Source organism: Mastigoproctus giganteus, chromosome 8 (genome assembly GCF_048544385.1).
Source record: "Mastigoproctus giganteus isolate SK-2022 chromosome 8, ASM4854438v1, whole genome shotgun sequence".
NCBI lineage: Eukaryota > Metazoa > Arthropoda > Arachnida > Uropygi > Thelyphonidae > Mastigoproctus > Mastigoproctus giganteus.
In genome coordinates this window covers 142,886,771-143,026,152 of record NC_143582.1, presented here as the reverse complement: position 1 = coordinate 143,026,152, position 139,382 = coordinate 142,886,771, and the positions used below count along the sequence as shown (strand labels likewise).

The 139,382-nt window shown below is 36.7% G+C and overlaps 2 protein-coding genes across 2 annotated transcripts; both read right to left on the bottom strand.

Annotated features, from left to right (window-relative positions):
* Positions 1 to 11,026: 11,026 nt before the first annotated feature.
* On the bottom strand, positions 11,027 to 19,718 carry LOC150081875 (uncharacterized). The gene is made up of 2 exons (XM_090380354.1): positions 18,930 to 19,718; positions 11,027 to 11,035 (listed from the first exon to the last, which is right to left on the bottom strand). Exons 1-2 carry the CDS (start codon positions 19,716 to 19,718, stop codon positions 11,027 to 11,029), a joined length of 798 nt encoding a protein of 265 aa, XP_090236480.1.
* A 3,697-nt stretch (positions 19,719 to 23,415) lies between these two features.
* Positions 23,416 to 125,851, bottom strand: LOC150081874 (BRO1 domain-containing protein BROX-like). Its single transcript, XM_090379782.1, has 11 exons — positions 125,690 to 125,851; positions 119,618 to 119,821; positions 113,294 to 113,389; positions 100,227 to 100,299; positions 90,443 to 90,548; positions 78,757 to 78,846; positions 61,541 to 61,626; positions 54,619 to 54,700; positions 40,356 to 40,506; positions 27,194 to 27,362; positions 23,416 to 23,625 (listed from the first exon to the last, which is right to left on the bottom strand). Exons 1-11 carry the CDS (start codon positions 125,788 to 125,790, stop codon positions 23,521 to 23,523), a joined length of 1,263 nt encoding a protein of 420 aa, XP_090235908.1. The 5' UTR covers positions 125,791 to 125,851; the 3' UTR covers positions 23,416 to 23,520.
* Positions 125,852 to 139,382: the final 13,531 nt, after the last annotated feature.

Below are 139,382 nucleotides of genomic sequence, written 5' to 3'. Positions count from 1 at the left end.
TTTACCTTCGATCCATCAGGGAATTCTGATGGACCGAAGGCATACTGACCATGAATACAGCAATTACTTGATAGTTGACTTCTACTTATGGAATTTGATTTTCCAACTGAAAGCAATGAAGAAGGACTGTGAATATACAACAGATCTATGGCAGAGGAGATTCAAGTAGTTAAATGCAAATGGTATTAATATTTTCATTTAGGAGGGAGGGTTTGTGGTGACTGGGTATTCATACTACAGGGTGGGTGGGAAGTCAGTCCCTATTTTTAAATTGTTATATCCTACCCACCCACCCACCCACCGAAGGGCCAAACAGCCCTGAAACGGTGCTGCCTGGGTGGTTGTACCTGCAAAAAATAAGTAACAATAGCCTTCTCCTTTGGTGAAGTGTTACTTATTCGAAGTAGTGCAATATCATGGCAACTTGTTGTGAAGGTATTCACAATGAGATATAACTTAAACGATGCCACCTTTGCCAATTCAGAGTTTAGCTGCATATTAATATGATGCGTTTGCAGTAACTTGTATGTTGTCTAAATCTCTCTAGCAGCCTGAGGCTAAAGCCCTTAACGTATTTCAGTCTTAATTTATATTATATACCATCAGACACCTCTCATATTGTGGAGTTATACTTCATAATTGTTTTGTCATCATTGCATCACTAGAGTACCTAAAGAAGAAGGGCTAAACAGCCCTGAAACGGTGCCATCTGGGTGGTGGTATCCGCTGAGAATAAGTAACAATAGTCTTCTCCTTTGGTGAAGCGTTACTTATTCGAAGTAGTGCAATATCATGGCAACTCATTGTGAAGGTATTCACAATATGAGATATAACTTAAACGATGATGCCTTTGTATATTTTGCTAATTCAGAATTTAGCTGCGTACTAATATTCACTAACTTGTACATTGTCTATATCCGGCAAAGTAATGCATGTATTGGAATTAATTGTATGTTCTTTTATTGTGTCTTGTATGCCATTACTTATGCTGTTTTCATTTTTTCAGATCCCTGTGAAATCACATAGAAATGGCTGGTGTACTATCCATTGAGGAAAGAGCTAAAATTGCCACCAGGTATGAGGTGTGGCAGTCAGTTGTCCAAGTGCAACAGCGATGGAGGAGTCAACATTGCAGGCATGCTGTTTTGGATTCAAAAACCGTCACAAAAAGTTATTGACTGGCAGTGTAGTGGACAGCAAGATATCCGGTAGGCCTTCGACGTCAGGGTCTAAGGAAAATGTGAATCAACTGAAAGAGGATTTTTGATTGAAGCCCTTCAAAATCCACACAGCAGGCCTCAAGAGAGAGTGGTTTAACGCATCATGCTGTGTGTTGTTCTCCATAAAGACTTACAATATCGACCATGGAAGCCACATTATGTGCAACAATTGTTCAATGTGTTGAATTTTGTGAAATGATGCTCACATGGGAGGAAGATTTTCCAGACCTGTTCAAAAACATTCTTTGTACAGACGCAGCTGTGTTTCACATAGGGGGGTTTGTTAATCGACATAACAGTCATTATTGGACAGATAAAGATCCCCAGGAGACAGTTGAAAGAATGCAGAACAAGCCGAAAGCGATGGTGTGGTGCAGTTAACTTCTTCTTGTATCATTGGACCATATCTGATACGAGATACCATGAACGGTGAATGATACTTAGAAATATTACAAAATTTTGTGTGGACTACAATTTCTGCATGGAGAAACGCTCAAGAGTTGATGTTTATGCAAGACGGTGCTCCCTCGCATTTTGCCTTGACTGTTAGGGAGTGGCTCAATGAGCATTTCCCAGGATGTTGGATAGGCCGTCGGGGACCCACAGAATGGCCTGCACGAACTCCAGACCTAACCCCATGTAATTACTTTTTATGGGAATGGGCCAGGGAAGAAGTGTATAAGAGTAAACCTAATATTGATGAACTTGAAAACAAGATCCGTCAGGTCATCTCCAGTGTTCCTGTCCAATTTTTAAGGAAGGCTACAGAAAATGTACCTGCCCGTTTAAAAAAAATGTGTGGAAAATGCTGGGGGTCTCATTGAGTTGTAACTTTCAGCTAACTAATGGCAAAAAATAAGCTACAAATCAGAAAAAAACTGTGAAGTGCTATTTTGTATATTTTAGGAAATATAACATTTTTAAAATAGGGAGTGACTTCCCACCCACTCTGGTCAATACTCTATTGATGCCAGTAGCGTGTTATGGATGTTTAAGTCACCTAGTAGGGAATGGCTGGGGAGGAGCTGTGAACGATGCAAATTCACCATACTGAATATCAGTTCCTGGTAGTAAATATAAAGATCATGTTAAGAAAAATATTCTACTATAAGTGAACTGCTACAGATTCAAGGGTAGTCAGTGAAATTGTTCTCTATTGTTTATTCATTAAAACATTGAGTTTATATTTATTCGCTCTTGTTCTGGTCTTTGCTTCCGTGTGTGGTCCTTATTCTGGCAATGTAGCAAAGATTCTAGTTTGACTTCTTAATTCTGGTATTATAAGCTTTCTCTAATATACAAACTTGATATTTTTAAGTGGGTGGAAGTTATATAGGGTAATCCAAAATTTTTGCACCCCCAAATATCAGTAATTATTAACTTCAATGACAATAATTTTAAATAATTAAAATAAATGTTGAAGATATCCATCTTCTTCAACTCATCCACAGACAGACAGTTCTCATTATTTTCAATGAAACCTTCAGTAATGTTTAAATATATTCATAATTTTTTTCTGCATATTGGCTTTCAGGTCTCCCAATGGGGATTATTTTTATACATTTTGCTGTTACTTTTCAGAAAGCTCCACAAACAATAACTGGATGATGTTAAATAATGGGAATCACTTGCACCATTATCACATTTAATGGTTAATAAAAAATTAAATGAAGGATATATCACAGTATACAATTTTCAACTGAAATAAGATGAAGAAACAAACCAGAAAATACTAAGCTTTAATTGTGAAAAAATATTTTAAAATAAAATTGAAAGACTACAAAAATTGTTCTCTGTCTGATGACTTTTAAACGTTTTCTTCATGTGAAGGACCCCCCCTCCCCAATTATTCTTCTTCCTGTGGTGCACAGGGGAAATAAATTTGAGTTCCATTGCATTCTTCTTTTTCTTGAATTCTGTGACTGTTGTTTTGTTGGGTATAATTTCTCATTTTTGATAACTGACAATTTTAATTAGCATTTAAATTCAAAGGCTAATCAAATTTTGCTTTTATATTCAAAATATAAAAATCCATAAAATGTTAAAGGGTTTTCTTGTGCAGAATTTCGAAAGGCTGATTTCTTTCATATTGAATCCATTGCATCTTTAACCAGTTGACTGGTGAATTTTTCAATCCCCCCCCCATGCACAGTAATGTCCTTTACTAAGAGTGTTGTAGAAAAAGCCTTTCAAAGTGCATTCTAAAAATACTGAATTTTTTCTTGCAACAAGCTTATGCCATTTTCTTTATTTTAACCCAGCAGTGGCAGCACCCCCAATTGTAGCAAAGATGGTGATGGGCATATGAAATAAGAAAAGAAAATGATCACCTGAGGACAGGGTGATCATTTTATTTTTATTTATTTTTTTGAAAATGTTTTTGGTATTTTTTTTGAATTATGGTTGGACAAAGCCAAAATTTCACCTTTTTTTTTTTTTTTTTTTTTTTTTTAATGGAGTGCAATATTTATTGTAACTCTGTTTTATAAAACATGCTGTTTTATCTTTTATTTAAAAAAATAAGTAATAATTCTATTGAAAAATACTAAAAAAAAAGTTTTAGACATAAATGAAAGTACCAGTCTCAGTTTGTTCTATTTTCCAATTTAAAAGACCATTAAGTTTGAGATACACACAGGGTTGTTAAAATTAAAGTATCCCTATGTACAGGGCTCTGGAGCAAGTTCTAGTATTTTCTATTCAGCTCGTACTGAAGAGAAATTTGGACGACAGGTACAATAAAGAATGCACTCGCCATTTATTAAAAAATAAAAATTAGTTACAAAATTTGTCACTATATAGCAAGGGCAATAAAAATCACTTGAAGAGTGCTAACATTGTTCAGTGTGTCCTCCATTTTGGTCAACAACAGTTTCCATTCGAAGAGCAGCATTTTCTACAGCAGAATATTTGTGTCAACTGGAATAGCCAGCACATGACGTCTAATGCTGTCCTTCAGATCTGCCAGAGTTTGACATCCTTTCGTCTGTGAAGTGTTGCCTTAGCAATCTTTGGACACAACGGTGGATGTATGTGGGGTGGCACACCATCTTGCATGAATATGGTATCCCGAAGGCCTCACATTGTTGCAGCTCTGGTATTGCGAAATTTGCCAACATATTATAATATCGCTGTCCAGTGATGGAACAGGTGTGGAGTCCAGTCGGTGTTACCTGTTCAAAAAAATATGGCCCAATCATGAATGTGGCCATAAATCAACACCACACTGTCACTTTTGGAGGATGCAATGGGACCGCTTGGATAACTCCAGGGTTTTCTGTTGCCCAAATGCAACAGCGTATTCACTTGTCCATTCAAGCAGAAGTGGGCTTCATCACTCCAAAGGATGTTCCATGGCCAAGTGATATTCACTGTCATTCGCACCAGAAACTGAAGTGCGTATGTGAAACGAATAAATGCATCACCATACTTTAGCTGCTGTAGCATGTGCATCTTGTAAGGATAGTACTGCAACACCTGACGCATTACTAGCCTTACAGTGGAATATGGCAACCCCACTTCACGAGAAACAGCTGGCGCGCTTGCGCAGCACCACATGGAGATTGACTTGATAAATCCAAGACAGCCATAGCCACATCTTCAACATGAGAGGAGTCCACTCGTTTTCGACCAGGTAGATATAATATGCATTATATCTACCTGGTTGAACACCAAGATGTCCTGTCGCTTCAAATTTCACGATCATTTTGCAGACAGCACAAACAGTCATAGCTTCACTAATAGCACCTTTTCCTCTAACGTTGTTGGCATTGCTGCTGTAGTGCAGGCAAACATCTACTGTATGATTATGAAGAGACTGCTTTGCTTTTATACAGCACAGTAGAGCTGAGTAGTGGCAATAACTTACGATTATGCAAATAATGTAAGTCATTATAATCGTAACTAAGATAGTTAGTTATGATTACGTGCCATATAGTGACAAATTTTGTAACAAATTTTTTTTTCTCCAATAAATGGCGAGCGCATTATTGTACCTGTTATCCAAATTTATTTTTAGTACAAGCCTTAGAACTCGCTCCAGAACCCTCTACATAGAGATACTTTAATTTTAACAACCTTGTATGTAATTTCAAACATGCACATACATTTCTGCTTATTATGTATATAAATATTAAAAAAATTTAAAAAAAAAATGCATTATATATATTCAAAATTCATTTCAAATTTGGTGCCCTCCACACTGTGCAAAATTTTAAATTACACATGTTGCTTCCCCACAGGGTATTTTGAGAATACTGGGTTTTGTGTTGTCTTTACTACGCAAAAATGAATCTTTCAAAAACAACTACGGTAAGATGGTGGATGTTTACTGAACCAGTGGAAGAGGAAAAACAAGTAATCTGTGGAGCTATGCCAGTGGTACATGCACAATATAACTGCTTCTCCACTCGCTGTCATTGACTTCTATAATTCCCGCTCTCTCTCTCTCTCTCTCTCTTTCAAAACAGTCCGAACATGTGCCGCCACCAGCCAACATCCATTTACTGTCCAACTTCAAACTCACAGAACCAACTTTTCATCTTCCTCATTTATTCATTCAACTGCCGTTTTCTGGAACAACCTTCCTTCATACGTATTTCCTGAAAATTACAGTCTACAGAAGTTCTAGTCCAATGTCAACAAATATCTTCTTTCGTCTTCTCAACCTCCAACCCAAGCATGGTACTAAGTACTATAGGTTCTAATACCTCTCGTGTTGGGGGTTTACATAAAAAAAAAAAAAAACCAAAAAAAAAACACCAATATAACTGTTATTTCTACAAAATCAATGATTACTGTACTTGGACACATAATATATATTATAAACAGACACGTCTATGCCTGTCCAGTACCATGCCTCTTCAAGCAAAAAGCCAAACAGGTGCAAAGATGGCGGAAGGTCACCTGACAGGGTGTCATACAAAACTCCTGTGAGTAAACCATAAAATATTACTTAAGAAATTACTAAAACCCTGACTACAATTAGGAAGGTAGGCAAATTTCTGATTTTAATCATTGATTAATGGTCAACACAGTAACATAATCTTCAAGGATATTGTGAAGTACCCCGCCACTACCACTGGGTTGATACATTTTGTTCATAGATGCCCACAATAGTAAAACTACACTAGAAATAATATGAATACTACTATGGTTATCCAAAAAAATTCCCTTGCAATAATTTAAATATGGTGTAAGCTGGTTTACTAAACCTTAAAAGTTTTAAAATTTCCTGTGGAAAAATATAGGAATATGTAAATGTAACTTCTTCCATCAATCAGGACTACTACTGTTTCCATGACATAAATGAAACCTGGACTGACTTGCATCACTCTTTCTGAACAGTTTGTAAATTTCATTTGTCATGATAATGACATACTGTTCCCTGTGATCACTTGAGGAGCTAATGACTTAATTTACTTGCAAAATAAAAAGGAAGAATGTTAGAGAAGAGGCCTTGAGTACCAAGAAGCCATAATGAAATAAATATTGTTTCTACTGATGAGACAGTCAAAATAAGTAAAGTTTATTAAAACTAAGTACATGGATGCTGATAGATAAAATAAAATGTAAAAAAATAAATACCTTATGTAAAAATTAAAACTGGAATTATATACAGCCAATATTTATGTAAAAAATATATCAAAGATAAACTATTAATATAAAGAAAATAAAAGTGATAAAACATGCATGAAAATAAAAGCAATGAAATAAGCACACAGATGCTTTCAAGGCAATGGGCTTCTTTATCAACTTGGTAAAGTTGATATAGAAAACTTTTGTTCTTATTTTATCACTTTCATTTTCATACACGTTTTATTGCTTTTATTTTCTATATATTAAGTTTATCTTATATTTTTTGTATATTTATTGGATGTATATAATTTCAGTTTTAATTTGTACATAATGTATTTATTTTATCTATCAGTGTCTGTGTACTTAATTTATTTTTAATAAACTTTACTTATTTTGACTGTTTCATTGAGTAAAAGCAATATTTATTTCATTACAAAAGGAAGAATTATTACGGAATATGTAGGTGGTTGTAAGTCATTTATTTTAAAATGATGACTATACTACTCTGATCCTCACTAACTCACACAATGAATGACTTATGGGAATATTGATAATGCTCACCACAGTAGCTTAGGAACATGTATAATATTATTTATATTTTATGAGATATGCATGTTGATTAGGTGCAAACACAATTCTCAGTGGTAATTTGGATCATTTCATTTGTGTGCCAGAATGCTACTTATTTTGTTCATGCAAGAGCAAAATAAAGCTGAGACATGCCATTACGAATGTATAAGAACTTGGAAATGAGTTTAAATATTAGTAAACTCCCTTCTGAGGACTCCAGGTGGTTAGAATATAAAGCCACTGCTATGATTTTGTAATAAAGGAACGAAGAGTTTAATCCACCTAAGCTCTCTCTTTAAACTTAAGAGGTAGACAGTTTGAACTATTAATGAAATTTTCTCTTTGGGCTGCTTAAGATGAGTGCATCAGCAGATTAATGCATTAGTGGTTGTTCTGGGCTTCTAAAATTATAATATTAAAACACTGTAAAAAAAATTACAATTATATTTTCTATGTACAGTATGTAGCTGTTTTCCTAATGTTTGTCCTAAAATCATAAACCACAGTGACAGATAAAGAGAAGTGAACCAGCACATTCCAATCATGTCACACACCTGGTCACATCCCTACATCAGTTTTCATTTGTAATAAGGTAATATTTATCCTTTAATGAGTAAGGTAGACAATCTATTTGCTAAAATTAAAATTCTGCTTTAAAAAAATATAATTGATGAATTAGTCAAATGCTACAAAAGTAACTTTGAAAAAACCATCGTAAGTGCTTTCTAAGTGATTATCCAGTGGTGTTCCAATATTTTTGATAACATAAAATATATATAAAATTGGCAACTCTATTTGTGCACTGAGTACAAGTGGGTTTCCAGAAAAACATTTCCACTTGAGGCTCTGATGGTGCTAAATCCATTATTAAGTGGCACTATATGTGAAGTGGTGTTGATACTATACTGAATGTAAGAATGGCATGCATTCTATGCTGATATATGTAGGTCACATAAGCAGAGCCTCAGTGGAAAATCATTATAGAGAATGTGGTTTTCAAAGGGGAATCAATGCTATAACCTTTTCCAAATAGTGACAGTGCAGCACATCTGAGCTATAAACTGCCACATTTTCTAAGGCATGTAACATCAGTATATCATATTTATAATCTACAACATATTCTATGGCTGATTTATCCTTTTGTAGGTGAAAAATTCCTTTCCAGTAGGAAAGAAACAAGCAGCACTGCTCAAAAATGAGGGCCATAAAACTAGGAAGTGATATGAAAACAAGTGCACAAAAGATGTAGACAGACATAACCATATGAACTCCACACGAGAACAAGTGCTGCAGGGAACAACAACAACAAATACAAACAAACATCCCTCACCAACACAGTTTGTATAGCACTCTTCTGTGATAGTGCCATGTTAAGTTTTTCCTCACTGGCGTAGTTTCTTAGGCTCTTACTTATTTTGCAAATCAAATACAGTAAAATATAATACAGTAGCAAGAGTACAGACAAAATAAGAATAAAATTTATACACATGAAAATTATTTTAAAAAATTACATATATCATTATATGTAAAGAATTTTTAAAGATTTTAAAAATACACTTACAGCATGTTGCAGACTCAACTTGTGCAATCAACTTGCTTCTCAAAGTGCTCCAGTGTCAAACATCAGTGTATTTCTTGTGATTTTTAAGAATCGCTGATTTATTTCAGCTTTAAAAATAGCCAATAAAAGGAAAGGTTAGTGAGAGTGTTGTAAATGAGTGCTGTAGAGAAATTAGCAGAAAAGCTATTACATTAAAACTGAAGAGACAAGTGATAACATTTAGTGACAGTGGATCATGAAATTACAATTGCAATCTCAATGTAACACAGGTACTGGAGGGGCCAATTTAACATCCAAATTATAAGCCAGCTGTGCTATAGCAAAAAATAATGTTTACTTAATTTTTTTTATATGAATAAATAATGACTAAAAGACATTAACACTGCATTATGCAAACATTTTTATTGGGAGCAAATATCAATCTGCAAGTTTTTGCTTTATAAAAAGGGGTCTACTACTGCAGAGCCTGACAGTAGTAGTATTACAGATATTGATGTCAGTGGTCTAAATAGGTTAGCAAATTGAAAACACAACATTACTGTTGTAAAAAAAAAAAAAAAAAAAAAAATGCTGAACTTTAACACAAAACACTAATATTAAAAACTATAACAGGAAACCTCATACCTTTATGTAGGAGCGGAATTCTCTCAACCCTCACAGTCAAAGGATTATGTGATTATACGAATAAATGTCCCATATTTAACATTAAATAAACTCAAATACAAAGACTACATTAAAATTTATATAAATAGATATGTTTTAAAAGATTGTCATGTATTCAATTCTCATCCCCAACATAACGCACCAAGAAAAGCCAGGGGAAGCCGACAGCCATTAACACCCGTAAAAACACAACCAATGTTGTATGCTAACATGAGAACTGAAAACAATTGTCGAATTAATCATTAAGATACATGAGATAAATGTACATCGAATTAAAAAAGCTAAAAACATAAAATTGTCTAAACTTCTTATAAGGGACCAAACTTATTCAGGTAGATTCCGTGTTCACAAGAAGTACAGTGTTTTTCGTGAATGATGTCCACCTTTTTGTATACCTAAGGTATACAAAAGGGTGCGTTATGTTGTGGATGAGAAGTGAATACATGACAATCTTTTAATATGTATCTATTAATATAAATTTTAATGTAGTCTTTGTATTCGAGTTTATTTATTATTAAATATGGGATATTTATTCGTTTAATCATATAATCCTTTGACAGTGAGGGTTGAGAGAATTCCAGTCCTACATAAAGGTATCAGGTTTCCACTTATAGTTTTTAATAATAGCTTTAGTAAGACATATTGAGCTTTATCGCTCTTACGATCTTAATTAGTAAACACTAATATTGAAAAATCTAAAAAAAATTTGAAACTGTCGATTTCTTATTCACTTACAAATGCATTATATTAAACAAGAACAAAGAACAGATCAGTTAACAGAGCTTCACAGATACGTAACATCAATAAGAATGATATCAAGTTACTGGGATCTTGGAAGGTTTTAGTTTCCAATAATTAACAGGACAAAGGAATTAGTAACTCCTTTACACTTGCTAGTTTTTCTTTAAAGTTTGTTTAATGAAAATGAACACAAATATTATTTTCCTTCCTGATTCTGCTTGATGCAGAAAACTAATTAGGAGATACCTGTTAAATAAATAAAGTTTTTTTTCTATAAGCGATATCTCAAGTTATATGATTTGGTGCAATCCTGGGAACTGTCACATAAAGGAAAAACTTTCATCTTGGAAATCATTTTTCATATAAAATAATGTAATAAGGCCAGATTACATTTTGGATTTTATTAATAACATTTTTTTTTTTAAGCATGTACTTTTTTGGGTTATGAACAGTTCCATCACAAGCAAGCTTTACAGTGCACCGTGATTACAAAAACTACTAATTGTGGTTTGTGACAAATTGCAGCAAGATGCAAGCTGTTCATCAGTTCATGTATATTTTGTGTTACTTCATTAGCAGTTTTTTTGTGATTCCAAATGTGATGTTATAGTCTAGAAGAGGATATCACATGCTGTTATTTACAAAAATTTAATCTGTAACTGAATATACTGCAGTTAACAAATATAGCAGCTGGTTATTCCTCCTGATAATAAAATATTATAATAAAATATAATAAAATATTATCAGGAAGAATGTTAACTTTTCTGTATGTAATTATCATTTCATTGATATATTCTTTATTGCATTTCTAGTTGAGATGTTGTAGGGAAGAAATTGCACGAATGTATGGCATTTAATCTCAGAATCTATAAAAATTTACTCTATAAGTGAATGTACCACATAAAAGAATATGCTATAATAATGATTTCCAAGCATTTTTATGTAATATTTCACCCCTTAGCTTAGTAATATTTCCAATGCATATTCCCCTTTCTTCAGTTTGGATCTGTTAACAAATGTTTGTTTGAACCCTCTTCTCCTGATCGATGGGAGAGTTATGCCCCACAATTCAGAAACTACTGCACTAGCTGATTCTGTTCTGAGAGTGTTTACTCTGGCCAGTTTCTATTATGAAATTAGTGTTTTATCATAAACTGAATTTTTTAAATAATTCTCTTGGGAGACATGATCACATGTGTGTTATAGTCAAAACTACAGTATAATGAAGTACAGCATACAGCAGTTGCACAATAATGGTTACAATATGAGCATTATTACATATGACTCAGTTTATTAAGTACAATATTTGTAATTGAATCTACAAATATTTGCATATTTGAAAAGAAGAAACTTAAAACAACACTCACCAAAATAACAGTTTTTTGGAATGCAGCCATTGTCATTTGCTAACAGCAGTTGTAGAAATGGCATTCGATATGGAATGCAATTGTGGAAACAGATTTTTGGGTTTGCATCATAGAAAAGGAATAAAAGAGTGAGATAAGTGAAGAGCCTATTTTGATGAAGCAGTTGCTGTATTTGAAAGAGTATGATCAATAACGTACAAGAAGACTCTTTACAGACCATTTTAGGAAAGAATAACTTACCTTAAATATGCATGCAAAACTTTTTTTTATTTCCTCTTTTCAAAAATTAAATTATATAAATTCTTTATTAGGCACAGAAATTCTCCTTTTTCATGATTTTGTTACCAACTTATGATGCCCCTCCCTTAAACTTATGGTGTATATTTTTACATTGTATTTTTGTAAAATGTATAATATTCATATTATACATTTTACAAAAATAGAATTTAGCTACATCAAGCTGTACTTATGTGTAAGTTAACTATGTTAATGTCTTATTTCTAGCCTAACAAAGTGAATAGTAATTTTGGGTTTCATTTTGAATAAACCTTTATATTCAACGTTTCTCTTGATTTAATGTCCTATTCTTAGCATAAATCAGTTTTGTAATGAAATAATTCAAACAATTAAGATTCATAACACAACAGATAAACATTTGGAATAATGCTGCCCTCTTCCCCTGAGTGATGGGGGAGCTATGCCCCACACTTCAGAAACTACTGCACTAGCTGGTTCTGTTCTGAGAGTGTATTCTGGCCAGTTTATTCTGGCTAGTTTCTATTATGAAATTAGTGTTTTATCATAAACTGAATTTTTTAAATATCTCTCTTGGGAGATGTCATGTTGGTAGATGTGTGCTATAGTCAAAAATGATATTGAATTAATTACTGAAATGGAGCTTAATTATTGAACTGTTATGGAAACATGATGTTATATATTAAATTACATGGCACTGCAATATTTTTATAAATTTATATTTGATTTTTAACTTCACATATAATTAACTACAAACTTCAGTTGTCTATAAAAAGGTTTTATTTTTTGTTTTAAATCATTTAAACCATTTCCTCTCTCAAATCATTAAAATTATTTCATACACCAGTTCCCATAAATAAAACATTATTCAATTTTTGGAATGCATAAAAGTATATAATTAAAATATTTCGAAATTTCTGTAGTGAGTCCTTTTATTCTATTTGTAAGAGTTTGCTCCTCTATCTCTAATAGGCAGCCAGGCAAGCAGGCACACACACACACACACACACACACACACACACACACACACACACACACACACACACACACACACACACCACCTGCTTGTGGTATTCACTGCAGTTTTTAACAGGAAAAAGTTAAGCACAAGAAACAAAGATTCTTTCATCTACTTATTTGTAAAATAATAAGAGAAGTTTATCTCAATATAGTACATAGAACACTTCTGTATGATACTCTCCAGAAATTAAAATTAAAATATCGAAAATCTTACATAAGAGTTAACAAATAATTAAAAATCAATTATCACAACTAAAATCAATTTAATCAATTTAACACAATTTAATCAATTTAACACAACTAAAAATAAGGAAGGAAAATCGTTTTGCAATTTTTTTGTCAAATTCTTTTAATTAATTTTCTTATTTTTAATCGAGTTAAATTGATTTTTAATTGTTTGTTACTCTTATGTAAGATTTTCGATTTTTTCGTTTTAATTTCTGGAGAGTATCATACGGAAGTGTTCTACGTACTATATTGAGGTAAACTTCTCTTATTATTTTACAAATATTGATATCAACGTAGAACATATTGAGCATTACAGCTCTAGTTCATACTATCTAATCATATACTTATGAAACATAAAACTTATTTATAATGTTTTTCTTTTCTTTTGTATAACAATCATAGGTTAAAGTGGCAACCCATCCAGATTCCTCATTAAGGCCACTTCATAATTTAAAAAAAATACTGTACCCTATTTTAAAACTAATATTCGCACTGTTCTTTTGTAATCTCCTATAAAAAAAAACAAACAGGAAACACTATGTAATGTTAGTGTAAAATTCTTATAATATATACATGTGTCCACTTTAAAATTTCTATATATTATATACAGGGTGTTTGTTCACTTTGAATTGCAACCCTCAGTTTAATGCCAATGCAATAAAATACATTCAGACCACATGAGAATGGCGATTCCCCACCCCTCCACATTACTCTCTATGTGTGGAAAGTTGAACAAATAAGTTTGACATGTGAAACAAGCTCTAGTGTGAGTCATGGTTGTTTTGTGTGTACAGAAGGATGAGTATTTTTGCATGCATAATAATGATTCTCACAACAGAACATGTATTCATTATTAACATCACTTTTCTTCACAATCTAATGCTGACTGTCAGAATGTGTCAAAACAAATATCCTGAGTGGGCATTCACCAAACAAATCATCAATTTTGTAAATTAAGAAACTTCGACAATCATAAACATAACTGTTCTAAATGATGAATCTTTGACTGACATTGACTCTTTGCAGTCCAATGTCATATCCAATTCCACTTCCAGTCTGATTTCACAGCCACCACTTTTCAGCATTTCTGAATGTGAATGTATGCTATGTGGTGCAATTACTGTACTAACCATCTATATTTACATTTCATGTATGCAATCTGAAAAACTAGACTGATGTTTATATTCAATTGTTAGCTCAGGTGGTGTTAATATTTTGTAGTCTTCTTTAAGTTGACTATTACGCACAAGGCATAATAGGATATGATTAAAGAGGCCTGTGCGCTCTGGATTCATTATTAATATCAAATTATTGTTGCTCAGAGCGAAACGGATACAAAAATAGATTGTGACAAGTTTAATAATAGGAAAATATACATATATTAGATTAGATACATATATTATTAAACAGATTATTAAACTTGCCACAATCTATTTTTGTATCTGTTTCGCTCTGAGCAACAGTAATTTGATATTAATAAGGCATAATAGACTACAGATTGGTAATTCACTGTAAGAATATCAGTGATACATCACCATATTTTTCCATAGTAGTAAAAAAACTACAGAAGTAGTGTGAATGGCATTGATTTAATTGTCTCATATTGTGACTATGCATAGTCTATTATGCTTTGCACATTTATACTATTTAGTATAATTACTATGCACACCAATTGACACATCGCATATTGTGGAGTTATAATTCACAACTGGGTTAGCATGATTGCAACACCGGGGTACCTACCAGCCCACCAATGATAGGCCAACAAGCCTTAAAACGGTGCCACCTGGGTGGTGGTATCCCCTGAGAATAAGTAACAATAGCCTTCTCCATTGGTGAAGCATTAATTATTCGAGGTAGTGCAATATATGGTAACTCATTGTGAAGGTAATCACAATATGAGATACAATTAAATCGATGCCATTTACACTACTTCTGTAGTTTTTTACTACCACAGAAAAATATGGTGATATATCACTGATATTCATATAATGAAATATAGCAAAAGCTTAATAGTTAGTTCAGTACCTACCTACCTCTTGAACTGTTTATCACATAATTCATATAAAGAAGGTGAAACAGAATTAAAGTTAAACTACATTAATGATTAAAATAGAGCCCAGAGGAAAATGAAATGCATTCCCTCTTCCTATGGTTGTCATGTATAAAAGTTACTAAATGTAAACTGCTAAGAAGGATAATAATGTAGGAAGTCAAGAGTCTAAAACGAGGGACTTTCGATTGAATCATCATCAGGTGACTAAATTGGGGCAAGTAGAGAAAGAGTTTACGGTAATTCTAGTTCCCGTGATACTTTGAGTTAGACACATGGTAATTTAAAATGTGTTAGTCTCCATACTGAGGAGAGGCCAGCTGGTAATTTTGCATTTAATATTTTAAGTGACGTATTCTGACGATACCATTCTATGGCCAGAGCTTCGTATTGCAATATCCTATAATTAGATGAATGTACATGTTCTGCAAGATCTGTGTTGGATTGACTAGTTTTAAAACTATTAAAATGATAATAGGCTCTCGTGTTTGCTGTTGTCAATGATCCATATTTGGTGGTGGTACTGCCTATATAGCCAGCTTACAGTCTGATTGGCATTTTATAAAGTATATTAAATTATTAATATCTTTAATCTTATATTCATAAGTCTCCCTGTAATTATTAAAGAAACTTCCAACTTTGTTATAGAAGGAAAAAATTAGTATGACGTCTGTACCTGTAAAAATTTTTTTAAGTTGCTGTGCAACCTGGCAGTGGTGTGGGAGTATAATTTTAGTACTTAGTGTATAATTTTTACTTGTCTTATTCGTGCGGAGCTCATTGGTTTTATTTTTTACTGTCGATATGGCATTTTGGATTAACTGTTTTGGATACTTCCTGGGAATGGGTGTATTTTACTGCATTATGTATTTGATTGTATAATACTGATTTCTTTGTGTTAAATGGACGGTGGGAATTAAAATGTAAGAATTTTCCTGTATGTGTTTTTTTCCTATAAATTCTATTTCTAAGTCTGTTTTTGTTCTTATATATAGTTAAATTTAAAAAAAATTATACTATTATCTTTTTCTAATTCTAGTTTACATTTTAATCTGTTGTGCACCGAGTTAAATTTATTTAGGAGATTATCAATATCCAATTTATTGCCAATTAATAAAATATTGTCAGCACATCTTATAAATAATTTAATCCCAGAGGGCAATGGCCGGAAAATTTTAATCTAGTTCTAGTTAAAACTGATATGAGTTCAAGGATACTATCAATACTGAGGTTAGTGCGGTTTTTAAGTGAAGTGTCTCTTGTTAGTAGTGTACACAATTCTTGAAGTGTAAAATCTACATTAACATTAGTATAAAGGGAGACTACGTTGTATGATGCAAGTATATCATTGTGATATTAACACATTGTTAATATGTTTGAACACTTGATGAGTGTTAAATACTCTGAATTTTAATAATTTCATTAATGGTGTTATTAATTTGACAAGAAATGTTGATAGATTGGCAAAGGCAGATTTCTTGTAGGAAACAATAACAATTGGGCGTAGTGGATGACCTGGTTTGTGTAGCTTGATAATCCCAAACATGTGTGGAAGAATATTATTATTCCTAATCCCTACATTTTGTAATATATGTAAATCGATCTCTTTTCCTGCTCTGAGTTTCCTAAGAATACTACCTAATTGATTCTTTAATCTCGTAATTGTGTATGAGTTGTCTAACTTGTATGTATCATTGTCTGATAAAATTTGACAAATTTTTTGTGTGTACGCACTCTTATCTAAGATCACGGTTGTGTCCCCTTTATCTGCTTTTTGGATAATGATCTATTTTTCCTAAGTTTCTGTAAATTCTCAAGTTGTTGATCGTTAATGTTAGGATGTATTCTAATACTTGAGTTTGTAACGGCATTGGTCTTGTGAATCAACTGGTTCCTGTCAGGGTGATTTTCTAATTTGCTCTGTAATTCAATGATACTGCCTTTTATGGGGTAGCAATTTCACCTAATAGCAAAGTTAAAACTATTCTCAAGTCCGGAGAGCTCTCCGGGGGTAAATGACTTAGATGATAAATTAATGACTGAGGACTGATGAGAGGTATGGAGTTTACAGGTGAGTGTGTTCCATTTTTTGTTGTGTCTTTCTTTAACTGTAAGCTGAGCAGCCTTAATATGTGTGCTGTTTGAGTTTATAAACTCAGATCATGTTTCGGGCAGCATATTCCTCCTAAACCAGAATTTCTGGTAATGTACTTTATGTAATACAGAGTATTTGTCCCTGAATCTTTTTCCTAGCTCATTTTTAATAACCTAAATCTCCTAAATAAATTTAACTCAGTGCACAACAGATTAAAATATACTATGATTTTTAGTGTTTTCCACTAACCATGGAATAAAAACGAAAGACGAAAAACCCAAATTTTTTAAAAATATTTAATATTTACAATAAATTATTTACAAACAAAATATTACTGATAGTAATTTTAAAATAAAACAACTGTGATATACAGGATAATAATAAAATGCCGAATTTAAAATGCAATAAAATATACTGGGTTAAAAGCGCTAAAATACTAACTGAAGCTTTCAAAGGCTTCTGCCTTCTTTCTCAACAGTGTAATTTCTGTTCTGCGGTGCATCTCACGTGAACGTGTACTGTTCCCGTCAGAACCGGAAGTGGCTCGGGAGCGTTTCAGGCAAAAACGTTCATCCCCTCCAAGGATTACCGCCTCAAAGAGGGGATGAATGCGTGTGCCCCTATCTCTATTTATATTTTTCTCAGTAGAACTAATTCGCAAGCTCTCGAGCCACTTGCGGTCCCAAAATCTATGCGCCCGATCAGTGATGACCGCTTCATCTGGGGAGATTTGATGTTGCTTCTCCCAGAAATGTTCAGCTACGGCGGATTTGCCATAGTCTGCATTTCTTATCGCATTTGTGTGCTCCCCCAGATGATCTTTGAGACGCCGTTTTGTTTCTCCCACATAACACTCCCCACATTCCGGGCATTTAATACTGTATACGACCCCACTTATATTTTCATTTAAGACAGGGTCCTTCACCTGTGACACGATTGTGTGCAGCTTCCTGCCTGGGAGCTGCACACAACGTGTCTGGTAATTCCTTAATACGCGAGCTAAACGCTCGGATAAACCCGGATAGTAGGGAATGTATGCGGTGGCTATTGGCGTGAAGGACTCACTTCTACTCTGCCCTCCACTAATGTATTTCTCTATGATCCTCCGGGGGTAGCCACACTTCAAAAGATCTGCCGTAACACGTTCATACTCCAAGTTTCTATCCTCTGAGGTACTACAATGGGATTTTGCCCTATCCACTAATGCTCTTACTACACTGTTCCTGTGATAATTAGTCTGCGCTGAGTTGTAGTGTGAATATTGGCCCCTGCACATAGATTTTCTAAATACTTTTGTTTTCAAATGCTGGCCTTCTCTACAAATCAGCACATCCAGGAATGGCAAAACCCCTCCTTCCTCTACCTCAGAGGTGAATTGTATGAACGGGGAGAAGCTATTAAGAAAATTCAACGTATCATCCTCACTCCCTTCCCGAATAACTGAAAACGTATCATCAACATACCTTTTCCACGGACACATAGGGAGAACTGTAGTGTTAAATAGTCTGGACTCGAGCTCCTCCATCGCTAAATTAGCTATGATGGCACTGATGGGGGAGCCCATAGCTGCACCGTTAACCTGCTTGTACATGGTGTTATTAAACACCATGGTAATACTCGAAAGACATAACTCTATTCCTTTACATATGTCCTCTAAGTTTAGTTGCGTCCTATTATTCAAGGTGGTGTCTCTTTCTAAAGCCATGTACGCACAATGTATCCCATGGTCAATTGCGATGCAGGTAAACAACGATGTTACATCAAAGGATATCATAACCTCGTTTTCTTCTATACGTTGTCCTCTTATGAATTGTACAAATTCTTTACTGTCTCTGATACTATGTTCAGAGAGTCCAACTAATGGTGACAGTAGTTTGGCTAGGAAACCAGATAATGCATACGTGGGGCTGCCAATAAACGAGACTATCGGTCTGAGTGGCACAACCACTTTATGTATTTTTGGCAAACCGTAAAATCTCGGTATCTGGCTTCCTGTGGCATGTAATGCCCAATACCGCTCCTTTGAAATCTTATTGGATTTCATCCAACATTGCACCATCTTATTAACTTGTCGTTCCAGATTCGACAGGGGATTCTTATGAATAATCATATAGGTTGTGCGATCATTTAACAAATCTAATGCTTTGCTTACATATGCTTCTTTATCCAAAACCACTGTTGCTCTACCTTTATCAGCTGGTAGGACCACAACATTATCGTCCTGCTTAAGACTTTCTAGTGCTAATCTTTGCTTTGTATTAAGATTCGAGGGAACTTTCTTGGCTTGACTTAAAATAGCTGCTGTTTTCACACGGATTTCATTGGCCATGCACACAGGTAACTTACTAGCCGCTCTCTCAATGCCCATAGCTATTTCTGCTATGGGCACTTTGGGCGGAATCGTAGCAAACTTAGGTCCTAGATTTAACACTTCTATTTGATCATCAGTCAACTGTTTACTACTGATATTAACAATACCACACTAACTTGGAGTATGAACGTGTTACGGCGGATCTTTTGAAGTGTGGCTACCCCCGGAGGATCATAGAGAAATACATTAGTGGAGGGCAGAGTAGAAGTGAGTCCTTCACGCCAATAGCCACCGCATACATTCCCTACTATCCGGGTTTATCCGAGCGTTTAGCTCGCATATTAAGGAATTACCAGACACGTTGTGTGCAGCTCCCAGGCAGGAAGCTGCACACAATCGTGTCACAGGTGAAGGACCCTGTCTTAAATGAAAATATAAGTGGGGTCGTATACAGTATTAAATGCCCGGAATGTGGGGAGTGTTATGTGGGAGAAACAAAACGGCGTCTCAAAGATCGTCTGGGGGAGCACACAAATGCGATAAGAAATGTAGACTATGGCAAATCCGCCGTAGCTGAACATTTCTGGGAGAAGCAACATCAAATCTCCCCAGATGAAGCGGTCATCACTGATCGGGCGCATAGATTTTGGGACCGCAAGTGGCTCGAGAGCTTGCGAATTAGTTCTACTGAGAAAAATATAAATAGAGATAGGGGCACACGCATTCATCCCCTCTTTGAGGCGGTAATCCTTGGAGGGGATGAACGTTTTTGCCTGAAACGCTCCAGAGCCACTTCCGGTTCTGACGGGAACAGTACACGTTCACGTGAGATGCACCGTGAACCTGCTGGTATTTAATGATGCACCGCAGAACAGAAATTACACTGTTGAGAAAGAAGGCAGAAGCCTTTGAAAGCTTCAGTTAGTATTTTAGCGCTTTTAACCCAGTATATTTTATTGCATTTTAAATTCGGCATTTTATTATTATCCTGTATATCACAGTTGTTTTATTTTAAAATTACTATCAGTAATATTTTGTTTGTAAATAATTGATTGTAAATATTAAATATTTTAAAAAAATTTGGGTTTTTCGTCTTTCGTTTTTATTCCATGGTTGGTGGAAAACACTAAAAATCATAGTATGAGTATACCCAACCCCAGAGGCCTATTTGAAGATTAAAATATAAACTAGAATTAGAAAAAGTGAATAGTATAAATTTTTTAAATTTAACTATATAAAAGAACAAAGACAGACTTAGAACTAGAATTTATAGGAAAAAAACACATACAGGAAAATTCTTACATTTTAATTTCCACCATTCATTTAACACAAAGAAATGAGTATTATACAATCAAATACATAATGCAGTAAAATACACCCATTCCCAGGAGGATCTAGCAATTGAATTACAATATCTAACCAAAACGTTCATAGACAGGAAGTATCCAACAGTTAATCCAAAATGCCATATCAACAGTAAAAAACAAAAACCAATGAGCTCCGCATGAATAAGACAAGTAAAAATTATACACCAAGTACTAAAATTATACTCCCACACCACTGCCAGGTTGCATGGAAACGTAAAAATTTTTTTACAGGTACAGATATACTAATTTTTTTCCTCCTATAACAAAGTTGTATGTTTCTTTAATAATTAACAGGGAGACTTATGAATATAAGATTAAAGATATTATTAATTTAATATACTTTATAAAATGCCCAGGCTGTAATGCTGGCTATATAGGCAGTGCCACCACCAAATATGGATCATCAACCAACACGAGAGACTATTACCATTTTAATAGTTTTAAAACTAATCAATCCACAAAGAGCTTGTGGAACATGTACATTCATATAATCATAAACCATTAATAGATTCAGCCATTACATTGATAAAATTAAATTCTAATTATAGGATACTGCAATATGAAGCTTTGGCCATAGAATGGTATCGCCAGAATACGTCACTTAAAATATTAAATGCAAAATTACCAGCCAGCCTCTCCTCAATATGGAGCCTAACACATTTTAAATTACCACATGTCTAACTCAGAGCATCACGGGAAATAGAACTACTTTATAAACTCTTTCTCTGCTTACCCCAATTTAGTCAACTGATGATGATTCAATCGAAAGTCTCCCGTTTTAGACTCTTGACTTTCTACATCATTATCTTTCATAGCAGTTTACCTTTAGTAACTTTTATACATGACAACCATAGGAAGAGTGAGTGTATTTTGTTTTCCTCTGGGCTCTATTTTAATCATTAATGTAGTTTAATTCTATTTCACCTTCTTTATACAAATTATGTGATAAATGGTTCAAGAGGTAAGTACTGAAATATTAAGCTTTTGCTATATTTCAATATATGATTATACCAACAGTATGGCGCATTATAGCCTTAGTTGCTAATGCGCCAATAAAACCCGACCAACCAACAGTATCTTAAGTCATAACTATAAAATTCACTATTATTACTATCACTGATATTCTTATAGTGAATTACCAATCTCTAGTCTATTAAGCCTTGTGCGTTTATACTTTTTAGTGTTATACGTTTTCATATAATGCAAGAATTATACCCTGCTGATTATGCCACCAGAGTGCTATTAGAGTCTCATTTTTCTTTGCCCAATATAAATTTTGGATAATGTATTCTACATGAATGAGACATGGTTTTATCTTGGAGGTTATGTACTGGACAAACCTGCAAAGCATGGGATAATGAAAACACATGTATTCCATGAAAATCCATTACACATGTAAAAATGTTAATGTGTGGTGTGCTCTTTCACACCTTAGAATCATTTGGTCCTATATTTTTTGAACAAACAGTTCCCACTGAAGTATACTATTCAAAGCACTGTTCAACAATTTAACACTTTACTTGAAACTGATGAAGATAATGCTAGTGTACATATCACAGGAACAATGACAGATAGTCTATGTGAATTTTTTTTTTTGGTGAAAGAATCACTCAAAGGGACTGTGGCCACCTAGATGGTAAGGTTTGTCTCAGACGATTGTTTTCTGTAAGGATACTCTGAACTGCAGAACTACTCCTTGGACAATACTGAATATGAGATTTGAAGAAATGACCAAACTAAAGTAAAGAGACTGAGAGTGACAAAGAATAAGGCAAATAAATTAACAAGGACACCATTTTCTATATTTATCATAAATATATATATTATTTTGTACAGTATTTTTTGAGTTTAGATAAATTTTTCTCCCAGAACATAATTTTTTGAGTTGCAATTAAAAACTAACATCCTACCTTTTAAAGAATTTTAAGAAATACCAAATTTAAGACTACTGAAGGCTGTATATTTATTATTTATGGTAGCTATTATATTATAATCATTAAAAACTATCTATGTACACAATATCTATTTTTAAAATAGATAACTTCCTCCTCCCCCATATATAGGTATGTATGTACAGTATACAATAATAAGTATAGTGGTAATGCATTATACATATTATTCACAATAAGTATGAATCTCTTATACATTAGATGCAAGAAATTTGTACTGATGTAATCATGTGATACATTTTTGATACTAGAATTAAATTAGTATTACTTCTTTCAGTTGCACCTAAAGACATATTAACAGACTGGAAATACTTATGCTGGTTTAACTCATTATGCCATAAATGAAAACATAATTCATATAAAGTTTCGAAATGGATATATGTATTTATAATTATAAATACTGATTAAATAACAGCATAGCAGACAGAGCTCAAAAATATTACTACTGACTAATTATGATTATTTCATTTATTGATAATGCCACTATGTAATTCAATGAATTTCATGAAAGTATAAAAAAGGCTTTTTCTTTTGCATAAAATATTATTGCAAAATACAACCACTGCTAGTTTTGGGATCACTTTCTGACTGGTGAACTGCTGCTTCTTTCACAGGGGGTAGGTCTCCTTCTGCTTTTGATGCTGCTTTCTACAAAAATAAAGTGTGAATCTAATCAATACAATTGCTCTCATCAAGGAATAATATTAAAATGAGAGAATACTAATATACGCTTCTGCCTAAAAGTTTGGTATCACAGCGTATGACAAGTTTTCATTAATTTTTTTGAAACAAAACATTTTTTGAAAGCAGTAATAACCAGTATGAGAAAATAATTGCTAGCAAAATCTATCAGTATGAGATTATATATGTCATACTAGTAGTATCAGATTATAGAGGGTGCCTAATTTTGTCAAGTCTCAAGTGCTGCAAAATTTAATGGTACAACAAGAAAGTGAAAATAATTATGTTTAAATGTTCTAACAGTCAGGAATTTCTAGGCTGAAATTTAATAACTGAATGTAAATTTATATATGCTGAGCTTTATTAATGTGAGGTGAATGGCAGGAAAAACAGACTGGTAATGTGCACTTAATTTGGCCTGGGAATAATTGCACCAATTAGCATTAGCATTAGTTGAGGCATATGATGCAAGAAAGCAAACTTATAAAGCATCAGCCAAAAAAAAAAAAAAAAAAAAATTCCAAATGTTTGTCTAGTTCAGTAACTATGCGCTAGCTAAACGCAAACTTCTGCACATCTATTCTACAACTGTCTTTCCTAAATTTGAATCTATGCCCCCTCAGGTTCTTAATCTGAGCAAGCGAAAGTATCCCGTCAGCATCGAGCCTGCTCAAACCATTCAAGGCCTTATACACCTCAATCAGATCATCTCGCAGGTGCCTAGTCTCCAGATGCTGAAACTTACAGAACTTAAGCCTTTCTTTTTAAGTGCACCCCTTTGTTCCTCTTACCAACCTTGTTGCCCTTCTCTGTACTCGTTCTAGCAACTCTACATACTTCCTAAAATGAGGCCTCCAGACCTGTATGCAGTACTCAAAGCATATACAAAGGGATAATCACTTCCTTGTCTCTGCTAGCAAAATTCCTATATATCATTGACAAAACTCCATGACCTGCTCTGGTAGCCCATCTACACTGCTCAGAGAGCTTCATATCTGACTGCACAATTACCCCCCAAGGTCTTTTTTCATTCTCCACCTCCCTGATTGTACTACCACACAGTTGGTACATTACTGCTACCCATATGAAGTACTTTGCATTTAGTTAGCTATTTTGACAGAGTCATTCAAGAGCTGGACTTAGGGAATAATTTTGATATTGTTCATTTGGATTTCAGTAAAGCATTTGACTCAGTCCCAAATCAGCGGTTATTTTATAAGCTGGAACAAGTTGGAATCACAGGGAAAGTCCTTAGATGGATAGCTGGATGGCTTCAGGGCAGGAGGCAGAGGGTTGTGATCAATGATTATTCCTCAGATTGGGTTGATGTAAGAAGTGGGGTTCCCCAAGGATCAGTATTAGGACCATTGTTGTTTATGATTTCCATAAATGACATTGATAAAGGGATAGAGGGCATGATGTCTAAATTTGCAAATGATGTAAAGATTAGTAGAGTTGTTAATGATACCTTACACCAGCAAACCATAAGGTATTGCACCTGAGGAACAGTAACCCCAAAATTTCTTATACACTTGGTGGAGTTGAACTAAAGTCGGTAGTGGAGGAAAGGGACTTGGGTGTTACGATACGGTCAGACTTTAAGTTCTCTGAGCATTGTAGACAGGTTGCAAGGAAGGCCCATGGTGTCCTCTTGATGATGTATCAAACAATTGCTAATAGAGATAAGGACATCATAATCCCATTGTATAAGGCTATTGTTAGACCACACTTCGAATACTGTGTTCAGGTATGGAGACCGCACCTAAAGAAAGACATTGTGCTTATTGAAAGGGTCTAGAGATGAGTAACTCACCTGGTGAGATCGGCAAAAGGGTGTTCATATAAGGAAATACTTCGAATATGTGGGTTGCAGAGCTTGGAAACTAGGCACCTTAGAGGAGACTTGATTGAGGTGTTTAAGGCCCTGAGAGGCATAAGCAAAATGAATGAGGATGAAATTTTCACGGTTCTAGAATTAGGGGCCATAATTTCAAGTTACAGGGGGAGATGTTTAGACTGGATTGCAGGAATTTTATTTTAGCCAGAGAGTTATAAATTACTGGATGTGTTAACGTTTAAGCAGACAAGGCTCTAATTGGGTTCTTTTTTAAAGTACATATGTTAGTCTGCTGTAAGGTTTATTAGAAGCTTGAAGCATGGATTCAGTGCTACATTTGATTACATTACTGAAACTATAACAGAAAGGGAGATAACTTATAAAAAGCAGGAGGTTTTCTGTTAATTTTTGAGTATTTTACATTTTGAAATTAAAAATTTTATTCTGACTTTCCACTACAGGTAGTTCCTGCTTTACGAGTTTTTTTTTCCAAGTATCAAGTATCAACAAAATCGAAAATATGAACGTTAATTGCAAAAAATGAATGTTAAACATTGATAAATACCACATTTTAAACCATGCTCATAGCTATACGATACAGTGTATCCCCGCTTTATGATATTAATCTGTTCCAGAGACACCATCGTATCGTGAAAATATCGTAATGTGAACCCAATAACACGTTTTTTTGGTAATTCGTTCCATGACCTTGTAAGTTGAAATTTTCGCTATATAACTCTCTGAAAGGTCGTTTTTATAGTGTAAATTATATTACAATAGTTACCGATTCAAATCATTAAAATGCTCTACACTTTCATCGTTATCATATGTTCTTTATAAGAACCAATTTTGAACACCTTTGTTTTTCAAAAACACATTTCTGGAGGTCACTACTATAAAACAATAAAAACAATTTGCACTTTCCGGTTTATTGGGCTTTTCTGTTAGTGCAAGCAATTATAAACAGGTAGTAAACTCCATGTTATTGCATTTGCAAAAATACCGATGGCTGGAATTGTGTGGTTTTTTACGTTATTATGGTGAAATGTGTTTCCCCTTTACTGAAATCTTCAATCGTATAAAAAGCAAATTTTCAAAATCTTCTCTTCATTCCTTTTTTTAAGGCTTCGTAAACTTGTTACTCTGCGCAAATCGTGCTAGTTGCAATTTGTGCATTCCGTTAAAAATGCTTGTACATGCTATTGAAATTTATAAAGAAAAGAGAAGATTATTTTGGAAACAAATGCCTCTTGAAGCATTTCTGAAGACGACTCCTTGTGCAACAAACCGAGTGCCAAGCCAATAATGAGTGATCAACAAGTGTGCATTTAGTCAATGATGATGAAGAATAAACATTCTTTTAACATTTGTAAGTCATAAATAATTGCTTTATTATAATAATTTGCATGATTTTACAGGCTGCATTTTCATTTCTTTGGATAAATCAATCATTCTTTTAAACAAACTAATTAGCTAACTAATTTCATTGTTGAGAATGTAACCCCTATTTTTAACATTATGTATATGGGAAATAAATTCCTGCTTTACGAGCGTGTGCTAGGAATGAATTAACTCGTAAAGTCGGGAATTACCTGTACTCATTACGTTACTGTGAGATATCAGATACGGCAGAGAATAGGTTTGTGTAAGTAGTCAAGCAAAAAGAAATTAACATTCAAACACAAAACTAATACATACTGAATTAGCTGGATCCAGAGGATTAATGCTGCTAACATTAAAAGCAGAATATATAGTTGGTGACCATAATGAACTAAGCAAAGGAAGCTGGAAGTCTTCTGGACTAACTAAACCATAAGTTGCCTTCAACTCTAGTTGTGGCGGATCATGAGGAATCTTTTGGTGATAACTAGAAATACAGCAGAGAAAATCATTAAAGTTTGAAATCACATTACTTAGTACGGTGATGTGCACATTAATTATCTAAGAAAATTTCAAAGATGTAGCAAAACTGATATTACTGCACTACTGTTTTAGCAAACAAAAATTATGTTTAAGTATATAAGTTGGTTATGAATTTTGTATACGATTAACAAAAATTTAAATTTCTAAAGTGTGGTTCTTAGACATTATCTAAAAATAACCTGCTGGGTTATCTTAAAATAACCTGCTTGTGTGGTATTTGATAGACTTCTGCTGAATTTGGGAGTAGTGGTAAATCCTTCCACAATCTTCTACATCAAAAATTACTAAAATATCCTTATCAGGAGTATTTATAATTGCAAGTAGTTGTTTTCCAAAACAAAATACGTTAAGTCAAAAACTGAGGATGAATGATCATAACCTCCAAAATAACCTATTGCCACTTGTGGAAAATGTGACTCAGAATGCAAAAACAAATTAATGGTTTAATTTCTTCATTTATTTTTGTTAAGTAACAATTTCACGTTATCATCTGTTATATTTCTGTTCAGTCTGTGTTAACTATGTATTTTATATAATAATCCTAATAAAAAGAGTTAGCAATTGTCATTGTTATTTTAAAAAATATATATAAATGAAAATATAATTTAAATAATGTGAAAACTTATCTTTATTTTTTAAGGTGTTACTACAGTTAAAACTAATACATACTTTGAAATAACTTACAAATCTATGAATTTTAGAGTTCTTTCAAATGAATACAAAACATCCGCCCACCCCTTATCTCTTTAAAAATGATACAAAGATTAGGAATCCATTTACTATGGATATCACTGGCACAAAGAATGCAATCCTTTGAATTTGAAATGCTCACTATACAAATTCAAGGTATAGTACACTTTTCACACAGTCCTTCAATTAATTAAATAATAAAACATGTGTGTGTTTGTTTTATTATTTAGTTAATTATATGTTGTATTATTCAGGTGAGCAGACTGCTCACCCCTACCATATGTACGTATATGTTGTCTTCATCTACACAATACCCAAGGATTCCCTTACAATACGTGTCCTTGTGGTGCTAACATTTCTGGACAGTCAGTCACGTGTCTTGTGTTTAATATGATGTTGTGTTGTATGAGTGGCCTCTTAGCAACTAGGTGGCAGGGTTTATCAGGAGACCTCTACATGGTACCTGTTCCTGCAGGTACTTGTGGCAGGGATGAGTCCAGCTGACAGAGGAATACGAAGTACTGGCTATCCCTGTCAATCCAGAGGTTTGGGTGGAGACATTTCCTTTCATAACTAAAGCAATTATGAAAGTGATGAAAAGAACCAGTTAGCATTTTTATCAAAGTATGTTTGTATATGCAGAAAATTCCCATAGGATACTGGTCAAAATTATCTATGCATTCCATTGGTAGAGATTATTTTTTGAAAAAAATATATTTGATATATTTTATATAATAAAGATAAATTCTTATCTTTATTTTTTAAGGTGTTACTACAGTTAAAATCAATACATACTGTATACATTCTTGCTATACTACTGTCTTTTGTTTGTCTTTTTATTTATTTATTATCATTATTTTTTAATTCTGGCAACAGCATCTCTTGGTGTGGCAATTTTATTGCCTTGATAAGTGATGTACAAAGCAGTTTCACTGCCACCAGTGGAATTGCTTTTCACAGCCTAAATAATTCTATAAACATTTCTTACCAGCAGTAATAAGCATATAAATGCCACACTGCCTATATAAATGCTATATAAATGCTAATCCATAGCCATCACAAGTTTAATTAGTGTTGTGATTACCTTGACCTTTACTTTCCTCCACTGCATAGCCCACTGATCTATGAAAATATGCATGTATACCAATTACCCTCAAATACCAAGTGTTCAATCCAAGGAGGTTGAAACCACAAAAAGAACACCTATTATAGTGGCCACATCTGCATCACAGTGTAGTAGTAGTAGTAGTGGCATGTGATGCAAGAAAGCAAATGTATGAGCTTATGCAGCATCAGCCAAAAAAAAAAAAAAAAATCACACCATTCCCTACAAATGCCTGTCCAGTTCCTCCTTAAATTTATTCAACCTATCAACTTCCACAACGACAGATGGAAGTTTGTTCCAGCAATTAACCACCCGCTGGCTAAAGGCAAATTTCCGCACATCTATTCTACATCTGTCCTTTCTTAATTTGAATTAATGCCCCCTTAGGTTCGTAATCTGAACAAGTGGAAGGATCCCATCAGAATTCAGCGTGCTGAACCCATTCAAGGCCTTATACACCTCAATCAGATCACCGCGCAGGTAGCACCTGCGCGGTGATCTGATTGAGCCACTGCAATTTGCAGAACTTAAGCCTCTCTTGATAAGAGGATCCCTTCATTCCCCTCACCAATCTTGTTGCCCTTCTCTGTACACGCTCAAGTAAATCTACATCCTTCCTAAAATGAGGCCTCCAGACCTGTACGCAGTACTCAAGGCGTGGCCGCCTGACCATTGCCTTATACAGAGGGATAATCACCTCCTTTTCCCTGCTAGCAAAATTTCTATATATCATTGACAAAACCCCATAACCTGCCCTGGCAGCCTGTCTGCATTGTTCAGAAAACTTCATATCTGCCTGCACAATTACTCCCAGGTCTTTTTCATTTTCTACCACCTTAAGTGTAGTACCACACAGTTGGTACGTTTCTCTGGGGTTACTTCTACCCATATGCAGTACTTTGCATTTGTCAAGGTTAAACTTCAGTTGCCACTTCTTAGCCCATCTGGCCAAATTATCTAGATCCTGTTGCAGTAGCACACTGCCATTACTGTCATTAACAACCCTGCCAATCTTTGTATCATCTGCAAACTTCGACACTAAGCCTGATATACCTTCATCAATATCATTGATAAATATACAAAACAACAGTGGACCCAACACTGAACCCTGTGGGACTCCACTAATAACATTAGTCCAAGAAGAGCAGCACCCATTGATTACCACCCTCTGTATTCTCCCACTTAACCATCCTTTTATCCATTGTAGCAACTTACCCTTAATACCATTCTGCTCCAATTTGTACAATAGTCTTCCATGCGCAACAGTGTCAAAAGCTTTCCTGAAATCCAAATATATGATATCAAAATTATTTTTTGCATCCAGTTCCTTTGTAACCACATCATAATATCCTATCAAATTTGTCAGACAAGACTTTCCCTTAACAAACCCATGCTGTGTCTAAATTATTGCTGCAGTCTTGTCTAGATGATCCTGCAATGCATCTTTAACCAGCGACTCCATTATTTTACCCGGAACAGAAGTTAAACTAACTGGTCTGTAATTACTCGTGTCACCATTTGATCTCTCTTTGTGAATTCGGGATACATTTGCACATCTCCAGTCAGTGGGAACCTCCCCTGAGTCCAAGGATGCTCTCATAATTATGGCTAAGGGTTTGCTTAGTTGCTTTGCAGCCTCCTTTAATATAACTGGATAGATCCCATCCACCCCGGGTGCTTTTCTTACGTTTAACTTCAACAGTTTCTCTTCCACTTTGCTCTCAGTTATTACAAAATCATTAAGTATCCTGCTACAATTTGATAACCTTCTGCCATTTTCAAACCTTAATAATTCCTCATGTGTGAATGTAGATGCAAAATACTCATTCAGTTTGTTTGCTATCTGAGCAGGATCATCAACAGTCGAACCATCGATGTCAAGTGGACCAATCAGATTCATCCCCTTCCTTTTAGAGTTTATATAAGTAAAGAAATCCTTGCTGTTTTTCTTAGCATCTTTTGCCAAGGATTTCTCGTAATCTGCCTTCGCCTGCCGAACCTCCTTTGTCACCTGATTACAGATTAACGTATATCTGCCATATGCTTCTGAGTCTCTTGATAATTTATATGCATCCCATGCATTTTTCTTCTCTGTTACGAGTCTCATTAGTTCATTTGACAACCATTTAGGCCTAAACCTTGAACAATATTTCTTAATAGGTATGAAACTTTTAGTAGCATCCACGATTAATTCCTTGAATGCTTCCCACTTAGAATTTACTGTTGGTAACATCGTCAGTTGATCCCACTGTACAGAATTTAAAAACTGTCGGAGACCACTGTACTCGCCTTTACGGAAGCAAAAACCCTTTCCTTTACCCCTGATGGTAATTAAATCTTTAAGTAAATCCCACGTCAGTACACTGTGATCACTGCCACCTAGTGGTTCTTTTATCTGCAAATTCCTAATACATGAATGATCACTGCTGATAACCAGATCAAGAGTATTACTTTCTCTGGTTGCCTCTCGAACATGCTGCTGCAGAAAACAATCATCCAATAAATCCACAAAAGTCTGACTAGTGTGTGAGTGCCCAACCCACAAGTTCCAGTCAATATCTGGGAAGTTAAAATCCCCCATTATAAGACATTCCGATTTACTAGCCCACTCTATTTCTCTGTACAATTGTTCATTGTACTCATTCGAGTCATTAGGCCTATAACACACTCCTACTCTTATTTTTGCTTTCGCAGTGCTTATGTCACACCAAACTGACTCAACAGTGCACTGTTCATCTATATCAACTGGATGCACTTCTTTTGATTTTGTTTTTCTTAATTAACAGCATAACACCTCCTCCCTTCCTATCCTGTCTATCCTTTCTGTATACATTGTACTCCCCAAATTCCAGTTCGGCATTCCTTATATCTGTGTGACACGTCTCTGATATCCCAACAATATCCGCCTTTGATGTCTTGACTAACACTTCAAATTCATCAAATTTATTTACTATACTTCTAGCATTGGTATACATGCAAGTATACATGCACCTATTCTTATTCTTAGTTACTCTAACACATCCCATATACCCACCTGTTTCACGATGACTGCCACCCGTCTCTGAAACCCCCAACACCCCTCGCTCCAGGCGAGGGGTGTTGGGGGTTTCTAATACTTCTGGCCAGGATCTAAGTCTGATGTAATAGGGTTTTAGGAGCATCAGCAACTAAGGCCACATTGCTCCATATATATATCTGTAAATTGCATGTGTTCTGAGGTTGATTTTCTGTTTGCTGGACAAAAAACCATGCTACCCTTGCCTGAGACTGACTAACTCAGCCACATTGTGAAATAGGCACATAAAAATTGATCACATCATTAATGGGACTCGAACTCAGGTTTTTCCACCCAGTGTGGGGAGGACAGTGATCCTACCAACAGTGCTACTCACGAGGGGCCTAAGTCTGAGCATCTAACAACAGGGTATCTTTTTACAGAAGTTTCACTGTACAGTAATACCCTGAAGTTACGCGATAGGTGGGTCCGACGAAAATCGCTTAAGTCGAATTCGCGTAAGTCGGGGTACAACTTTGCATATAAATACATATAAATTTTGTTTAATTGGGACCAAGGACCAACAAAAACAACCAGTTTAGAAGAAAAATATTAATAAAATTGCAGTTCTTTATACATATTAATACAAAATATGTATTAAAAAAATAAATGACTTACGTAAAAAAGTTATTTCGATGTCGATGGCTTCATAAAATCTAACAAATTCGTCTGACGACACAGAGACTTCTTTTTTTCACACAGAATTTCTTCGTAGCAAGCTAATAATTTTTTTTATTCCTTGCTTTGTAGCTATAATGCGTTCTTCGTTGTAGTCTATGTTTTCTAAAAGTTTTAAGCCCTTTTCAATTGAGCTGAGACCTTCTGTCAAGTTTGCAATTGTCATGTGCTTTTCGCCGTTGCCTCATTTAGGTCTGTAGCACGTGCAATATCACGTGGTCTTTCATTTCGCTCAAAACGTTTCACAATTTCATATTTTTTCTCTATCGACAGAGGCGGACTGGCCATAAGCCTTACCGGGGAAACCCCGGTGGGCCTGTGTGATTTTGGCCATAAACCATAGTATGATGTTACTATAAATTTTCCCGGGTAAGAATTTTTGACCCAGTCCGCCTCTGTTTATCTATAATTGCTTTTCTTTTTCTCTCTGAATCTGCAGTGTCTTCACCAGGACGCTTCCTTTTCACACCTTTTAAGTATTTTACTCATTTTTAGGGTATTAGCACAATTACAAAACGAGGAGGCACGCCTGATACGCATAAACAAAGTGGCGCGCATGTAGCAACTGAATAAACAACACCATAAAGGCAGAGATACACTATTAACACCTCACATTTCTAGGGATTACTACCATAAAACAATAAAAATCCAGTTGCGTTTCTGCTAGTGAAATCTGTTATAAACTGGTAGCAAACTCGATCTAATTGCATACCAATAGCTGGAATTGTGTTGGTTTTTACGTTATTATGATGAAATGTGTTTCCTCTAAAACAAATACATTTTCAGAATCTCCTCTTCATTCCTATCGTGTTGCGTTCGGTTGGGGGGTGATTCTGCGTTCGACTACCATTTCTTGTAAACACAAAGGCAAATCGTGCATAAGCCAATTCGGTTCGTGTTATATTATAAGATATCGTTACCGTATTTATAAATAGTGTATGATCGAATTCTTGTAGTGTAAACACGTGTTATATGAGGACTGACTATATACGGCTCGACCGACGCGATCCATTTCTCTCGTGAAAACGATGTAATTTCCGACAAACGTTGAGCATGAATTCGAATGCACACATATAAATATGACACTTGGAATACAAATTCTTGTATATGTGTGCAGCTAATGCGCAGTAAAGTTGAATTTTGTTCATCTTTCGCTCCCTACTCTCCGCCGTCACACCGTATATCGATAACATTTGAAAAACGACCTTGAAGATAGTGGGCGGCAGTGTTGCCAAACGAAAAAATCAAGAACCGCATAACTCTGAGTTCGCGTAAGTTGGGGTATTACTGTATAATGAAATAAAAAGAAAGAGAAAAAAAAAAATAGTAAAATGAAGCAGAAGAAAAACTAGGTGTTTCATCTTTCAGCATGTTCATTCAATTGTTCTAGGTGGTAGATAACTCTCATCAACCGGTGCAATACCACCACTTTGCTTATTGGAGGCTTGAAGTGAGCAGACTGCTCACCCCTACCATATGTACGTATATGTTGTCTTCATCTACACAATACCCAAGGCCAACCCTTCCCCATCTCTTCCATCATGCAGTATGACTGATGACTTTTGAGATTATGATGAACATCATGGCGAGATCCAATCTTCCTTATAGCTCCAAAACAGTGTTCGCAGGCTGGACACCTACTAACATTTGATAAATATTGCACTCCATTATTAAGAGATCAAGTATTGATCGTATTTCAAGCAGAATTCAAAAAACTATAAACTTTTTTCCAAAATTGGAAAACAAAGCTGGGTACTTGTCAAGTGCTATGCAACCATTTTTGTTAGAATTAGGAGTGTGGTCAGTGCTAGGTTACAATAAATAAATAGAACTAACAGATGGAAGCAATGGCAAGGCCTGAGTAACAGAAGCACAGTTAAGATGACATGAACAAGTAAAAAGGAGGAAGACAGGAGATTAAATATCATCAGATTATTACTGGAGGAAAGAGAGCTTAGTGCAGCTAGGGATAAAGATATAATAGGAAATAGCGCAGAGGAAAATAGTGAATGGAAGGCTGCCACTCTCAGACTGGCTTGTTTGGTCATACTGTCACAAGAATGGACTCAAAGTCACCACTATCACCAGACACAGTCTTTAAAAGTAAAAGGATTCTTAGTCTAGGGCCTCATTAGCTTAAAAGAGATTAATGTTGTTTTTAGAAATATTATTTAAAGTTGCTATTAACCAAAAGCATATTGGTATTGTTTTACCTTATTTATTTTTATTAATATACTTGTATCATTTATAAAATAGTAAATTTATTATCTGCTTTCACTCTCTTTTCCTACTTCACGAATCCTTTTACTTTTTGAAATAGACTGTCTGGTGGTAAACCTTAGTTCATTCTAATGGTTAAGATTATACAAGGGGTCCCCGGTATCCGAGTATTCATTATCAAAATCCCAGTAGTTACAAGATTGCAAATAATACATAAAAAAAATACAAAAACATAAAAAATATAATAGTATCCACTATAAAGTGGAGTATTTTTGGAAAAGTTTTAATATTCTGCACAGTATAAAAATGATTGGGGAAGCTTGGAAAGAAATTTCATGTAGATTAACAAATAGCTCATGGAAAAAGTTATACCCTGAGCTGTTTGTGAATATGAAGAATGCAACGTAACCGGGTTACAAAATGAAATTTTAAGTCTTGTAAAAGAAGCGGGATTCCACGAAGTTGATAATGGGGATAATACACAATTGCTTGAATTAAGTGCAAAACCACTTACAAATGAGGAGCTAGCAGAATTAGACCAACTACTCACAGAAGAAGAGGAAGTCGAAAATGATGACGTGATGGAATTACCAAAGGATAAAGATTTGAAAATTAAAGAATTAAAGGAAGTCCTTGAGAAAATTGACCAAGCACTTGAATACTTTTGGGACCATCTTCTGATATTTGCTGCATGACCATCTTCATGATTATGCAGCAAAAGTTAAGCACAAAGTTAAAGATATAACTAAATGCTACGACACAATTTTATCTGAAAGAATAGAGAAAAAAACCCAAACAACTCTGGATTCATTCTTTAGTTGTAAAATGAAAAATAGTGTAACTTAAATAAACTTTACTTAACCTTACATTATTCAACACATTATAATAAAAAAATGTCTAATAAAATAATTCTCATTTTTCAGTTCCTTCAACCCATTTTTTTTTTTTTTTTACTATGTACAAGTACATAATACGCTACGAAAATTTGGTCCCCGTTTTGAGTGGAATTTTCTGGAACCAATTATCGTCGGATAACAAGGACCACCAGTACTAATACAGTGACCTTGTACACCCACTAGGTACAACAGATTTGGATGACGATAATGATGCAGGTGAACGAATTTTAGCTATTCCAGAATGGATGTCTGACATCTAATACACTTACACATAAAATAATACAGAATTTTCCATTATGTTGCACTATCCCATTATTTTTTATAGAGTAAATAATTAGAGGTTTAACCTAAAATACTTTAGAAAAGCTGAACAGGGACATAAAACGAATGAAACATGAGGACAGTACTACTTCCTAATAGGTTAAAAGAAACTAAAACTACACTGTACCTAGAATATGCACACAGTACCTTGTGCTGATCATGATTAGAGCAACTTAATGGTAGCTTAAGCTCATATCGATAAATCTAGTAGTCCTTATTTAAAAAAAAAAAACATAATATATGCACAGATTTGAAAACAACAAACTTGATGAAACTGAAAAGCAGAGGAAATGTAAACTTCCATAAAACCATAAGAGGTGCACAATTTTGGAAAATTTTGGGAAATTGGTAGAGCTGGCGAGTGTGTGTGTGTGTATTTCTCCCGGATCCTGTGAGTCTATGGCTTTTGCCAATTGCCACCCGTTTGAAAATGTCTGGGTTCAATCCTGTAATCAGTTGAAAGACTTTTACAGTTAGTCGGTGTCAGGTAGAAGTTTCTCCCAGATTTATTCTGCATTTTTCTATATACAAAAAAAAAAAAAAAAAAAAAATCTATGAGCATAAGAAATTTTCAGATAGAGGGTACCACCTAGACAAATAAGGTGCAACTGGTATCCCATTTTTATCATATATTACAAATGAAAATTATTACCCGACAAAATTTTTTTTCATCATATCTCTGGAACGAAAGTTGGTTATTCTGAACAAAATTAATGTACTGATTATGAAAATATCAATCTTTTACTTCTGTCATGTCTACATCAAAAGATATGCATTTTTTAAATTCCTTGTTTTTATACAATATCAGCATACATGGTTGTAATTATTACACACAATATATGTTACTTAGACATGTTTCCCACTCAATGATATCCTTTATTACTCCAGATTGCTCTGGGGATATGCGGTGGTCATTCCCTGACCTTTCTGCATCCTCCGTATTTGGTGGTCACGGGCTTGAACCCCGGTCTAATCAAGAAGCGTGTGCTACGCACTGCTGCTCCTGCTCACCTGGCTACGGGGGCGCCCAGGCCTTAGTGAAATTCTTAATCAGTCCAAGCTTGATGTGTAAAGGGGGAAGAAAAACCTTTTGTGGATCAACCAATGGAACATACTTTACATTACTTTTGTCGGGAATATATTCATCTCTCTTGTCCCAGTGTTGTACGATGTAGTGTTTGGCTGTTGCATGACTATCCTACAAATGCAGAAAACAACAGTATTTAGTGAAACCACCTTGCAACCCAACAAGCAGTCTAATCACTTTGAGATCACCAAAAATATTCCAATCATAGTCATTCTAACATACAGCAGCAAGAATCTGGGACATACTATTGTAAGTTTCTTTCAGGCTAACAGCATGAACAAGAGGAAGTGATGGTAAAGTTTTTCCATTATGAAGCAATACTGCTTTCAAACTTAGCTTTGATGCATCAATGAACAAACGCCATTCAGTGGTATTATAATCAACGTTCAGTTTGTGTATAAGACCAATGACACCTTTTGCAAACATGTTGTTTTTCCACTGCAAAATATCTTGAAAACTCTTCATTTCGCTTACAGTATATTGTAATGTTTGTACCTTTGGTGAGTAAGTTCCCCTGTTGTAGTCTGGACCTGAGTAATACAGCCTTCTCTTTGAGTAAGCCCAAGTCTCTGATCAAGTCGCTTAATTCTTCTTGTTCAATGTTGTGTGGGGCCTTTTCTTTTTCTGGCTCATAGTCTAAATCATGTGACGTACATGGTTCCGTGACATCTGGTAAAATTTCTTCTGTACCTTCATCACTACTTTGGATTGATTTAGATTTTATTGGCGCATTAGCAGCTTTGACTATAATGCACCAAGACCAGGTCATATATATAAAAAAAATTTAAATATTCATTGATCTAACTAGTTAGGTCACCATGTCCAAATATATAATAACAAATTATCTACTGCATTATACAGGACACATTTAAAAGTAACCTGCTCGATCGCAGTTTTAACCTTCATCACTACTTCCAATACCCCAGGATTTTGGTGGCACAGGTACTGGCAATTCTTTAGTGTGTGACACTGGCCTGATTGCTGATGGGATATTTGATGCAGTGCTTGCTCTTTTTGGAAATACCTTTTATTTCTGTCATGCAATAATAGCAGTAGTCAAAATGATTCTTGGGCTCGCACCACACCATAGGGATGGCAAAAGGTAATGCTCTCAGCTTGCCATATAACCACAGCCTTAAGTTCGTTGTACAAGTAATACAACAGATATATGGAGCCCACTTTTTTTTTTCTTGGTCACCGATTTGCAGCCAAAGTACAATGAACATGCAACTTTTGTGACATTGTATTTTCATCCTCTGAGTTTTTAGGGTTAAGTGTCCACAAACATAGCAGAAGTTGTCTGGACACAAATTCTGTGCTTTTGTCTTCTCCATTTTAACAATGCATTAACCTAAAAACAGTAAAAGCAATTGGTAAATTTGAACAGAAGGTGAATTCTTGTAGCATAGTTTATCATACACTATATATTGAATAGTTGAATGGTGTAATAAAATTAATAAAAAATACTAACTTGTCTGGAAAAGCGCATCAAAATCAAAATATACAGTCCATTCCGGTTATTTGGGACACATCGGGACTAGTGCATTTTGGCCCGATTAAGCGGCTGCCCCAATTATCCGAAGTTTCACGTAAATAGTTAAAAATGCAATGTACCCCCCCCTTTTTACAATTGGTTCACTGTACAATCAAATCACGTTACGACGAACTCAACATAGTAAAGTACCGTTCACTATACGATGTGCAGTAAGCGCCGATCATTGTGATCACGTGAATTGGATTTTAATTCTATTAAACAGCGATTCTAATTAGTGAAAATAGGAGGAATATTATCCACAGGCTATAAAAGCAAAGATATATTAAGCAGAAATTTACCCTTTATTACCTTAAAGGTAAAAGGTAAACTGCAGCCATTATCAACCCACTGCAGGATGGAAGCCTCCTCAACAACTCATGCTGAGGGAAATGGACCATAATCTGCCACGCTGGTCTAGTGCGGGTTGGCAGATCGACCGTATTTAGCAGTCAGGGGCTTGAACCCTGGTCTACTCAAAGAGCGTGTGCTACTGCACTCCCGCTCCTGACCACTCGGCTACGGGGGCCTTTTTATTACCTTACCAATTAAAAAATACGTGAAAATCAGAAGAATATATGCAATAATCGGAATAATTAATACGTACTGTAATATGTACATACGAACTAGTTGACATTTCTGTTCACTGACATTTGTGGGTGGGGGTTAAAATTTAAAACAGTAAAAAGATAAGCAATCAATAACAAAGAACACGGCAGACACAAATTGCAAGTAACACAATACGCGCAAGTGAGATTACAAAGCTTTAAAAATACGAATGAAGAGAAGATCTGAAAATTAATTTTTTTATATGAGTGAAGATTTCATGGAAGTGTAAACACATTTCACCATAATAACCCACAGAATTCCAGCTGTCGGTATTATCGCAAATTCAGTAAGATCGAGTTTACTGTCCATTTCACTAAAAGAAAAACCCAATAAACAGGTGATTGCTAATTGTTTTTATTGTTTTATGGTTGTGACCTCCAGAATTTCGACCGAATCACGTGGTACCGTCGGAAACAATCGTAGGGTAATCTCCAGTGCTGCGGTCTCCTGCCCCGATTAAATGGCATGCTGTCCCAATTAATCGAAGTAAACTCTGGCTATTTTCTAGATTGGTTTCTGTTTTTTTAAGATTTGCCTCAAATAAACGGCTGTCCCGATTAACCGGAATCCACTGTACTATATTGCAAGAACAGTAATTATGTACTTGCTTAACTTTTAGCCCAATAAACAAAACCAACCAACCAAAAGTTAATAAGTTTAAAAATTGTATTTCAAACAGTAATGATATCTTTGTACAGAATCCAGTTACCCTAAAATTTCATGCCTGAAAAAATAAAATACTTACATGAATCCATTTTCTCGTTGACATTTATCAAGTGTTCGTTTTAGAACAGGACCTAGCTTTTTAAAAAAGACATGTTGTTCTGGTTTAGCACTTGTTCCTGCACCTTTAGTCTGTGCATAATCTTTACACACTTTCCCTGCATCTGTATAATCTATATAAATATATAAATTTATTGATGTAAAGCTGTTATTACATTATTTATATATTAAAAACAAAAATGCCTGTATGTGCATATCTATTAGTCATTTTCTGTCTTTTAAAAACACATCTGTTACTTCCACATTCAGTATATATTACACAAATGTTATTCAGCAAGTGTGGATAGAGGTGGGGGTTGATGAGATCGTCCTTCTCCTTTCTCTCTCAAGGAAAAAAAATTAGGATATTTTTCTTTTAAAGTGCATCTATAATTAGTAGTATTTTAAAAAAATTTTATCCAGCTTTCAATTAACTAATGTAAAATAATGAATAACAATTTTTTACTGCAATTATGCATGAAGGCTCATGGTTCATAACAGCATTTTCTGTGGGTACATTTCATTAGAAATGTATTGCTCTGTCCAAACCATTTACAAGCAAGTGATGACTTTATATGATGAAGCTATTTTTTCCAGTTATTTTGATAGCCAAGATTGGTCAAACTAAGGTGAATTTCAACTATACAGTGGTGATGATGATGAGAGCAGTATGCCTTCTCACTATAAAGAATTACAGTACTTTTATTTCTTTATTGTCTGAGCATGCAAAATGTGGTCTTAGAATTTACTTAGTGGACTGCTAGTTAATTTCTCTAATTGTATTTCCAACATATTTTGAGGTTATAAATGAATGTAATCAAAAGTAAATCATGATGTGTACTTATACATTTATCATTAAGTCCTTTTAAAATTTTTCATCTGGGATAGGTTACTATTCTTAGTTGGTTAGAAAAGATAGAAGGCCCCAGAAACAGTTAATACCACTGTACTTACTAAAAGTGAATATGCAACTCTTTAGAATCAGAACAAACTTATTTTTATAACAATGTAGTGCTCAGGAATTTGCTACTAAGAACCTTCAACTGAAAGATCATTATTAATATAGAAAAATAACAGAGAATACTGAATGATTATATGAAATTATTAGTGCAAGAATTTGCAGAAAGCAAAGGGGCCATTTTTATGATTAACTACAAATTAAAATTCAAATTAACTTGATAACAGAGTGTAAGCATAAAATAACTTCCTCTGATAAATTTAAATTTTATAAATGGATATTTATTACCTCAATGGAATACAAATATTGCAAAATCTGTTCAGGACAAAGTATGTGAGTTATTTTTTCTTTTTCAGATATTAAGACTAATTGAGAAAAAAAAAATACTCCAAGTTATAAAGTACTCTGGATCAAAACTGAAAAACTCTTCTAATCACCTGTTTCAATTCTAATAAAATCAACCTTCTGTACACAGATAGTCCAGGAAGTTTTATGTTAAGTGTACAAATCACAAATGACAAATGCTCAAAATGTGGGAATGGGCTGTGTCCCCAAATGTTCTCTTAAAACTCATAGATTCAATCTAAAGGAAGATGCTCAGATTAGTTAATCATTTCTCACAACAAATTCTCTACCAAAAGATGATCAGTTTCTGCTCCATGCCTTTTCTGTAAATATTTCCATGGGAGCTGTTCTGAATTAGCACCTGCAATTCCACCCCCTTTTCCCAAACCAGTCTGAACACAGGTCTCAACTAGTTGACATCCACTCACATTTCAATTCCATATTTTAACCAACTTTTCCTCTTCTTGATTTTTCCCTGCTTGTTCTGTTCTGTTCATGGATTGAAAGTTAAGCTGGCAGGGGATAAATGTTCACAATGAAATACATGCCAAGGAAGGCTGTTAAAACAGAGCAGACTTTTATGTTTTGCACCCACTGAACTTGGTATATTTTCTTTTTATTCAGATAATGGACAAATTTGAGAAAATAGTGCCACCATCATAAGATGTCTACAGAAGGATTTAACAATGAAAAAATCCATCGTGATAAAAAATATACTTTGGGTAATCTGCTCCATCATGTACCATGATTAAAAAATGGAAGTGGGTGGCAAAATTCAAATGAGTGGTGGGGGGGGTTACAAAGCAAAGATGACTTTGATTTGATTTGATGTGAGTTTTATTGGCGCATAAGCAGCTGAGGCTATAATGCGCCAAATACCGGTCATATGTAAAAAAAAAATTAAAACATTCAGTGACCTAAGTAGTTAGGCCACCATGTCCAGATGTATAATAACAAAGATATAAAAAAATAAACCAATAAAGACGTAACAATAACATAAATTTTAAATACAATTAAAAACTTTTATTGATTTAAAATAGCTAAAAACAGCAGACACGTTGTCATTGTCGGATAAAATCTGACTGAGTGTATACGGCTCAGTCAGATGGTTAAAAGCGGTAGAACGAGTGCTGCTAAAATCTGGACAGTCAATTAAAAGGTGTCTGATCGTTAAAATTGTGCCACAGGACACACACATAGGAGGGTCATCAGCCCTCAGCAAAAACGAATGTGTCAAATGACTATGTCCTATGCGGGTCCGGGCAAGAACAACTTCCTCCTTACGATTCCTGCGCAGACTAGACTGCCACGGTTCAATTAAAGGCTTTATATGGTATAGTTTATTCCCAGTCTGTCCATTCCACAACTCCTGCCATTGGGAATGTATCTTCTCGTGTATTATTTGCCTGTAGTCTGTATAGGGGACTGACAGGCAGAGATTATTATTAGGGATTGCTGCTTTGGCTGCGGTGTCAGCCAAATCATTTCCCCTAATCCCAATGTGGCTGGGAATCCAGCAGAAGCGGATGTCATATTCGCGATCATGGAGAACGTGAATCTTCTGCTGAATGCTAGACAGAACCGGGTGAGGATTATACCTCACGGATATTAAAGCCTGTAACACACTGAGAGAGTCAGAATATAAAATGAACCGTTGGTATTGGCATTCACTAATGTGATCCAAGGCTAACTTTATAGCGTGCAGCTCTGCAGTAAATATGCTGCATTCAGAGGGAATCTGCTCTGATGTAGTGCTGTCTCTAAAGACAGCAGCAGATCCCACATATGATTCCGCCTTCGAGCCGTCTGTGTAGACTGGCGCGAAGTCAGAGTGTTCAGCTCGGTGTGCTGAAAAAAGCTGCAGGTAGACAGACGATGGAGTGTCCGACTTTCCCCAATTTCTAAGGGACAAGTCACAGGCCGGGACATGAGCATGCCAGGGTGGAAGGGGTTGCTTTGGTGTTTGGGTAACCCTGTCTACCTTTATATTAAGTTCTTTGAGTAGCTCTTGCAAAGATGACACTTGCAGAAAGTGACCAAGAATGCTAACAGTCAAGAAAACATTAATGCAATATATGATATGGTGATGGTAGTACACTGACAATTACCAATCCATGAAATATGCAGGCTATATGCACCTCAAATAATGGGGGAAAAATATTCTGACAAAATAATTGGACATTATTTCTGAAAGAAAGGTTCCACAGCTTTTGACATCCAATGTAAATCAAGGTTGGCACAAGACCTCAGAATTGTGGATCCATTACAGAGATGTGGGACCTTTCTTTCAGAACTGTTAATGTCCAATCATTTTGTCAGAATATTTTTCGCCCATTATTTTAGGTGCATATAGCTTGCATATTTCACAAAAATATTTTTGGCAAGATTTGTAACCACTGATGATACTTGGATTGACCACTATCAGGCTGAGCAGCAGTGCACTATGCTAACCTATTACAGCAATTACCAAATGCTATTACCATTAGCATTTGCAGTGGCAAATGAGGTTAAAAAGTAAACATATACAGCATCAGCCAAAAAAAAAAAAAAAAAAAACCCTGATACCTCCCATTTCACATATTCATTCCCTCCAATAGTTTGTATAGTTCATCCTTGAATTTATTTAAACTTCAAATTGGACAACATATGGGAGTTTGTTCCAGCAATCAATTACCTGCTATCTAAAGGCAAACTTCCACACATCTATTCTGCAAACTGTCCTTCCTCAATTTGAATTTGTGCCCCCTCATATGTGTAGTCTAAGCAAGAAGAAGAAGAATCCCATCAGCATTGAGCTTGCTCAATCCACTCAAAGCCTTACACACCTCAATCAGATCATGTCTGGTGAATAAATTTGGTAAATAAATTTGATGAATTTGAGGTATTGCTCAAAACATCAAAGGCAGATATTGTTGGGATATCAGAGACGTGGTGTCACACAGATATAAGTAATGCGGAACTGGAATTTGGGGAATACAATGTGTATAGAAAGGATAGACAGGACAGGAGGGGAGGAGGGGTTATGCTATTAATTAAGAAACACATAAAGTCCAAGGAAGTGAAGCCAGTCGACATCGATGGACAGGGCAGTGTCGAGTCAGTTTGGTGTGACATAAGCATAGGGAAATCAAAATTGAGAGTAGGAGTGTGCTATAGGCCTAATGACTCTGATGAGTATAATAAGATATTGTACAGGGAAATAGAGTGGGCCAGTAAATCAGAGAGTCTTATAATGGGGGACTTTAATTTCCCAGATACTGACTGGAATTTGTGGGTTGGTCACTCGCACACTAGCAAGGCTTTTGTGGATTTATTGGATGATTGTTTTCTACATCAGCATGTTCGTGAGGCAACAAGAGGGAGCAATACTCTTGATCTGATTATCAGTAGTGATTCTTCATGCATTAAGAACCTGCAGATAAATGAACCACTAGGTGGCAGTGATCACAGTGTGTTGAAGTGGGATTTACTCAAGGAGGTAACTACCATCAGAGGTAAAGGGAAGGGTTTTTGTTTTCGTAAAGGCGACTATGATGGTCTGAGACAGTATTTAAATTCTATACAGTGGGACCAACTGATGATGTTACCAACAGCAAACTCAAAATGGGAAGCATTCAAGGAACTAATCTTGGAGGCTACCAGGCTTTACATACCAACTAAGAAATATTGTTCAAGGTTTAGGCCTAAATGGTTGTCAGATGAACTAATGAGACATGTAGCAGAGAAGAAAAATGCATGGGATACATACAAATTAATGGGTGACATGGAAGCCTATGATAGATATAAGTTGGTCTGTAACCAAGTCACAAAGGAGATTAGGCAGGCAAAGGCAGACTATGAAAAATCCTTGGCAAAGGATGCAAAGAAAAGCAGAAAAGAGTTCTTTACATACTTGAACTCGAAAAGGAAAGGGATGAATCAGATTGGTCCACTGGATATTGATGGTTCAACAGTTGAGGATCCTGCTCAGGTGGCTAACAATCTAAACGAGTATTTTGCATCTACATTCACGCATGAGGAGTTATTCAGGAAGGAGAATGATGTAGGTAAAGTAAACATTGGCAGTGAGCTGGATGATTTTGTAATAACTGAGAGGAAAGTGGAGGAGAGATTGTTGAGGATAAACATAAAAAAGGCACCTGGGGTGGATGGGATCTATCCAGTTATATTAAAGGAGGCAGCAAAGGAAGTATGCAAACCCCTAGCCATAATTATGAGAGCTTCTTTGGACTCAGGGGAGGTACCCATAGACTGGAGATGTGCAAATGTAACCCCAATTCACAAAGGAGGATCAAAGGCTGACACAGGTAATTATAGACCTGTTAGTTTAACTTCTGTTCCAGGTAAATTAATGGAGGCACTGGTTAAAGAAGCACTGCAGGATCATCTAGACAAGAATTCAGTTATAGCTCAGACGCAGCATGGTTTTGTTAAGGGCAGGTCTTGCCTGACCAATTTGATTGGATACTATGATGTAGTCACAAAAGAACTGGATGCAGGGAATAACTTTGATATTATATATTTGGATCTTAGAAAGGCTTTTGATACTGTTGCACATGGAAGACTGCTGCACAAATTGGAGCAGTTTGGCATTGGAGGCAAATTGCTGCTATGGATAAGGGGATGGTTGAGTGGCAGAAGACAGAGAGTGGTAATCAATGGACACTGCTCAACGTGGACTAATGTTATTAGTGGAGTTCCTCAAGGTTCAGTGTTGGGTCCGTTGTTGTTTTCGGTGTTTATGAATGATATTGATGATGGGATATCAAGTTTAATGTCCAAGTTTGCAGATGATACAAAGGTTGGCAGGGTCGTTAAGGACAATACTGACGCTATGCTGCTGCAACAGGATCTGGAAAGGTTGAACAGATGGGCTGAGAGGTGGCAAATGAGGTTTAACATCGACAAATGTAAAGTGCTGCATATGGGAAACAGTAACCCCAAAGCAACGTATCAACTCTGCGGTACTACACTGACAGTGGTGGAGAATGAAAAGGACCTGGGGGTAATTGTGCAGGCAGATATGAAGTTCTCTGAGCAGTGCAGACGAGCTGCAAGAGTAGCTCATGGTGTCTTGTCAATGATATACAGGAATTTTTTTAGCAGGGATAAGGAGGTGATTATTCCCTTGTATAAGGCAATGGTAAGGCCACATCTTGAGTACTGTATACAGGTCTGGAGGCCTCATTTCAAGAAGGATGTAGAGCTGCTGGAACGGGTACAGAGAAGGGCAACAAGATTAGTAAATGGAACAAAGGGTTGCTCTTACGAAGAAAGGCTTAAGTTTTGCAAATTACAGAGTTTGGAGACTAGGCACCGGCGAGGTGATCTGATAGAGGTGTATAAGGCTTTGAATGGTTTGAGCATGCTCAATGCCAATGGGATTCTTCATCTTTCTCAGAATAATCACCTCAGAGGGCATAAATTCAAATTGAGGAAGGACGGATGTCGGATAGATGTGCGGAAATTTGCCTTTGGCCAGCGGGTGGTTGGTTGGTGGAACCGACTTCCATCACTTGTTGTTGAAGTTGATAGCCTAAACAAATTTAAAGCTCAACTGGACAGGTATTTCGAACGAACGGAGGGGTGAAATGGGAGTGGGTTTTTTTTTTTTTTTTTTGGCTGATGCTGAATAAGCTTGCTTTCTTGCATCATATGCCTCTGCTAATGCTAATGCTAATGTCACAGGCCTAGTCTCCAGATGCTGAAATTTGCAGAACTAAAGCCTTTCTTGATAAGTAAGGCTTCAGTATACACCTTAGTTCCGCTCACTAATCTTGTTGACCTTGTCTGTACTTATTTCAGCAACTCCACATCCGTCCTAAAATGATGCCCTCCAGACTTGTATGCAGTACGCAAGATGTGACCATGGGTGATTATCCCATTGCCATATACAATGGGATAACCACCTCCTTAACCCTGCTAGAAAAGTTCCTGTACATCATTGACAAAATCCCAATGAGACGTCCTGGTAGCCTGTCTGCACTGATCAGAAAAATTCACATCTGACTGCACAATTAACCCCAGGTCTTTTTCATTTTCCACTAACCTGAGTGTAATACCACACATTTGGTACCTTACTCTGGGGGCTACTGCTACCCATATACAGTACTTTTCATTTATCAATGTTAAACTTCAGTTGCCATTTCTTGGCCCATCTACCTAACTTTTCTAGATCCTGTTGCAATAGCACACTGTCATTACCCATCCTGCCAATCTTTGTATCATCTGCAAACTTGGACATTAGGCCCGATATACCTTCATCAATATCACTGATAAATATAGAAACCAACAACGGGCCCAACACTGAACCCTGGAGGACTCCACTAATAACAGTCCATGAAGAGCAATGTCCATTGAGTCTTCTCAGACTCAATCATCCCTTTATCCATAGCAGCAACTTGCCCTTAATGCTTGCTACAATTTCTATAGCAGCATTTTATGTGCAATAGTATCAAAAGCTTTCCTGAAATCCAAGTATAGAATATCAAAATTATTTTTTGTATCCAGTTCATTTCTGACCACATCGTAGAATCTAATCATATTAGTCAAACAAGCCCTTAACAAACCCATGCTCTGTTTGAAGTATAACTGTGGCCTTGTCCAGATGATTCTGCATTACTTCTTTTATCAGAGACTTCATTATTTTCCCTGGAACAGAAGCTAAACTAACAGGTCTGTAATTACTTGTGTCACCCTTTGTGAATTGGGGATACATTCACACATCTCCAGTCTGTGCATACCTCCCCGAATCCAAAGATGCTCTCATAATCTCATAATTATAGCTAAGGGTTTGCTTAGTTCCTTTGCTGTCTCCTAAATATAACTGGATAGATCTCATCCACCTCAGGTGCCTTTCTTATGTTTAACTTAAACAATCTCTTCCACTTTCCTCTCAGTTATTACAAAGTCATTTAGCTCCCTGTTAGATAAACTTCTGACATCCCCTTTCCTAAAGAATCCTCATGTGTGAATGTAGATGCAAAATACTCATTCAGCTTGTAAGCAACATGACCAGGATCATCAACAGTCAAACCACTGATATCGAGTTGAACAATTTGTTTAATCTCCTTCCTTCCTTCTAGTTTTACAGAAGTAATGAAGTCTTTGTTGTTTTCTTTGCATCCTTTGCTAAAGATTTCTAGTAATCTGCCTGACAACCTTTGTAACTTGATTTCAAACTATTTTATATCTATCATAGGCTTCTGTGTTGCCTGATAATTTATATGCATCCAATACACTTTTCTTCTCTGCCGTGAGTTTCACCACTTCATTTGACATCCAAATGAATGTCAGATGAAACTAAATTACTTCATCTGACATCCATTTGAATGTCAGATGAACTGATGAGAATTTCTTAGTTGGTACGAAAAGCTTAGTAGCTTCTATAATTAATTCTTTGAATGCATCCCATTTAGAATTTGCTGATGGTAACATCATCTGTTGGTTCCACTGTAGAGAGTTTAAAAACCACTGTAGTCAGCTTTATGAAAGAAAAACCCCTCCCTTTACCCTTGATGATAGTTACATTTTTAAGTAAATCTCAAATCAATACACGGTGATCACTATCACCTAGTGGTTATTTTATCTGCAGTTTCTTAATGCATGAATAATCACTGCTGATACTCAGATCAAGATGTATTACTCCATCTTGCTGCCTCCCTAACATGCTGCTACAGAAACAGCCATCCAATAATTCCACATAAATCTTGCTGCTGACCAGGCTAGCCAGGTGGGTAAAGTGCCTGCCTGGCAACCCAAAGGTTGCGGGTTCGAATCCTGCCTCGGGCTTGGATCGGAGTAAAATGCAAAAACTTTGGGATGTGCATTATGACCACAGAAGCCAATCTGTGGTCATAATGCACAGAAGGGATGTGCATTATGACCACAGAAACTTTTATGCTTGAACCAAAAATTGTTTCTGCATATCTGCCACCCTGCTCATTCATTCCTCCAACCAGCACACATTAATAAACATAATATCCAGTGCTTCAGCTATGATATATGGCTAGCTGACCTGATATGTATGAAGGACTTCTCTTGAATCTAAAGATGCTCTCATTATTATGGCTAAAGGTTTAAAAGTTCATTTGACATCCATTTTCGTCTAAATCTTGAACAACATTTCTTGGTTGGTATCAAATGCTTAGTGGCCTCTATTGATTACCTCACTAAGCAATTCCCATCTGGCATTTATACTTTTTAGCAATGTTAGTTGGTCCCACTGAAAATGTCTGTGTTCATTATAATCAACATTGCAAAAACAATATCCCTTCACTTAACCCTTGACAGTAGTTACATCTTTAAAATAAATCCCAAATCGATACACTGTGATCACTGCTAGTGGTTCTTTTATCTGCAAATTGTTAATGTATGAAGAGTCACTGCTCATAATGAGATCAAGAATATTGCTTTCTCTCATTGTCTCTTAACATGATGGCATAGAAAGTAATCCTCCATCAAATCAAGAAATGTTTTGCTACTAGGTGAACTGCAAACCCAAGAGCTCTGACTGATATCTGGAAAGTTAAAATAATTCTCCATGGTGAGACATTCTAATTTACTGTTATGTTATATTTGTCTGTATAGTTGTTCATTATACTCACCACATTCATTGGCCTATTACAGACTGACTTTTGTTTTCCCAGTGTTTATATCACACCATACTGACTCAATATTACATTTGCAGTCTCTGTTTACTGGTTGTACTCTTTTAGAGTTTATGTGCTTCTTAACCAAAAGCATAACTGTTTCCCCTCCTGTCATGTTCTCCTTTCTGCACACATTATAATCATCACCATATTAAAATTCTGCATCCCCATACCAGAGTGACACCATGTCCTGTTATAACACCTATAATGTCAACATTTCGTGACAATGAATACTTCAAACTCAAATTTATTTACTATGCTTCTATCATTAGTGTATAAGCAAGTAAATATGTGCCTGTCTGTGTTTTCAGTAACCCTTACACAGCACATGTAATTTCTAGTTCTCTGTGAACCACCAGTGAGTCTTGTAATGTCTCCTTCCTGCTTTTTAAGCAACTGCAAGTCACAATAGAAGCAATGCAAGAATCAATTCCATCTCTGCTTATGGTTGCCATTAAATTATTTTGTCATTGCTCATGCATTTTATACATGGAAATACCTGCTCAAATAAGCACAAATAAATGTACTTTTTTTTAAGGACAGGCACAAATTTAAAAATACAGTATAAGTCAAATAAAAGAAATGGCAGATGTGTATAACCTTACACTAGTCACTAACAAGTTTTCACTTTTCGAAGCAGCATATTTATTAACAAACTCATGCCATTATATCATTCAAAGGTTCACAAATAAGAGATATATGTTTTCATTGCTAAACCAAATAAAGTCATGCCTAGTAGCTTTTGAAAATAATGTCACATATCTGTCAACTTTTGAACTTCAAAAAGCTGATGATCATGTAATTGTAACCAGAAGAAAAGCAGGAGATTTTCTACAATCCAGACATTGGATTTGAATTAAATTTCACTGACAACATATGCATTTTATATTAAATTACAGCCACAGAAATGTCTACCAGTACAGTATGCTTTCAAACATTAACTTACCTAGAATTTTTCTGTTTGTGTATTGCTGTTTGGACTGTCTGTTAGGAATTAACTTATTATGATTTTTCAAGAAGATACTGCTGCAGACTCTGAACTCTTAATAGAAATTCTGAGTCAAAGATTTGTTTATAATAATTTGTTATATTTCAAGCTTCCTTGTGTACTTGTCAGTTCCCCCATCAATTCTTACATATTTTTAATAGCATCTAGTAGGTTCTCACACTGAAATTGTCAGAACTGATCCTGAAAAACATTTATTGTTTCATCTATTTCTTTATTGTCAATGATAGAGAGAATTACTGGAAACTTCACTCTACTTTGCTATAGGGACAGATGCGATGATATTAATAAGACTTATGAACAAAAGAAACACTAAACTGAGTTAAAAATAAAGCAAATTAAAAAGACAGCAGGAATATTCTGTATGTGGAACATAGTTTAGACTCAATAAAAACTTGTCCACAAAAATTTCAAATTTGAAAATGATGTGTTTCCAACTGATATCTGGCCACTTCAGAATTTACAACCTTTTTCAGTGGAACTTGTGTAACATGGAATTTTTAAAATACCAATGATAAAATAGCTATGTTCAAATTTTTACACATTGACAAGAGACTTAAAAGAAACAAGCAATGGTTTTATTCAAGCCAGAAGAGAGGAGCATGAGCAAACTTTCTGCATGAGTGAGGATGACTTGCCTCGAGTCTTGAACTTGCTAGGCCTGTTTAGGATTGCTTTTGCCAGAAGTTTACAATTTAGAAGTTTTTTCCCCTTGAGTTCATTAATTTGTCTTCTTTCAAAACTCTTTTTGATCATGAACTGGATTGGGACACGAGTCACTAATGATTGTCGTACTTTTCAATTTTGTGACTCTAAAAACTGCTCATATGTCTTTTCTCATCACTCTTAACCTCTTGTAAATAGTATTGTGAGAGGTCTATTTACATTTAGTTCCCTTTAATGAGATAACATGCAATTAATGAGATGGCAAGGTCAGCCTATTACTACCAAGTGCTCAATTTCCTTTTTTAAATCCCTCGTGACTTCAGTTTTTAGTCCTGTCTTAATAAGGGCATTATCAATACTAAGTGCAAGGCAGTTTTTTTAAAGGAATCCAATATGTTTTCAGGTTGTTCAAAAGAAGCTAAATATTGTACCCTGTGGAGTTATCTTCCAATGGTGTCACTAAGGACAAACTGCTTTCGATTTGATGATTTTTTTAAACCAGGAAAGCTAACCACAATGGGATATAGTTTGTAATGACTTTGAATGATTCTATTCCTCCATATAAACTGCAGGCATTGTTAGTGAAGTTAGTATTAGTATTGGCAAATGATGTAAGAAAACAAGCTTATACAGCATCACCTAAATAAAAAAAAAAAAATTCCATTTCACCTATCTGTCACCTCCAATACTTTGTCTAGTTCTTCCTTGAACTTATTCAAACTATCCACTTCCACAATGGATGAAAGCATGTTTCAACAATCAACCACCTGTTGACTGATGGCAAACTTCTGCACATCTATTCTGCAACCACCCTTCCTCAATTTTAATTTATGTCCCCTCATGTGCATAGTGTGAGCAAGAGGAAGAATCCCATTAGCACTGAGTTTTGCTCAAGCTATTCAAATTACACACAGAGAGAAAGAAGAGAAGTAATCTCTCTCTGAAAAATGTGACAATTTTGTTTGCTACAGATGACAGTAATTAAAGTAATTCCAAGACACGTATCCTGTATATTCTACTGTAGTTACCTTTACCAATAAAAAGAATCATCAAATTGGAAGCAGCTTGCTCTCAATGGCAGCACTGAGAGGTAATTCTACAGAGTACATTTTTTGGAAGCATTTTTTCAGGTGTTGCAGTCATTCTACAAGAGTGGGATAACTGCATTGCAGCATCACTGGAATCTATATGTGTGCGTGCATGTGCAATTCTGAGGGGACTGTATTGAAGAATAAAACAACTTGTATTGGAGATTATCTTGACTTCTAATCTCTCTTGGCACAAGCACATTACAAATATCGCTTTCTCTGCATCTAAAAAACTGTGTTTTCTCTTTCACTCTCGCCATTACTTTTCTTTCAAACAGCTGTTCACTCTGTACAAATCGCAAATCCACTCTACTATGGAATATTGTTCCCACATCTGGGGCCTCCAAAAGAATGGAATCTAGAAGCCCTCCAGGCTTCTAGATTCCATTCAAAAGAGGACAGTTAGGTTAATTAATGACTGATCTCTAACAGAGTCTACCCACTCTCTGTCTAACATAAGTTCTGTTTCTGCTGCCTGCCTTTTTTTCTATAGAAAAAGAGGGCAGTTAGGTTAACTAATGACTGACTACTAAGAGTCTATCCACTCTCTGTCTCATAGATGTTCTGTTTCTTCTGCATGCCTTTTTTTTTTTTAGAGATACTTCCATAGGCACTGTTCCTCTGAATTGGCATCTACAATTGCCACTCTCTCTTCCAAAGCAGTCCAAACATGTGCCACAACCAGTCAATATCCTTTTACTGTCCAACTTCAAACTCACAGAACCAACTTTTCTTCTTCCTCGTTTATTCAACTTCCATTTTCTGGAACAACTACCTCTCACACATATTCCCTGAAAATTATAATCTACAGAAATTCAAGTCTAATGTAAACAAGTACCTTCTTTCATCTTCTCAACCTTCAGCCCATGCACAGTTCTAATATGTCTTGTGTTTAGGATTTTCATTATATATATATGTGTAAAAAAAAAAAAAAAAACTGGCATGAATCAAGTAATCATACTGAGGCTATGAACTTTTCAATACCCCCTTATAAAATAGTGAAGATAAAGTTTCCAGTGTATGAAACATTAGGTTATGATCATAAAATTTGAAGATTCAATTTACTGAAGGGAATGAAGTACATTATACTTTCAACAAGAGGCATAACTGACAACACCCTGTTGCTGTTTTTTTTTTTTTTTTTATTTTTTTGGTAGTTGTTGGCGCATAGGCTTCTGTGGCCATAGTGCACCTCCTAAGGTTTTTGCAGTACTTTGATCCAAGCCCGAGGCGGGAATCGAACCCGCGACCTTTGGGTTGCCAGGCAGGCACGTTACCCACCCGGCTAGCCCGGTCGGCCCTGTTGCTGTGCCACCCATGGCAGGAAGCTGCTGCCCTACCTCATTTTGAGTGTGCAACTGACACTCTTAAAAAATTCATTACAAATTAAAATGAAAGAAATTCAAAAGCTAAACCTATGCAGTTATACTGCTGGAAATTTTAATCTATATTCTTTGACATTGTGAATCAGAAAACATTTTTTTTTAAATTACAATTACAAGCAATTACAGTTATAAGAGGGTGAGACATACATTTTTCACTCTCTTGAAGTGATCGAATGGCATCTCCACATTTTTCTTGTGCAAGTAGATTCTCACCTGCATAGCAGTAAGCCTATAGAGAAAGCAAAGAGTTAAAGTTAAAAAAAAATCATAAAGAACATTTATTTTGTAATGCATTTACAACAAGCAACTATAAAGTCTGCTTAAAAGAAAATGAATAGCACTAGTGAATGAAAGATATAAAACCAGTCAGTATCTTTACACTAGACAAAATATTCCACAAAGCTAGAAATACTGTTTGTGTACATGAATCACTGATGTGTCACATTAAATGTTTATAAACATGCTTGTTAGGTGCTATTGTGGCATTACTCACACCTAGAAAACAGATGCTAGCATTGGATTTCTTAAATTTCAATATTGTTTTGAAGGCTGCACAGAAGCTAATCAGCTGTAAGTTTAAGTATATGAAACAGTGTAACACTCCTCACACTTTGGCCCTCAGGGTATTTAAGTGTTAACCGGTGAGTAACCGGTTAACACTTAAATACCAGCAGTTCTTCAAATATATGTTTCAAAATGATAAAAACATTTTAATAAGAAGTTTTTAATTGGAAAATAATTTATAAGTCATTCTAAGTTCACTGATATATTTTCTCTTCAATGTTTTAATTCAATGGAAGTTACTTAAACAAAGACTTCTGTTACTTGGTTTTTAGGAGCATTAGCAACTAAGGCCATATTGCTCCAGGAATATGCAGTGGTCATTCCCTGACCTTTCCACATCCTCCATATTTGGTGGTGACAGGCTCGAACCCCGGTCTAATCAAGAAGCTTAAACAAAGAATATTGTAAAATAATACCAGTTTTAATTTCCAAAAATTTCAGTAATTCTTACTAGCCAGAATAATAACATATCTAGGTACAATGATCAACAAGCTATAGTATTTAGTATTTTTTTTTTTTTCAGTCATAATACACCAGAATGCACAACTTGCACAATCAAGCCTTTGAGTTTGGATTCCCTGACTTGTAAGGATTATGTTCGATATGAGTTTTTGTCCATAAAGAAAAACATTTTTAATATGACATTCCCAAGTGCTCCTTTTTCACACATTTCTGTAAGCCTTGAATAATTATACAGAAAAATCCCTCTGCAGCATAACTAATTATGGCATATGTTAGAAAAGTCCCTCTGCAGTGCAACTAATTACAGCATTATAAAACTAGCAGTATAATAGAACAAAAACTTCATGATTTAATATTAATTTTATTTACCCAGTGATCACTGAATTATGACCAACTACCTAATATTGTGTTGGGCCACTTTGTGCGGATAATAGCCACCATCTGCCTAGGCACTAATTTCACTAGATGTCTGAAAACATCTGTAGGATCTGCGGCCATGCTGCCCGCAAGGCTTCCCAGTGTTGGAATAGATGACAGTTGAGTGTCCATACACCTCACTTCCCGTTCCAAAATATCCTACAGGTTTTCAACTGGACGGAGGTCAGGTGAATCTGGAAGCCAATCAAGATGGGTGATATCTTCACTTCCTTGAATCACTTGTGTACAGCGTGGACCCAATGACATAGGACATTATCGTCTTGGAAAGTCCTGTTTCTGTTCAGGAAAAAATGCAACATGGCAGGGTGCACATGGTCTCCTAAGAGCTGTCAGTAGACCTCACCAGGGTGGATAATAGCCATCAGGGGTCAGTTCTTGCCAGCAAAACATGCTCCATATTAAGCAACCGCCGCCACCTGGCTGGATAGTAGGCACCATGCACAATTGGGACACAGACACACGTTGCTTGTGTCACACACTAAGGCAACTGTTGGGTCATCTGCTGTGGAATTCCATATGCCTGAGTATGCAGTGCATTGTCATTTGGGATATTGTTCTTACATTCCCCATATGGTATTGTGATGTCAACTGTCGCACAGCGACCTGCTGTCGAGCCCATACAACATGCTTCACTCACCAGAAACATTCACCAGCACAGTTCTGTTGGTAGGAGGTGGTTTGACACCTGTTCAACATCATTCTTTGTACACCTTAGCCACAGTGGGCTGTGAGAAATTGACAAGACATGCCATTTCTGATATGACATGGAAGCACCCAATGCATGACTTCCCATAATCATGCCCTTTTGAAACACCATGATATTTTTATTAGGTACCATAACTGCTACTTTATCACTTTGACTCATACAATCAGATACTGATTACCACTGCTCTAATGTACAAAGCTGTTCAGCTTTTTATATTGTGAGCTATGTAGTATAGCCCATTACGGATGGGGTGGTCATAATTCAGTGATCACTGAGGGTACATATTAATATACTCACATAAAACATTACAGAAGATACTATAAGCAGAATACTACACATTTAATTTTTGTCAAACACTGTCATTAAAGTTTCCGATGTAATTGAAGTAACGTAATTTGATATTGAGGTTTTCAACTCTTTAAGTAGTTTAGGCCTATCCTTATAAACATAAGATTTTGCTCTTCCCCACAAGAAAAAACAAACAAAAACAAGTAGCATGAAGCCACAGCAGCCAAATTGCTGCTAAAGTTATTGTCTCCAAACATATCCATCAGCAACTTCATGGGATGTTTTGCAGTGTGTGTGTGCTATAGTGTCACTTTATTGAAGGTGTATGTTCATTATTTCTATCTCAATAAGCTGCACACCGAAAGGATACAATATTTCTGAGCAGTATCATTCAAAAGTTATTTCATTCAGGAAGAAAACTGAACCACTCTTGACACTGCAACTCATTGTTGTTTGTTATTTGGTTTTTATGAGAATTAGCAACTAAGGTCATATTGCTCCGGGGATATGCGATGTTATTCCCTGACCTTTCCGCATACTCTGTATTTGGTGGTCACGGGCTTGAACCCCGGTCTAATCAAGAAGCGTGTGCTACCACTGCTGCTCCTGCCCACCTGGCTACGAAGGCACCACACACACACATAATTACTCCACAAACTTCCTTTTGATACTTTCTATTTCCTTGGTTCTTATTAAGTGAGGCATATCAATCTAAATTTAGGGAAGGGAGCATATTGAATCACTGCTTGTTTCAGATCATGATGGTACCAGAGAAACGTCTTGGTCATCTATCTTCTGTAGGTATTCTGATAAAAAAAAAAAAGCAAAGGAACATCAGACAATTTTTCCTATACTAATTTTATTTTATAACTGTCCTTACTGGCATAGTTAATTTCTTTCTCTCTTTGACCTAAAAACAGAATGTACATTTTTCAACATGATCTAAATACGAGTGTAAGGTTTACGATAAACATTGCAATCTAAAATCTGTTTCTCAGAAATAAATGTGACAAATCAGTGAAGAGCAGTATGAGGTGAAACATTGTGAATGGAAGTAGAAATCTTTTCCATTAAAGTTTGAAAATAAATGATCAAGGAGAACATCAATTCCAATGTTAATTAAACTAATATTATTAACTGTGTTATCAGGAAAGCTGTTTCTAGATAAAGCTGAAATGAAGACCCATAAGTCCCTCATACACCAGAAAAAGAATGTCCTGACTCAATAAATGGTAAATGTTATTGAGGTACAATGACTTCACTTTATCAGCCTTCCACAGAAAAGTTCACAGTTTCTTCAGACATGATGAAGAAACTAACCTACTTTAAACAAAATTTTAGTGGAAATTAATGGAAATGCAGGATTTTATTTTGAGCACACCAGAAAGGTAAATTTATGGCATCATATATATATGAAGTGGGCTTTGTTTTTGTGAGCAAGGTGCCATGACTAAGAAATTATATTGTGTGGTGAAGGAAATATTTAAGAGGAACCAAGCAACACAGACATGTAGGAAGAAATCTATTACCTCAATAGACATGGATAAATACCATAAAAAATTCAGTTTTGTATGACACTAACATACAAAGCAGATAGGAAGCACTTCTTTCTGGATTATCAGTAAGATTAAGAGCACTAAGTGTTTGTAATACTACTAATTAAAAAAAATTCAGTGTGAAGATATAATAATAATAAATGAAGATAATCAAGATTTTTGTCAAATGTGTTATAAAAAATATGATACTATTTTTTACATTACCACGAAGATTAAAAGTATTGAATGTCATGCAAAGAGAAAAGATTGATAACAACACATGCAAACAGTGAAGATGTTTCTGTCAAAGATGCTCTTGAAAATATAAGCCAAAAAATCTGTGGCAAAGTACTGCCAGGAAATGGATTGCAACTGTTTTAAAAAAAATGCTTCAGAAACTGAGTGTGATGGTACTGCATAACAATCCTTAATCATTCTACCAAACTGGAAAAGCTCACTAGACAAAAAGAAGAAAAAATGCAAAACTGATAGAATGGCAAAGAAGCTTTTAATCTGCTGTATTGATACAACTGCATCATCAGTTGAAACTCCACCTCATCTTTGTCAACCTAACACTGAAAGAACTATATTGATTATTTAATTGCTAGAGAAGGGGGAACCATGGAATGCTGATCAGATAATCAATGATGTGAATGATAACAAATAAATAAATAAAACCAATAATAGAATGTGAGTAATTAACAAATTATGTATCGTTATAGTTCAGTGGTAACAACAAAATTCATTACTTTTTGGCCCTAAGTTTAAAATCATGTTAAAAAAAATTACAATTTTGCACTGATCAAAAATTAAATCACAAGTGATAACTACATTTATTTTTAAATATATATTTATATATATATTTATTTATATATATTTATCTGGGTGGTGGTACCTATCTGAGAATAAGTAACATTAGTCTTCTCCTTAGGTGAAGCGTTACTTATTCGAAGTAGTGCAATATCTTGGCAACTCGTTGTGAAGGTATTCACAATATGAGATATAACTTAAAACGATGCCGCTTTATAAATATTCTATTTATTCAGAAATGGCTGTGTATTAATGATGCTATTGCACTTAATATATACATAGCCTAAATTTGCTCGCAGCTTGAGGCTTTAGCCCTAAATGCATCTTAGTCTAAATACATCATACACCATCAGGCATCTCTCATATTGTGGAGTTATACTTCATTACTGTTTTGCCATCATTGCATCACTTGGGTACCTACCCACCCACCGAAGAAGGGCCAAATAGCCCTGAAACGGCACCAGGGGGAGCCTGATGATGTCTGGAGTTTCCAAGAATAGGTAACAACAGCCTTCTCCACTGGGGAAGCGTTGCCTATTCGAGGAGTTTATGAGTTTTTGAGTGGTGTGAGTTGAAGGAGTTACTGTCCCTTTCATTCTTCTACACGTTTCTTTTCCTCTTCCACTCCTACTATTACTTTCCCTCTACCTTTTTGCTTTTCTAAGTCTAATAGGGACAAGTGGATAGTCGAGTTATTATCTCACACATATACAAATAGCCCTGAAACGGCACCAGGGGGAGATTGTTGTTATTTGGAGCATTAGCAACTAAGGCCATATTGCTCGGTGCGGTGGTCATTCCCTGACCTTTCGGAATGCTCCGTATTTGGTGGTGACGGGCTCGAACCCCGGTCTAATCAAGAAGCGTGTGCTACGCACTGCTGCTCCTTCCCACCTGGCTACGGATGCGCCTACCAGGGGGAGAGCCTGATGATGTCCAGAGTTTCCAAGAATAGGTAACAACAGCCTTTTCCACTGGGGAAGCGTTGCCTATTTGAGGAGTTTGTGTTTTTGAGTGGTGTGAGTTGAAGGAGTTACTGTCCCTTTCATTCTTCTACACCGTTTATTTTCCTCTTCCACTCCTACTATTACTTTCCCTCTACCTTTTTGCTTTTCTAAGTCTAATAGGGACAAGTGGATAGTCGAGTTATTATCTCACACATATACAAATAGCCCTGAAACGGCACCAGGGGGAGATTGTTGTTATTTGGAGCATTAGCAACTAAGGCCATATTGCTCGGTGCGGTGGTCATTCCCTGACCTTTCCGAATGCTCCGTATTTGGTGGTGACGGGCTCGAACCCCGGTCTAATCAAGAAGCGTGTGCTACGCACTGCTGCTCCTTCCCACCTGGCTACGGATGCGCCTACCAGGGGGAGAGCCTGATGATGTCCAGAGTTTCCAAGAATAGGTAACAACAGCCTTTTCCACTGGGGAAGCGTTGCCTATTTGAGGAGTTTGTGTTTTTGAGTGGTGTGAGTTGAAGGAGTTACTGTCCCTTTCATTCTTCTACACCGTTTATTTTCCTCTTCCACTCCTACTATTACTTTCCTTCTACCTTTTTGCTTTTCTAAGTGTAATAGGGACAACTGGATAGACAAGTTATTATCCCACACAAATACAAAATAGCCCTGAAACGGTGCCGTCTGGGTGGTGGTACCTATCTGAGAATAAGTAACATTAGTCTTCTCCTTAGGTGAAGCGTTACTTATTCGAAGTAGTGCAATATCGTGGCAACTCATTGGGAAGGTATTCACAATATGAGATATAACTTAAAACAATGCCGCTTTATAAATATTCTGTTTATTCAGAAATGGCTGTGTATTAATGATGCTATTGCACTTAATATATACATATATATTTATACACTGGCAAAAAAAAAGGCTGATGTCCTAAAAATAGGAGCAGGGTGTATTAATATGTTATACTATATTTATCTGATGAGCCCTATGCTTTTTTTTTAGCGGCATCAATGTAATCTGAAACTGTTTATTATACTCAGTTTTGCTTCAAAAACTGTACATTTTAAGTATCAATTTTTTCCCTTTTTTTCGCATGCTCCATTAAAACCTTAAAACAAAAGAAAATTTTTTGCGGAAAGTGAGATGGCAATTTTAAAAAATAAAAATGGGTGGGGAAAATCAAGACAGAAAAGATTAAGAACTACTAATCAACTATCTTCCTATAATAATTTGATCATCAAACAACCATTTCTTGAGTTTATTTAATGCAGCACTACTATTAGAAATTCAAGTAAAACATGCTTACATATGACAAATAAAAAAGTGATTTCAATTGTAAATACTTGTTCCACTTCCCAAATTTGTGAGGGTCAAGAGCAGAAATAGAAGCAGCTAAAACAAAAAACAAAAATAAATAAATAAATAAAAAAGAAAAAGATGATATGATCAATAAGAAATGCAACTTGATTTAAAAAATGAAATCAGCATTTTATCATAGGTTTATGAAGTAATGTACCTTATTGAAATTAATTCTATCCTAAACGACCAAGCAAGACTACAATTAAGTTCTACTGTTAATCAACTATATAAAATACAGAAAAAACATTTTATCGGCATTCTTTATATTGAAAAGTAGTTTTCATCTCTCTAGCAATTATTTAAAAATACAGAATACAAGAGAGTGGCAAACCCATCTATAAATCATAGTCTACTTTCAAATTGCAGCATTTCATATTCAATGATCAATCTCTCTTCAAGAAACAAACTTATTTAGAGCATTTCTTGTACTTCTTATGACTTTTCATATCAGGGTTCAACAAAGTGTACATTGGAAAAGAGACGACCAGCATGGTTCTTCAGTTGAGGCTAACTGTCCTGGATCTTCATAGCTTTCACATCATTCAATTACTTGCAAACATTTATTCTCCTTTGAAAATGTTAAAATAATGGACATCCCACATAATATTGCAAAATTATTAATCTCTGAGACCAATGATGTTACCCTGAAATTCCATAAACGTAGCAGCTGCAGTCTGGAAAACAAGGGATATCAGAAACATGGTGCCACACAGATATAAGGAATGCAGAAATGGAATTTGGGGAGTACAATGTGTACAGGAAGGATAGACAGGATAGGAAGGGAGGAGGGGTAATGCTAGTGGTTAAGAAACACAAAATCCAAGGAAGTACAGCCAGTTGATATGGCTGGACAGAGCAGTGTCGAGTCAGTTTGGTGTGACATAATCACTGGGAAAGCAAAATTGAAAGTAGGAGTGTGTTATAGGCCTAATGACTCTGATGAGTATAATAAACAACTGTACAGAGAAATAGAGTGGGAGTGGGCCAGTAAATCAGAGTGTCTTATAATGGTGGATTTTAATTTTCCACATATTGACAGGAATTTGTGAGTTGGTCACTCACACACTAGCAAGGCTTTTGTGAATTTACTGGATGATCGTTTTCTACAGCAGCATGTTTGGGAGGCAACTAGAGGGAGTAATGCTCTTGATCTGATTATCAGTAGTGATTCTTCATGCATTAAGAATCTACAGATAAAGGAACCACTAGGGGGCAGTGATCACAGTGTGCTGAAGTGGGATTTACTCAAAGAGGTAACTACCATCAAGGGTAAAGGGAAGGGTTTTTGCTTTCGTAAAGGTGTCAACGGCAGTCTGAGACAGTATTTAAATTCTATACGGTGGGACCAACAGATGATGTTACCAACAGCAAATTCAAAATGGGAAGCATTCAAAGAATTAATCTTGGAAGCTACTAGGTTTTTCATACCAACTAAGAAATATTGTTCAGGGTTAAGCCTAAATGGATGTCACATGAACTAAATGTGGCAGAGAAGAAAAATGCATGGGATACATATAAATTAACAGGTGACAGAGAAGCCTATGACAGATATAAGCTGATCACAAAAGAGGTTAGGCAGGCAAAGGCAGATTACGAGAAATCTATGGCAAAGGATGCAAAGAAAGACAGCAAAGAGTTCATTACTTATGTAAACTCTAGAAGGAAGGGGATGAATCAGATTGGTCCCCTTGATATTGATGGTTCAACTGTTGATGATCCTGCTCAGGTAGCTAACAAACTAAATGAGTATTTTGCATCTACATTCACACATGAGGAATTATTCAGGGAGGGGAATGCTAGAGGTGAATTAAACTCTGGCAGTGAGCTAGATAATTTTGTAATAACTGAGAGCAAAGTGGAGGAGAAATTGTTGAAGATAAACATAAGAAAGGCACCTGGGGTGGAAGGGATCTATCCAGTTATATTAAAAGAGACAGTAAAGGACGTAAGCAAACCCTTAGCCATAATTACGAGAGCTTCCTTGCTCTTGTTTTTTTTTTTTTATGTAATCCCCAAACACGAGAGGTGTTAGAACCTATAGTACTTAGTACCGTGATTGGGTTGGAGGTTGAGAAGACAAAAGAAGATATTTGTTGACACCGGACTTAAACTTCTGTAGACTGTCATTTTCAGAAAATACGTATGAAGGAAGGTTGTTCCAGAAAACGGCAGTTGAATGAATAAACGAGAAAGATAAAAGTTGGTTCTGTGAGTTTGAAGTTGGACAGTAAATGGATGTTGGCTGGTGGCAGCACATGTTCGGACTGTTTTGAAAGAGAGAGCGGGAATTATAGAAGCCAATTCAGAAGAACAGTGCCCATGGAAGTATCTGTAGAAGAGGCATGCAGCAGAAACAGTACATCTATGAGACAGCGAGTGCAGAGACTCTGTTAGAGACGAGTCATTAATTAACCTAACTGCCCTCTTCTGAATGGAATCAAGAAGCCTGAGAGAGGTGAGGTTTTGGGGGCACCACCCCAGATGTGGGAACAATATTCCACGGCAGGGCGGATTTGCGATTTATACAGAGTGAGCAGCTGTTTGGAAGAAAAGTAACGCCGAGAGCTAAAGAGAAAACCAAGTTTTTTAGATGCAGAAGAAGCAATATTTGTAATGTGCTTGTGCCAAGAGAGATTAGAAGTCAGGGTAATCCCCAAAAGAGATATATCATTTTGCCTATAAATCGGAGTGTCACTAAAGATAAGCGTAGGAGCAGAAGAATCCTTTTTGCAGATATAAGACAAGACTGAGTTTTAGAAGGGTTGAAAAAAACTAAGTTGTCTTTGCCCCACTGGAGAATTACCTGAAAATCGGCATTTAAGGAATTGGTAGCAGATTTTCGAGAAGTTGAAGCTGATTGAACATGACAAGGTTTCTCAAAATGGAAAGTGGAATGCAATGTGCTATCATTGGCAAAACTATGGATAGGATTTCCAGTCAATGGAAGAAGGTCATTAATAAACAAGAGGAAAAGAGTGGGGGAAAGAACTGAACCTTGGGGGACACTGGCATTAGTGGAGAAGTTAGAAGACAGAGAGCCATCTACCATCACCCTCAGTGAGCGATCAGAGAGAAAACTGGATAACCAATTACTAAAAACAGTTGGCAAACCATAAGATGGAAGCTTGTTTAGAAGACCTTTATGCCAAACACTGACGGAATCCATACTGGCGATCGTTGATCAGACGGGAGGTTTCTAGGTAGTTTAAAATTTGGCAGTTAATTGATTTCTCCATTACTTTAGAAAGAGTAGAAGTAATGCAATGGGATGATAATTGGATGGGAGGGATTTGTCACCCTTTTTAGGAACTGGCTGGATATGAGCAAATTTCCAAGCAGAAGGAAAAACACCTTTGAAATGTCAAGAGCAACTACTTGTGTTTCACCGAACCTTTCCATTGAATTAGTCCATAAATGGGTAACATAAGCCAGAATATCACCAGTGGATCGATACTGATGGAATCCATACTGGCGATCGTTGATCAGACGGAAGGTTTCTAGGTAGTTTAAAATTTGGCGGTTAATTGATTTCTCCATTACTTTAGAAAGAGTAGAAGTAATTGCAATGGAACGATAATTGGATGGGAGGGATTTGTCATCATATTTAGGAACTGGCTGGATATGAGCAAATTTCCAAGCAGAAGGAAAAACACCTTTGGAATAAGAAAGTGAAAAAAGGCCGCAAAGAACAGGAGTAAGTTCAGGAGCACAGGTTTTGAGAACAAGTGGAGAAATACCATTGGGACCTGGAGCTTTCTTAGCATCAAGATTCGTCAAAATCCTTCTGACATCCTTTTGACGGACGACCACAGGAATCATTGAATGGAGAGTGTTGGGAATAGTGGGAGGTATTTGACCAAGATTGTTAATGCATGAGTTTGGATAGAGGTAGGAGCAGAGATGGGCAAAAGTTGTGGCCAATAGCTTTGGCAAGAGACCAGAATGCTCGGCTACCAGGCAAGAAGCAAGTTTTCTACTCTTAGCCTGTTCAAACTCTAGTTTGGACTGGTTAATAACTGCTTTACAATTGTTGCGAGCTTTGGTGTATGCAGAAAATGAAACTGAAGAATTAGAAACAAGCCAATTACGATATGCAACATACTTCTCTTGAACAGCATTAGCACATTTATTGGAAAACCAAGGTTTAAATAAAGGACGAGATTTTAAAGTGGAGTGTGGGATAAAGGATTCCATTCCTGCAAGAATAATTTCACTGACACGACCTGAGCAAACGTTGACATCAGAACTTTTGAAACAGTAATCTGACCAAGGAAAAGAAGAAAAGAAGTCTCGCAGGTCATCCCATTTTGCATTCTTGTAATGCCAAACGACATGAGGTTGGGAATAGCCATGAGATAAAGGTTCCATTGGAGAAGAGATAATCACCAAATTGTGATCTGAAGTGCCCGAAGGACCTCTCACTTCGACCGTGTACTTAGAAGGGTTGTTTGTGAGAAAAAGATCAAGCGTATTGGCTGTATGATTAGGATTGTCCGGTATTCTTGTAGGTAAATGAACAATCTGTGCAAGATCATTAGTAATTGCAAAAGCCTCAGCATCTCGACCAGCTGGGTCGGTGTGACTAGAAAACGGAAGCCAGCTGGAGTTGTGAAATTTAAAATCACAAAGGAAAATTACCTCACTGTTAGGAAAGTTGGACTGGAGAAAGTCAAGTTGTAAAGAGAGGAAGTCAAAGAGCTCCAAGTGATTAGTGGAGTTGGGAGAACGGTAGAGACAACAGATGAATTTGTCACAATGAGATAGAGAGATTTTAAGCCAGAGGAGATTCCAAATTGCCAAGTCTCTGACAGGGAATATCAGAATGGATATATGCACAAGTACCACCTTTGAGGCAAAAAGAATCATACAGCAAATAATTTGGGCATCTGAGATGAGCAGTAGTTGAATCAACCGATAACTGAGATTCTGTCAGAAAAATTACATGGGGTTTGGCAGACTGCAAGTGGAAATGGACATCGTTGAGATTAGAATGAGACCACATATATTTGTGAAATGAATTTGGAAGTGCTTGGGAGGTTTAGATCTTTTCGCAGATAAGCTTGATCTATTAGTTTGACCATTCATGGTGCATTGTAATTCAGGGGAAGTACCCATGGACTGGAGATGTGCAAATGTGACCCCAATTCGCAAAGGAGGATCAAAGGGCGACACAACTAATTACAGACCTGTTAGTTTAACTTCTATTCCAGGGAAATTAATGGAGGCACTGGTTAAAGAAGCACTGCAGGATCATGTAGACAAGACTTCAGTTATAGCTCAAACACAGCTGACCAATTTGATTGGATACTATAATGTGGTCACAAAGGAACTGGATGCAAAGAACAATTTTGATATCATACATTTGGATCTTAGAAAGGCCTTTGATACTGTTGCACATGGAAGACTGCTGCACAAATTGGAGCAGCTTGGCACTGGAGGCAAATTGCTGCTATGGATAAAGGGATGGTTGAGTGGGAGAAGACAGAGTGGTAATCAATGGACATTGCTCTTTGTGGGCTAATGTTATTAGTGGAGTCCCCCAGGGTTCGGTGTTGGATCCATTGTTGTTTTCTGAATTTATTAATGATACTGATGAAGGTATATCAGGCTTAATTTCTAAGTTTGCAGACGATACGAAGGTCGGCAGGGTTGTTAATGACACTAATGACAGTACGCTGCTGCAACAGGATATAGAAAAATTGAGCAGATGGGCTGAGTGGTGGCAACCAAAGTTTAACATTGCAAATGTAAAATTCTACATATGGGAAGCAGTAACCCCAGAGTAACGTATCAACTTTTTTTTTTTTTTTTTTTTTTTGGAAGTGGCACATCGGCTTCTGTGGCCATAGTGCACCTCCCAAGGTTTTTGCAGTACTTTGATCCAAGCCCGAGGCGGGATTTGAACCCGCGACCTTTGGGTTGCCAGGCAAGCACTTTACCACCTGGATAGCCCGGTCGGCAACGTATCAACTCTGTGGTACTACACTGACAGTGGTAGAGAATGAAAATGACCTGGGGTAAATGTACAGTGAGATATGAAGTTTTCTGAGCAGTGCAGACTGTCTGCAAGAGTAGTTCATGGCATCTTGTCAATGCGATACAGGAATTTTTCTAACAGGTATAAGGAGCTGATTATCCCCTTGTAAAAGGCAATAGTCAGGCCACACCTTGAGTACTGTATACAGATCTGGTGTCATTTTAAAGAAGGATGTAGAGCTGCTGTAACGAGAACAGAAAAGAGCAACAAGATTAGTGAATGAAACAAAGGGTTGCTCTTACAATTAAAGGCTTAAGTTCTGCAAATTACAGTCTGGAGACTAGGCACCTGCAAGGTGATTAATTGAGGTGTATAAGGTCTTGAATGGTTTGAGCATGCTTAATGCTGATGGCATCCTTCCTCTTGCTCAGAATAATCATCTGAGAGAGCATAAATTCAAATTGAGGAAAGACAGTCATAGGATAGATGTGTGGAAGTTTGCCTTTAGCTAGTGGGTGGTTGATTGCTAGAACCAACTTCCATCTGTTGTTGTAGAAGTTGATAGCGTAAATAGATTCAAGGCAGAACTATACAACCATTTGGAGCGAGTGGATGGGTGAAATGAGAAGAGTTTTTTTTGGCTGATGCTACATAAGCTTGCTTTCTTGCATCATATGCCTTTACTAATGCTAATGTAAGCTGTTTGTATTTACCATGCGACTACTGATTGTATCTGCATGTATGAAAAATCTTCCTGATGCCATGAGGTTTATTTAAAGTCTCATTCACTGGCTATCAAAGTTTAGCTTGTCCATGAACAAAACTCAGTCAAAAAGACCTGTCCAGTTAGAGTTAAACTACTTTATTATTTTAACAGACTTGCTTTTTGAATCTCTTTCAAGATGGGCTGTATGTTTCAGTATTCTCAAGTCGATGGCAGATGGGCACCTATTCATTGATTTGGGTTGAAATGCGATCTTAAAACTTGTTTTCCCAAGTGCTAAAATTCATCAATTTTAATCAATTCATCAAGTATAAGTAATTTTATTGTGTCTTTTCTAAAATCAGTATCTTGAACAGAAAAAAATATATATTCAGCAGAACCTGGATAAGAAGTTTTCCAAGGGACTGGAGGTTAAGAACTTCTTACGCAGGAAAACTTCTTAGAAGGGAAAGTGACCTAAGGGTATGAAATATTAACTACACAAATAAAAATACTTATACTGATTTTTAAATGATTTTTAAGTACTATTTTAGAATTTATAAATATTTTACTCTGCTTAGGGGAAACATTTTTAAACTGAAGATTTCTAATTGCTTTACATTCTGCTATTGGTAAACTCATTACCAAGTTGGAAGAATGAGCTCCTTTCGAGTTTCAACATTACCTTAAAAGGTTACAATTACAGTAAGACAGAGCAACAATCTACTAAGTAATTCAGAACTCTTCACGGCCATCAGAATGTAATGCTTAACGTGGTCTACGTATCCAATTATGGATATCGATGAAAACAATTGCAATATGTCACATCCATTATATCAAAATATTTATACTAAAAAGGTTTTAGTGCTGAAAGTCTAAGGCTATGGAAAATTCACTAATCAAACAAGTTAGTGCTTATCATCATTTTAGTTCATAGTAAACCAGTAAACCACATAGTAAACCACCAAAGTAGATGAAATGGCGTTTCTGTTATATCTCATATTGTGAATACCTTCACAACGAGTTGCCCCAATTGAACTACCTTGAATAAGCAATGTTTTGACAATGGATTCTCAAATAGGCAAACTTTGCCAGTGGATTCTCGACAGATACTACCACCCCATCATCCCTGCCTGGGTGGTGGTATCCACTGAGAATAAATAACATTAATCTTCTCTATTGGTGAAGCTTTGCTTACTGGAAGTAGTGCAATATCAGGGCAATTTGTTGTGAAAGCAGTCATATGTCACATATAACATATGAATGCTTTCATACGTGTCATATATGAGATATAACAAAAACAATGCCATTTCACCTACTTCGGTGGTTTACTATGAACTAAAATGATGGTTGGCACTAACTTGTTCCATTACCAAATGTTTATATTGTTTAGTTTTTAATATTAAAAATAAATAATTTCTATATTTAAAAAACATTTAAGTGAGAAAACGTCATTATAATAATACACTGTGTATTCTTTATCATGAACTTTTTATGCGGGAAAACTTTTTTACCCGGGAAACTTCTTACACGGAAAAATAATACATTACAACATATAGAGATGAAATTGGGACTTAAGAAACCAAATCTAGTACAGAGGAAAACTTCTTATGCTGGAATTTCTCATCCGGGTTCTACTGTATATGTATTTTATATATGCTGCTATAAACACACCAGCATATATGTATTTTGTATATGTTGGTGTGTCTAGAACAACAAGATATACCGGAATCCGCAGTCCTTTTATTAAATAAAGATAAAATAAGAAAGTTTAATACAACTTGAATTAAATATCGTGTTACAAAAAAGTAACTAAATTGTTAAATTTTATTATTTGACTAAAGATTTTATATGGCATATCTTGCTGAATAATACAAATGGCTCCGAAATGTCAAAAAAAAGATGCCATTATCTCTTATGCTAGCAAATAACTACCAAAAAACAAACAAACAAACAGTACTCTTAATTACTCTCAAAAAGGGAAGTATAGCGGTAAGAAGCACTTTGATTTAATTTCCTTAGAATAAATTCAAACTGACTGTTGTACATAATGTTGTATACTACTATATTAATTTACAAACATATTAGTATACAAATATTTTGTATATTCTTTCCAAGGTTAGTGTTTTATCAAGTTTTTGCTCTTGTGAAATTACCATTTTTATATTTTAAGTTTCTCTCAAAGCTTTTTGTCACTGAAACAGATCAGTACCTGTGGATTCATTTATTTTACTGTAAGTACTAGGATGGAAATCAATAAATAAATGATGTAGCAACTATATAGGAACTGTTATGTTTAGTGACTTTGATGGTATACATTTTCTTTTTAATTGGGTTAAAGAACTACTATATTTGAGAGACTACTATTTGTGTCACAATATTTCTCAGTTTACTATTTTATGATAAGCACATATATTTGCCAAGTTTTAAAGTATGTAATCTAGTTGAAAAATTGATGAATCTTATCTTAATTCTTATTGTTTTGTGGTAATCCTGGTTAGCTATCCATTGCAATGAGATTCACTGGTTTATTATTTTATGCAGCATGTTCACCTTCATAATAGCAGCACTGAAGGCAAGTGTAAATAAGGAGAGCAAGCGAGAGAGAGAGAATGGAAAAAAACATTTTAGTTAAGCAAAAAAAAAAAAAAAAAACTGTTTAAGAGGGCTGTTTTATGATATGAATATTTTTTTCATGGAGCACTGATTTTTTGAATCAGAAGAATTCTGATTTAGTGCTTTGCAGCATTGCGAAAGAAATTTACAGCAGTTACAGTTTAGTTGATATAATGATTGTTCTGAAACATGGAATGAGAATTGATTATTTGGTAACAACAGTTACTACATAATGTTAACAGGAGTCTTAAAAGGCTATATTTTCAAAGAAATGTCTATACAAATGAGGGAAAGCTATGACTAAAGGATTTTCATTCCACAGGAAAAGGTTCATATTTCCTTGCATTTTGTGCAACAGCAACAATATTTGGGAAAATTAAAAGAACAGTGCCAAAAGCTCTAATTAAATTTCTTTATGGAAGTAGGAAAATGTTTTGGGAAATGCAACATATCTTAAAAGTAACTGCTCCTTGTGAAAAATGGGAAGTTTTTGTAACGTTGTTAAAGAATATCTTAGTTGTTGTTGTTGGTGGTTTGTTTGTTTTTTGGTTTCTAGGAGCATTAGCAACTAAGGCCATATTGCTCCGGGATATGCGGTGGTTATTCTCTGAACCTTTCCACATCCTCCGTATTTGGTGGTGACGGGCTTGAACCCCGGTCTAATCAAGAAGTGTGTGCTACGCACTGCTGCTTCTTCCCACCTGGCTACGGAGGCGCCATATCTTAGTTGTAATTAATTTATCAGCAACTACCATCAATATTGTTTCTTTACATGGAAAGAAATTGTCTGTAAAATTTTGTATCATAGTTATCTTTCAGTAAAATATATCTGGCTGCTTTGTTTCTAAAACATCCTTATTAACTTGGGAAATGACAACCTTTATATTGCTAGAGATCAAGAAACCTGAATTATAGTCACTAGAATAAGTTTGACAATGATGTAATTTTACTATACAAAAATTCCTTATCTAATTTTTCTTCTTTTGTATTTATTCTTGTTTGTTTCATATGCTTTCTTTTGGGTGCCTCCTTAGCCAGGTGGGTAGGAGCAGCAGTGCGTAGCACACGCTTCTTGATTAGACTGGGGTTCGAGCCTGTGCCCACCAAATACGGAGGATGCGGAAAGGTCAGGGAATGATCACCGCATATCCCTCTGGAGCAATATGGCCTTAGCTGCTAATGCTCCTAAAAACCAAATAACAAACAAACAAACAGCCTTCTTTCAAGAAGAGGCATCAGCAATATGTTATTTGTGTTTATGTTACAGATCTCTGCTGGTTGTTAAGTCAGAAAGGAAAGAAATGCATATACCCAAACAATCTTCATAAGGAGCTTTCATCTTATTTAAAGGATATGGAGTTTTGAAGATTATGTTGAAAAATAAGTGCTATGTTTGGGTCAATATATCTGTATTTGAAAGACACAAGAAAACAGGATTTGAAAAACTTAACAAAACTTGGAAAAAAAAAACAAAAAAAAAACAAAAAAAAAAAAACAAAGCTACTTATTAAAATTGTAAAAATAACAAATTGTTATTTAGTACAATCACATAATATTAACATATCATTTGTTAATAATTTTCATGTGAAAATATCCCTCCATCACATCCTCGGGATTGTGATGGAGGGATATCTTCATTTAGATCTGCCATCTTAAAAAAAGATTGATATAGGCTGTATTATTTATGTACATGGGTTGCTCAGAAACCAGTGCCTCCAAATTTCTTTCCTGCTTGAGTGATGTTGCTCATAAAAATGCAATGGTGTCAAACAAAAATTTAAACATTGCCACCAATATCTTGCAAGTTTCAACACTGCATGGAAGAGCTGTGAAAATGTAGGGTGACAATGATATGTATACGAAGCAGTGGGGTGTTACTGAGTTCCTGAGTGTAAAGAAAATCACATCCATAGAGATTCATCAATGTTTGAAGGACGTTTATGGGGACACACAGTTCATGTGAACATTAGTTGGTGGTCAGTGATGGTGGTAATGGTCTGAAGGACATTCCAAAGTCAGGACATCCTCACACTGAAGTTATACTGTTGTTGTTGTTGTTGTTATTGGTATTTTTGGCGCAAGGGCTGCTTAGACCATATTGCGCCTATCAGTGATATGAAAGTTATCAATGGTGACTGTTATGGAAACAGTCAGAGACGATCATATAGTTTTATTCGTTTAAGAAAACAGAATAACTCCAAGGGATTAGCATCGTTGCCTATGATGTGAGAGAGTTTTAGAGGTTCTTTTAGATTTGGAAGGAAGCTGAATGAACATTGCCGAGCATGTTTGTACAGAGTGCATTCAACAAGAATGTGCTTCATTGTTAGCTGACAGTTGCATTGAGAACACTGTGGAGGATCATTTCCTGTGAGGAGAAATAGGTGAGTAAACTGGCTGTGGCCGATTCGTGCTCTGGTTAAGATGACTTCTTCCTTTCTGTTAGTTCGAAAACTAGAGGTCCATAACTGTGGTTCTGATTTTATTTCCAATAGCTTATTACCCGTTTGAGCTTGCCATAGAAGTGTCCATTGTTCCTTACATGTCCTTCGTATCATAGGTTTGTAATCAACATATGGAACACAAAAGCCTGAAGATAATGGGTTAGATGGATGTTTTGCAGCATGGTCTGCGCATTCGTTTCCTGGGATCCCAGTGTGACCTGGGATCCAGCAGAAGATGACTACTTGCTGGCGTTCCTGAATAAGAATCATCTTACTTCTTATGGTTTGTATTAAAGGATTGGTTGGTGAGGAGATGTTTTGTAGGGCTACTAGTGTACTCCGCGAGTCGGTATATATTATACTTTTTTTTAATGGAGCAATGAATAATATTTTCTAGGGCAAGTTTAATGGCGAATAACTCAGCTGTATAACTGCTGCATTCAGTAGGCAGAGATACAGAGATGGTGTTAAAAGGGAAAACTGCTGCAGCACCTACTCCACTATCAGACTTTGATCCATCTGTGTATATTTTCATGAAATGCGGATAATTTTGTGTGTGAGAAGTATGAAGTTGTCACACGTTAATATTTGCAAGGGAATCTTTTCCCCAGTTCAGGAAGTAATTGTCACAGGATGGATTAACCCAGGACCATGGGGGAACTGAAGTGTTTGGATCTTGGAGGACTTTTTCAAGGTGCACATTCCAGCTTTCAGATAGAGCCTGAAATCTGATGCCAGTAGGTTGGACTGCTCTGGGTTTATTTCTGTAGAACATTTTAAACTGTGGATCACTAAGTATAGGCCAAATTGGATGGGTAGGCATGCTTTGAATTTTAGCGGCATAATTCAAAAGTAAGACCTTCCTTCTGAGGCAGAGTGGAATTTCATGGGCTTCAGCGTAGAGACTTTGTACTGGCGATGTTCTATAAGCACCTGTAGTAATCCTAAGGGCAGAATGTTGAACAGGAGCAAGCCGTACTAGCACACTCTCCCTAGCAGAGTCATACACCGGGGCTCCATAATCAAGACGAGATCTAATTAGAGTTCTATACAGGTGAAGTAAGGTGTAACGGTCAGCACCCCATGTTGTAGAAGAAAGAACTCTGAGAATGTTCATTTTTTTCTGGCAGGTTGTCCGGAGATATTTGATATGTTCTAAAAAATTAAGTTTCCTATCAAAAATTAGACCGAGGAGGCGAATGCTACTCATAACTGAGATAGGATGATTTGTTAGGTGTAGCTCTGGGTCAGGATGCATCCCTCGTTTGTTACAAAAGTGAATGGCACTCGATTTTTGATGAGATAGTCTGTAACCATTCTGTGTCATCCATAGTTCAATATTGTTTAGTGAGATTTGTAGTTGCCTTTCAATGAAGTTCATATTCGGCGAACTGCAGGAAACAGTCAGATCATCAGCATAGAGATATGAGTTCACAGTCTTGGGAATACATTTGGTAATATGATTTATTCTCAATGCAAATAAAGTAGCACTGAGAACTGAGCCCTGTGGTACTCCTTGCTCTTGTATATAGATTTGTGAGACGACTTCTCTATAGCGAACTTGAAAAGATCTATACTGAAGGAAGTTTTGTATGTAGCATGGTAAGTGACCTCTCAGGTCAAGGGAATGAAGATCTTTTAAGATACCAAAACGCCAGGTGGTGTCAAAGGCCTTCTCTATGTCAAGGCAGACCATGACAAGATGTTCATTTCGTATAAATGCATTCCTGATATTTGTTTCAGCTTTAACCATAAGATCTAGGGATGAGCGATTTTTTCTGAAACCAAACTGGTTATCAGAGATTAGATGTTTTGAATCCAGATACCATGTTAATCGGCGGTGTATAATTTTTTCTAATGTTTTACTCAAACAACTGGTAAGAGAGATGGGTCTATAATTGTGAGGGATAGAATGATCTTTCCCTGGTTTGGGAATTGCCACTACATAGGAGTGATGCCAGCGAGTGGGGTATGAATGTTCAATGAATATACGGTTGTAAAAGGTCAGCAGCAATGACAGTGATTTATTGTCTAAGTGTTGAAGCATTATGTAATATACTCCGTCTGGACCAGCAGCACTGTTCTTTGAGGAATATATAGCTTTTTGAAGTTCAATCATAGTAAGTGTCTGATTGTATGGTAGAGAAGCAGCGGTTTTGAAGTTAAGTTTTGATTTTTCGGCTGAGGCTTTGATCTTCTGAAATGACGGATCATACGAGTTCGAGGCAGACAACTGGGAGAATATTGTCCCTAGAGTATTCGCAATTTCTGCAGGACTAGAGAGCTCCTGTCCATTCCAGTTGAATATTGGCGAGGATAATGGAGGAAATTTGCCATTTAGCTGTCTTATTTTTTTCCATATTGTTCTTACATCAGTATTTTTATTTACTGAAGTCGCAAATCGGATCCAAGAGTTTTTTTTAGCTTCCTTTCTGATGTGTCGGGCTTTGGCTCTTAGTTTCTTATAATTTATAAGGTTGTTGGTAGTAGGGTATTTGCGAAATATATTCCACGCTCGGTTTTTTTCTTTTTTGGCATTCTTACATTCATCGTTCCACCAATAATTTATGGGTCTGTAGGTGACTGATTGTGATTGTGGGATGGCAATGGATGCAGCTGCTAGAATTTCTTTGGTGATATGATCAGTGGCTGTGTCAATTGGGAAGGATTCAATGATCTGTTTATCAAATGAAACATGAGAGGTATACTTGGCCCAATCTGCCTTGGTAAATTTCCATTTTATTTGGTTTTTTTGCAGTTGAAGAGCGTGATGTTTGGATCTTACAGATTAATGGGTAGTGGTCACTGTTTAGTGGATCATCTAGAGCTGTCCACTCAATATTAGGAAAGAGGATCGGAGAGCATATTGATAGATCTATTGCAGACACTGTTCCTGTTGGGAGATGGATGTAAGTGGGTGAACCAGTATTTAGGATGGTTAAGTTTTGTCTGTCAATGAGCATTTCAATGAGTTGCCCTCGTCCATCTGCATTGGGAGAACCCCACAATGGATGGTGTCCATTGAAGTCGCCCAATAAACAGAAAAGGGTTGGCAACTGCATTATAAGATTTTCAAGTTCGTGAATAGTACACGGATGATTGGGTGGTAGATAGATCGAAACAAGAGTCAGAGTGATGCCAATTGCTATTCGGGTAGCAACGGCTTCTATAGAGGTTTGTAAAGAAATGCGTCTGCATGGGACTCACGAATCTATGAGTATGGCTACTCCACCACGAGCATTATTTGCAATAGGTCTATCTTGTCTGAAAAGAGTATAGTTTTTTATCAAAGGAGATACCTGAGGAGTCAGATATGTCTCCTGTAGGCAGATGCCCACTGGTTTATGCTGCTTAATTATGTCGTATATGTCATCAATGTTGCTCCTAAAGCCTCTACAATTCCATTGGACAACGTTGTTCATTATTTCAATTTAGATGAAGGAACTGAATCTGACTGCTTTTTGGAAGTCTGTTTGGCACGGTCAATTTTAATCCTTTCTCTTTTTGAGAAAACCGGTCTTTGGTCTATTTCATCCTCTGGATGGATCTCCAGAATGGTTTCGGTATCATCTTGATTGGAAATTTCATTAGTATCCATAAGGGAGGAGTCAAATGTCTGTTTTCGATTAGAATCTGCGTTATCTGCTTGGACGGATCTTACGGGATCTGCACCGGCAGAAGGTGGTATCGTGACTGGTGTATTGTTAGCTCTAGTAGAAATCTGTTGCTTTGAAGGTTGAGGTGCAGAACTGAGCAGGGAACGAGCCCATTCTGAAATAGAGGTATTTGGAGGTATTGATGTATCAGTCTGCACCGATACTGAATGAAACTTTTTAGTGGCTTCAGCATACGTGCGTCTAGGTGTGATTAGTTGTATTTGCTTTCTGGCTTCTGGGAATGAAACTTTCTTTTCTATTTTATATTTCTGAATTTTTTTCTCATATTTCCATTGTTCACAGTTTTTAGAAAAGGCTGGATGGTTACCTTTACAATTGGCGCAGAGTGGAGCCTGGGCTTTACAGTCAGCCTGGGAATGATCTTTTGAACCACAGTTAGGACATACGGGGTCTCCTCGACAGACTGTTTGTGAGTGTCCGAATTTCTGACACTTGTAACATCTTATTGGGTTCGGGATATATGGGCGAATGCGACAATGCAAATACCCTGCTTTTACGGATGAAGGTAAATTAGGTGAGCTGAATGTCAAAATTATGCTACGAGTTGGAAGGAGTTCTCCATCTTTTTTTCATCATAATTCGTTTTGCCTGTGTGACTTTCTGGTCCTGCAGTTCCTGAACAATTTCTTCTTCTGATACATTCATTAGGTCCCATTCAGAAATAACACCTTTGGATGAATTAAGTGTGGCATGTGGGGACACTTTAACTGAAACTCCACCAAATGAGGTGAGTCTGAGTAGAGACTCAGAGTGTTTTGAGTTGGTGGTCTCAACAAGCAGGTCGCCAGATTTCAGTCGTCATACCATTTTAGGGGAGCCAGCTACGCTCTCAAGACATTTTTGAATGAGGAATGGTGATAAACTACCCAACGATTGGTTAGTTAGCGAATGCAGAATCAGAAAACTTGGGTTTTCCATTCGGGGAGCATCCGTCCTCAGTCTCTTTGGATTGGATAAGTCATTATCGGGTATGTGCAAATCCAGTGTATTTGGATTTGCAGTCCTAATCGGTGGAAAATTGTCACAGTCCATGTTTTGCTCCTTGTGGCCCTGGGGGTTGGTTTTACCACCCAGATTTCCGGCCCCGCCACGGGGAGGCAGGAGCAGTGCCACAAGGTGACCAAGCGGCTAAGTTAGTTAGTTAGTACTATTAGAAATAAAAAACAGAAAGGTAACTTTCCTTTCTGGGCCTTTGCCTACTTCTTCTAGTGCAAAAGAGCTACACTAATTAATAAATAAAGAAAACGGTTGTTGAAACAAAATATAATCTATCACTTGAAGGCTCTTTAGAGATAACGCTTTGAGATACGCAAAGAAATCGCTTGGTCACGGAACGCTTGGCACCCGGGGCCGAAGTTATACTGAAAAATAATGAAAGAACACAAACTGATTCACAAAGACCATATTATAATTGTACCAGTGGTTTACGATTATAAAAAAAACCCATGGACCAATGTGTGATGGTAAAAGAATATAAAATTGGAAACAAAAGTAAACAATAAAGTAAACAATATACAATAAAAACAAAGAAATAAGAATTAATGCCAAATTCGATTCTGAAATTAGTTAAATAATTGAGTAGGTGAAATTTAAAAATCCAAAAGTGAACATCCTTAATTTACTAATTTTTACAGCAGGACTTGGCATTATTAAGTAACTGAATTACCTCTTCTTTTCAATGCCTTCAGAATTCTCATTAGCAAAACACAAAAATCTGTTCAAACATTAAGTAAATTTGTTGCTTACCTGCTGTTGAATACATTTTTGATGTTTCATTTGCTAAAGCTGATATTAAACTTGGGGCATGTTTCAGCTCAACAGCACGTGCTATTGTCACTAAAGAAAATTAAAAGACTGGATATAAGTAGATGAAAAAAAAATAATAATAAATAAATATTAAAAATCATGCAAAGATATGAGCATTTAAGCAAGCATTTTTATTATATTAAATTTCAAAACTCAGGAACAATTGTTACAAAATCCAACAATGGAAAGTTTTAGCTTCAAAATAACTTTTTTTTTTAAAATAGAAGTTAAAATTAATGTTTATTATCTTTTACTACAGTTTTGTTTTAGTTTTTAATATTAAAATGGCACAACAATGCAAGGAAGTGAACTTATTCTGCATTCGTCAAAAAAAAAAACTTTTCATATTACTGCCAGTTGAGAAGTGCCTATCCAATTTTTCCATATCTATCCAAGTCTAGAGGTTCTCAAGACAATAGGTTTTTCATGGGCTCTGAATATTCAATTCTTCCTTGAATTCTGCCGAACTCTCTGCTTCAGCCTCTTGCAAGCAACTTATTTCAAACTCCATAACACTCTATGCAAAGATGCAATCTAGTTTACTATTGCTCCCTAAGATTTTACAATTGTCTTCTAGTTCTTGTCTCACTCACTAGTGAAAATATTCCTTCATCATTCATTTCACGAATTACCCTCTGTTATTGTTGTTCGTTATTTGGTTTTTTAGGAGCATTAGCAACTAAGGCCATATTGCTCCGGGGACATGCGGTGGTCATTCCCTGACCTTTCCGCATCCTCCGTATTTGGTGGGCACAGGCTCGAACTCTGGTCTAATCAAGAAGCGTGTGCTACGTACTACTGCTCCTGCCCACCTGGCTACGGAGGTGCCTATTACCCTCTGAGCTTTATACATTTCACTTAAATCCCTCCATAAGGTGTAAAGCTGCTAAGCCCTTCAGGCCACATTTAAGCTATTCCTCATAGGGATAATGCTTAATAACCTTCAACAAGTTTCCATTCTCCATACATTTACTAAAAGTTAGAGAACGTAGTAGTAGTAGTAGTAGTAGTAGTAGTGGCACATGATGCAAGAAAGCAAGTGTAGGAGCTTATGCAGCATCAGCCAAAAAAAAAAAAAAAAAAAAAAATTCACACCATTCCTTCCAAATGCCTGTCCAGTTCCTCCTTATATTTATTTAAACTATCAACTTCCACAACGACAGATGGAAGTTTGTTCCAGCAATTAACCACCCGCTGGCTAAAGGCAAATTTCCGCACATCTATTCTACATCTGTCCTTTCTTAATTTGAACTTATGTCCCCGTAGGTTGGTAATCTGAACAAGTGGAAGGATCCCATCAGAATTCAGCGTGCTCAACCCATTCAAGGCCTTATAGACCTCAATCAGATCACAGCGCAGGTGCCTAGTCTCCAGCCACTGCAATTTGCAGAACTTAAGCCTCTCTTGGTAAGAGAATCCCTTCATTCCCCTCACCAATCGTGTTGCTCTTCTCTGTACACGCTCAAGCAAATCTACATCCTTCCTAAAATGAGGCCTCCAGACCTGTACGCAGTACTCAAGGCGTGGCCTGACCATTGCCTTATACAGAGGGACAATCACCTCCTTTTCCCTGCTAGCAAAATTCCTATATATCATTGACAAAACCCCATGACCCGCCCTAGCAGCCTGTCTGCACTGGTCAGAAAACTTCATATCTGACTGCACAATTACTCCCAGGTCTTTTTCATTTTCTACCACCTAAAGTGTAGTAACACACAGTTGGTACGTTTCTCTGGGGTTACTTCTACCCATATGCAGTACTTTGCATTTGTCAAGGTTGAACTTCAGTTGCCACTTCTTAGCCCATCTGCCCAAATTATCTAGATCCTGTTGCAGTAGCACACTGCCATTACTGTCATTAACAACCCTGCCAACCTTTGTGTCATCTGCAAACTTCGACATTAAGCCTGATATACCTTCATCAATATCATTGATAAATACACAAAACAGTGGACCCAACACCGAACCCTGTGGGACTCCACTAATAACATTAGTCCACGAAGAGCAGCACCCATTGATTACCACCCTCTGTCTTCTCCCACTTAACCATCCTTTTATCCATTGTAGCAACTTACCCTTAATACCATTCTGCTCCAATTTGTACAGTAGTCTTCCATGCGCAACAGTGTCAAAAGCTTTCCTGAAATCCAAGTATATGATATCAAAATTATTTTTTGCATCCAGTTCCTTTGTGACCACATCATAATAACCAATCAAATTTGTCAGACAAGACTTTCCTTTAACAAACCCATGCTGTGTCTGAATTATTGCTGCAGTCTTGTCTAGATGATCCTGCAATGCATCCTTAACCAGCGACTCCATTATTTTACCCGGAACAGAAGTTAAACTAACTGGTCTGTAATTACTCGTGTCACCCTTCGATCCACCTTTGTGAATTGGGGACACATTTGCACATCTCCAGTCCGTGGGGACCTCCCCTGAGTCCAAGGATGCTCTCATAATTATGGCTAAGGGTTTGCTTAGTTGCTTTGCCGCCTCCTTTAAAATAACTGGATATATCCCATCCACCCCAGGTGCCTTTCTTATGTTTAACTTCAACAATTTCTCCTCCACTTTGCTCTCAGTTATTACAAAATCATTAAGCACACTGCTACAATTTGATAACCTTCTTCCATTTTCAAATTGTAATAATTCCTCACGTGTGAATGTAGATGCAAAATACTCATTCAGTTTGTTTGCTATCTGAGCAGGATCATCAACAGTCGAACCATCGATGTCAAGTGGACCAATCATATTCATCCACTTTCTTTATCTTTAGGGTGGTTGCACCACTGTCCTATAGACAGTGATAATGACCACCTCCTCTAACTTGCCAAATTCTAAAAAATCATAGATAGACACCACATACCCTTCACGGCCTCCACAGCCGAATGGTCAAGAGCGGGAATGCAGCAGTACATGCTCTTTGAGTAGACCGAGGTTCAAGCCTCTGACTGCTAAATACAGTTGATCTGCCAACCAGCGCTGGACCAGCGTGGGAGGTAATGGTCCATTTCCCTCAACACGAATTGTTTGAGGAGGCTTCCATCCTGCAGTGGATTGATAATGGCTGCTGCTTACCTTTACCCTTCTTGAGCCTGCTGCATGTTGAACCTTCATACCTTTTTGTATCATAATTTCCAAGTCTTTCTCATCCTGAATACCCTTTAATTTCTCTCTGTCTATGAACTACTAGTTCACCAAGTGTGATACTTTGCATTTACCTTGCAGTTGGTCCAAATCCTTATGAAGTAGAATAGTCTGGTTCTGATTGCTGGTCATAAACTAGAAGAAAATTTTCCTGTATTTCCTCATTAATATCATTTAAGCAGATAACAAATGAGAGGTTTGAGCACTGATCCTGAGAGACACCTACTTGCAACTCCAGTCTGCTCTGAAGAATACTTATTTATGACCACCCTCCATTTTCCATCCTTCAACCAACATTAAGGTTTCCACATGATGGGCTTTTTCAGAAAACTTACAGCACAAAAATATTAGCATACCCTTTGGAAAGATTTGGATTTCTGTAACTTAGAATCCTTTGGAATTCTGGTCTTCAGTGGTTCATAATTATGAATGTACTGGGTGGTTATAAAATAAGTTTCCCTATTCAGGAGACCCTAATATCAAAACGGTCAGAGTTAGCACCGTGAAAATCAGTGAGTATGTCGTTTTGTATATGGGGATGCGATTTGTAGAAGAAAAAAAAATTAGTTCAAATTTCCACCACCTGGGGAAAAACGTTACTGCATATATGTAAAAGTTGTCATTTACTTCAAGACATGCTGTTTACGGAAATGGCATCCTGTAATATAAAAGCAGAAAGGCCATTCTGTGACCCAACGCCACCATCAATAACCATTATGGCTCTTACAAAAAAGGAACGTGCTCTTTTAGTAAAACTGTTCTACCAGAATAATAGTAAAGCTAATGCAGCATTATGTGAATATCGGAAACTTAAAGGTTTGTGTAAAGGATCTTTGATGTCAGTGGGAGTTGAAAAACTAATAAAGAAATTTGAAATGACCAGGGAGTTAGGTGTAATTCCAGGCAGGGGGCGACCATGTATTGGAACGGAGGTAGTGGATGAAGTGGCGGTTGAAATGGCCTCCAGATTTTTTTTTTTTTTTTGATTTGGTAGTTGTTGGCGCATCGGCTTCTGTGGCCATATTGCACCTCCCAAGGTTTTTGCAGTACTTTGATCCAAGCCCGAGGCGGGAATCGAACACGTGACCTTTGGGTTGCCGGGCAGGTACTTTACCCACTCGGCCGGCCTCCAGGTCAGAATGCAAAACACTACCAGTCAGTAATGCCAGGTGTGTCAAGAGACTTGAACCTTCCTTGGTCTACTGTACATAAAGTGCTTTGAATAATTTTATGCTGGTTCCCATACAAGATTCATGTAGTGCAAGAACTAAAGTCTTGTGATCAGCAACAATGAATAGACTTTGCTCTACGATTTCTGGCTTGTGTGGAACTTGATGATACATGGGCTTGAATGATCTTGTGGTCTGATGAGGCACATTTCGCTCTTCATGGGGCTGTAAATGCACAAAACTGCTGAATATGGGGAACTTCTCGTCCATCTGCTGTGCATGAAAGACCACTACAAAGTCCATATGTGACAGTATGGTGTGGATTCACAGCAGTTTATAATCGGACCATTTTTCTTTGAAGAGTCTATACCTCATGGCCCCATAAGGTGCATGGTAACTAGTGCACAGTACTGCACTCTTCTAAGAGATTACATTATTCCTGCTCTGCAAGGAAGGCAATGCTTGGAGACCGTAGTGTTCATGCAAGATGGTACCCCTTCCTCACGTTGGTCAACAAGCAAAGAAACTGCTCCGTTAACATTCAGAAATGACTGCATCATTTCTAGAGACTTTCTGCAGTTCTGGGCAGCCCAATCACAGATCTCAATCCCTGTGATTTCTGGCTATGGGGATACCTGAAAGACAGAGTTTACCGTGGCAGCATACAGACACCTGTTGATTTGAAAGCAAGCATTAAACAGTGTAGTCAACTTCCCCAATGAGATGCTATGCGAAACTGTGTTGCACGCAGTCCTCCATTTTCAGAATGTCATCTCAAGTGAAGGAAAGCACATAGAAGGCACATATCTATAGATTTCTAAGTTCTGATATTAAAATCTAATCCTAAGTTAAGTATCCCATCTCATGTTTACAGTGCCAATTTCTCCCCTGATGGCAGAAATTTGAACTAATTTTTTTTCTTCTACAAATTGCTTCCCCACACCTAAATGACATACCCATCGATTTTCACAGTGCTATCTCTAACCATTTTGACACTAGGGTCTCCTGAATAGGGAAACTTATTTTATAACCACCCAGTACATGAGCATATTGCTTTGACCGTGAGTCCAAGCATCAAAGAATGACCTAAAAACACACAACATCTCTGCTACTCAGGATATTCCACATTGCTCAATCAGCAGACACGGTGATAGCTTCCATATTTTTGTGATGTTCCGATAGTGCTGCCTGCTGATTACCTTAAGTATGTAGACACTCACAGGTTAGCACTATGTCCAAATAACCTGGTAGTGGTGACACAAATCTTATATTAGCATGTCACCTGATAGGCACCAATTTTTAATTTCTAGAAAAACATTCGTAAATATGTGACATGGACAATTCAAAAAAAAAATTTTGAATTGTCCATGGATTATACCCATATATTTCAGCTTTGCTTAAAAGATCAATAGTTATTGTATAGACCTCTTTATTTTTTAATAAAAAATGAATTTATAAGAAATGTAGTTTTTTTATCCTGTGTTTTTTTCAAAATATGAGACAAATATTACTTCTTCAGAAAATAAAAAATATATAACAGTCAAACGAAATACTGACTTGAATCTAATATTCTGATCCTTTTTATTTTCCAGTTGAAAAGACTTTTAAGCATACGAAATTTTAAATGTGTGCATGTGCATATATTTCCGCTTATTATATGCACAAATACTATAAAAATTAATTACACGATATATGTACATATTAGATACGATTCTTGTCCCAGTGTTGTTTTCTGTATTTATCAATGATACTGATAAAGGTACATCAGGGTTAATGTCTAAGTTTGCAGATGATACAAAGGTTGGCAGGGTTGTTAATGACACTAATGACAGTACCCTACTGCAACAGAATCTAGAAAATTTGAGCAGATGAGCTGTCAATGAAGTTTAACATTGATAAATGTAAAGTACTGCATATGAATTGCAGTAACCTCAGAGTAATGTACCAGCTATGTGGTACTACACTCAGGGTAGTAAAGAATGAAAAGGACCAGGGGGTAATTGTACAGTCAGATATGAAGTTTTTTTGAGCAGTGTAGACAGGCTGCAGGAGTAGCTCATGGGGTCTTGTCAATGATATACAGAAATTTTGCTAGCAGGGAAAAGGAGGTGATTATCCCCGTGTATAAGGCAATGGTCAAGCCACATCTTGAGTACTGTATACAGGTCTGGAGGCCTCATTTTAAGAAGGACGTAGAGCTGCTGGAATGAGTACAGAGAAGGAGGAGGTGGTTTTACGGCACAATGGCAGCTAAAGGCCGTTATGCATACAGAGAAGGGCAACTAGATTGGTAAGTGGAACAAAGGGTTGCTCTTACCAAGAAAGACTTCAGTTCTGCAAATTGCAACATCTGGAGACTAGGCACCTGCAAGGTGATCTTATTAAGGTGTATAAAGCCTTGAATGCTAATTCTACACTTAAATTTTATTTCAAAATTGACGTGTGGCACGACATGCAACATGATACTTACTTACCTTGTTTCCCACAGGTAGTCCCCATCTTGAATGAATATTGTGTTGTACTCTCCTATATAACCATAAATCTTTACTAAACTTGTGAGAATGGACAGGCAAATAATTTTGAACGTTAAACAACAGACTTCAAAACTCCATAGCAAAATCAGTTCCCACAGTACTTTTCATGCAAATGGAAAAATTGTTAAACAAACAGTGGTTTGGCACTCGACAGGTGCTCACATTTAATAACTCTTGGAAAACCATAAGGAAAAAACTTCAGGAACTACTGCAGTAAAAGTTTTACTATATTTAGGAAGCCAGAAATAACATTAGATTTTTAATAATTAAGTAAATGGTAATATGGAAGCATTATTTTTGAAACACCCATCAGGTGCTGTGCCACAACTGCTGGGTTAAAAGTGTAAATGGGAGAATCCCTCAAGATTAAGCAGAGGAAAACGGCATCTTTTTCACTACAATATACAAGCACACATCCACTTTGTAGCACGCGCAATTATAGATGCCATATTTGAAATCCTCAATTCCCCACCCTTTATTCATAGAGCCTGGCTCCTGGTGACTTTTACAAAACTTAAGGAGCACTTTTGTGAACAAATATTTCATTCAAACAAATAAGTTATGGGGGATGAGAATTGTGGGTGTTTAATGGCACATAAGCTGCTCAGCTAGAATGCATCTACATGTTAAGCACCAAGAAACTATGAGGCATCAATATATTATGCATGTAATTGAGTGAACTCTTCAGTTAGTTTTGTTTTCCGGATGAACAACCTATGCATCTCTCATCCAAGATGGACTATCTTTTTTTACAAAGTGGCCAAGTTCCAAAAAAAGTTGTGGCTCTGCAAAAATTCCTTGAATCACAGATGAGATTCAAACCCAGGTGAGACAAGATGGGGCTACATGGTACGACAGGATGGTGATTATAACCACTGTGCTACTTACAAAGGATGAAGGAAGTGATGTAGCTGTGGGAGGCTGGATTACAGAGAAGGTCAGTGACGTGTGGTAGAAAAGGACTTGAACACTGTCAGGTAAAGTGCGCAGAGGTTCGTGGTTCAAATGTTTTGCTTTAGCATTAAGCATAGTTCATGGAATTATGCTGTATACTAAAGCAAAACACATTTTCAAAGGTCAATCTATGAACTTTTTTGAACACCACCTTTACATCTCATAGATATATTTCTTTGCATTAATGTATTACAGGTATCTTTACCTATTTGCAGTTGCACAAAAAACATATACCACACACTGTAAACTTTGTAGAACATTTTTAACCTATTTATAGGCTGCTGGGGTGCCATCTGGCCTATTTTGCTGTTGTGGTGGCAATTATAATTTATATAAATCTAGGATTTATATAACACAGAGTTGGCAACAACTCTCTGTTATCTAAATGGTGAATGGTAATTTTTGGATATTAATGGGTAATCTAGATAGTAACTATTAAACTTGTAAAAGTTCCAGAAGGTTATTTTTGTGGTGGATGGGGTTAGAGGTAAATGCATAGAAAATAAAATGCAATTATATAGAAGAATAAAATGAAATTATAATACAATTTTAAAATTAAATTACAATGCAATATTAATACTAACTTGTAATGTTATCCACTGGACAAGAACTGGCATAACCGTTCTACAGCATAACAGCCAAATTATGCCTAGTGGGATAACTATATACATCCACCCACCACACTGTGGTGATTTTTATCCTAATAGTGCATTGGAGTTTACTTTGACTATTACCTGAATCTAATGGCAGGGTGAAGCAGTAATGTGTATATTTGTGATATGATTTTTCTGATGTCAAATAATTCTCCAGAAAAATATGCTGGGAAATAGCCTGCTTAAGTTAATGGGTGAAAAATGTAGCAGGATGGAAGGCAAAAAATGTGGATAGTAGGAGGTAGGCAGATTAATCAGGATGGGGTCAGCTAGAGAGCTATTATTTTCTAAAGTGAATGGCGTTTTAAGTTGTTTTAGGGCTTAAATTTGGGCACTGGGTTACAGTGCAGTCAGTAAACGATCCTTGTGTGAGTGCAATAAAACTGATGGACTAATGGGGGCTAAAGGCATTCTGTGACCCAATTTGGATTAATGTCAGGGTGATGTTGGATTAAATTGGCTTGAATAGCTGTGTTCATATGGAATGAATTTAACTGGCATATTATTCTTAATTAAATTGCTTTTAGGCTTTACTAAAGCACCCGGCATATTTTTTGGGGTATTACAGATATATATTATTCTTTTGGTTTGATTTCTAATTACACTGGCATGTATCTGTTTAGCTAAATTTGTCTCCCAATTAGTAAGTTTAATAGCTCGAAATTTGAAGTGGTCTCGTTTATCATAGTGTCGGGTGTAGATTTTATTTTCTTTAATTACGATTTCACTATCAAGGTATATGGCCTGGAGATGGTTATTCGAATTGGTGCGTTCGATAGTTAGGTCTGTGGGATATGTGACCTGTGCTATATTATCAAATTTATCATAATTGATAACCAAAACATTGTCAATATATCTGAAGAATATAATACTGTCTTTCATTTTATTTTCATGGTAGTGCAGGAACATGAGCAACTCACTCCCATTGCCACCCCTCTGTTTTGCACATAGATGCTGTTGCACATTAGAATGTAATTGCTAAGCACACAATGAAATCAGATCTAGTGAAATATTGGTTAACAGATTTTTGAACTCGTAGGTATATGCTTTGTTGATGTTGTCTTTAATGTATTCTATAAAGTTTCTGTTGTCCGAAATAAATTTGGGGTTGGTGGCTGATAATTAAGTTTAGTTTAGTCTCCAGTTTTTTACTGGGGTTTTTAAAGTAGCTGTTTCTACATGAGATAACGAATCTCCTGCCTACAGGGACCTTATGGCATTTTGGGATCCAATAAACAAATGGAAATCTAGTATTATTGATTTTTAATTTTAACTTTTTTTTTTTTTAATGCTATTAGTTTTTTTGTAAAGGTACTGGGGGGGGTGGAGTTGGTAATTTTATATGTTTTGCTGTTGTTCAATTCCTCTTTAACTATGTGTGAGTAAAATTTTTTGCAAATTATACTGAAGTTGTTGTTGGCTTTGTCTGTGCTGGTAATAACAAATTTATTTTGCAACTCTTTAATATTTTTATTTAAATGTTTTAGGTTGTATTATTTGTAGTTATATTTGTACTGTATAATGTTTCTGAAACTTGCCATATGTAACTTGAAGTGGTATTAATCTACCACTGAAAAGTTTCCATGGGTGTATTGTATTTATAGGTCAATTTATATGCAAACTGCAGTAGATCCTTTTTATTGAACTTTCTATGTTTTTTTAGGTTAGTATGGGTGTTAGGTCTGAATTTTATTCCTTTATCCATGTTTTTTTTTTTTTTAATATCGACTATATTAAGGTCGCCTGTAAGCATGTGTTTGTGGTGTAGATCTATAAATGCTTTATATTTGGTTTCTTTGCAGAAAGAAACCAAATATATTCAATTTTATTCAGGTTTGCTATTGTGTTTTTGTAACTGCATATAGCAGTCCAATGGGCCGTACATATCTTTGTCTGAACTCTATTTTAAATTTGTCAATAGGCAGGTATTTAGTGGTTTTATCAATAATATCTCTAAGGTTAACATGGCCGAATATGCGATTTTGACATTTTATTTTATATATTTATTTTTTATTATATTATATTATATCTGTGTACTACCCAAGAATGATTACAGTTCATACATTGCACAGCAAGCACGATTATTGTCTATGCACAGCAAAGAAAGAATGATCAGCGACCAGTTATTTATGTAAACAGCAGAAGCCATTTTTCCTTGTTCAGAATTGGCAGAGGATTGGAGAGAAGTAATTGGAGAGCTAGAAGGAAGAGGCTGTTACCATTTAAAATCATCAGTTACACTTCCGACATGTTCAAGAAATGGAGAGAGTATCATAAAGCCACTTCCTATATATATACATAAAGTGTCACATCCAAAAAAGGCTCATAAAGATTCACAAAAGCACATATTCCTTCGCTATAACTGCGAAGGAATGGCCAGTGTTTATCACTCTGAATTTTATTTTAGTTCCTAACACTCAGCAGTTATAATGCAAAAAAAAAAAAAAAAAAAAAAGTATCTAAACGCATTAATGATCTAAAAGGTTTGCATACTGATCCTATTTAAAGTTGACAAAATATAAGAATGCTTATCATTTAAAACTTTTGCAACATGAAATAATATGCAACAAAAATCAGATCAGAAGACAAAAATGTTTGTTTAGATGAAGATTCAGGGAGTTTTTTTTTTTTTTTTGTAAAACTAATAAGTTCATTAAATTTTGTGTCGGGTTATAAATTTTTGTAATTTTTTTTTGCATTATAACTGCTGCTTTTTTTTTTTTTTTTTTTTTTGTCATTAAAGCATTCTAAATAACTGCACAACTTGCTGTAGTTTAAAATTCCTTCTGTTTGTGATCAGAGTCCCGAACCTTGGACAAAAAAATTAAATTATTTACATACTTGAAGTTTCCAATCTATTTTACAAGTACAGAAAGTTTGGATTTTTGAATTCCAGAAAATCAGTCTAGTGAATCTGTGCATTCTTTCCATGTGCCCTTCACATAGTCATGCAATCTGAAGGCCATCACATATTTCAAAAAATTGCCCCTAGAGATAAAATTTCTATGTCTACAAAATAGCAAATTTTTGTAGATTCCCTCTCCTTTCCTCAAACTGGAAAAAATTCTATCCTGCTCTCAAGTATTGCTAACAATGAAATAATGACAATAAAAATTTACAACACTATTCACTATGCAATTTAATGTTCACCTTCTTGAGCACTCACCTTCTTGAGCTTCTGCTGTACATTGATTTATATATGCTGTTATAATGTGCGTGTCTAAATCTGACCCAGAGTCCGGTTTTTGAAGTAACTGTCCTATGTATCTTTCCTAGAGGCAAAAAAAAAAAAGAGAGAAAGGGCAGAATCATAAACAAAACAGAAAAAAGATATTATAGCAGTAATTTAGAGTACAAAGCATATTAGCAACTCTTCTGTCAAATTCTTTACACTTCATGTATAACAGTAAACTATAAGTTCTGTAGTGGATTTGTGCTTGTTGATCAACCCCCTCCCCCCTTCAAATGGCATTACAAGAGGTTCAAATTCATGGACCTATAGTACAGAATAAAGCAGGAGTAGTGCAGCACTGTCTAAAATATCATGGTTAATTTGGGCATTCATTATTCCAATATGTAGAGATAAACAAATCTAACTCGATATGATAAACAGATTACACCATAATACTATCTTCACCATAGTTTGATATTTTAACAATGACCAGTAACATCTGCAGCATCTACCGGTTGGTTGGTTGGTTGGTTAACCCACATTGTATTCAAATTTTCTACTGTATAATGTTAGATACATTTTATCCATGGAAACCTTTAGCATGCAGTTCCCAGAATACTCTGGATGTGCTGGCATCATTTACAGTGCATTTATTAAATTCTTGGATACTTCCACAGAAAGCTATCTGTGATGTGGCAGCATGGAAAATACAACTTAGAACAATTTTCTAATGTACTGCTAAACAGTCTTTCACAACTGTACAATAGCTTCTTTACTTGTCTGGAAGAGTCTGAGTTTAAATCTTAGAGGAATTTCTTGAGTTAGTGGGTCTTAAGTAGAGGTAGAGGTAGAATAATGTGTGAAATGGCAGAATAAACTATGAAAGTCAAGCTTATGTAGCATCTAAATAAATGTAATATTCCCAACCACCTCAGATAAATGGATTTCTCAAGCAAGAGAGGAAAGCATTTCAAATACCTAGACAGGCTCACAGGACAAACACTCAAGCTCACAGTGACTGTACTACCCTGGAACTACCAAGGGCAGTAATAGCAATGTGGCACTTGGCAAGTATAACCATGAAGCATTTGAGTAGCATAAATGTTCACCTACAAGAATGCCTGTAATTGTGACTATATTATAATACCATCTAAAAAAGATGGTATAGCACAGTAATATACAGGATAGTTATAATTAAAGTGCACAACTACAGCAGGCTCTAGGTGGAAAACTGTTATGACAGAAAGATGAAATACAGAATGGACACTATCCAAAGTATGCAAAAATGCAGACAGAAAAAAAAAATGCAGTGTCCATCAGAATGAAAATGATCACTATACCACATAATGAACACTGATGCTTTAGAGAGAATTTAAAAATGGGAATGGCAAATGCAGTAAACAGATCTTGAAATGGCTGCATTGTATGTATTCCAAAAGGACTGTGCATTGTTGGTAAAGCTGTTTTACCAGAACAGCAGCAGCTACATGGCTGTGCCTAAAGAATGTTATTTTACTAGAACAGCAGCAGCTCTATGGCTGAGCCTAGAGAATACTGGTGTTTAACATTCACCTGCTTATACTTGCAAGGGTCCTTTATTTGTGCTTTGGGGTGCTGGAACAAATAGGCAGTGCTTTTTAGTAAATGGATTTCATCTATGAAAAATCATCCCAAAATTTATGCCGGCATCTGTTGTTTGTAGCATTCTAACATAAACAGATGCATTTGAAAGAGATTTAGAATCTGCATCACTTAAATAGAATTCTATTTTAGTATCACATTACATATTATAAAGAGCTGATTCATTGTCATCAGCTTCAACATACTATCTATCCCTGTTCCTTCTTACTCCTGATATCCTAGACAGTGGATCCATTATAACAACCCTTCAGGGTAAAATTTTATAGAAAAACACTTTTTACACAAAATTTTATCAGCAGACACACAATAAGGAGGATGTTTTCTTTTTCACAAACTAAAAAATTAAAATTCAGCAAGCATAATCTTCAAAAATATTTACTTTTCATTCTTGTGGAAAATACTAAACTAGATAAAATAACTTCGACATAAGCAGAGAACACATGAAACTGTGAACTAAGTATACAGCTTTTATAGTGTGCTCTAGATCAGCCATTTTCAACGGGGGTCATATGGCTTCCCTAGGGCCACAGCACATTTAAAGGGGTCACAGACTGAAAACCATAATGGGGGGGGGGCATGGAAACTGAACGGATTAAACATTTTTAGAGGGAGGAAAACGTCTTTGCTGCTAGGATAATTTTCATTTTTTCCTTCTCCGAATTTTAGGTAGGGGGCAGGAGCAGGGACATTAGGAAACAAAGGGTGCATGAGATTGTCACAAAAATTTACACACATTAATTAGTATGAATACAAATTCTAAATTCTTAACACACACGGGACACCACGAGGGCCGGAGCCATTCTTTTGTTGTATTTTGCGATACAGTGCACTTCTCAGAATTGCCCTTCCACGTAGTTTTCCCCCTTTGTTCTGTCGCCTTTAATTCCTGGAAATAAGCATGCAGACCAAAAAGTGTTGTGATCCATATCTCTTGCATCCACACATGCCCTCATTCTGCTTTGAGTTTTCATGACAGTGAATATATGTCTCCTTCTGCCAGCTTTTATTGAAGAAGATATGTATTGTTCATTATTTTCCATAATATCTAAGCCGACTTTTGAACTAACCATTGTAAGAAGTGCTTTCTTTCTGTAATGGTTAATTTTTATTACTTTCAGCAATAATTTTACCCATGAGTTCTTCAGCAATATTTGGTGGAATACTTAGCATGGTTTTAATACATCTCTGCAAAACCCTTCTCTGCCCACGTGTTTTATTTGTATGAATACACTTTCAAATGAAAGCATGAGACCAAGCAAGTTAAAACATTTAGAGACCTTACATAAGGGGAAGAAAGATAAACCCTTGGATTACTTCAAAAACCTTCAAGATAATTTCGAGAGAAGGCCGACACTCAAACAGATAGTTACTCAAATGCCACAGAAATTATAAAGTGGTCTTGCATCATACAAGATTAATAAATTGATTGCTAAAAGTGGAAATGCTCATAACATCGCTGAGTCATTTTGCCCTCAGTGTCCATAATAATATCTGGTGTCATGAAATTAAATGCCAAAGAAGCTATTCAGACAATTCCTTTGATTAATTCCACCATTTCCAGAAGAATCGCTGTAATGGCATGGGACATTGAAAAAAAGATTAGTCATTTCATTAAAATTCTAGAAAGTCTTTACAATTAGATGAATCCACTTTACACGGTAAGACGCTCTTATCATGGCTTATGCCAGATTCTGAAATGGAAATGAGCTGATGGAAGAGATGATGTTTGCCAGAAGGATTAAAACAGATACTAAGGGACTGACCAGTTTTGAAGAAGTTAAGAGTTACATAAACGAGAAGCGCCTCTGTAGCCAGGTGGGCAGGAGCAGCAGTGCGTAGCACATGCATCTTGATTAGACCGGGGTTCGAGCCCGTGACCACCAAATACGGAGGATGCGGAAAGGTCAGGGAATGATCACCGCATATCCCCGAAGCAATATGGCCTTAGTTGCTAATGCTCCTAAAAACCAAATAACAACATAAACGAGAACAGTATTCCATTCAAGAACATAGTTGCTTGTGCAACTGATGGTGTTGCTTCTATGGTTGGTCGATACAGAGGGCTCATCGCATGCCTAAAAAATGTTATACTTTCAGTTTTTACTATTCACTGTGTCATTTATAGGGAGCACCTAGCAGCTAAAAACTTAGAGGACGTTTAAATGTTTCGCTTAAAATTGTCATAAAGACTGTAAACTTTATACATCGTTTTGTTGCACCCTGGGACACCATCATTTCCTTTCTTTCTCATATTGAGCATGGAGAAAAACTCACTGGTGCTAAGGCGGACATATTTTATCTGGCAGATGTTTGACAAACTTAATTTATTAAACAAGACGTTACAGGGTAAACACAATAACCTCACGGACAGTAGGGAGGACATTATTTCTTTCTTTAAAAAGCTTGAAGTCTATTTGGAACAATATTGGATATCAGGAATTTTTACAATTTCCAAACCTGAACATGATCACAGAGACACTGAAGGACAATGACATTACTGTTTACGTGAAACATCTAAAGCAAATATGCACAGATCTGCAGGGAAGATTTCATGACTTGTTAAACGTCAATATCCTGTATTGGATTTTAGATCCATTTGAGGAACAAACCCACCGATGTTGAGACAGAAATTCAAGAGAGCTTAATTGATCTTCAGAGTGATGTAATTACACGCCGTAGGTTCAATCAATTTAAAAAAGATTTTTGGGTCAAGAGAGATCTGCTGAATAGATTCCCAAAACTATGGGAAAAGGCTCATATATTTTTCATTGCCTTTCCCTTAACATATTTGGTTAAATGCAGATTCAGTCAGGTAGTTTCCTTGACAAAATCCAGGAACAGACTTGATCATTCATGATATTTCAGCAAATTTAACCCACTTGAATCTCAGATATGACCATACACTTTAAAGACAAAATCCTCTCTATGTTATGTTAAATCGCTCAAAATTTTCCAACGCTAATGTTAATTCCAGATTCAATAAAAATAGCTATCCTACTGATAGCCAAAATGGGATAGCCCTTTGAAGACTGAAGACCACAGACAATTCAGCAGTGAGCTGACTGTCTATTCATTCAGACAGACACAGTTCAGCTCCCCCATAGTTTGAACATTAACCAGATAACAGATGCACATGCATATCCCATGAGCACCAATCGTACAAAATACAATTAATGTGAAACACAAAATATGTACTAAGAAGTAGTCTGTGTGTGGTGGTGGTTGGAGGGAAGGGGGAGAATACATATAATCTTTGAATATGAAAACTAACACGTGCACATAGATAGATACACAGCAAATATGCAGTAAGAGGAAGCCCTTCAACATTCTGAAGAAATCAGATTGCTAACAAAAAATTATTCAGAAACTTAGATTGTGAAAACAGGTAAATGCTGAATAACTTTTTTTTTTTTTTTTTTAAGAACTTTAAAGACTGGTTCATAAGCAATTTCATTTTATTCAAGTTTTTCAGCTACTCAATTTCCAAAAATCTACCAAATACTATGTAGTCTGTTACTAACATGACCTAAAATTACTCTATCTGAGAACAAGTTTATTTGTTAGCAAGCATTTCAAAAACCAACTAATATTTATGTCATATTTTGATAATTTCAGTGACCAACATCAATGCTGATATGCCTGAATTTTGAAATCCTGCAACCTGGAAATTCTCAATCATATTTAAATAAAGACAATTAACACATTTCACCTAATTGTTGTCATCCTTTTTTATATTTAATTTGATAGTTGAACATATTATTTGAATTTTTTTTATTACTGTAACACACATAGCATATCCAATGAGAACTGAATTCAGTTTTCCCCCCCCCCCACCTGGTTGCATATTCTCTCACATCACCATGAGGTATTGTTAACATTTCAAAAATGCCTTGGGATAATCTGTAGGATTATTCAAGATTTTCAAAGTTATACCTGACTGCAACGTATACTTGTGAGTTCAGCTTATAAGCAGGAGCACTGTTGGCTTGGAGGTAGTTGATTGGCTGTTGTAGGGCTTTAGCTGCATCAGCAACTTAGGCCATACTGTGATGTATAAATAATGTCTGTAAATTGCATGTGTTCTGTGGTTGATTTGCTGTTTGCTGGATGAAAAACAAGTATCCATACTATCCCCACCTAAGACTGACTAACTCAGAAAAAGGCCCATAAAAATTTCTTCCATCATTTATGGGATTTGAACTCAGGTCTTTACCATTTGGTGTAGGAAGGTTGGCGATAACACCAACCATGCTATCCATGGTGGCGGCTAGGAGGTGGACACAACATTCTTTCCTCGCATCATTTATGGGATTTGAACTCAGGTCTTTACCATCTGGTGTGGGAAGTTTGGTGATTATACCAATCATGTTATCCACAGTGGCGGCTGAGAGGTCGACACCTTCCCATGTCTCTTCAACTTGACAGCCTCTCTTAACTTTCCCAGGAAGTTTTTCTAGTACTCCTCAGTGATGCTACTGCCTTTTGGAAAGTAATATGTAAGGATGATAGCTTTAGAGCTGTAGAAGACTGACAACATGACCCTGTTGTCAGATAATTAAACCTTGGCTTTTTTGGAAGCTGGTTCAAATTAAAATTTCCATTCTTTGCTAATCTGTTTTGTTTCTGGGTCATAGTGATGTATCCATCATTCAACCAGCATCAAAATTTGGTCAAAAAAAAAACATCAAGATTCTCTCTACAAAGCTACAACAATTGTGCAGAACACTCTTGGAACCCATCAAGCTGCCACCTTAGATATGCATAGGAATTCAAGCATTATGCTGCTAACAGACCAATGGATAATGTTCACTCCATCTGCTATAAAATTTATAGTCACATGTCTGTCTTCAAGGACTGGATGTCCCACTTTAGCTATAATGGCAGGGTCTATGGCTGAGATGGGTTTTCCTTCTATTGGGTTACCATGCACCCTACTTCCACCACACCTGAATTGTGTTTTCAATTTTTCAGCCTCAAACAATGGCCAATCTTCCCATATACGGCTTTCTTCTCCTCATGGACTTGGTTTGCTTCATTGCTTGTAAATGAAAAACTTTTATAATGGATCAGAACTCAACCTCTCACTATATTCATGGCTTTGACACTTACTTGGACCTGGCAATGATCACCGATGGAGACATACTGCAGGTCCACTGCCGACATGCCATTTGGCGATCTGAACCGGATACTCAAACCCAGTTCCCTTCAAAACCCCACCCCCAGACAGGATGTAGGAGACAGGTCTGTCTCCTCTCCTCCTTGCCATCCCCATACTTCGTTTGCCGGGGCTCGTCCCCACTGACCTCTTTGGTGATGCCCACTCTATCGTCCCCATCCTTCTACCTGTTTCCCCCCAGTCTTCAGTCTCCTTCCACTCTAACTAAACAGACTGCATACGCCCCTAACAATGCCGTCAAATTCTAAACAACGTCTAAATTCAACTGCTTTCTCATAAACCTCTTTGGCCTTTCCAAATTCTAGTGTTCACCCTTCCTTCTTTTTTATATATAGGTCTTGCAACTGAAATCCTCGGAAATTAGGTGGTGGGGCCCGCCAGAGTACTTAAATAATCAATCTACTGGGTACCTGACCTGCCTCCTCGTGGCAAAGTGTGGGCAATGGTGGGTCCCAATAGGGACACAATGGCTAATGGTCAGAGAAACAACGGAACATAACCCTACACAACAAACCACTCCCCACACACTTTTTAAATCTCTGGCCTCCACAGAGTTGTGTCACACAAACAGAATACACAATGCAGAGATGGGAGAAATCCATGGTGCTGTCAGACAACTAGCACATTTTATATTCATGGCTCTAGTTCAGCACCTGATGGATCTAGAAAAACAAATAAATATACATTACCTTCATGATGCTTCATATATACTGTATGTATACACAATATCAAATCCCTAACTCAAACATTTCTAGGTGAGGGTAAATATTTATTGACCCCCCTTATACTAATCCTCGATTTGCATAATATGTCCACATCTGAATAACAGACCAATAAGAACTTCCAGAAATGTCTCTCTCTTCCCCCAGGTGACCCATAGCACTCAAAAGAAGTACCATTCTAAAAACTAACAGTACCTTGTTCATACTGACCACTGAATATGAGATTATGGAGTCTCATGCAATAGTCACTCTCACACACACACACACGCAATTTATTTTTTCCTATTCTTTCTAGCTTGTTATATTTACAAGTTAATTTTAAACAAAGTGAGGAAAGTTTAGATAAGTAAACTGGAAGAGTATAGGCAATAATAATACTTAACACTACTAACTGCTCTTATTACTGTAATAGCGGCTACTATGTAGCAAAAATCACTACTCTAACACAGATCAGCAATTATTTACTCTTCTTGCCATGGAATTCTATGTATTGTTTTTTCAATAACTACTTAAAGAAAATAATTTGACATTTTCTTCCTTTATAGGAAAGTCTAAGAATGACTTTCCTATAAAGGAAGAAATTATATTAAATATAAAGTACACTGGTGTACTTCAAATAAAGTGCATTACCTAGGAATTTCACATTTCTAATCCTTTTTTGTGATGGTATGTTACATTAATGACTAGCATCACAAATAGAAATATAAACAAAAGATATTTATTAATAGTTAAGGCAAAGCTAAGTAATATTTGACAGGAGCTCTGAAAATATTCCAAAATGAGAATTTGCAACCTTTATACAACAGTTTTAGTAAACATGACAATTATGGCTGAAATGTTATCAGAAGCCCTCAATTTGCTTCAGTTTACCATTTTACATGGAAAACAAAATGAAAAGTTCACGAGGTGCAAACTAATATTTAGTTGAACTGCCTCTGGCCATGATGACAGCAGCACACCGTTGAGGCATTGACAAGATCAATCTCTGAAGATAATCAACCGATAGTTCTTGGTTCCAAACACAAATTATGAAGTTCACAAAGGGTCTTTGGTTTCTTTCTGGCAACTGCAGATTCCAAACGATGCAACATTTCTATATAGGATTCAGGTTCGGACTGTTTCCTGGACAGCTAACAGTTGTAATGGACCATTCTTCCAACCATTTTTTCACCTCTAACAAATGTAAACACATTACTGTCAACATCTATTGCAGAAATGAACCTAAAGTAACTACAGAAGTGCCTACTTACACTTTTCATCCCCCGATGACAAGGAGTAGAGTTGTCCTGAAAGATGCAGTTACTTGGCAGGTTGAAATGGTCTCTAATGATTGGCAGCAATTTGCCTTTCAATATAGCCAAGTACCCACTGGCATTTACGGAACCTTTTATAAACTGCAGGTGACCTACTTCGCGATACGAAATGCACCCCCATATCATTTGTCTGGTAGGGAATTTCACTGTAGACACCATACAGTCTGGATGGTATTCTTCACCATGTCTACAGCAAATTGTTTGTCTCCCATCAGAGCCATGCAGGTTGAATTTCTTCTCATCCGAGAAAATAACTAACTTCCACTGCTCAGAGGTCCATTTGACATGCTCCTTACACCAAATTAATTGGGCTTTTTTCATTTTTTGTGTAAGGAGGGGCTTCTTCTTAGGATGACGAGCTACAAGTCCATTTTAGAAGAGGCATCTTCTGACTGTTACTGCACTTGCTACCATTCCTGTATGTTCTTTCCATTCTCTTTTCAGCTCAGATGAAGAAGCTTTATGGTTTTTAAGGCATAAGCGCTTCTAAACATGGTCCTGTTTTGGCGTAGAGACTCATTTGCATCTGGTTCCTTTTTTCCTATCAGCAGAACCTTATATTCAAGAATTCTTGAGTTTGGAAATAAATCTATTCAATGTCGACTGATTACAAGACACTCTATAAGCAATATGACAGGAAGAACATCCTTCCTCACATAAAGCAACACTAGCACTCTTTCTTCGTGGCATCAACAGCACATAACTCGCCATCCGGACACAAGCAAGGAATGACTGCAACTCTTGCAGAGCGTGTTTATATAGCTAAAAGTAACAGCTGATGCAATATTACGTCATCACCTATGCATGTCAATCTTATCTGATGCAATTTGTAACAATTATTGCTATATACTTAAGTTATTCGGACAACAATTACAATTTTAAGGGGTGATGCACTTTCTTTGAACACCAGTGTATAATTCCATTACCTGCATTTGTGACAGAGCTCCTGCAGCCTTCCTTAAACATTTATGGACTTCTTTTGCTTCATCCATAGTTATGCTGTGTTGAAAATAAAATATATTGATATAATTAAGTCCAAATTTGCCCTTATAAAAAAAAAAAAAAAAAAAAAAACAATTTTTTAATGTGATATAATCTGCAAAAGTCACTGCATAGGCATTGCATAAAGCAGAAATCCACTCTACTAGGTAGAAAGAAAAACAATTTCTTTTTTGCCAATGTTAGAAAGTTTAAAATTTGCACTATGATAACTAATACTATAATACACCAGTGTAATATTAGCATTAGCAGAGGCATATGATACAAGGAAGCAAGCTTATACAGCATCAGCCAAAAAAAAAAAAAAAAAAAAAACACCCCTTCTCATTTCACCATTCTGCTCAAAAAGTTTGCCCACTTATTCCTTGTATTTATTTAAGCTTTCAACTTCCACAAAGACAGATGGAAGTTTGTTCCAGCAATCAACTACCTGCTGGCTAAAGGCAAATTTCCATACATCTATTTGACAACTGTCTTTGTTCATGTTTATAATCTGAGCAAGAGGAAGAATCCCATCACTACTGAACCTGCTCAATCCATTCAAGACCTTATACACATCAATCAGATCACTTGCAGATGCGTAGTCTCCAAAAGCTGCAATTTGCAGAACTTAAGCCTTTCTTTGTAAGAACACCCCTTTGTTCCCCTCAACAGTCATGTTGCCCTTTTCTGCACATGCTCGAGCAACTCTATGTCCTTCCTAAAATGAGGCCTCCAGACCTGTACACAGTACTCAAGGTGTGGCCTGACCATTGCCTTATACAAGGGGATAATCACCTCCTCATCCCTGCTAGCAAAATTCCCATTTATTATTGATAAGACCCCATGACCTGCTCTGGTAGCCTGTCTGCACTACACAGAAAACTTCATATCTGATTGCACAATTACCCCCAGGTCTTTTTCACTCTCCGCTACCATGAGTGTAGTACCACACAGTTGGTACCTTTCTCTGGAGTTACTGCAATCCATATGCAGTACTTTGTATTTGTTAACATTAAACTTCAGTTGCCACTTCTTAGTCCATTTGCCTAACTTTTCTAGATCCTGTAGCAGTAGCATGCTGTTGTTACTGTCATCAACAACCCTGCCAACCTTTGTATCATCTGCAAATGTTAACAACAATGGGCCCAACACCAAACCCTGGGGGACTCCACTAATAACAGTAGTCCATGAAGAGTAGTGTCCACTGATTACCACTCTCTGTCTTCTCCCACTCAACCATCCTTTTATCCATTGTAGAAACTTATCCTTAATGCCATATTGCTCCAATTTGTACAGTAGTCTTCCGTGTGCAACAATATCAAAAGCTTTCCTGAAATCCAAGTATATGATATCAAAATTATTTTTTGCATCCACTTCCTTTGTGACCACATCATAGTATCCAAAAAAATTGGTCAGACAAGACTTCCCCTTAACAAACCTATGCTGCATCTGAATTATTAATTCAGATGCAGCATAGTAGTGGTAATCAGTGGATACTACTCCATGAAGAGTAGTTGTTGTTGTTGTTGTTTTGAGGAGCATTAGCAACTAAGGCCATATTGCTCCAGGATATGCGGTGGTCATTCCTTAACCTTTCCGCATCCTCCGTATTTGGTGGTGACAGGCTCGAACCCCGGTCTAATCAAGAAGCGTGTGCTACGCACTGCTGCTCCTTCCCACCTGGCTACGGAGGCGCCGATGAAGAGTAGTGTCCACTGATTACCACTCTCTGTCTTCTCCCACTCAACCATCCTTTTATCCATTGTAGAAACTTATCCTTAATGCCATATTGCTCCAATTTGTACAGTAGTCTTCCGTGTGCAACAATATCAAAAGCTTTCCTGAAATCCAAGTATATGATATCAAAATTATTTTTTGCATCCACTTCCTTTGTGACCACATCATAGTATCCAAAAAAATTGGTCAGACAAGACTTCCCCTTAACAAACCTATGCTGCATCTGAATTATTAATGCAGTCTTGTCAAGATGATCCTACAATGCTTCTTTAACCAGTGACTCCATTATTTTCTCCAGAACAGAAGTTAAACTAACAGGTCTGTAATTATTTGTGTCACCATTTGATCTCTCTTTGTGAATTGGGGTCACATTTGCACAGCTCCAGTCCATGGGTACCTTCCCTGAGTCCAAGAAGCTCTCATAATTATGGCTAAGGGTTTGGTTACTTCCTTTGCTGCCTCCTTTAATATAACTGGATAGATCCCATCCACCCTGCGTACCTTTTTTATGTTTATCTTCAACAATTTCTCCTCCACTTTCCTCTCAGTTATTACAAAATCATCTAGCTCACTGCCAGAGTTTAACTCACCTCTGGCATTCCCCTCTCTGATTAACTCCTCATGGGTGAATGTAGATGAAAAATATTCATTTAGTTTGTTAGACACCTGAGCAGGATTATCAACAGTTGAACCATCAATATCCAGTGGACCAATGTGATTCATCCCTTTCCTTCTAGAGTTTACATAGGTAAAGAACTCTTTGTAAGATGCATCTTTCTAAGATGCAAAATACTCATTCACTTTGTCAGCTATCTGAGCAGGATCATCAACAGTCAAACCGTTGATATCAAGAGGACCAATCTGATTGATTCTCTTCCTTCTAAACTTTATATAAGTAAAGAACTCTTTACTGCTTTTCTTTGCATCCTTTGCCACAGATTTCTCGTAATCTGCCTTCACTTGCCTAACCTCCTTTGTGACTTGATAGGCTTGTGTCACCTGATAATTTATATGCATCCCATGCATTTTTCTTCTCTGACATGTTAGTAAATCGCATATATCTATAAGTATATCTGTTCGGCAGGACGAAACCACAACCTTTTGGTGGGAGTGGGGAATAAAACCATGCAACCATCTTCTAAAATCTATTTTTTATTAATATCATCAGCCAATTTTCAATCCACTGTAGGATGAAGGCCTCTCCAGCAACTTTCCAGTTCCTTCTGTTTTGTGCAATGCCCATCCATTTACTACCCCCGAACTCATGAATTTCATCTGTCCATCTCCGTTGTTGTCTTCCAGGTTTTCTTCTAGCTCCTCTTGGGTACCATTCTGTTATTTTCTTAGTCTATCTGTCATCATGTCTTCAAGCTATGTATCCTGTCCAAGACCATTTTAGTTCTTTAGTTTTTGATAAGAATGTCCTTTACTTGAGTTTGCTGCCTAATCCATGTGTTTCTCTTCTTATCTAACAGTCTGATTCATAATATAATTCGTTCCATTTTTTGCTGTGTAGTTCTCAGCTTCTCTTCCATTCTTTTGGTAAGTGCCCAAGTTTCACTTCCATAAGTTGTGGTGGGGAGTATACACTGGTTCATTATTTTGTGTTTCAGACAAATTGGGATATTGCTCCTCAGTATGTGACTATATTTCCTGAATGCTATCCATTCAAAATTTATTCTTCTCTTGACTTCAATTACTGCTTCTTCAATGATTATATTCCTTTCTGTGGTATACTTGTTCATCTTTACTTTTGTTTTAGCCATATTCATTTTTAGCCCAAAATCCTTACTAACTCTGCATAACTGATTAAGATTTTTCTCAAATTCTTTGGGATCATGGCTTATGATCACAATGTCATCTGCAAATTGTAAACGGTTCAAGTACTCTCCATTCACATTGACTCCTTTCTGAGTCCAGTCTAATCTTCTGAAAGCTTCAAGGGCAGCAGCAAACAACTTCAGAGATATTGTCTCCCCTTGTCGAATTACTTTCTCAATTTTAAATTTGCTACTGTCTTTGTCTAGTTTAATAAAGGAGGTAGCATTCTTATATATTTTCTTCAAAATCATGAGGTATCTATCCTTGTTTTTCCAATGCCCGAAACATTGCCTTATGTCGTATGAAGTCAAATGCCAGGCATAATGATGTTTTATATTCATTTGCTTTCTCCATTGGCTGTGATATTACGTGAAGGTGATCCATAGTTGAGAATCCTGTCCTAAAGCCAGCTTGCTCTTTCGGTTGATTCTCATCAAGTATTCTTTCTAATCTGTTAGTAATGACCCTTGTGAACTTGTAGATGTGGGATAACAAGCTAATTTATCTATAATTTCCAATTTTTGATTTATCTCCTTTCTTATGCAGCAAAACTACAATTGCATTATTCCACTCCTTAGGCATCACACCTTTTCTAATGCATTTTGTGAAGAGTCTTGCCAGTTTCTGTGTCATGTCTCTTCCTCCCAATTTTAACAACTCTGCAGTAACTTCATCTTCCCCCGGCTTTCTGATTCTTCATTTTCTTCAACGCATGTTCTACCTCATCAAGAAGGATATCAGGTATGTTGTATGTGTTACTAATTTGTGATTCTTCTTCCCCACTGCTGGCATCATTCGCTTGCTCCTTGTATAATTCTCTATAGTAGTCTTCTACTATTTGAATTATGCCTTCTCTGCTATTTATAAGTATATCATCACTTTCTTCAGTTTCAGTATCATTTGTCTTTCCGTATTACCGCTCATGGCTGCTGATTTAAGTCCTTTGTTTTCCCTTAATGCTTGTTCTACATTTCTTGCGTTAAATCTTCTTATGTCCTCTTTCAGTCTCTTTCTAATGGCTTTGCATAACTCGGTATACTCAATTTTATTCTTGTCAGTGTTTATCTTGCTTTTCATTTGTCACTCTTGGTTCATTCATGACAAGTTGTTGTTGTTGTTGTTCTGGAGGCTTAATGGCACATAAGCTGCTAAGGCTATAATGTGCCTATTCACTTATTATAATAAAACATGAGTTTTCCCTAAATCAAAAGAAAATCTGAAATCAGAAATAATTGAAAAGCCCAGTTTGCCTGAGAAAGTCAAAAAATTCAGAAATATTTGCCTTATCACCAATGAGATTTTCAAGAGTTATTGGTTTATGGAGATTAACCAGTGAGATCAAGGATGAAGTTCTGGCTTGTTTATAATAGGAGCAGCCAATAAGAATATGTTTTACTGTCAAATTATTAGAACAATGAGTACATTGTGGTGGATCATCTCCTGTGAGTAAATGAAGGTGGGTCAGATGGGTATGTCCTATTCTTGCCCTTGAAAGGACTACTTCTTCTTGTCTCGATGTACGGATACTGGAGTGCCAGATTTTTGGATCATGTTTAAACTGAAAGAGTTTATTATTAGTCTGAGAGTGCCAGAGTGCTGTCCATTGTGATATGCAAGCAGCATGAACTGTTAGTGCATAATCTGATGCTGGAACAGGGATATTGGTTAAATCAAAAGTAGTTGGATTTTTTGCAGCTTTATCGGCCAGTTCATTGCCTAAAATACCAGAATGGGATGGAATCCAGCAAAAAGTGACCAGTTGGTTGCATTTTTTAATTTTCAGTAATAAGCTTCTGATTTCATTAAGAATAGGGTGGACTTCATCTGAGGAATTACATAACGACATGATTGAGCTAAGGGAATCAGTGTAAATAACTGATTTGAAGGAACTGTCTGAACAGAGATTTTCTAAAGCTACGCTAGTTTGATTGCATATAATTCAGCAGAAAATATACTAAATTCTGATGGAAGGGAAACTGATACAGTTGTATTCGGAAACACTGCAGCTGCTCCAACATTTGAATTAGATTTAGAGCCATCTGTATAGATTGGGGAGAAGTCAGTATATCTTTGAGTGTGAACTGCATGAATTTGTTTGACATTTGATGCTTGCAAAGTATTCTTTCTCCATTGACAGAGGTAAGTGTCACAGGTTGGAAGAGGAGGAGGAGTCCATGGTGGCTGAGTACATGTGGCTACTTGTTGTACGGAATGGACGGAAATATTCCAAACTTGCTCCAATTCAAGAAGGCGAAGACCAGCTGGCTTTACTATGCTAGGTTTGTTTCTGTATAAGATTTCAAATGGTGGGTTGAAAAGGTATGACTGAACGGGATGAGAGGCACAACTTTGTATCTTTACAGCATATTTGAGTAACAGTGTTTTCCTGCGTAAAGCTAGTGGGGGCTCGTGAGCATCAATGTAGAGACTATGTGCTGGCGACGTTCTGAATGCACCAATTGCAATTCTCAAAGCACTGTGCTGAATTGGATCAAGCCAGCGTAATACACTCTTTCTGGCAGAATCATAGACAGGAGCACCATAATCGAGACGGGATCTGATTAATGCCCTGTATAAACGAAGAAGCGAGGTACGATCTGCACCCCATGTTTGGGCAGATAAAGCTCTGAGTATGTTTAACTTTTTTAGACATGACGTCCGTACATTTTTAATATGGTCTAGGAAATTTAACTTGTTGTCAAGGATTAATCCAAGAAATCTGATGTTGCTGGTGACTGGGACAACGATGTTAGAAATTTGAAGTTCAGGATCTGGATGGAGTTTGCGTTGTCTACAGAAGTGGATGGCAACTGTTTTCTGCTGCGAGAGCCGATAGCCGTTGAGGCTTGCCCATTGTTGAATTTTATTAAGTGATATCTGAAGCTGTCTTTCAACAGACCTCATGTTTTGAGAATGACAGGAGATGGAAAGGTCATCTGCATAAAGGTAAGTCTCAACTGTATTTGGAAGCTGCTTAGTGATAGAATCTATTCTCAGAGCAAAAAGAGTGGCACTCAGTACTGATCCCTGTGGAACACCTTCTTCCTGGATGAAAGTTGTGGAAAGGGCATGTTGGTATCGAACTTGAAATGATCTAGTATGTAAGAAGTTCTCAATAAATATAGGGAGGTTGCCTCGTAGTCCTAGAAGGTAAAGATCACTAAGTATACCATACCGCCAAGTGGTATCAAAAGCCTTCTCTATGTCTATTGAAACCATTACTAGATGTTCACGTTTGACAAAAGCATTACGGACGGCAAATTCAGCCTTGACCATAAGATCTAGGCATGACCTGTTTTGACGAAAGCCATATTGACTATGGCTCATTAGCTGTTCCGACTCTATGATCCAGACGAGTCTTCTGTGGATAATTTTCTCAAGAATTTTGCTGAGGCAGCTTGAGAGAGATATGGGTCTATAGCTATTCGGGTTGGATGGATCTTTTCCAGGTTTCAGGAATGCCAAAACTGTACAGTGATGCCAAGAAGCTGGAAAAACATTTTCTAAAAATATGCGATTGTAAAAGACCAGGAGGCAGCGCAAAGCTTTGTCATCAAGATGTTGTAGCATGACATAATAAATCCCATCTGGCCCGGCAGCACCATTGCGGGCAGTTTTAATGACATGTAAAAGTTCAGAATATTGCATAGGTTTGTTATATGGGAGAAGACGGGCAGTTTGAAAATGAATAGCATGCTTTTCTTCAGTGTTTTTAATTCTTTGGAATGAGGTAGGATAGGCTGTTGCTGCTGAAATTTCGGCAAAAGTATTTCCCAAAGCATTAGCTATATCTACTGGATTAGAGAGATCTTTCCCATTCCAAGAGAGGATTGGAGAAGGTATGGTAGGAAACTTACCAGACAGCTGTCTAATTTTTTTCCATATTATTTTGGAATCAGTATTTCTGTGAAAACTAGAGGCAAAACGGATCCAGGATTCTTTCTTTGCTTGCTTTTGTATGAAGCGTGCTTTTGCCCTTAATTTCTTATAGTTAATAAGATTGACTGTGCTCGGACATTGCCGAAACAAATTCCAAGCTTTATTTTTTGCTCTCTTTGCTGTGGTGCATTTGTCATTCCACCAGTAATTATGATGTTTTCGGCCCGGGGGATTTGATAGTGGTATTGTATTTTTAGCCACATTTAGAAGATGCGACGTGATGTAATCTGTGGCATCATCAATATGTTGGAGGCGGATTTTTTCCTCATCAAGGTCGATTGACGATTGAAATTTTGCCCAGTCTGCTCGGACAAATTTCCACTTTCTGCACGGTTGAATTGAAGGAGTCTTTGCTATCAGAAAGTTGCATACTATTGGAAAGTGGTCACTGCCCATGGGATCATTTATTACATTCCACTCTATAGTTGGGACTAGTACTGGTGAACAAATTGTGAGGTCTATTGCTGATGTGTGTCCTGCTGGGAGCTGTACGTGTGTCGGTGCACCAGTATTGAGTATACTGAAATTTAGTGCCTCTAAAAAGCTTTCAATTAGTCGGCCACGTCTATCCAATTTGGGAGAACCCCATAATGGGTGGTGCCCGTTAAAGTCCCCTAATATACAGAGAGGTGGAGGTATCTGTATAAACAGGTCTTCAAGATCTCTTAAAGAGTAAGAACGGTTTGGTGGTAGGTAGATTGAGATAAGTGTTATTGCACTATGGAGAGTTATGCGAACAGCAACAGCTTCTATTTCAGTTTGGATTGGGATATGTCGAGTTGGGATCTTCGAGTTTACTAGGATTGCTACCCCACCATGGGCAGCATTAGCGGTATTTCGATCTCTTCGATAAAGGCAATAGTTCTTTATCGAAGGAGAAATTTGTGAGGTCAGGTAAGTTTCCTGTAGACAGAAGGCAGCTGGAGAATATCGGTTAATTAAGTATTGAATATCGTCAGTGTTGCAACGAAAACCTCTGCAATTCCATTGTAAGATATTGTGGTTCATTTAGGTTTAGTTGAGGATGATTCATCAGACTGTTTTTTGTTTGAGCACTTTTTCCGGTCTTTTTTTGGGAAGCTGGGGCGCCCAGTATCCATAGTGTCATTTGCATGAAGTTCTAGTATGGGTTCCTCAAGATCTGAGTGTACATCTACTTCCATACTATTGGTGGATGATTCAGGTTTCTTGTTGTCTTTGGTAGTTTTTAATTTTTCTTTATCATGCGAGACTGTCCGAGTATCAGTTGGGATGCTGATTGGAGTGTTGGTCGATTCACTGGTTTTAGTTTGATGTGTGTCTTTTCCTGAATTAGATAGTGTATTTTTAACCCAATTAGCCATAGATGTGCTGGGGGGTATTGATACATCTGTTTGTACTGCTGTTGAAATAAAGCTTCGAGTGTGAGACGCATATGAACGACTGGGCATGGTCAACATAACCTGTCTGCGTGCCTCAGGGTATGTGACTTTGTGTTCAATTTTATACTTTTGAATTTTCTTCCCTGTTTTCCACATTTCACAGGATTTTGAAAATGCTGGGTGACTTTCTTTGCAGTTAGGGCAAATGGGACTTGATGCTGAACAGTCTGCTTGTGTATGTTCCTTGGAACCACAAATAGGACAAATAGCTTCTCCTCTGCATGCTTGTTGGGAATGTCCATATTTTTGGCATTTAAAACAACGAATCGGGTTAGGAATATAAGCCCGAATTCGGCAGTTTAAATAGCCAGCTTTTACTGAGGATGGCAAATCTGGGGTACTGAAGGTTAAAATGATTGACCTAGTTGGGACGAGATTTCCATCTTTTTTGGTCATTATGCGTTTGGCGTTGGTTACTTTTTGATTACTCAGTTCTTTAACTAATTCCTCTTCTGATATTGTAAGTAGGTCCCATTCGGTTATAACGCCTTTCGAGGAATTTAAGGTGTTGTGCGGAGTAATGGATACTGGCAGGCCACCGAATGTCGTTGTTTTGAGCAGCCACTCGGAATGTTTGGAGTTGGCTGTTTCAATTAATAGGTCTCCAGATTGCAGTCGTTTAACCATTTTTGGTGTTCCAGCAATCGATTCCAGAAATCTTTGGATGACGAATGGTGATAATTTGCCTACAGGTTGGTTGGAGAGAGAGTGTATCACCAGAAAGTTTGGCATTTCATTGCACTGAACTTCTCTTCGGAGCCTTTTTGCTTGGTTCACGTCTTCATCATTAGGTTTGTCTAGCCTTGAGTTTGAAGGCTCTAGAGGTGGATATTCATTTTTATCCATCGTTGCTCCTTTTAGCCCTGGGGGATAACTTTTCCCCCAGATTACCGGCCCCGCCACGGGGAGGCAGGAGCAGTGCCGCTCGGAGGCCAAGCGGTTGAAGTGTTAGTTGGTTAATAAAACAAGAAATATAGGAAAAAGAAAGGTGTGTTTCCTTTCTGTGTTCTAACTTGTGGTTTTCAAGTATAGAACTAGTTATAAAAGAAAGGCTTTTGCTAGAAACGTAGGAACTTAAAAGGAAATAACTTCAATCACTTTAGAAGAGCGCTCTATATATCACCAGAATATCGCTTGGCCTCGAAATACGCTTGGCACCCGGGGCCTTCATGACAAGTGTTTCTTGACTAATTTTTTCTTCTTTGAATTTCTTTTTACCTATATGTTTCTTGGTCTTTATCATTTTCAGAAAGTTGTAGTATTCCTTGTTGATATCTTGGTCCTGAACAGTCTGCAGAAGCTCAAACTTGTTCTTACATTCCAGTACATACTGCTTTTTCTCCTCTTCTGTTATCTCAAAGACCTTCGTATTATTTACTTGAGTCAGTTTTTCCCTTTCTTTTCTTACATCTATATCAAGTGTGCATCTTACCATTCTGTGATCACTTCCAACATTTACCTTGTTCAAGACGGTAACATTATTCACAATATATTTTCTGTTAGTGAAGATGAAATCGATTTCATTAGTTGTTAATCCATTTGGGCTCTTCCAGGTCACTTTCTGTTCACCCTTTCCTTGAAAAAAGTGTTCATTACTGACATTCCTCGAGATTCTGCAAATTCCACAAGTCTTTCACCTCTTTCATTTCTTTCACCAATTCCAAAATTTCCTACAGTTCCCTTTTCTGCACTGTTTTATCTCTTTCCAAATTTAGCATTGAAGTCCCCCATAATGATAGTGTAGTAAGTTTTCTGCTCATCTAGAAGACTCAATTCCGGTGTACATTTCTTTAACCTCTTCATTATCATGTCTCGATGTTAGTGCATAAATCATTATAACCTTTAGCTTGTACCACTTAGAAATCCTGAGTAGTAGTCTTGACACCCTTGGTGATGTACTTTTGAATTCCAAAATGTTGTTTTTTATATCTTTATGGACCAGAAAGCCAGCTCCACCTTTGCTCCTTTCACTGTTTCCATTGGTGTACAGCAGATTTCCACTTGATAAACTTATAAGTGATTCATTTCTTCTTGTTTCAGCCAAACCGATGATATTCCAATTCACATTTTCTAATTCCTTTTCCAGCTCTAATATCCTTTTATACTACATTTTAATCTACCTTAGATAACCAGGCTGATGTTGTGGATGAACTGAATAGGTACTTTGCATTGGTCTTTACTGATGATTGTTTGTTTGTTTGTTATTTGGTTTTTAGGAGCATTAGCAACTAAGGCTATATTGCTCCGGGAATATGCGGTGGTCAATCCCTGACCTTTCCGCATCCTCTGTATTTGGTGGTCACGGGCTCAAACCCCGGTCTAATCAAGAAGCGTGTGCTAGGCACTGCTGCTTCTGCCCACCTGCTGGCTATGGAGGTGCCTCTTTACTGATGAAAGATCCTTCAGGCTGAGAAGAGGTTGTGCAAGTGAGGCTGAGCCATATGAATTTAGTGATGTCATGATTACAGATGATTGTTTATTAGAAAAACCTTTGAGCATAAAGGCAAGCCTTACAGCTCCCAGAGTTGATGGCATATACCCTGTAGTTTTGAGGGAGACCACGAGAAATACAGGAAATCTTTTTTTTTTTTTACTAAGAAACATGATTCAGCTGAACTTCCCAAATCTGGCAACCTTGGGATCTGATATTACCTCAGATTTTGATATTAGGATTTCAAGTGTTCATATCTTAATCAAAAGATTTTTTTTTTATGCGGGAAAGCTTTTCAGCTGGGAAGTTTCTTAAGCAGGAAAATAATACATTACAATATATAGAGTTGAAATTGGGAATTAAGAAACCTAACTTAGTACAGGGTAAAACTTCTTATGCGGGAATTTCTTATCTGGATTCAATCAATCAATTTTACCAGGTGGATTTTGGAAACACTTAACATTCAAAAAGTTCACAATAATGTCAAAGGCATTTTTGTTGGCAAAAATAATAATGCAAGGTATTATTACTGGTTCATCATAATTAGATTACAATAATGAATATGCTGTGGAATTATACTAATCACTGATTACATAAAAAAAATCCAATAAATTGGAACTAATTTAATTAGTATTCTTTATTGATCTGTATATTATTTTCAAAATAATACCTTTGAAGATCAACATATTTATTTCTCATGTAAAATTCATATTCTCGTGTCATTGGGTTTGAGTAAAAGCCATTATTTTTAACTAGTCTCAGTTTGACATTAAAATAGAGTACAGATAAGACTCTGTGTAAAGTTCAGAAAGGAAATTTATAGAATCATCATTTTAAGTGTAGCAGAAAAATTAAAAACCCTCAAAATGTAAAATATTCAAAAAGCCTCAAAAATCTGGCAATTTTTGAATATTTCTCCAAGGGCAGAGGGGAAATAATCTAGTCAGACAAAAAAAAAAAAAAAAAACCACCACCATAGATACCAATTTATGCAATATGTTCTATTAATTATTTCCAAAAAATTTATCTCTGTTTTACATATTTCTTAGAATGTATGCCATTGTTACTATGTATTTGCAACATATAAAATCATTCATTTTGTGAACCTTTCAATAGTACTTAATAACTAATAGTAGAGTGGTTTATATTCAGTTTTTAAGATGACTTGATTCATGAGATCACATCACATTATTTATACCTCATATTAAAAATTATTGTACAATTGCTCCGTCCATAATGGAGACAGCATTCAAACCTGCAACCTTTACTTCTTAGGCAAGTGTATTATCTAGTATACCAATTCGACAGTAAGGGATTCACATTTTGGCTTAATGCTGATAATTATCATTCTGTGGAGATTATAGAAATCAGAGCTATTGTATAAACTAATAAAAATAATGAATTACTCCAGAATACTTAAGTTAGTTGCTGATATTAACAGCTTTTGGTCTTTTAATATCTGTAATCATCATATCTTGTGGAAACTAGTGAGGTATCATAAGGAAGTTGTGCAGGTGAGTGGATATGGCTAGGTAGTAAGTAGATTTCAGTTGTATTTTTGCATGCTGATTAATTATATGCAATGCAATTTTAAAAAAAAATTAACTTTTTTATTATCTAATGATATAGAAAAAAAAAAAAAAAAAAAAAAAAAAACACTTACTCATCTTTACCAGCAATCATAGCTGCATGCTTCATTAACCAAATTGCAAAATCTTGAATAATGGATACCATTTCATATACAGCATCCTGTTGTGCACTAAATATTAAAAATAATACTGGTTATACACACACTATTATGCAGAATTTCTAGTTAGCTCATTTAATTTTACTTCTGAATTTAAGATGTTTTTATTTATTTTTATTAAAATAATACACAAGTACAAGCTACAGAAAATACATACAACTAATATACTGTCAGTGCTACTGCATCAGCTATATAATAAAAGCAAATGAATTTTTCATAAAATGCATAACAACTCTTATTATGAATCCTTTTGCAATAGGTTGCCCAACATGTGCAATATGAATAAGTTTTCCCACAAGGAGAGGTATTTATTCTCAGTCAAAGTGTCACCATCCAGACAGCGCTGTTTCAGAAACTGTCTTCGCAACTATAGCTTGAAGCTATATTTGAAGCGTCTATTTTAAAACTGCACCAAATTACAAACTTTTCATACCTTTTAGCATCTAATGAATTGTTTAAGTCCCAACTGGGTTTTTAGCTCTTACACTTAAGAGCTGAAAACATCATTCTATAATATGCTATCTATGCAAACTACTTACTTTTATTATACAGCTACACAAAATATAACTGCATAATAGCTAAAGCACTAATGTTTAGAGGTGTTGCGTACACTGAAGAAATGAACACATCTCTATAATTTAACATTCACTTATACTTCTGGCCATATCCTATCTTCAGATTAATATATTACTGTTGGTTTTAGGGCATATCAGCATCTTAGGCCATGTTGCATTGAGGAATATATGCCTGTACAAGTATATAAATGATTACATCATTTATTGATAATAAATTATGTTATCCATTGTTTATTATCAATAAGTCACCAACCTTGTTCACAAACAGCAATCAGACAGTTCCATTACCCAACAAATTCTCAATGCCATTACTGGTGGTAAAAAATTAGGTGATCTAGTGCAAACAACTGCAATGTGCTACACTGGCTAATACACAAACCATGCACTGAAAAACTCAGAATAACTTATGTGGAAAAACACTAATTCCTCCATCTGAGAACAACTAAATACAGTCCAGAATGAAGAAGTCTTTGAACACAGGCCTCCTCATAATGAGTGCTGAGTCACAAAGCCACTATATATATATATATATATATATATATATATATATATATAGTTAGTATAATACAAAGAGGAGATTTTGTTCTAATGTATGTCAAAACCATATAAGCAATATGGTTTCATTTACAATTAGATAACAAACATATAGCTTTAAAATGAAATTAGTTTTTCTTTGTGTTAAGCTTCATTATGATGATCTTGGTTAACAAAAATATTATGTCACCAAGAAATATTCATATAAGTAACTAAGAAACATGATTCAGCTGAACCTCCCAAACCTGGCAACCTTGGAATCTGATATTTACCAGAATTTGTAATTTTTAGGATTTCTGATGTCCATATCTTAATAAAAAAAGCAAAACAAACAATATGTTTGGGAAAACAGAAAACTTACATAAAATTATTTTATTGAAGCTCCAACATTGTACATCTTTGACAATATAATCTTTTGAACAATACACAGAGACCTGTATCTGCAATATGAAAGGCTACAATCCTCTGAGCTACTTAGTTTTCTTTTAGGCAACACACGGACATATACAAATTAAAGTTCTGAAAACATTCGCTAAAATAAATGTGTTTAATGAATTTACCTTATTCAAATGCTTTCATGTATGAATTGTAAAATTCAGAAACTGAATAATCTATTAATTAAGTCACCAACCGTGTTCACAAACAGCAATCAGACAATTCCATGACCCAGCAAATTTCTCAACATCATTATTGCATGGTAAAAAAATTAGGTGATTTCCATCTTGCAAAATCAACTGCAACATGGTACTTTGGCAAGTAGACAATCAGAAAACTACATTTCCAGATTCTGGGGTGTTTTCTGGATGTCCTCATTTTCCTAAACATACAGAAAATTGTATCTCATTTTCTTAAACATACCAGGCAGAGTGGATTGCTGGATTTGGGAAGTTCAACTATACATAACATAGTGAATTACTACTTTTCAACAATGCTTTGTAATTTGGGATACTACCTATTATCACTTAGTCTATAGTGCCAACAAAATCTCTTGGAATGGTCACATCTAATAAACAATTTTAATGTGGTTTTTAATGTTTTTGGAGGAGCAAACTTGGAGAAGACCTGTTATCTGTTCAAATTTGAAATTAAATTTGATCCAAAATGTCAACAGGATTGCAATATTATTTAGTATATTGGTCTTTCCTATTGGTAGAAAACTGGGTTAAATATTTTGTTCAATTTTTACTCATCATGTAGAGTTATGCATATACTTTTAATTATCAACAGAAATATTTTGTCATTCTTCCTGTATAGGAAATGGATTCACCTAGAAAAACTTAACTATAATGTGCCAAATGACTGATTTGGGAATTGCCAGTGGTGATTTTCCTGTGAGTTACAGCTTTTTGCTTGAACGTTTAGCATATATTCTGAGCTTCACTGGGAATTGTCTTCCCTTTTTTTTTTTGGTGATTCTTATGTGAGTTATGGCATTTTTGCCTGCACTCATAGCATGTATTCTGAGATTTCTAGCTAATGGAGTCACTTCTTTGTGCAAGATACACAATATTCTGTCAAGCATGACCAAGTTTCTAAGAAAACAAGATAACATCCTGGAGTAAATTCATACTTTTTTTTTTCTTTGTTTAAATATTTACTGGCACATCAGCCGAGATAAATATAGTGCGCCCAACTTATAGTTCATTTGTGTAATTTTATGTTGGTTGTTGTAGGAGTTTATTTTAACAAGATTTCTGCAGCAGTATGTTATGCTTGGCATTCTGTGTTACATGTTTTGGTAACATATTATTAATTTAAGAAAATGGAAGACATCAGTTATATCGGTTCTATTGCCTAATTTTAGTTTTAGTGAGTTTTCCTGTGTTTTGAATAATGTTCCAACGCCTAGCTGGCATTCTGTTGTAAATTTTGGGCAGTCAAGTATAATATGGGAGACTGTTAACATTGTATGATAGTTGTGGAAACTGGGATGCATCTTCTGCCCTAAGCAAGTAAGAGTGAGTAATGTTCATGTGTTCAATTCTTATTCCTTCCAGAAGTACTTTTCCCCTATCTATCAGTAGTACTCCAGAGTTGCAATTTCTGTTTAATCTGTAGTAGTCTATTGCCAATTTGTTCCTGCCATTGTTGTATGTGTATAGTATCTTAAAATTTGAAACAATGGAACCCATTGTTGCTTTCACTGCTTAATCCACTTGCCTATTTTGCTTATTCCTATGTCCTGAAATCCAGCAGAACCTAGCAGTTTGATTCCACCTTGCTAGTGAAGTTAGTTTGTTCTGGACTTGACACAGAATCAGGCAGGTTATTTGATAATATGATGCATGGCTTGTATTATACAAAGGGAATGTGTGATGATGCTGTTTGGTATGGATGTGAACCATATTCAATCAATGTCCATTTTATGGCACATAGCTTAGCAGTATAGTTTCTGCTGAGCTACATCAATAATCGGTGTAATAGGATTTGATGAGGAAACTTCATTGCAGCACCAACTTGGTCTTCTATTTTGGACCATCCATGTATACATAAGTGCAATTTGAAAACCAGGCTCTATAAGCAGCATGAAGTTGTTGAACCTAGCCAGCATTACATTCAAAGATTGAGGTAGAGGTTTGAGTATAACTGCTATTCTTTCTAGGATTTTATGTGGTAACTTTGCCACAGCACCAACTTTGTCTTCTAATTTAGAACCATCTGAAAGGTACTGGGAAGACTAGTCTACAATTTTTAAATTGATATTTGTACTATCTCAGTTCTAAGAACACAATTTTTCAGTGGGAACATATGCACTATGTAGTCACATGCAGTAATAGAGTACTTCCTCACTGAACAAAAGAACAGGAATCTCCTCCTCTATTAGAATGGTGCAATAGGATTTGAAGAAGAAACTTCACAACACCAACTTTGTCTTCTGTTTTGGAATCCATGTACATATAGGTGGAATTTGAAAATCAGGCTCTATAACAGCATGAAGTTGTTGAAACTGGCCAGCATTTGAATAAAGATTCAAGCCAGAAGAAAGTAACATGTGTCCTTGCTTGGAATAAGCTTGCTTGGACTGTTTTAGACTGTTTACACTAGAAATTTGTCATCCTCTTTTCTTTGAGGTTCATCAACTTTTCTTTATTCAAAACTTCTTTTGGATCATGAACTGAATTTGGATATGGGTCACTGTCACTGACTAGTGATTTCTTGTTGCATTTTTTGAAAAGTGCTTATATGGCTTTTCTCAGCACTTCTAAACTCTTTTTAATACAGACTTATCAACCTTTTACTGCAATATTGGTGGTAAATGTCCACCAAAGTAACTTATATTTGAAAAGATCTATTAAAGTGACGTCAGTGTGAATTTTGATATTTCTTCATTATTGGTTTGATTTTCAATCTGTATCATTAATTATTTGTTAAAGAAGTTTGGTCATAAAAAACATAATAAAAGGAAAGTTTCCATTAGGCTTGATGAAGCTAATTCTTGCATACAAATATCAAGCTCCTAAATCAAAAAATCTAAAATTAGTGGCATCTGTAGCATGCAATAAAACAGAATCACCAGCATAACCTTTGGTCTGAAGCAAGTGACCAGAAACACTGAACTAAGTTTCCAATTATTGAAGTATGCATATTTTTAATTTTTGTTTCTTTCAAATTTTGCTTACTAACAATGTAGCATGCAATAAAACAGAAGCACCAGCATAACCTTTGATCTGAAGCAAGTGACCAGAAACACTGAACTAAGTTTCCAATTATTGAAGTATGCATATTTTTAATTTTTGTTTCTTTCAAATTTTGCTTACTAACAATGAAAGTTATGCCTAAATGTGGGTATTACAAAATATGTTATGAAATGCACATGTGTAAAGCACATCAGAGGGAGGTTTTATTTCAAAAAATGAATTAAAAATATATTTTTTATATTTCAAAAAATGGATTGAGTTTATAAGAGACTGAAATTTGTGTTCATAACAGATTTAAAATAAAGGCAGCTTCAAAAAAGTGAACAATTCTGAATTATTTCATGCCTTTATTCTAAGCAAAACAATGGTGGAAAAAGTCCACAATCACGGTGGCTAATGTTATACTTTTAATGTGCCAATAAAGGGTTGAACAAAGATAGTAAACATGTACACACACACATGCTTTTTCACTTCAGTAGCATAAAGTAGTTGAAACTCTTTCAGTTGTACTTCCTTCTGCAGTTCTATTTGGACAGGAGTATAGTCCACTGAATATTCATCCCATTTCATAAAAAGGCATGGAGTCCTCTCTTCAACACACAAATTAATCAGATAATAAGAACAACCTATTACCACCAAGTGTTCAATCTAATCTTTTAATACCATTGCTACTTCAGCTTTTAGGCCTATCACAACAAGAGCATTATCAACACTAGGAGCCAGATTATTTTCCAAAGGAATCTCACATACTTTCAGGTTGATCCCAAGTCCCCTAAGACTGTACCTAAACATGGATTAATACGCCCTTCTAAAACTGGCAATGACAGAAAGCTAATTTCAATATGAAATTTTTTTGTTAAGAAAAGTCACAACAAACTTGGAATTGCTTATTTTTGTCCTTTGAAGATTTTAAAATTAGCGTGTATCCATATTTATTTGCTATTTACTATCTGGAAATACAAATATTTCTGAATAAACTAAGTGCATGACCAGCTGCACAGCTCAGAGGAAGATTATGTTCGATGATAATGTTGCTTATTGAATGAGAATTCACCAAGCAACATTATTATCTTCATTTTGAAATGCTACATCTAAAATGAAATTTCATATACAAGTTTGCAGATTTTTTTTTACTCTAAATTTAATAGTAAATTCATAGTTTTGGTTTCTGCAAAAAAAGATGGAGGAAAAACTACGTTAGGATGGTGAGCAAGAGAATGTGTTAAAAAAGTCAGGCCTTCACTGTAAATTTTGATGACAGGAAGCTATGCAGTTGGTTGTACAATAAGATGACTTAATGAAGTTTCAGGCATTAATATTTAATGTATTAGTTACACTAACAAATTTTTTGTGCATTACTTACATTGACATATACTTGAATACAAAATATCATAACGTTAAATCATGGATATTAATTATTAAGTATAAATGTTAACTTTCAATGTACTTTAAACTGAGTTTAAAGTGTTAAAAAATGTAAAATATGTACTTACATAGGAGAATTACCAAGAAGAGACTGTGTCCACCTAAAACGAATTGCATAACGCAACTTGCTCTCTCCTCCTTTTTCATCAACAGCAATTAGCAAGCCCTGCAGCAAAGACAGATAATTATTGAGGGCAGTTTCCACTGCATCAATTTCATGGTTAGGATCACAGAGTAGTTCCAATATGCGGCTTCGGGTCTGTCTGAGTTCGCTGCATAAAATGACATCATTAAATTTACACTGTGTGAAATTCATATGTGGATTATTATAGTTCATTCAATCAAAATTTACAAACTGACTTAATACCACATAAGATCTTAGTTTAACTGAGATTTATTGAATACAAAGTGATTTTTATAATTCTTAAACTTGAGTAGGCTCTGAATTCAAATACTCTGAAAGCCTTTTCCTAACAATGATTTTTTGAGTGCAACTTTGAAGTATTGAAAAAGTGCTTGCTGGGCTTTGTAAAACAAGTGGGTACCTGATTGTCCTTGGTCAGACTAATCTAAGGACTAAAGTACCTACTAGTTTTGCAAGACACCATATACATTTTCAAGACTTGATAAAGAGCTCTAAGTGGATTTCAAAACCACTATTGTTAGAACAATGTTATCAGAATGGTTCAATACAGCGCCTACTTCATTTACTTATTAGTCGTTAAGTGTAACTGAAATCATTCCTCTTCCACTTTCCCCTCAGTTATCACAAAATCATTTAGTGTTGTTAGGTTTTGATACACTTCTAGTGGACACATTTGGGGGTACATAAGTACATGTGCATTGAGTGAACGTGGTTCAAGACAGCACAACTACTAAATATGGTGCCATTTCTTGTATTTTCTGTATCTTGTGAGCTCCTCTGATTGTGTTATCATCCCAGAGTATATATAGAAAATTTATTTTTTTTTAGTTTCAATCCCCTCTCTTGATATCAGGGATTTAACTGTTGATCCTGCTCAGGTTGCTGAGCAGTGTCAACAGTTAAACCCTTGATATCAACTATACCAATATGATTCACTTCCTCCTTCTTCTAATGTTTACATAAGTAAAGAAGTATTTTCTGTTTTTCTTTGCATCTTTTGCACGAGCCTTCTCATAATCTGCCTTAGCTTGTCTAGCCTCCTTCATAAAGAACTGCTGATGGATAATATCATGATGCAGTTGCCATTATTATTAGTATGTAACGCAGTCACAATGAATTTTAAACTCTTCTGGACCTCAGACATCTATAGAATAAATGGGAAGTTTTCATTTATTGTATAAAGCAATGGCTACATCTTGAATTCAGTGTGCAAGTTCAGAAACCATGCTAGGAAGAGTGTAAAGCTGGAAAGGCTGCAGAAGAGTTGGTGGAACAGACTTCCATCCTTTGTTGTGGAAGTTGATAGCCTAAATAAATTTAAGGCTTGGCAGGTATTTGGAACAAATGGAGGGGTGGGGAGCATTTTTTTTTTTTTTGGCTGATGCTACATAAGCTTGCTTTCTTGCATCATATGCCTTTACTAATGCTAATGCTAATGCTAAAGAGAACAAACAACACTGGTTGCATACGGGGAGAGGGACACAAAAAGGTATTCTCACCAAGAAAAAAATGGGGTTTTATAAATTGTAGATCTGGAAACCTGGTAGGCAGGGAGAACCTATTTCTCTATCCATACTATCCAATGCCTTAGCATTATGAGGACCTAAGTGAAATATTTATGGATTTAGAAGGGCTGAGGAAACTAAATGCGAGCATCCTTATCCGTTTGCAAACACAAACGTGGGGGGAGATAAATTTAAAATTGTAAATTTAAATTGTAAAAGGATGATTACAGAAAAAATGTGCATAAATTTGTTTTCAAGAGAGTAACTGATTGTTGCAATAAACTGCTACCTAGTGTTGTGGAGGTGTGAATAAATTTAAAAACAGATTGGACAAGCTATTAGAATGGATGGCCAAATGAAGTGATTAATAAATGTTTTTTTTTTTCGATTGATGCCGTAGAAGCTTTCTTTGCACTTTACAATTAAGAATTCTTTAAAATACAGTGCACATTCTACAAAAGAAAAGGGGGGGGGAATCAACATTACATTAACTTTAAAATCCGGAAATATTAAGAAATACAGCACTAGTATTAATGATTGCATTTATCTTGAAGAATCTATGTAAAGACATTTTTGTCTTTAAAAGAAGCTTATAGGACTGTCATGCAATTTAATCTGTTTTTGTGGCCAGCAGGATTTAACCTGCATATATGCAATGGTCTTAATTCTCACAGCAGAACAAATTGCCTTTGCAACAAGGCAATTTGTTGCCCTGGTATTGCACTACTTTCAAACATGTCCTTGCCAAAGAGTTAACTGGTCATTTGTTTGAAAGATGAGATGGTAAAACTTTGGAATAGTGTACTCCTCGATATTACCAATGAACTGTCAAAACAAATCACGTGATTGCTCCTCCAGTCACGTTACAAGTCACAGAGAAAAGCCTCCCAACAAACAGAAGGTCAAGTGAAACACCCAAACCCACTCCTTTTGCTTGTATCCATCCAAAATTAGTGGAGGAAACTAACCTATCCTTTTTTCCACTAAAATGAAAATCTATTAAAATACCCCACATTTCCTTTGCTTGAATCCATCCCAAAGTTGCGTAAAAACCTAACCTTTTTTCATTAAACAAAAATGAAATTTGATTAAAAACATGACCCTTCCTATAAGTGTTTTTATTCTTCTAATTACAACTATTTTTCTCAGTTCACATCCTTCCCGTGACCTTCTGTTCGCCACGTATCCTTTCCATATAACTTGTCATGTAACGAGGGGAGTACACTATACTAAGTTCAGCCGATGAAAATGCTATGACAGCTTGTTTCAGGACTAACTGGCCTCTCATTAGACAGCAGGTGGGCTCTCATGACAATACAAAAACAAAAGTTATAAAGAAATTGTCTGATGTGAGCTGCCATGCAGTATATAAGATCAGTTTCAAAGTTATATAATTAAAGCTATATGCTGGAAGTAGTGCAATAGCCAGGGCTACTTGTTACAAAAGTAATTTTCTTCTGCTGTGAGAATAAAAAGACTATTACATTATCCATGCAGTTCAGTTTCTGCCGACTGCAAAACTAGATAAAAGGACACAAATAAGTTCAGCTGTTTGTACTTATTATTTAGTGAAATGTGCTGCTCTCAAACTGCACAACCATTTGCATGCCTCTCTAAAATTAGGAAGATTTTAATATCCAGTCCTCTCAACCCACAAGAGTGCTGAATTTTGAAGGGTTTAGAGTATTGCATGAAGGTAGATCTACATAAACTTTGGTGCCCCTTAATATTAAAATGACAGATTTCATTCTACCATTTTAATATTAAACACTTGGTGGTGTATCATCACTGGCTTAGCTTCTGGTGTTCCATTTCTTTATTGGCCCACAAAGCCTTACCTCTTTTCCTTTTAGATCCCCATAAGCTCAGGGCCTTGGTGTATCCACATCATGTATCCACATCTTAATTCTCACACATTAATGTGCTATATTAATGTTCACATTAATGTGAACATTAATATAGCACTATTAGGACACTGGCTGCACACAGCCATATCCAATAATACTGAAACCAATCAAGTCAGGGCTCAGAATGTGTGTAAACGAAGTTCGCTTCAATGTATGCATTAGCATTGGTAGTGGTATATTATCCAAGAAAGCAAACTTATACAGCATCAGCAACAAAAAAAAAATCCATTCGCTCCAAATGTTTCTCCAGATCTAAAATTTATTTAAGCTATCAACTTCCACAAAGACAGATAGAAGTCTGCTCCAGCAATCAACCACCCACTAGCTAAAGGCAAATTTCCACACTTCTATTCTGCAACTGTCTTTCCTCAATTTAATTCAAAAGTGTGCAATCCGAGCAAGAGGAAGAATTCCATTAGCATTCAGCTTGTTCAAACCATTCAAAACCTTAAACACATCAGATCACCTTGCAGGTGCCTAGTCTCCAGATGCTACAATTTGCAGAACTGAAACCTTTCTTGGTAAACGCACCCCCCCCCCTTGTTCACTTTTGAAGCGAATGGATTTTTTTTTTTTTTTTTTTGTTGGGGCACTTACCAATCTCATTGCCTTTTTCTGTATTCATTCCAGGAGTTCTACATCCTTCCTAAAATGAGGCCTCCAGGGAGTCTCTGTACCAGGTGGGAAGGAGGAGCAGTGCATAGCACATGCTTCTTGATTAGACCGGGGTTAGAGCCCGTCACCACCAAATACAGAGGATGACCACCACATATCCCAGAGCAATATGGCCTTAGTTGCTAATGCTCCTAAAAACCAAATAACAAACAAACAAACGAGGCCTCCAGACCTGTATGCATTACTCAAGGTGTGGCCTGACCAGGGCTGGATTAAGGATGAAATAGGTCCCCGACCATATTTAAATTTGAGGCCCCTTTAAAATATACAGTATATGTATATTACACACATACATATAAATACAAATACTACATATGTTTTTATATTTATATTGTGAATAATAATTCCTTGATAAAAACGTAAACTAAGAGGTCAAAAATGTTTTTTATGTTTTTTGACAAAAAATAAAGTAATGATAAAAACAATTTTAATAGAACATAGGTTCTATTAAACTACTATTAAACTTCTATTAAAATAGAACATAGGTTCTATTAAAATACATATATAATACATAATAGAGAATAAAATAATTTTAATAGAAAATTTTAACTTATTTATTGTACAATAAAAAGGTATAAGCAGGAGTATTCCTAGAGTACGTGGCGATTGGGTTCCAAGTGAAAATTTGCGTCCCCCTTTAAAATTTTCTTCATACGTGTACATAAGTTTCAGGTTTTTAGGTGCCGCTTGAACGTTGGTGCCCAGGTGCAGTGCACCCCTGGAACCCTTGGGATCGCCTGCCCACGAGTATAAGAATAAAATTTGAAAACTAAACAAGTTAAGTTTATGAATGCTTTTGTATTACATGTTTTCTTGGTTTATTATTATTATTAGAAATTTTTATCACTACTTTAGAAAATATAAAACTGAAAATATGGCCCCTCTTCACGTGAGGCACACGGCCATGGCTGGTTTGGCTGTAGCGTTAATGCGGCCCTGGGCCTGACCACTGCCATTACAAAGGGATAATCACCTCCTTATCTCTGCATATCATTGACAAGAACAATGAACTGCTCTGGCAGCCTGTCTGAACTGCACAGCAAACTTCATATCTGACTGCACGATTATCACCAGGTCTTTATCATTTTCCACTACCCTGAGCATAGTACTGCACAGTTCATACATTACTCTGGTATTACTGCTACCCATATGGTCTCCACTAATAACATTAGTCCACAAAGAGCAGTATCCACTGATTACCACTCTTGTCTTCTCCCACTCAACCATCCCTTTATCAATAGCAGCAACTTGCCCTTAATACCATACTGCTCCAATCTGTACAGCAGCCTTTCACGTGTAAAAGCTTTCAAAGTATATCATATCAAAATTATTTTTTGCATCCAGTTCTTTTGTGACTACATCGTAGTATCCAATCAAATTGGTTAGACAAGGTTTCACCTTAACGAACCCATGTTGGTTGTGTCTGAACTATAACTGAGTCTTGTCTAGATGATCCTGCATTGCTTCTTTAACCAGTGACTCCATTAATTTCCCTGGAATAGAAGTTAAACTAACAGGTCTCTAATTACTCATGTCACCCTTTGATCCCTATTAAATTGGTAATGCCATGCATATATCGATTATTAAATATAAGATATTTTATTAGCGAGCATTCTGTTTCGTAAAATTTTCCATTTAGAGTCTTGATTCAAGTTTGAAATACTCGGCAGCTTATTCTGAAAAGTTGAAGTTAAAGGCGAAACTCTAGGTTATGGACACCCGCAAGAGTCCCAAACGTCCCACAAGGTGATCGTATCAAGCAGCCGCGGCATCATACCCCGGGATCGGACCTGGAAGTACAGCAGTTTCGCCACTAATTAAACTACACCGATTATTGAACTAGCATAGTAAGCAAAAAGGTGCGATGTTGCAAAAGAGATGAAGTAACATTTTCGTCGCGCATCTCACCTGCATAGTTTTATTGCTTGGCTATCATTAACAATCATCTTCATATCAAAATTGACGTGTCCAGTGGCTTTAAGTGGATTTCTATGAAACCAATGGGCCATGATGAAACATTCACATCTGTCACTGAGTATTACAAACTCATACACCTAACTAATCAAATAAAAAAAAAAAATTTCAGAATTGCACAGTACATACTCTGTTAGCGACATCTATAACAAATAAATCCTCAATTGAAATATAATTTTCAACATGTACCGCATTAATTATTTAAGCAATTTCGACAATCACAAACAAAGCCTTCCACGATACGTACAACTGGCATGAATATGTCTCAAGTGCTAAAGTATCTACGGCTGTGAGGTTTCAGTATATATTTCATCTGTAAATTGTGTATATTCTATGGTCGATCTGCTTGTTTGCTTGACGAAAAACAAAGCTTCCCGGGAGAGAGAAGAGGCAATCCTCGCCTGAGGTCGACTAAATCAGCCATGAAAAAATTAATAGCCACGTTGTGAATTAATGCGAGGAATTCTTATGAACTTTTTTTCATAACGAACTCAGGCCTTTTCCACCCGACGTTGGAGTGAACGATGACTATATCCACTGTGCTACATGCCAGGGCTTAGAATCAATCTGAAATTAGGTTTACTTAATTTTTATCTATGTCCATTTAAAATCTTATTTGAGTAACCTAGAAAAAGAAAATATGCCTCAATCATTAAGTTTCTTTATTCCTTTCGTAGCCACCTCTTTTCATACATGACTAGTCTTGTTGTCGTACCCACCTTTTGCCGTTAAAAGTAAGTCGATATCTTTTCTGAAATTGGTCTCCCATGTGTGTCAGGCTACTTGCAGACTTAGTCTACTTCATATCATAAATTCTGTCGACGATTTCGGCAAACTTATATGACTTACACCACTTCAGAAAACAATTTCAGGGGAAAAAAAAAAAAAAAAAAACATTGCTATCTACGCCTGAGACCGACTAACTCAGCCACGGAGTGAAAGAAGCGTCATCGACGGGATTCGAACCCGGACCTTTTCCACCCGGTGTGGGGAGGACGGTGACCATACAACTGTGCTACCCGCGCAGACACAGGAAGAGATAGACCTGGGTAAAAATCAAGTGGATTATAACTCTCCAGGAGCCAAAGAAGTTGTACTTGACAAACATGAAGAATAAAAAAAAAAACACAGCAGCTACAGGGGAAGATAAAATCTGAGGGTGAAAGAGAAAAGCACCTCCAGTTCATGGGGACTTCCCCTGAATCCAAGAATGCTCTCATAATTATGGCTAAAGGTTTGCTTACTTCCTTTGCAACCTCCCTTAAGATCATTATATGTATTAATACGCTCGTGGAAGAACTGACGATGGCGTTCTTGTCCTCTGAATCACAGCCTTATGAATTGTACTGTTTGTTTCTTGTTTTCAGATATCAGAAAGGGACAAGATATTGCCTTGTGTGATATTGCTTTCTGTGGGCTCGATGTAAAGAGTGTGAGGATATTAAGTGCCAACTCAGCATTGTTAGGGTCATTATGAGAGCATGAAACACAGGGTGGATACCCTAGAAGGATTTAAATTGGGGACTCAAAAAAGAAATCAACTGCACAATCAACGCCAGAGTTGCACTTGTTCTTCAGGAAACACAGCGACAACCCACAAGGCAGAATGTACTGGTCCCAAGGTAGCTAGTCGTTGACGGCGAATCTATTGTCGGGGGAAACGGGATATACATGTATACAGTAGGGCCTCGACTTACGATGACATCGACATCCGATATTCTCAGGAACCGATATACCATCCATACGATCTTTTATTTTAAGGACCGATGATATTTGCAGGTACCGATTTAGCTGGAACGATACATGGGTGGAAATTTTCAGACATCAGTCGTACGATTGTTCTCAAACCAATTAGCATCTTTATTATTGTTCAACAACGTTATCGTTCAACGTGTGGCGCGTGGAACATCACTCGCACGATTGTTTCAGAACTATGATGATCTGAAACTTCAAGCTCCATCAAACAGTAGCAGTGCTGTGCTCTTTGAAGACTTTAAAGCTAGCACAGGCTGGTTCGAGCGGTTCAAAAAAAAAAAAAAAACAAGGGGGCAAATATCAAAAGTGTTGAAAGGCATGGGGAGGCATCCAGTGCTGATAATAAAGCAGCTGAGACTTTTAAAATTGATTAAAAGTTGGTCAGGAGGGTTATCTTCCACAGCAGGTTTTTTGACATTTACGCTACTTCTGAACGCGAATGCCCAGGAACACATACATCACTAAGGATGAGGCTAGTTTACCTGGGCATAAGCCTATAAACGATAAGCTCACTCTTCTGTTGGGTGCCAATGCCTCTTGAGATTTTAAGCTGAAGCCTTTGCTTGTGTATCACTCTAATACCCCCATAGTATTTAAACAACAAAAGGTCGGCAAATGCATGTTGGGAATGTTTTGGCACAGTAACAAGAAAGCCTGGCTAACAGGATATGTCTTCAAAGAATGGGAGCTTGAAGTTTTCTGTCCTTCAGTGAAGAGTTATCTTGAGAAAAATAAGCTTCCTGTGAAGGCACTGCTCCTGCTGGATAATGCGCCAGGCCATTATCCCGACCTTGTTCAATATCTTCAGGTACAATTTGACTTTGTTCAAGTAAAATTTTTGCCACCCAACACCACTCCTCCTCTTCAACCAAATCAGCAAGTGATTGCAAACTTCAAAAAATCTACACCACGAAAATGTTCGCAAGTTGCTTTGCAGCGGACTCTGGTCAAAATGCTCTCACCTTCAAAGCTTTTTGGAAGTCGAAGTTCAACATGCTGGACTGATTGTAAGTTCTTGGAACTGTGTTTCCACCAGGTGCTTAAATTCAGCCTGGAAAAATATCTGGCCTTTAATTATTCATAACGTTGACGAATTTGAAGATGATTGTGCTTTGACAAATGATATTGTCACTCTTGGTAAATCAATGGGTCTGGAGGTTGAAGAGAATGTGGAGGACCTTATTGACGTTCATGGGTGTGAGCTAACAACACAGGAGCTACAAGAGTTGGAGAAAATTACGGAGTGACATTGGACTTCAGGAAGCAACAAAAGACTGAAAAGATGCGTGACACTTGATATAGTCCCACCACCACGCCATCATTGATTTCATCAGCTCTGCACTTCAAGTTTGTTTTTTTATTTTAAGATGTTTTATGACTATTTATTAAGTAATCTTTATAAAATAAACTCATTTTAATCTAAAAATGAAGATAACATGCAAGAAATACCTACACTGGTGTGCAAAACTTAAGGACCAACACTGTCTATAATGGTTACAACCACAAAATCAGACGAAACAGATCGTGGCGATTTGCATTAATGTGGCAGTTCAGTAAAAAACTGTTGCGCATGCAAAAATTTGAATCGTGATGAGAGGGCTCACATAAACAGATAAAAGCAGCAGTTCAGCAGTTATGTGCAAATTACCGAATGGTGAGCACGATTGTTACAGACGTTCGATTGGTTTCATACAGTGTTACAGACTACGAAATGGCCAGTAGACAACATCTGGATGATTTTACCCAGGGTCAAATAATTGGGAAGCTCGAGGAACGTCAAAGTGCGAGGACTGCGGTTGTAGGGTTCGGTATCGCCCATAGCATCGTCTCATGTGCGTTGTCGGCCTTCAGAACGACAGGTACAGCTGTTCGAAGGACCAGTGGTGGTCGTCCACGCAAAACAACGCCCAATGATGACCGCTATATACTCCTACAGGCCAAGAAAAACCGACACCAGACAGCGGGATCCATTGCAAACCATCTGCACAGGACGCAGGATATCGCGGTTTACTGTGACCAGACGATTCCACAAAGGTGGACTGTTTGCCCGACGGCCAGTACGCTGTGTCCCTTTAACATCTGCCCATCGGAAACACCGTTTAGAATGGCGCTTCGAAAACAAGGACTGGACAGCAGCGCAATGGGACAAGGTAATCTTTACTGATGAGAGTAGATTCAGTCTCAGCAGTGATTCTGGACGTCAGCTAATCTGGTGAGAGGTTGACACACGGTATCACTGAAAAGGATCAATATGGCGGTCGAGGTGTTCTCGTCTGGCGAGACGTTATCTTGGATGGACGTACACAACTCCAGATACTGGAAGGAGGTACTGTAACTGGTGCACGCTACTGTACTGAGGTAATCCTTCCCCATGTGCGTCTGTTCCGAGGTGCCATTGGCCCCGAGTTCGTGTTTATGGATGATAACGCTACACCTCTTCTCACTGCAGCAGTTGATATACTTTTGGAAAGTGAGTACATTGTTCGTATGGATTGGCCTAGCCGTTCAACGATCTAAATCCCATCGAACACATATGGGAGGCCCTGGGGAGTTGCCTAGCGCGCATCCACACCCACCAGAAAATGTTCACCAACTGAAGATAGCGCTGACAGAGGAATGGGCGACGTTACCTCGAGAACTTATCAACAACATTGTTCTAAGTATGGATCGACATTAGGCATACCATATCTCCTACGAAGGACCACCTCTTCCCTCTGTTCCATCTTTGGCAGTGATGCATCTGTATCATGGCATCCAGCGCTATATTGTCATTTTTTTAATAAAGTCCCTCTGTACCGTTTTGTTTCTGTTGTTGTGTAGGTGGGTGTTGTTTCCTTCATCATTTTTGTACCTCACGATGTTCCTTTGGTATGCTTTTCCCATATCCAGGCCACTTCTATGAAAAGCTACAGGTAAAAATCTGACTGGTCCTTAGGTTTTGCACACCAGTCTATTTTATGTGTTGTTGGGAAACGAATTACAGGAAATCAATGTATAATTGGTTTCAACTTACAATATTTTCAACATACAATGGGTTTTGTGGAACGAATTACCATCGGATATTGGGGCCCCACTGTATATTGTGCAAAACGGATAGTCTCCGCAAGTAGCACAGTGGTATCGTCATCGTCCTTCCCACACCTTGTGGAAAATGCCCGCTTTCGAATTCTGTCGATGTCACGAGGAACTTTAGTGGGCTTTTTTTCACTCCGTAGATGAGTTAGTTGGTCTCAGGCCTAGATAGCAAGGTTTCTTTTCTCCAGAAACTGGGTTTTTTTTTCGTCTAGCAAAACAAACAAATCGACCAGAGAACACACAATTTACAGACAAAATAAATATATGGGTAGATGTAATCATTTACGGGTGATCATATCATAATTTGGTTTATTTTTGAGTAAAAAAGATAGGTGGAGTATGATCAAGGTGTGTCTGCCAGGGACAAAAGTTGACGTTGTACAGCAGATATAATATTTTAAGAGCACAAAAGGTGATATTGTTGTACATGGTGGCACTAATAGCTTTAAGAGTAGACATCTGCAGACTTGCTTAATAAATATAATTTAATGTTGAAAGTAAGTTAGTTGGTTAAAAAATTTTAACCTAGTTACGGTGAAATTTGAAATTATCTGCACTTGTGCCCAGACACGATAGGATGAATATATGATGAGAGGCTTGTCAATCAATTCGATCCTGTATCTCCCAGAGTCGAATCTCCGGGATTCCACAATCTCTTGTGCAAAACTCATGGGGTAGAATTTTTCTCAGTGTGGTCTGTGCTTGGAACAGAATACACTGCTCCTACAGGGATGGGATACACTTGAATAGAAAGGGTACTATATTTGCTAATGCTATTTAGGCAGTGTGGGGTGGGTCAGAAAACTGCTAGCTAAGGGGGACGCAAACAATAATATATAGATTAACAATAACCGCGGGGGCAGAGGTGAAAGTGATTCTTACGGTGCTCGTACTGGAAAGAGCAGTAGCCTGGAAAGCAACATTACAAGGATTTCAAGAACTGCTAGGCAACATCTTGGAACAGGGAAATACATGGGTTGTGTTAGAGAAACTAAGAGTAAGAACAGGTGCATGTATACAGTACATTGAAAGGACAAAATTCATGGGACACCTGGTTTCTGGCCAACGCGACGCTATCACCACCCCACACCGCTTGGCAGGTATATATGTACAATGCATTCACGTATACGTTAATTCGATGCCAGTAGGAATAAACTTCGTAAGTTGATCGACTTTGAACGGCGGATGATAATGGGTGCCCGACGCATGGGTCACTCTATCGCGGAAGTGGTACAGAAATTGCACTGTCCCAGTTCAATAGTACCAAGAGTATATCGGGAATATGCCATTTCCGGAATAACATCTGATCGTGTACAGCGCTGTGCGCGAATAAAAGGTGGTGGATGAATGTGGCCGTCAACGTCTGTCTCGCATTGTTTCAGCCAACAGTAATACAAATCACTGTCGACTTCATCGAGAGAGAGTTGCTGGAAACGTCTCCACTACGACCATCAAGCGATCATGAGCTGTAATAGGTTATGGGAGCCGCCACCCCACCAGAGTCTCATTGCTAACACCACGACACAGGGCTCCATGCCTCAATTGGACGAAAGAACATCGTCGCTCGCCTTCGATGATTGGAGACGGGTTTCCTTGTCCGATGAGTCCCGTTTCCAGTTATTTCGAGCGGACGGGAGGGTGCCTATCTGGTGGAATCCGCACGAAGCTATGCACCCGTTATGTCAACAAGGAACTGTTCAGAGAGGTGGACGGTCGGTAATGGTCTGCGACATGTTCAACTGACACACGTTAGACCCTCTGGCACGTCTAGACACATCGCTGAACGATCCAGGTTACGCGTCCATCTTTGCAGACCATCTGCACCCATTCAATGCATCGTGCACCCACAGGGCAATGGACTCTTTCAGCAGGATAATGCGCCTCTCCACAGAGCCGTGGTGACTAGAACATAGTCCGAAGAGCATTCCGCAGATTTTACCACCATAGAATGACCTCCCCGTTCAGCGGACATGAACCCTATGGAGCATCTTTGGGATGTTCTGGAAAGGTGCTTTCAAGCTTTGGAACCTCCACCCAGGAATGCGACGGAATTATGATCTGCGGGGCAGCAAGCATGGATGGGAATACCTGTGGAACTCTTTTGTGAACTAGTGGATTCAATGCCGCGCCGTGTGACTGTCCTTATCCGGGCGAAAAGTGAGCCTACCCGTTACTAGGTAGGTATCCCATGATATCTATCCACTCAGTATATATGAGAAGATTGTGTCAGAAGCAAACTTAGATCGGGTGGAGTTGTAAACAGTGATTTGTCTATCTCGACGGCTGAGGCTCTATTCGTGATAGCTGTTGTTAGAATATCGTTGGTAGCTTGTAAATGCTCGTTTTCCATGATTAGCATTTGTAGTAGCATTATTTGGGGCATGTGATGCAGGAAAACATGCTTATACAACATCAACCAAAAAAAAAAAATCTCTCCCATTTAAAAAGTTTGTCTATTTCAGCCTTGAATTTATTTAAGCTGTCAACTTCCACAACGACAGATGGAAGGTTGATCTATCAATCAACTTCCCTCTGGCTAAAAGCAAATTAGATCAACGGGCCTTTTTTCAAACCCGTTCCAGCAGTGAGAGATCTCCTTTGAGACTGCTCTGGTAACCCGACAATTCTCACTGTGAATACTACACTCCAGTCTGTGTAAGATTGGTATCAAGTCCAAGTTAAGCACATCTATATCCAGAAAACATACGGGAAACTCCACCTCTCCCCAATCCCATTCCATGAGACAGAGAGAGTGGGATCTATGCTTCTAATACTTTCTTCTTCTTCCTGGCTTTAGCATTAGTGGCATATGATGAAAAAGGAAGCATATACAGAATCAGACGAAAAAAAAAAAAAAGTTTCCATTTCGTCTATACATTCCCTACAATACTTTAACTAGTTCTTCCTTGAATTTATTTAAGCTTTCAACTTCCACAGTGACAGATGGAAGACTGCTCCAGCAATCAACCACTCGCTGTGCTACTGTCTTTCCTCAATTTGAATTTATGGCTTTTCAAGTGCGTAATCTCAGCAAGAGGGAGGATCCCATCTGCATACAGGTTGCTCATACTATTCAGAGCCGTATACAACTCAATCAGATCGCATTGCAGATGCCTAGTCTTCAGACGCTGCAATTTTCATAATTGAATCCTTTCTTGGTAAGAGCACCTGTTTGTTCCCCTGACCAATCTTACTGCCCTTCTCTGTACTCGTTCCACATCTCTACATTCTTCCTAAAATGAGGCCTCCAGAGCTGTATGCATTACTCAAGGTGTGGCCTGACCATTGCCATTACAAAGGGATAATCACCTCCTTATATCTGCTAGCAAACTTCCTGTATATCATTGACAACAACCCATGACCTGCTCTGGCAGCCTGTCTGCACTGCAAAGAAAACTTCATATCTAACTGCACAAAAACCCCAGGTCCTTTTCGTTCTCCACTACCTTGAGTGTAGTAACGCACAGTTACGGTACTCCGAGGTTACTGCTATATGCAGAACTTTGTATTTGTCAATGTTAAATTTCAGTCACCACCTCTCAGCCCAACTGTCAAAATTTTCTAGATTCTGTTGCAGTTGCGTACTGTCATTATTTTATCATTAACAACCCTGCCAACTTTCCTATCGTCTGCAAACTTAGACATTAAGTCTGATATACATTCATCAGTATCATTGATAAATATGGAAAAGAACAACACCGAACCCTGGGGACTCCACTAATAACATTAGTCCACAAAGAGCAGAGCAGTATCCATTGATTACCACTCTGTCTTCTCCCACTCAACCATCCCTTTATCAATAGTAGCAACTTTCCGTTAATACCACACTGCTCCAAATTGTACAGAAGTCTTTCACGTGCAAAATCTTTCCAAGTACTGTATATGATATCAAAATTATATTTGGCATCCAGTTCCTTTAAGACCACCTGGTAGTATCCAATCAAATGGGTCAGACAAGAATTCTCCTTAACAAACCCATCTTGGTTGTGTCTGAATTATGACTGCAGTCTTGTCGACGAAAGAACATATGCCTTTACAGACAAATATGGGTATATGTAAGAAATTACTGTGTGACCCTAATATAATAGTTTTTTTTTCCTTTTTTGTACACATTGTACTCCCTATATTGAACTTCTGCATTCCTTTTATCTGTGTCACACCACATCTCTGATATTCCAACAATGTCCGCATGTAATATATTGACCAGGACTTCAAATTTATTTACTATGCCAAGCATTAGTGTACATTCAAGTACACTGAGTGGACAGAAAACATGGAAGACCTACTTAGTTCAGAGATGTGTCTAGACGTACCAGAGGTCCCAACGTGTGCCAGTTGAACATGTCGCAGACCGTTACCGACCGTCCACTTGCCCGAACAGTTCCTTGTTGACATGGCGGGTGCAGAGCTTCGTATGGTTTGTGCCAGATAGGCACCCTCCCGTTCGCTCGAAATAACCGAAATGGGACTCATCAGATCAGGAGACCCATCTCCAATTTCTATACCGCCTCCGCGATAGAGTGACCCATGCGTCGGGCACCCACTATCATCCCTCTTTCTAAGTCGGTTAACTTACGACGTTTATCCATACTGTCATTGAATTAATGTCTACGTGAATGCAGTGAACCTATATATCTGCCAAGCGGTGGGTTCGTCCATTAGCGAGAGTGGTGATAGCATCGCGTTTCCCTGGAATGCCACGAATTCTGTCCTTTCAGTGTATATCAACTGTACACCAACGTAAGCAGCACCAGGTGTTCAAACACATTTCCTTCAAATCCAGCGATGACAGCAATAAAAATTAATGTGGCGCTAAAAATCAGAAAATCAATTATGCCCAAGATTTGATATTCCGGGTGTATTATGTTTCTGAATTGCATGTGTTCTCTCGTAGATTTGCATGTTTTGCTGGACGAAAAACTCGAATTTCTGGCGAAAAAAAAAAACTGCTTTCTAAACCTGAGGCTGCCTAACTTCATCCACGGCGTGAAAAATTCCAATAAAATTTCCTGGCATCATTAATGGGATTGGAATCCGGGCCATTTCCACCCGATGTGGGAACGACGCCTCTGTGATACCAGCCAAAGGCATCGTTACCGTCACAGCAAAGTCACCTTAACAGTAAGGTTTATTTGGTTTTTAGGAGCATTAGTAACTAAGGACATATTGCTCGGGGGATATGTAGTGGTCATTCTGACCTTTCCGCATCCTCCGTATTTGGTGGTCACGGGCTCGAACCCCGGTCTAATCAAGAAGCGTGTGCTATGCACTGCTGCTCCTGTCCACCTGGCTACGGAGGCGCCAACAGTAAGGTGACTGTATCACGGCAGCTTACTGTCATCATTGAGTTTGTTATGAAAAATCAGAGATCTTGTAATCGCAGTCAAAACTGCAGCTAAACGCATTTAGACAGGATCAAAACTTTGAATGGGCTGGAAGAGCTGTACATCCGAATCGAAACCCCAAAAGTACTGGTCTGCCAGGTGAGGGATAATTCAGAAGAAATGTATATTCTTGCTAACTTTGTCCATTTCAAAGTGGCATTCGGTACTGTCTGTGGCTGAGCGTCCTATGGGAGTTTGATTTGCTGGATTTTTCCCAAGAAATCTGTGGTTGTCTCACCAATTACTTTCTCAAACCAAAAAATCACCAAAAATTCTACAGTATCGCTCGCTCTATTACCAGGGGCTTCCTTGAGAGTTCTCTCCTGGGCCTAGCAGTCTTGAATATGGTAGTAACGACGGTTTTTCAAGGACATTTGAAAACACAACCTTAATATCATACGCCAACAACTTGGTTAGTCTCATCGAGGAGCCCACTCGATCTGTGCCGGAATGCATATTCTCTCTGTCCTGGCTTAATGGGCTAGCACCCACAAGCTTACTGTATCGGCTGACAAATGTACAACCCTTATGCTACAGGTGATCATTCCATACCCAAAGATGATCGCAGACAAGATCAAGCAATATATTGAACTGCTTGCCAGATTTAGAAGGAAGGACTGAGCCAAAGAAAGAAACCAGTCGTCTGCTATACAAGGTAGTTTTTATTCCCTTCATGCCCTGCAGCACCATTGTGTGGTGTAGAGAATTTCTTAAAATCCAGCTTTTGATGCTCTCGCAAATGATTAGATATGTGGAACAACATCCACTGCCACCTTCCAAGTCATCACTGTCCAATTACCTTGACCTCAAAACAAGTTTTTGTGGCCTGTCCATATGGTCAAACTCAACAAGGAAACGGAATTTCTTGGGACTCGCTTTCCCCCTCGCCCATATGGATGTTAAGGTGGAAAAACATGCATATAGAATGAGCTGATTTCCATATGGCAGATATGCTGGTCTGAAACAGTAAAGGCAGGGTTACCTGCTTGTCAGGAATTAGATCCCATGATCATTCTCTAGGTGAATTACCATTACTATTGGTGGTTACCAGGTCATCCAGGGAGTGGGATGCCTACTGACACCAAGGTCTTCACTGGTGTAGGATTTGCCTTTCTGCAGCTTTCAAGTACTCTACACTTGACCGCAAACTTACGTTCTTTCTTTCTATTTTTCCCATGCTCATTTGTGAGATCTCTGCCCTCGTACTGGAGCCATCTCCTTCTTTTGGTTTCCCTGCTCCGTTTCACCTCAAAGAATGTCTTCTCTAATAATTTTTTCCTCTGATATCACACCCTTAAGCCATACCTACAATCTTTTTCACTCGCATCACCTTATCTTGGCCAGTTAAATAAGTAGCCGGTCGAACAATCCACTTCTCACATAACCCACATTATACACACCGACTGGTTTTACAGTCATGCAGATACGGGTAAAACCACAAGAACTTCTGTACAATCACATGCCCACTGTATCTACTTCGTATCGAACTATATTACAACTAAGGTCTTTTTTATCTTCAAGAGTCTTCTATGTACTACTCCCTCCTCCAGCTGATAATTTAACTGGGAGGGAAGTAGCACATTGACTGGGGATGGTAAATGAAATTACTGTGATTCAGATGTAGAACCTTGTGTTTACTAGCATTGTTAATTGACATTTTTTTAGATCATTTGTATAATTTTTGCAAATGTCGTTTCACCAGCATTCTCTCTTCTTGTTAACAACCCTGGGGCCTCCTCCCTAGGGATGTGTGATTCACATCCCTAGTTGTTAACAAGGTACTTAATATCATGAGGAAAAGTTTAATACGAAACTTGCGATAGTTCGGATAACAGGTTAGGTTTACTAGGGTATTAAGTTCTTAACTAGGTGTTCAAGATGCAACTTTTGAGGAGAATGTGAGAGGTGTTTCTTGATTTCGGCAACATAAGTTCTTTCCTCCTGCTAAGTTCTCTTCTGTCTTCAACTCTTAAATGGGTAAGAAATAATAAACAGCCTCTTTAAAGCAATGCTGCGGGTGCAGAAAATACCTATTTTTATTTTAAAATTCGCTAACTTTTTCATCAAGAAATTATTATAATCTTAATAATAATTAATATATTTAATAAATATATTAGCCACATTTACTTTCCTAACAACTGGAGATAATAGTTTATCTTTCCTTTCCTTTCCTTTTAAAAACAATGAAGAATCTAGTAATTGCTGGATTTTAGGCACGTCACAAACTTTGACCATATTGCACCAATACGTATTAAGTCTTTATAATTGTATGTTTGCGGTCGATATGTTGTGATGGCTAAAATCCCGAAATAATTCATGGTGCCCCTGCTCCCTCTACGGAGAAAGAATCCAGTTCATCTTAACGACTAAGATCAATTTATATCTCCTTTTAAGCTTTCGCAAAAAAAAAAAAAAAAATATGACTAGGAGGAAATTTATTTTAATGTATAGAAAGATAATAATAATAATAATTTCTTATGCGGATGACTTTAAAATTTGGTCCAGCTCCTATTCTGTTGAACAGCTAATGATAAATAACATTTTTTAGCATTCAATGTATAAAAATAGTCTGTAACATCTTACTGTCATTTGGTCTTTATCCTTAACCTCCAAAAATTCCTTTGATCACAAGGCGGACTGTTCTATATAACTTTGCTCTTCTAATTGACAATATAGCACCCTGGTTTACAAAATTGGTGTTTAAAAAGATCTTGGGATTTACTATAACTCTAAGCTTATACTTAAAACTCATCTCTGAAGATTAGTTTTACATGTAAAATGCATGGTGAAATGTGCATGAAACTTCAAGAAAAAGTTAATAGACATCTCTGATATTTCCACAACAGTAAATCATATAAAATCCAATCTCTGCAACTAATTATGTTATATGGATCGGTAAGATAGTCAGCCGGAGAAAAATCTAATCGCAATCTTCTTTTTTTTGTACTGAATTCTTCATAGAAAAGTTTAGAGAATGAGAACCCAAAGAAGATTACATTTTAAAAAACCTTAACCACTTATTCATTTAAAAAAAAAAAAAAAAAAGTTCGTTTATACTCCGGCACGACAACCAAGTCAGTAGAGTTTACAATAAATCGCCAATACAAATATTTATCGTATTTAGTAATCACGGGTTTGAACCCCGGTCCACTCAAGGAACGGGTGCTATGCACTCTCACTCCTTACCACTGAGCTACGTTTAACACGTTCTGATCTATTTAACTACATTTTCATTCCCTATATTAAATGATTAACCCAAAGAAGAATTTTTTTCTTTGGATTTTCTTTCGCTTGGTCTAGATCAAAAATTCAGCGGCGCGTTTAAATTAGTAGGAATCCTAAGGAACTGCGCAATTTTAGGTCCTTACTGCTATTACAAAATTTTGTGTTTTTTGTGTCATATTTCAACTTTT

Coding starts and splice junctions, on each gene's coding strand:
- LOC150081875 (XM_090380354.1), bottom strand. CDS start 19,718: ATGGGCATTGAGAGAGCGGCTAGTAAGTTACCTGTGTGCATGGCCAAT.
- LOC150081874 (XM_090379782.1), bottom strand. CDS start 125,790: ATGGCCCATTGGTTTCATAGAAATCCACTTAAAGCCACTGGACACGTC. Junction 90,549..100,226: donor GAGCTCTGTCACAAATGCAG/GTAATGGAATTA, acceptor TTTTGCCTCTAG/GAAAGATACATAGGACAGTT. Junction 78,847..90,442: donor TACAGCAGAAGCTCAAGAAG/GTGAGTGCTCAA, acceptor AATTTTCTTTAG/TGACAATAGCACGTGCTGTT.